The 139,933-nt window shown below is 56.2% G+C and overlaps 3 protein-coding genes across 3 annotated transcripts; 2 read left to right on the top strand and 1 right to left on the bottom strand.

The window, feature by feature from the left end:
* The first annotated feature begins 11,743 nt into the window (after nt 1-11,743).
* Nucleotides 11,744-103,029, top strand: PITPNM3 (PITPNM family member 3). Its single transcript, XM_081109019.1, has 20 exons — nt 11,744-11,823; nt 32,201-32,296; nt 41,695-41,802; nt 57,057-57,104; nt 74,211-74,287; nt 74,718-74,953; nt 77,588-77,777; nt 78,296-78,418; nt 78,851-79,032; nt 81,899-82,047; nt 83,246-83,416; nt 84,655-84,849; nt 85,372-85,520; nt 87,900-88,016; nt 90,720-90,836; nt 91,181-91,329; nt 91,568-91,717; nt 94,363-94,546; nt 97,475-97,603; nt 98,972-103,029. The coding sequence occupies exons 1-20, from the start codon at nt 11,802-11,804 to the stop codon at nt 99,272-99,274; spliced, it is 2,895 nt and encodes a 964-aa protein (XP_080965145.1). The 5' UTR covers nt 11,744-11,801; the 3' UTR covers nt 99,275-103,029.
* A 1,388-nt stretch (nt 103,030-104,417) lies between these two features.
* On the bottom strand, nt 104,418-107,784 carry PIMREG (PICALM interacting mitotic regulator; the record flags this gene model as incomplete). Its single annotated transcript, XM_081110066.1, has 4 exons — nt 104,418-104,451; nt 105,047-105,142; nt 105,642-105,937; nt 107,491-107,784. 4 exons carry the CDS (start codon nt 107,782-107,784, stop codon nt 104,418-104,420), a joined length of 720 nt encoding a protein of 239 aa, XP_080966192.1.
* Nucleotides 107,785-114,079: 6,295 nt separating this feature from the next.
* On the top strand, nt 114,080-120,059 carry AIPL1 (AIP like 1 HSP90 co-chaperone; the record flags this gene model as incomplete). Its single annotated transcript, XM_081110225.1, has 6 exons — nt 114,080-114,175; nt 114,772-114,951; nt 117,376-117,564; nt 118,392-118,568; nt 118,700-118,841; nt 119,857-120,059. The coding sequence occupies 6 exons, from the start codon at nt 114,080-114,082 to the stop codon at nt 120,057-120,059; spliced, it is 987 nt and encodes a 328-aa protein (XP_080966351.1).
* Nucleotides 120,060-139,933: the final 19,874 nt, after the last annotated feature.

Genomic DNA, 139,933 nt, shown 5'->3' on the forward strand with positions numbered 1-139,933 from the left:
AATGTGAACAAAGGTGAAATAGAGCAGAAAGCAGCCACAGTCCTGGGGCTGTGATTTTCCCTGAGGGAGGGTTGCAGTTGTGGCAGTCTTCTTGGAGGAGGTGGCATTTGAATTACACCTTGAAAGATAACTGGAACTCTGCTGATCCAGTAAGAGGGGGAAGGGTCCCCCAGGCAGAGGGAGCAGCACAGACAGGGCCGGAAGTCTTGAAAGGGGAACAGTGTGTGTGAACATAATGCGAGGAGGCCACACTGATGGAGGGGTTGGGGCAGAGCTGAGACAACACCACAGCCCCACACCGGCTCAGTCCCGGGGCGGCCGCGGCACGGAGCTGGGTCTTGCAGCTCATTGCTGGGCCCAGCCCAGGGTTTTGTCCAGCTGGAGAAGATGCCCTTGAATGGGAATAAGCCGGTTCTCCCTCCCTGCATCTGCCCTCCCTTCCCTGGAAAGCATGATTTGCCCCAGATTGCCCTGCTCAAGCTTCCTAATCTTTATTCTGTTTCTAAATGGGGGAGTCTGTGGGGAGCCCCAGGTCCCTGCCAAGCGCTCCATCTGTAATCAATCCCTCCTCTGAAACCCAGCCCGTCAAAAATTCCAGCCTCACAGTAAATGTGCCCAGAGGTCTGCAGGGACTGGCTTTTGCAGTGAATGAGAAGCAGAATCGCTGTCCAAACATTGAATGGAGAACAATGGGAACCCTACGGAGGTGCTTACGGGCGGGGCAAGTCTCCAGCCTGGGCTCTGCGGGGGGGCGGCCGCTGAGCCCTGCCAGCTCCAGCTGCAGCCGCCCCGTGGCCAGCCGGGCATCATCCCCAGCCTGGCCTCCTCGCCTGTATTAGCTCTTGGTAATGGATGTTACATCTGCTCAGTGTGACGGAGGAGTCTTGGCAGTCTTCACCGACCTGCAGCATCTCCTCCGGGCCCTCCAATGAGGAGCCGGCAGCCTCCGGCAGCGCATAGGTGGCCCCCCAGCACGTCAAAGAGAAATCCCAGGCGTGTCTGAAACAGATGTGGGCCCCTGAGCAGTGGGGTCTTCACGAGGAGAGTCTGAGCCCGTCAGGGCCTCGGCCCCACCGTCAGGCTTGGTCCTGCCGTCCTTGCCTCTGCCGGGAAGCCTGGCCTGGCAGACAGTCCCTCACTCCACACTGGGGCCTGAGACCCACGCAGAGCACAGTGCAGCCCTGTGACCTGTGGCACGTGTGACAGAAGGCCAGCTGGCCGTGGGAGGGGACAGGGATGCTGGCTTGGCTCTGCCAAAGCGTTTAATTAACTCAGATAATCATTCACAGGTTTGGACAGCAACAAGCCCCGGACTCCCCACACTCACGTAGGGGGCCTGTTTCCCGTCCACACAAAGGGATGGACAAAAATAGGAGTTCTTGTTATTTCGAAAAGTCAAGATCTCTTTAAAAATCTGCAAAAAGCTATGGGTCCTTTCTTTACACACATACACATGTACACACATAGATGTATATGGGCGTATACTGGTACATGTAACATGCATACACTCATATGCACACGCACACATATAAATGTGCACACATGCACCCACACTTGCAGCTTCACATCCAGTCCCAGAGCCTCACAGGCCTCAGGTCCCGCGGGTGAAGGAACCCGAACTGAGAGACTGTGTGGCCCGTCCAGCCCCTGTCACTAGTTCACAGCAGTGGCCCCCCCACTAAGCACTTCCCAATCCTTACTCTGAGGAGTCGGAGGAGGACCTGTTACCGCCCAATCCACAGACAAGAATGAAAGCCCAGAGTGGGGATGGGAAATCAGAAACAAAGTGGGTCTAGCCCGCGGGCCGGATCCGGCCCGTTTGAAATGAATAAAACTAAAAAAAAAAAAAAGACCATACCCTTTTATGTAATGATGTTTACTTTGAATTTATATTAGTTCACACAAACACTCCATCCATGCTTTTGTTCCGGCCCTCCGGTCCAGTTTAAGAACCCATTGTGGCCCTCGAGTCAAAAAGTTTGCCCACCCCTGGCTCTAGCCCTTAGGTCTTCTCCTGCCCAGTCTGGGGCTCATGGGCTCCATCACTGTTTCTTCTCCCCTTTTGTAGGCCATGCACCCTTTTGATGCATGGAAAAAATCTTACTTCCCCCACCCCAGGAATCCTATGTAATAAAAGCCTAATATGCAAATTGACTGAACAGCAGAACAACCAGCGGAACTACCAGTCGCTATGACGTGCATTGACCACCATGGGGCAGATGCTCAATGCAGGAGCTGCCCCCAGCCCGCAGGCCCAGACCAGCCAAGGTGGGTGCCAGCGGGAGCTCCCCGATCCCCCCACTGGTCACCTCACAGGCCTAGGGACCCTACCTGTGCACAAATTTCGTGCACCGGGCCTCTAGTTTCCAATAACAGTGTGTGGAGAGCAGGAATGTACCTCCCCAAGTTGCGGTTCACTGTGTCACAGGCTGCGGAGGCTTTTGTTAATTTTATTTTCTATAGCTTGAAATATAATTTAAACTCTGGAAATTTTAGTTGTTCTTATTTCCCAAATATGAAATCTTGTAACGTTGAAAAGTTAAAAGCCATATAGCCTGCAGCAGCCCCAACAAACATGCCTCTTCAGGTATTGGTGCCGGGGATCCAGCCCCTTCCCAGAAGTTTCCTGCAGGGGATGCCTTGGGGCTCTCGTGCATGGAGTGCCAATCACAGATGCACTAAGAAGTGCCTCCCAAACAGCAGGCAGCGGGCCTTTTCTGGAGGTCTCGGGAACCCTTAACTTTGGCAGGAATTCAGGAGTGAGTTCTGTGGGTTTGCAGGGTCTGTAAGATGGCATAGCTCCCAGCATCGAAGTACCTCGCAATTCCACAATGCAGCCTCTCATGAAAACTGTCCAGCCCCTCACAAATGTATGACACCCCCAGTGCCCTGAGATACAGTCCTGTGGCTGCAGGAGCCCACCTCCCACAGCGAGCCTCTCAGAGGCCCCTCACCCACTCCTGGAAGCTGGGCATGCCCACATGTCCCGGGCGTGGCCAATCAGGCCTGGCTGGACTGAGTGGTGCAAAGATGAGGTTCCGCTAGAAACCAGTCTGTGGTGGGGGTGTCATGGCGAAGAGAATGCTGTCAGGCCAGCGTCGTCCTGCTATGAGAGAGCTGCCGTGCTTCATGGTGCTTGGCCTTCTTGAGCTGCCTCAGTTTCCGGCTGCTCTCCCAATCTGTCCCTACAGCCTCGTTGGAGTCCCTGAGACCCCGATCGCCTGCCACGAAATTCCCTTTTAAAAAAAAATATTTTTATTAATTTTTTTACAGAGAGGGAGAGGGATAGAGAATTAGAAATATCGATGAGAGAGAAACATCTGAGAGAGAAACATCGATCAGCTGCCCCCTGCATACCTCCTACTGGGGATGTGCCCTCAACCAAGGCACATGTCCCCGACCGGAATCAAACCTAGGACCTTTCAGTCCGCAGGCCAACGCTCTATCCACTGAGCCAAACCGGTCAGGGCACGAAATTCCCTTTTGCTGAACAGGGTCCAAGTCTGCGCCCGTGACACCAGGAAGCGTCCTTGTTGCACGCACACCTTGGGAGCCTTGTTTTCTTTCTTTTTTTTTTTTTAAAATATATTTTATTGATTTTTTACAGAGAGGAAGGGAGAGAGATAGAGAGCTAGAAACATCAATGAGAGAGAAACATCGACCAGCTGCCTCCTGCACATCTCCCACTGGGGATGTGCCCGCAACCCAGGCACATGCCCTTGACCGGAATCGAACCCGGGACCCCTCAGTCCGCAGGCCAACGCTCTATCCACTGAGCCAAACCGGTTTCGGCGAGCCTTGTTTTATTTCTGCAAGCGAAGGCTGCCCTGGCCCCAGCAACACATCACTGCTTCTCAAGGCAGCAAGGGGCGGAAGGACCAGGACGAGAGCAGAAGAGACTCCTCGCCACAAGCCAGCCAGCCTTTCCTGCATGGGAGGCTGTAAGGAGGGAGCCCTGAGCCAGGAGCCTGGAGATGCCCCTGCAGCACATTCTGTGCCGCCAACACCCTGTTTTTGATCCTGGTACTTGGGGCCGCGCTTCCCTCTCTGTACAGAGAGGTGCTGAGCCCAGGGAGCTGAAGCTCCATCCTGCCGACTCCGACAGGTCCCGAGTCTAGACACACTTCTGATCCTTTAGCTTCCTCATTGGCATAAGGAGGCCCCCACCCGCTTAGGAGGCACTGCCCAGGGACTCCGAGTCAGAAAACAAAGACAACTCAGGCCCCTGCCCAGCATCCTTGTCCATCACCTTCTTAGCGCTGCACCCCGTGTGCCTGTTCCTCCCTTCTCACACCGAAAGTCCAGGCTTCCAGGAATCCTGTCCTTAGATCCTTTGGAAATGGATTCACATGAAATGACCAGAGGGGATGTCTAGAGCTGCCTCTTCAATCACCCGCAGCCCTTCTGGGCCAGGATGTGTTCTTGACAGACCGCGGCCAGCAGGTAATTTAATTGGCGCCTGCCTGCCGAGGTTACCGGGAGCGGCTCGGAAAGGGATGTCTCTCTCCTGACAGGCGGCGAAGCCTGGAGTCCCCAGAGTGTCCTTATGCTTAGCGAATAATCTAGTATATCTTTAATAAGTGAAGTCAATCCACTTTCAAAACCCTTGTAAAATTCAGCCTTTTAGTTATTCTGATGAGAAGCATTCAAATTCCAATATGAATACATAGAGGAACAGTGCGGGAGAGCTGCCTGGGGGTGTTGGGTTGTCAGCAGAGGAAGAAGAGGAGGAGGAGGAGGAGGAGGAGGAGGAGGAGGAGGAGGAGGAGGAGGAGGAGGAGGAGGGAGGCAGTGATAGGCCCTGGAGGCCTCCCCTGGGCCAAGGCACAGCATCTCTACCTGCGGACTCAGCTTCTCCACCTGCCAGGGCACCCACACGGGGCTTTGGGAACCCAGGTTGTAGCCAAACTGCAAAGAATTTGGGCCACTTTCGAGTCTAGTGCAGGCGAGGCAGCGCAGAGCCCCAGCAGGCGGCGAATAACTCCAAGCTGCATCGGGCCTGAGTGGTGGAGCCTCACTTCTGGGTTTCCTGTGTCTTGTTTTTATCTTAACTTTTCTTGTCTTATTGCCTCTGGTGGTTAAGGCAGGACCGTGTGCATCAGAAGGCTTGGGTTAGCCCTGGCCGGTTTGGCTCAGCAGATAGAGCATCTGGGTTTGATTCCAGTCAAGGGCATGTACCTTGGTTGCAGGCTCCTCCCTGGCTCAGGCTCTGGTCAGGGCTTGTGCAGGAGGCAATCAGTCGATGTGTTTCTCTCACATCGATGTTTCTCTCCCTCTTTTCCTCTCTCTTCCACTCTCCCTAAAAGTCAGTGGAAAAATATCCTCAGATGAGGATTAACAACAACAACAAAAAAGGGCTTGGGTTAGCATACTTTTGCTTCAACACTTATTGGCTGTGTGACCTAAAGAAAGATACCTAGGGTCTCTGATCCTCAGGTTCCTTATCTGCAAAATGCTCATAATAGCACCTCCCTCATTATGCTGATGTAAGTATTAAGTGGGGCAACACATGAAAAGCACTTCAAAGTAGTCACCCAGCAAACATCTATTGCTTGTTGTCATCATTATTATTGTCTACTTACGTAGGAGAGACTGGAGCAGACGAGAGGAAGAGCTTCCCAGCTGGCCTCTCTGTTAAGAGGTCTCAAGGTTTCAGCAAAGTCTGGAGGCAGGAGGATGGACAGCACGAGCCTTCCTCCCGCCAGAGACTGTCTCGGCATTCATTCTGCAGCTCCCTGAGCCCTGAGCAGTGCGGGCTCCTCTGTGAGGAATCAAGACTAATACACCATGAGATCCCTATCAGCAAGGACAGAGCTGAGCAGCGGGGGCAGGGGCTGTGGCCGAACTTTCATCACACGTGGGCAGTGGGGCTGCCAGGCTCATTCCTGCGGTTGTGCGGGAGGCCTTCCCACTCAGACTTCAGCTCGGACCTCCCACCTTCTCTGCTCTCTACTGCCCCCTGGGAAGGTGCGCGGTGGGTACCATTGTGCTGGACACGCAGGAGAGAGACAGTTTGTATCACAGGCCGGTTCCGGATCAGGGCTGCAGCTGCAGGGCGGACTCCTTGGGAGGCTGCCGGAGCCCGGGGAGGGAGAGGCGACGGAATGTTCTGAGCAAGCAGACCCCTGGCAGGGAGTTGGAACACAGGGTCTAAACTAGGGCACAGGCGCTGCCCTGCTGGGGCCTCCGTCTTACCATCCGTCACGGAAGGCATCGACAGCACACTCTCTCTGGAGAGCCATTTGGCCACGTGGTCTTTAGGGAAAGAGGCAGGCTCGGCAGCTCCGCCAGCCTTTGCTGTGCGTGGGCCCCAGAGGATCTCTCCCACGGGATGTGTGTGGCAGCAGCATCTGTAGCAGCGAGGGGCTGTGAGCCGAGAGGGCCGTTAAGAGGGGACTGGGAAGAAAGATGAGGTGTTATCACACTAAGTGCTCCGATTGGTGGGAGAGGCCGGGGGGCCGGGGAGCAGGACACCAGTGCCATTCTGTGCATCGCGGGTTGAAACAAAATAAATAAAGAAGATTTAGGTCTGGATGGTCCTCAGGACCTTCCCACACCGCATCCCGAGTTCCCGTGTTCTCGGCCAGCCTGGCGGGGGCTGGGAGCTTGCTGGCGTCTAGAGCAAGGCCCGGGCCTGAGCAGGAGGAGCCTGAGGGGAGGCCGTACCTGAGGCAAGGTGTACACGAGCCATAACAGGTGTAGATGGTATCCTAGGTGCAGATAAAGCCGCCGTCTGCTGCATAATCTGTTTACCTAACCTGGTTGCGATTTCCTGCCCTTGTCCACGCGGTTGCATTGCTAGTCAGGAAACACAGGCCACTTTCCCTGCCGACCTGGTGTTTTCTTAGTGCCTCAGCATCTACAACTGTGTTTGGTTTCCTGAGTTCTGGAATTTGGCATAAGTGAACAATGCTGGGGGGTGGGGCAGGAAGGCCACTCGCGCCGCCCCCCCCCCCGCACCCTCCCCCCCCCCCCCCCCCCCCCCCCCCCCCCGCACCCGGCTGATGGGCGTGGCAAGGGCCGCCTTTGCAACAGCGTTTAGGTGCTCACCTAGTTTCGTGTTTGGTCTAAGTATAACTTGAAGACAACTGAGCTTGCTTGGGGCCAATCTCAGCAGTTCTGACATCAAACGAACGCGAAATACAGCTCCTACGGCTGAAGCTGAAGCCGGAGGAGGCAAATGGTTGCTGCCGGTTGTGGGCAGGGGAGGAGGGGTCCCATTCTCCCTTCCCCAGTGGGAACTACTGGATGGCCTCTGTCTTTAACCAGCTTGGTCGCCACCATCCCTCCTCCTAAGCCCTCTTAGCAAAGCTGCTACATCTTCTGCCTCCACTCAGCCACCCTTTTTCTTGAAAAACCTACCACTCAGCCTCTCTCCAGACCCTCTCTCCAGAATCCCACTGGGTGAGACGGAGAAGCGAGCTAAAGAGCAATTGCTGACATGAAATCCACGCGGCCTCAGCTCATCTGGGCACTTGGTATTCAATGAGGTAGCAGCTGGCCACTCGGAGGCAGAGACGGAACACAGCTTGTGGTCAAGCGAAAGTCTGATGAGGTCCCGTCGAACAGGTTCTGCAAGGTGTCCCAAGTACCTTTTCAAAACCCTGAGGACACCCGCACGCGGATGCCGTCTGGGCTTCCCGGCCACCCTCGTGGCGTGGAGTGGGGACGCAGTCTGTGTCAAGTAGAGCATTCGGCTTGGTCTGCTGGGCGGGCGTCTGTCTTGGCTGGGGGTCCTTACACATGGGGGTCTGGGGATCTCCTTGGGGGTCATTTGTTGATCTTAAGTGAATCTTCCTGCCTCTGCCAGAGACCACAGATGAGCCCATTGGTGACAGGACCCAGTGCTCCTCCCTCTACTGCATCTGCTGGGAGGGTGAGCGAGGGCGCGGCTGCTGTGGCTGCTGAGAAGGGGCTCTCACCAGAGGGGAGGGGACAGGCAGGGTCCTAACCCTTCTTTTGGCCGAAGGTCGAAGCACAGACTAGGTAAGCCACCTGTTGCCAGCAAGGAGGAGGAGAGCCAGCAGTGCTGATGGAAGGGCACAGTCCGCCCAGGGTCCTGGCCGGAGGGCAGAGCTGGGGGCCGCCTGGGGCAAGAAGGCGGTGGTGAGAACACATCAGCCATTCTCGGAGCTACTCTGGAAGGCTCCAAAGAAGAGCATCTATTTCTGGGGCCACTTTTGTGGTTGGAGGTGGACCCCAGGGCAGTGGACACCAACCAAGGGACGTAAGTGTGGGAAGCAGTGAGGAGGGAGCCAAGAAGGGTGCAGGGCAGGCCAGGAGGCCCTGCAGGGAGGGAAGATGTCTCCAGGGGCTCAGGTGAGAGGGAACAGGTGCCACTGGCAGGGGCAGTGGGACTTCGCTGTCGTGGTCACCCTTGCCGAAGTGCTTGAGCTGGTCCCAGGCCTCCTTGCATCAGCGGTGGACAGGAATAAGTCCCTCGGCCGGCCATTGTCCCGCTCCTGACTCCCATGCTGTTGAGAACGTCACTACCAGAGAGTTGGGCAGCACCCTGCCAGGCCCAGCAGGCAGGGCAATACCTAACTCCACCGGTCGTAATGTGTCCAAAGAGGAAGGGAGCGGAGCCTGGCCTGACTGCCTTTCCAGGGGCCACGTTGGCTCCTGAAGACTGTGACGTACCTTCCCAAGTGCTTGGATACCGCCTGCCCAGGATGGATGCCCTGGCCTGGGGTCTGTCTCCTTGAGGAGTCCCCCCAGCCAGTTCCCACCACCTGCCTGGAGCTCTGCCCACATCTGTGCACACACTCTCCCAGACAATAGGCAGCTCGGGCCTCTGCACATTTCTGTTCCAGTTCTCTGAGCTGCAATGCTTGGCTGGGCCTGGGAACAGCTGGCCACTCTGGAGGCAGCGACCGAACAGACTGTGGTCCGAGGAAAGGCCTGGGCAGCAGGTCCCAGGGAAAGCGTGTGGTCTGGAGCCCTGATGCCGTCACTCTCCTCGCAGAGCTGCTGGCTCCTGCTCCCCTCCTGCAGGCAGCGGAGGTCAGCATCTCTAAATTGCTAGTTATTCTTTTCTTCAATTAAGGGTGATTCTACTGAAGCAGGAAGTGAACTCCCACTGGTTGATCTAATGGCCTCACGTCCTGAAGTGTTTGCTCCGTCTGAAGGCAGGGCTGGCCTTCCTGGGCAGCTGCTAACAGACAGCACGTCCAGGAGCTGCCTTGGGGGGCGGGGGGCGGGTAGGGAGTAGGGCCCCGAATTCCCTGTCAGATCCTAGATGCACACAATGGACTGCATTTCAGATGGGGCTAGGGCTGTGGTGGGTGACAGAGGGAAAGCGTGGATCCAGCCGGGAAGTCCATGGTCCTGTGGCAAGTCCCTCCACCTCTGGCCCGTTGTCTTCCCATCTGAGAAATGAGGGTGCGGAGGGGGTTCTGGCTGGATGATTCCTACGATTCCCATCAACTCGGCGCCTCCCCTCAACTGCTCCACCCACCCTCTCCCAAGGGTTTGTGGTGACTGGGCTCGGTGATGGGGCAGGGTCTCAGTGCCCACCTCAAGGTGCATCTTCCCTGAGCAGGATGTGTTCACACGCACACACACACACACACACACACACACACATGTGTGCGGAGGGCCCCTGCCAGACTGTGGTCACTATCGCTGCCGTGAGCCAAGGGTTCAGCGGGAGCTGCTCAGACCCAGGTGTGTTGCTTGGGAAGCAGGTATATTGCTCCTTTGTGACCACTCACACCCACAGACCAGGTGGCCAAACCTGGACGTTACCCAAGCGGTCAGGCCTCTGACGGTGCCCCACCTGCAGGGAAGGGTGAGGGCAGGACCGAGCAAAGGCCTGAAATCTAATCCTGCGTGACCGTGGGCACCAAACCTTCTCAGCGTCCATTTCCTTACGTGTAAACTGGGGGTGATATAGTCGACCTCAGAGAGCACCTGAGCCCCCTGCCTGCCCAATAAAAATCTATTGCTATTCCCATTGCTCCTCACCCCAGTGCTGGGGAAAGGCTGTAGGGATCCATCCACGCTCTCCCAGCTGGTGACCCCTGGCACAGGCTGGAGAGCAGCTCTGGCTCCCCACCTCGGAGCTTCTGGCCTTCTGTCTGCTAGAGACAGCACTGCCGGCTGGTTCTGGGATCCAGAGTTCTTGGGACTGAAGGGTTTCCTGGGACGTGGGACTGTCAGTGCTACAGCTGGGACAGGCTCTGCATACCTGGGTGGCGGGTGAAGCCACACGGGGGCTTTTGGACAGGGCCCTGGGGAGCTTTGGATTTGCTTGGTGAGGCATCAGAAGGACTCACAGGCGGGTCATGAAAGACACAGAATTTGACTCAAATGAGGGAACACATCCACACAGTCAGCACCCCCGAAGACGGAAGAACTCTGACCCTGGATGTACTCAGCCAAGGGCTGAAGGACCTGGGGTGGGGATTCGGTGGGTGGAGTCAGAGCCCTAGAGGGGTTCCGGACTAAATGCCCATCGAGGCTCCTTTTTGCCCCACGTGTACCCAGTTTCCATAGAGGAGCTGATGGAAGCCCTGGCTAGCCCAAGGATGGAATTATCTGATGGGCCTTTTCCCTGGGAGGTTGGGGCTGGGACAGGGTGGGTGGGGGTGACTGGCTGCAGGTTGTAACTGGGCTTTAACCAATTCCTTAGAAGGAGGAGGAGGGCATCTTCTCAGGGGAGAGGAAAAGCATTGGGAGAGTAGCTACTCCCTGTCCCTTTCCAGCAGCAGGGAGCCAGGCGTCTGGCCTGGGGGGTGTTGGGAGCTGCCGAAGGCTGGTCAGACATCTGTTGGGCCCACCGACCTGGTCTGGCCTTGACTAGGGAGGAGACTTCTTTCCCCTGGGGCCTCCCCTGGCTACCACCCAGGTCCCACCAGAACAGCTGGCCATCTCCTAACCCCTGCCGGGCAGGACGGTGGATCCCCAGCTGCGGAAGCCGCAACCCAAATCTCCCCCGGCCTCCATCAAGCCTGTTCACCAAAACATCTGCACCCCAGGTGCGGGAGGTGGAGGGGGCACTGCAAACAGCTGGGCTACTGGCCTCCCCAGCTCTGCTCCAGCCTGGGTGGGGCGCACGGGATTTGCATGTGTTGTGCACGCCCCTTAACAGTGAGGGCATAGGAGCCTCTTCCCCTCGGGGACTAGGTCAGACCCTGGAGATGCCCCGAGCTCTGGAGGGGGCTGATGAAGGGCCCTCCCTTGTCTCTGAGCTCTGGAGCCACCTCCTTTTTGGCTTCGTGGGAGCCGCCCTGTGCCCCCTCTTCCATCCTCTCTCCTCATCCCTGCTGCCTCAGCCACTCTCGGTGCCAGGCTCTGTGTTTCTAGTCTCTGCATTTTGTCTCTGAAGTCCTCTCCCCGCCGGTGGCTCAGCCCTAGGGAGGTGTCTCAGCGCCCCTGCCTCCCCGTCCCGGTCCCCGTCCCCGTCCCTGTCTGGTCCGCAGTATCTCGTGTCTCTCGCCCGGTCTCTGCGCGTCTCTGCACGCGCCCGGGGCTGGGTCGCCGCGCGCTGCGACCGGAGCGGAGCGGGCTGGAGCGGCGGCCGCGGCCGGGCGGGTGCGGGCCCGCGGGGGCGGGTAGGGCGCCTCGCTCGTTAGTCCCTCCCCGGCGGCGGGGGGCCGGCGCGGCGGCCGCTCGGCGCCTTTAAGGGAGCGGGAGGGAGCGGGGAGGCGGCGGCTGCGGTGGCGGCAGCGGAGCGCGCGGGGTGGGGGCGCGGGGCGCGGCGCTCGGAGTCCACTCGGGCCGGAGGCGGCTCGGAGCCGGGGCCCCAGCCCGGGAAGCGCGAGGAGCCGGGCAGCTCAGCGGAGCCCGCCGCCCGGGACATGGCCAAGGCGGGCCGTGCAGGTGAGGGCGGGCGGGCGCCGGAGGGCAGGGCCGGGGCTCGGGGGAGGGACCCGCGCGGCCGGAGGGGGGGCTGCCGGTCCAGGTGCGGCGCTCGCGCAGGTGGGCGGAGGTTCCCGCGGGCGCGGGGGGCGGCGGCGAGGCCAGACCCCGGCGCGTGCAGAAGGGGCTCGGCGCGCCCCGCGTCCTTCCCGTGCCCACAGTCACCTCGTGGGACACCGCGTCCCCCTCGCCACGGCCCCGCTGGGAAGGGCCAGGGCTGCGGCGCCCTGTCCAGCCAGGCTGTGGGCACCCTGACCACCTTCCGGACGACCCGGCGGGCCCGGGCACGGGGCCGCCGCTCCGTCCCCTGCTCCCCAAACCGGGGCGCCCCCCACGTCCTGCCACTCGCTATCTCCAGGACGCGACAGTCCCCCGCCCCCAGTTCGGGCAGGAGACCGAGGTTTCTTCTTGGCAAGGGGGTTGCCCCACGCCGCCTCCTAGTGACCGTCCCGCCCCCTCCCCCCACCGGACCCGGAGGCAGAGCCTCAGGTGCGGAGGTCGGAAGGTGCCACCCCTTCTGGGGTCCGGCGGGGCGCTGCCCTCCCTCCAACTCACGCAGTGTAGCCTGCGGTGTGCGGGGAAGTGGGCGTTAGTCATTCGTTCACTCATTCAGCCAGACGTTCATTCACCAACATCTGCTGTGTGCCAGGTCCTGAGCTGGCACTGGGGTTGGGATGAGGACCAGACTCTGCCCCTGTTTGCACACTGTGGGCCCGCTGGTGCCCTGGGAGGCTCAGGTTGAAGAAAGCCCACAGTGTGGGCAGCAAGCCGGGTCTCAGCAGGCTGGCTGGTGAGGCTGGCATGTGTGAACAGATCTGCCATGAACTCATACCCAACCTGTGACGTTGGCAGGTGCCATGCCATCCCCTGGGACCAGGCGTTGGCCTGGCACAAACCCCACCACTCTACCCGTAAGTGATGAAAGTGATGGAATGCATGAATGTGTGAATTCATGTGTAGACATACTCAGCGTGCATACCACCGGGCTGTGTGTGAATCCACTGCACCCCACAAATGCTGCCCCGGGACCCTAGACCCGGTTCAGATCTCCCCTGAATACCACCCGGGTGTATGATTTAGCTGCCTGAGAATAGATTTCCATTCTGTCCCCCAGGAGTCCTGTTGGGGTGGGGCAGGTTGTGTGAGACACAGCAAGAAGGGAACACATTTAAACACCCCCTTTCTCACTTCCCTCCCTTCTCCCCGCTGGGGGAGGCACAGTGAGATGACACCATTGGGGCTGGGAAAGGTTCTCTCTCTCCTTCCCCCACTGAACTGGGTCCTTACCCAACATCACTCCTCCCAAAGGGCACAAGACAGGGTGTGTGTCCGCCTCCCGCCTCTGCTCTATGTGGGCATGTGTGTGCACGCAAGTGCCCACCCCCGGGCACAGATCACCTGCCTGGGCACTGCCATCACAATAGCTGTTAGTACTTACTGCTTGTCCCAGGCGCCCGGTGGAGTAACAGGAAATGTTACTCTCCCCTCTCAGAAACATCTGGCAATAGACACTCAGAGAAATGGCTCCCTCCAGGTGGCCCAGAGGGTCTGGGCAGAGCCTGGATGAAGACCAGCTCTGTTGGACTCTCAGGGCTCTCGGGGGTGGGGTTTCCCTATCGGTGTCTGGATAGGTCACCCCTCCTGGAATGGGGGTGCTGGCTCGGTCCCTCTGCCTTGGCCTGCGGGTCCTTTGGTCCCTAGGCTGAGAGTCCGTGGGAATGTGTTCCAGTGACAGGTGGAAAAAACGGCCCTGCTCCGAGCATCAAGCAGTTTGTCTTTTGTGCTGCAATTTCACGCTTGGCCCTTTCTCTCGGGGCAGCACAGACTCCCCTCCTCTGTGGATCGAACTGTCCATGCTCAGCTGCCACCCCAAGCAGCCTGTGGGCTTGACCCCAGCCAAACCAGATTACTCCTTTTCTCAGCTCTTCCAGGCCACTTTGCATTTTGCAAATGTCCCTCTTCTTTAAGCTCCTAAACCTGCTGAATGGAGAACAGCATGCAGTCATGGGTGCACGGGGGTGACATCTCCCCCACTGGCAGAGTCTCTGAGAAGAGACTGATGGGTGTTAGAACAGAGCGAGCCCTTGGAGACAGGAGCTCAAGTCCCTCCCTTTACAGCGAGAGAAACGGAGGCCCAAGGAAGGGAGGTAACACAGAGAGGGATGGCTACTCAGGACCCTCTTCCTCGCAGGGACAGAGTGATGGTCAGAAATGATCAGGCCTGGCCTTCGCTCTGGGGACAGATGCCATTAGAACCAAGGGAGGCTGAAGGCCAGGGATAGAGGCTGTGGGAATCTGGCCTGTGAGTGAGGTGCTGCCTCTAAAAACGGGCCAGGGACCACCTACTGAGGGAAGGAGTAGGGGTTTGGGCCCCAGGGCCACCACAGGGTGTGACGCCAGGGTCATCGCAAGGTAGTCTGGTGAGTGGCGTCCTCAGACTCCCAGCGGGCTCCGCCTGAGCAGCCAGCCATGGCCATGTCAGCTGTGCCAGACTCGAGCTGAAGGGGGGCAGTGAAGGCACTGCCACGTGCCCGGAGGTCCCGGGTACAAGAGAATCAGGTCCCAGGCAGGATGGGATCGATCGTGGAGGGTGAATCCCAAACGGGCTATTTCTAGCTCCCAACCTCTGGGGGGTTTCAGTCACACGGGCCAGGATCACTATGGTGCCCGCTCAGTCTCGAGAGGAAAGGGGAGGGGAGGAGAGGCCTTGCCCTTGCCCTTGCCCCGACGACAACGACGACGAGGGTGCTCTCAGTTTGGGACAAAGGGGGAGAGAGGCCCACCTTGGGGATGAAAGGCTGCTGTAGGGAGGTGGGGCCAGGGGTGGGGAAGGATCTAGGGCAGTGATGGCGAACCTTTTGAGCTCGGCGTGTCAGCATTTTGAAAAACTCTAACTTGACTCTGGTGCCGTGTCACATGTAGAAATTTTTTGATATTTGCAACCATAGTAAAACAAAGATTCACATTTTTGATATTTCTTTTATATATTTAAATGCCATTTAACAAAGAAAAATCAACCAAAAAAAATGAGTTCGCGTGTCACCTCTGACACGTGTGTCATAGGTTCGCCATCCCTGAGCTAGGAGGTCCATTTAGTAAATGGTGATTTGCAATAAGAGCTCCCTATGGGCTCCCTATGGGCTAGTGCAGACACAGAGGAGACCAATGGTGGCCTGGGATGGAGAAGGCTGGATTTCTTAGGAGTTGGGCCTCAGAGACTAGCAGAATTTGGACAGGAAGGTGGCAAGGGGCAGGCTTCCAGGCGGGACTTGAACAAAGGCTAGGAGGTTGGAAAGGGACAGAGGTTAAGTGTGGAGGGACGGCTGCCGGTGGGAATGGCATGCGTGGGCAGGAGATGCCCTAGAGCACAGAAATCTGTCTGGCTGGGATGGTGGGTCCCTACAGGGGTGCAGATGGCTGAAAGGAACTCTGGGGAGCATCGAAGACAGAAGCAACACAGTGAGATTTGGGTGTTTCCACAGGTCCCTTTGGCTGCCACCTGAGGGCTTCTGGGAGGGCGGAGAGAGGCTCTCCCAGGCTGGGAAAGGTTTGTTCTGGTTCCTGCCAGGCTTGCTGCCCCTCCCTTCCTCTCTATGGCCCTGGGGCCCTCCCTCTACACCCCAGCAAGCTGGCAGGGTAAGTGGGAGGCCCCTGGCCAAGCAGGAAGAGAGGGAGCAGCCAAGAGGGTCTAGGAACCTCTCACGCTGGGACAGGACCGTGTGGAGAGGCCGGGCTGGGGCTGCAGGGCTGGGGCTGCAGGGCTGGGGCTGCAGGGCTGGGGCTGCAGGGCTGGAGGAACCAGTTTGCTCCCAAATGTTGGCCTCTGTTCTGAGGGGAGGAGCCAGCGGGCTGGAGTATTTGGAACCCAGTAATTCCAGTCAATAAAGTCCCGATCCTACAGTGGCACAGCTGGAGGAGGTGTCCAGATGCCCATTTTCCAAACCCTTGTCAACAGGGGGGCACTGAGGCCACAGAGGAAGGCGGTGGCAGAGCTGGGCCGAAAACCTGCCTTTCTGGAGTCTCACTTTGGACCTTGCTCTGCTGAGTCAGCTGCCCGCTCACCATCCAACGCCAGAGCTCCTCCTGGGCCCCCTGCACCTTGGTTTGGGGAAGGGGGAGTGGCCCAGTGTCTCAGAGGAGGGGATGTCTGGAAGCTGGGAAAGGGACCAGCACTGGGCTTCTCACGATGCTGGGTAGGTGCCAGGGGACTGAGGCAGGACTCTCAGGCCCAGGGTATCGAGATTGCTTTGGGATGCACCTTGGGAGGGCATCAAGCCCTGCAAGATCATACGTAAATCCACCTGCTCAGGTGCCAGGGGGAAGGCTGAGGCCACATTGGCTGCCACTGTCCTGACCCAAGGCCTCTCTAAAATCTGCCTCCGGGAAGCCTTTGTCCCTGCAGACCTGGGGGTGCTGGAGCTGGGCAGGCCTGTTCCTGGCCGAGTGACCTGTCCCTGCAGACCCTCAGGCCACAATAGGCCCCAGCTTGAGACCTTTGGGGCCCAGCCCTGGCTGTGGTGTGATTGCAGAGTCAAGGACAGCGCAGCTCCAACAGAAGCCCCACCTCAGCATGTGACCCTGAGCCCAGAATCCCCCGTCCCTATGGAACGAAGGCCCCTGTGGCCTGGCTGGGGTTTGGGAATCCGGTGCAGGAAACAGAGAGTGAGGACAGGGCTAGACTCCCCCTTGTTGGGGCTGTGTCTGTCGCATTGGCCAGAAGGTGTGGTGTTTTCTCCCCTGGGACGACAGTTCATGGCTGAAAGAGGCTGGGAGGTCGGCCAGTCCCCCTGGCCATCGTGCAGGGTGGGAGACCGAGGCCAGAAAGGCAAAGCGTCCTTCTCTGGGGTCTTCAAGGACCAAGAGTGTGACCTCCCAGAGACCAGCGAGGCTCTGAGGACTAGGGACTCTGGGATCCAGGCTTGTGAGAGGGAGGACCAGGTCAGGGATTAGCATCCTGAGAACAGTCTGGCTCTTTGTTTGGCAGCAGTCCTCCACATGCTCTTCTGCTCAATGGACCAACAGCATCTCTTTAAGGTGGGGCAGATGTCACTCCCATCGTATGGCTAAGAAAACGAGGCCCAGACAGGTTAAGTGTCTGGGTCTGGAACCACACACAAAGTTCGAGGCAAAGCGGAATCAGCGCTTAGGTCTCTGCTACGCTTGGAGTCAACATTTCTAAGAGTTAAACCGGGCCACAGAGAAGAGAGCCGCTCTGTCACTGGTTGACCTTGAACTGCCCCTCCCAGCCTCACTTTTCTCATCTGTAAAAGGGGAGGGAAGGGAAAGAGTTGGGGAGTCTGAATGAGCTGTAAGTCAGCTCTGGCTCTAATATTGCTCCTTTTTTTGGGCTTCCCTCCCTGCCGGCTTTACTCTGCCTCCAGGGGCCTCACCTCCTGCTCTCTCTACCGCACAGGACCCTCCCCAGAACGGTGGTGGGAGATGGGGAACAATTCGGGTGCTGAGGGCTTGGACATAGAGAGCACCTGGTCCCAGCTGAGCAACCCCGGAGTGTCAGAGCCCCCAGGGGAAGGGGTTGGGGTGGGAGGGGGCAGAAGGCAATGCGTAACAAGTGAGTAAAAATCAAATGAGATCCGAGCTCCCCACCCACTCCCTCAAATCTCTCTACACTCTTGCTTCTAAAATTCTTGTGTTCTAAGGAGGAAGAAAATGCTAAGTCGCACCCCCTTTCACAAAGGAAGGGGGGCCTAGTGAGTCACTCCAGAGGTAATGCCATCTCCGGGGCCCTGTGCCTGGAAGGCCTGCGCAGCTGCGTGGCCACCAGCCCCCGTGGAGGTCATGTGCGGAGGGGTGGGGAACGGGGAGCCGGCTGCCTGTCAGTGGCTCCGGGTGGGAGCTGGTCCCTGCAGCCGGGCCCCACCCTGCTTCCTCCGGGCTCTGTCCGGGGCTGCATTTGTGAGGTTCACTTGGGAATAGGGCCCTGGCTCAGGCTGCGGCCAGGCTGAGAGCCTGTGTGGCCACCTCGGGGCTTGGTTCAAGACCTGGGGTGGCATGTAGGGGCGCGGGCTCAGGCCTGTCTGCGGGGTGAATTCAGGACGCGAATTGTGGCTGTGGGGGGCGAGGTCAGCGTGTGTGGGCAGGGCTGGCAGGGAGCAGGTGCCTTTGCATCTGGAAACCAGAGTTCTTGGGTGGCAAGCTGTCTCTCTAGGCGTCTCGGTGAGGTTCTTCTCCGAGGCCGAGGAGCAGGCCAGGGCGCAGATGGCACTCTGCCAGGGGAAGGTGCGAGGGGGTCTGGGCACCCCCTTCTGTGAGGGTCAGCCTGTTTATTTGCAGACCTGGGGCAGGGGAGGCCAGCGAGGAGGTGTTCCTCCTTCCCAGATGACCCGTTATTCTGGAGGGAGGGGAAGTCGCCGACTGTGAGCCAGGGATGCCAAACAAGGGTTGAAAGCAAAAATAGAAACGCGGGCCCGGCTCGGTCTGGGAGGGGCGCTGAGTTCTGGCGGATGAGAGACCTCTCTGAGCGGCTGCCGCTGATGCCCTGTTTGCTCGGCTCCCGTGTTTGCTGAGCACATCCCGCCCTGCGCTCCGGGCTCCTCTGGGAGAGACCTAGGTGTGCGCACCGCACTGGGAGCGCTCAGGAGTCTGTCTTCGGGAGGTGTGGGGCGTCCGGGCCGCCCACCACTCGCACACCTCTGACCTTTTCTGGACGGTTCCTCCTGGGGCTTCCTTCTCTCTCCCCACCCCCACTCCCCGCCTCCTGCCTCCCCTGAGGCTGGTCCCAGCTGAGCAACCCTGGAATCATCCCCAGTGGTAAAAAGCTATTTTCAGCTCTCCTGTTACTGCCCAGTGGGGGGTGGGGGTGGTGGTGGTGGTGGGGGAGGTGTTTATCCCTTGCTGCCTGTTTGTTTCCTTCTTGTACAGTGTAATCTGAAGCAGCCATGAGAGCATTATGCAGCCCCGCCTCTGGGGTCCCTCCCGGCTGGCAATTCTCAATTCCCTGTGCTGGGATTTGGCACCAAATGGAGAGCCTGGGGAGAGAGGCAGCCGAGGCCCCATCTTTGCTTAGTAGCAGCCTGGAGCGGCAGGTGGTAGGAATGGCCCACGGGAGCCACCTAGGTCCTGGCTGGGGGAGGGCTGCTTGCTTCAGGCTCACGGTAGCCTTTGGTGCCCTTACCAGAAAGCTGGCTCACTCACTGAGTTGGGGGGGTCTCTGAAAGCGCTGTCAGGGGTGAGGTCAATGTGTGTGGGCAGGGCTGGCAGGGGGCAGCATTCTCCATGGAATCTGTGACCCCAACCAGGCCCCCACAAGCCTCCGTCCCCACTTCCCAAAGGTGTCCTGACTTGATTGGAAGGAGTGCCTTCCTGTGGATGCTGAGGGGGGCCCTCTGTCCCCTCTTTTGGGGCTCCCCCTGCTCCCAGCTGCCCTCCTGAGGAGCCCGCAGGTGGCAGAGCCATCGGTGGCAGATGCTGTGGGAGCTCCCTTTAGAGGGAGGAGAAAGTGTCTCCCTTCTGGAGCAAGAGTCTGGAGGGACCGAGAGGGGACATCTGGGGCTTGGGAGACTTGTTCCAAGTAACTCAGAACTGTTGGGAGCCGAGTTGGCAGAGCAAATGAAAGTACAATAGATAGCCAAAGCTATTAATCACTAATTAGTTCCTCAATAAGGTAATTAATGGGTATTTAAATGGCATATTTATGAGATACCAGCAGGTCTTCAAAAAACACATCTTTTCCAAGGCAACTGATTTGGCCAACTGTGTCCTGCTGGGAGGCGGGGACTCTCATCCCACTCAGCCCACCCCGGGAGCAAGAGCGGGGCAGTGGGCAGGTCAGCTTCCTCCTCCCAGCTTCCCCTTTCTCATCTGCGAACAGGGTTCACGGCCCTTCTGTACTGACCTCGCTGGGCTGTTGCGGAGACAATAAGAAGTGAAGGCCACGCAGATGCCTGGCAGGGGTGGGAGATGCCGTGCGGATTCAGTGCTGGCCCTGGAAACATCCTGGAAGTGATTGGCGAGGCCCCTTGATGGCGCCTCATGCGGCTTAAGGCCAGGGTCGGGCTGGAGTCATTGCTGGGCGGGTTGCGAATCTGCGGCTGGATCTGATTCACCTCCTAGCTTGGTTTGAGATTGGGGCTGTGGCCTGATCTGCAGCTGGGTCTCAGCATGTCTGGGGATCATGCTTGTGCCTTGATCTGTGGCCAGCTCAAGGTTGGGGCGGCGGCCAGCCTCAGGATGATTCTGCAGCCCGGACACACAGCCTCAGTACCGAGCCCACCGCTGGGCCGATGGAGCTGCCCGGTTGCCCCAGAAGCTGGTTTTCTTCTGGGCCCTTCAGGATCTGGGCTCCAGGTGCTGGGAACCCCAGCAGACAGGCCCTCCTGGGACTCTTGGCATGTCCCCTGAAACAGCCTAGCACACAAGCTCATCAGTGGCGCATACAGCAGTTTGGGAGATAGTTAGGACGTGTTTCTATAGCAACCAACCCCCAACCAGCACTGGTTTCCTTCAATAATGCCTTTTTCTAGAAGCAGCGTCTCCGGGCCTCTCCTCCCTCCCTGGGTGGCCCCGCAGCCCCTCAGGATGGGCTGGTTGGCCCTGGATGGGTCTGGTCACCACACTCATCCTGACCCCGAGCCGGGGCCTGTGGACCTGCTCTATGGGACACTTCCCTGGGAGGCCTCCTGAGATCTGGCCCCTGCTGGGCCATGCTGAGCATAACAGCAGCTCTCTCTGTGCCCATCCCTGGACTGGGAGAGGCTAGGGGCCTGGAGAGGTTCTTACCAGGTGTCTGCCATGAGGAAACCCACAGCTCAATGGGGAAGGCAGGCTTGGACCCAATCTGGGGACAGGTGAGCACAGAGGATGTTTTGGGATGTAGCTCAAGGTTTGGGGGGCAGGCGAGACACAGCCCCAGGCAGCTGTGCTGGGGAGGGGACCAGCCAGGCAGCAGGAGCACCTCATGGGCATCAGGGCAGCTTCAGGGAGAGAAGGCAGTTCCTGTTTTGCCCTCTAGGCTCCCATTCCAGGGCCTCAGGAGGAGAGGGGCTCACCCTTGGGAGTCTCCACATAGGAAAGGAGCTAAGAAAGGCCTGTGGGTGAGCACGATTATGTTATTTAACAAACCCTCTCTTAGCCCTGAGTGCCGGGCGTTATGCGAGACCTTTTCCAAATACTCAATCATTTCATGCCCATAGCAACCCTGTGTAAGTACTGTTATTACTCCCATTTTACAGAGGAGGAAACTGAGGCACAGAGTGGCGGGCAGTGACATTTACTAAGAGCATCAACTGATAAGTGGCAGAGCTGGGATTTGAACCGGCCCCAAGTGGGAGTGGGAGTGGGGGTGGGGCGGTGGTTCATGTGAGAGAGCAGGAAGGCCAGGCTCCCAGAGGAGGGCCTCAGGCAGACTGTGCGTCTCCCACTCTACACCCTGCATGTGGGACCCCAGGCGAGGACAGAGAGCAGGGAAGTGTCATCTAGATGTGCCTGTGAGGCTGTGTGTGTGTGTGTGTGTGTGTGTGTGTGAGAGAGAGAGAGAGAGAGGCAGGCTGTGTGTGCATGTGAGAAGCTGTGTGTGCGAGAGGCTGTGTGTGTGTGTGTGTGTGTGTGAGAGAGAGAGAGAGAGAGAGAGAGAGAGAGAGAGAGAGGCAGGCTGTGTGTGCATGTGAGAAGCTGTGTGTGTGTGTGTGTGTGTGTGTGTGAGAGAGAGAGAGGCTATGTGTGTGTATGTGTGTGCGGCTGTGTGTGGGTGTGTGTGTGTGTGAGAGAGAGAGAGAGAGAGAGAGAGGCAGGCTGTGTGTGCATGTGAGAAGCTGTGTGTGCGAGAGGCTGTGTGTGTGTGTGTGTGAGAGAGAGAGAGAGAGAGAGAGAGAGAGAGAGAGAGGCAGGCTGTGTGTGCATGTGAGAAGCTGTGTGTGCGAGAGGCTGTGTGTGTGTGTGTGTGTGTGTGTGTGTGAGAGAGAGAGAGAGAGAGAGAGAGAGAGAGAGAGAGAGAGGCAGGCTGTGTGTGCATGTGAGAAGCTGTGTGTGCGAGAGGCTGTGTGTGTGTGTGTGTGTGTGTGTGTGTGTGAGAGAGAGAGAGAGAGAGGCAGGCTGTGTGTGCATGTGAGAAGCTGTGTGTGCGAGAGGCTGTGTGTGTGTGTGTGTGTGTGTGTGTGTGTGTGAGAGAGAGAGAGAGAGAGAGAGAGAGAGAGAGGCAGGCTGTGTGTGCATGTGAGAAGCTGTGTGTGCGAGAGGCTGTGTGTGTGTGTGTGTGTGTGTGTGTGTGAGAGAGAGAGAGAGAGGCAGGCTGTGTGTGCATGTGAGAAGCTGTGTGTGCGAGAGGCTGTGTGTGTGTGTGTGTGTGTGTGTGTGTGTGAGAGAGAGAGAGAGAGAGAGAGAGAGAGAGAGAGGCAGGCTGTGTGTGCATGTGAGAAGCTGTGTGTGCGAGAGGCTGTGTGTGTGTGTGTGTGTGTGTGTGTGTGTGTGAGAGAGAGAGAGAGGCAGGCTGTGTGTGCATGTGAGAAGCTGTGTGTGCGAGAGGCTGTGTGTGTGTGTGTGTGTGTGTGTGTGAGAGAGAGAGAGAGAGAGAGAGAGAGAGAGAGAGAGAGAGGCAGGCTGTGTGTGCATGTGAGAAGCTGTGTGTGCGAGAGGCTGTGTGTGTGTGTGTGTGTGTGTGTGTGTGTGTGTGAGAGAGAGAGAGAGAGAGAGAGAGAGAGAGAGAGAGAGAGAGGCAGGCTGTGTGTGCATGTGAGAAGCTGTGTGTGCGAGAGGCTGTGTGTGTGTGTGTGTGTGTGTGTGAGAGAGAGAGAGAGAGAGAGAGAGGCAGGCTGTGTGTGCATGTGAGAAGCTGTGTGTGTGTCAGGCTCTGTGTGTGTGTGTGTGAGTGTGAGAGGCTATGTGTGTGTGTGTGAGGCTGTGTGTGTGTGCACGGCTGTGTGTGTGCGCACGTGGCTGTGTGTGTGCGTGCGTGTGAGGCTGTGTGTGTATGTGTGTGCGGCTGTGTGTGTGTGGGGGGACTCTGTGTGTGTGTGTGGCTGTGTGTGTGTGTGTGTGTGTGTGAGGCTGTGTGTGTGTGTGTGTGTGTGGCTGTGTGTGTGTGGGGGGGCTCTGTGTGTGTGTGTGTGTATGTGTGTGTGTGCATGAGTAGCTGTGTGGCTGTGTGTGACAGAGAGAGAGAGATGGGGGCCGCCTGCATGAGCACTTTCCCTCAGCCCTGTCCTCCCCGGAGGCACAGTCTGCTTGGACCCCATCAGCGGGCCAGGCCCTGGTTTCAGATGCAGCCTCGCAGGGTGGGGCATGCTGTGGCCACAGTCACAGGAGACAGGCCCAGCGTGGGCACCCAACCTTGACCCATTCAGAGGCATCTGTGGCTCCCTGGAGGTCTGGGGATTGGCACCTCAGGGCTGTGGCTGTCACACAGACACCCTGTCCCCTCCCTGCTCTGATGAGCCGGACCTTACTCTGGAGGAGAAAGTTCTAGATCCAGCTTCTCCTGGAAGTGGCCTGGTTGCTTTGACCTGTGTCTGTCCTCCCTCCCTCCTGTCCCAGCCTGGCCAACCCTGCTCACCCTCCCTTGAGGCTCAGCTCACTCCTCCTCCAGGAAGGCCTGCAGGGAGGTGCCTCAGGGAGGTGCCGTCTAGACCCAGGGTGGGCAGGGGGTGGGGCATTCAGCCCAGGGGTCAGGCTGCGCTGTCCATCCTGTGCTCCGTGCAGGGTGGTACAGGGCTGGGGCCAAGGCTGCACCCCAGGGACGGGGGCTGATCCAGTTCAGCTCTGTCCCCAACTCCTTCCTCTCAGCACCATCGTCCAAGGTCTGGCCCAGGAAGAGCTGGCCACACCCACATCCCTCACTCCCTGGCTTTTCTCACCATGAAACAGTGTTCCCCTCAGACCGGCTCCTGAGGGCAGGTGGGGCTTCCTTCTGGTGGGGTGCTGGCCCTCAGGCTGGGGCTTGGGGTCCTGGTATAGGGCGGAGCGTGCACAGCAGGCTCTTGTCCATCTGTCCGTGTGCCTATTCCCGTGTCCCCGAGAACCAGGGTTGAAGTGGGGGAGATGGGTGTGTGCAGCGGACGGTCTGAGTCAGGGCCTCCGGCTGCACCCATTCTGGGGAGACCTAGGCCTGTGCCAAGACTGCACTGGACCTGCAGGCGGTGGGTAGATGGACCAGGAGAAGAGGGCTTGGCCCAGCTTGGAGCTCTGCGGGGAGACCCAGGCATCGTGGGTGGCGAAGCATCCTTGTTTCTCTCTGAATCGCTGGGGCAGGGTTGGGACAGTCTTCTCTTTTATTCTGAGTTAGAGTTTTCAATAAATGCGGGCGTGAAGGTGGGACAGAAGGACAGTGTGCGGGAGGGTGTAGGCTGAGCCTTTGAAGGAACTCTGGAGCCTCGAGGAGGACCCCGGAGGCTGCTGGAAGCCCACTGGGTGCAGGTGGCTGCCAGAGCCCTGCCTAAACCTTAACCAGGGGTCCTCAAACTTTTTAAACAGGGGGCCAGTTCACTGTCCCTCAGACCGTTGGAGGGCTGGACTATAGTTTTAAAAAAAACTATGAACAAATTCCTATGCACACTGCACATATCTTATTTTGAAGTAAAAAACCAAAACGGGAACAAATACAATATTTGTATTTGCATGTGGCCCGCGGGCCGTAGTTTGAGGACCGCTGCCTTAACCCTTGCAGCCGATGAGGCTCCCGTCTCCCGAGTGCCAGGCAGTGCTGGGCATGTTAATGGATGATCTGAAATCTCCTAACATGACGTAAGATTACGATACCCATTTTACAGATGAGAAAAGTGAGGCTCAGAGAGCTTACTAGTAATTTGCTTCAGGTCCTACACTTGTAAGTGGTAGCATTGAACCCAGGTTTGTGTTGCTCCAAAGCCCATGTTCTCACTTTTCTGCTAAATTTTCACCTATGGCTGGGAGCTGATTGTGTGTGTGTGTGTGTGTGTGTGTGTGTGTAAAAGAGAGGGGCATAAGAGAGTGAATGGCTGTCTCAGGGATGGGCTTTGGAAGGGGGTGTAGCTGGCTGAGGACGCTCACACTGCTACTGGACAGGGGCCAACCGGAGCAGGTCTGCCTCGGGCCGGCCTGCAGTGTGTGCATCCTTGACTTTGTGCAGGAAAATGTCACAACGTGAGTCCAGATGGGTGGGAGGGTGTGTGTATTAAAGCTGGGACAGGGAAACAAAGGAAGGGCTTAGGGTGGAAGAAACAGCAGGGGAGAGCCCAGGCGGGTGCTTTGTCTCCCTAGAAACGTGATAGGAAAGAAGTGAGCCACTGCGGGGCTGCTGCTAGCTCCCTGGGAAGTCAGAGAAAAAGGGGGCCTTGGAGACAGGATCAGGGGGGGGAGCCTGGGTCAAGCTGCCACTGCCCAGCGCTCCCCTGGCTGCAAGCTTCCTGAGACCCCTTAGAAAAAAAAATCATGCTGGGAAGGGGCATGGGTGTGATCTAGAGTGAGCCTTCATTGAGTTTCTGTCCTGAGGGCTTTTTCTCCTCCCCCTTCCCCTTCCCCTTCCCCTTCCCCTTCCCCTTCCCCTTCCCCTTCCCCTTCTCCTCCTCCTCCTCCCCCTCCTCCTCCTTCATTAGCTTCCCAGGTTCATTTTTCAATATGTTGATGCATTAAAATGAGTATATAGGGGAGTTTGGATGACTGTTTGGTCTTTTTCTGTTATCGTAGGTCTGTCTGGCGTTAATGGGGCTTTTGTTCTTTGTTCCCCAACTCATCTGTCCTTGGGTTTGGTTGGCACACATGGCACTGATTGGGTCTTTGTTCTCTGTTTCCCAGGCAGGGTGATTTAAGCTGTGTATTCTCCGGGTAGGGAGGAGAGGTATAAGCCATTTGCTCTCAAGTGTCCTTGGTTGGGGAAGATAAAGTCTTGCAACTCACAAGCTGGCTGCAAGCCGCCCAAACTGCTTGGCCTTGTTTGATTTTCTTGCCTCAGTTTCCCCATTCCACTTGCCCAGGGATTTTCCTAGCTTCTTACTTCTTATCCTGCTACGACACTTTCCAAGGCAGGCGGACACACATCTAGATTTTTACACAGAAGAAGGATATCCAGACACAGATTTGCAGACCTGGTAGGTGGATGGTTCTAGAACTGGGACAGCTGCCCCCTAGGCCTGGGGCCACGAGAACAGCCAGAGGCCTCCAGCCCCTTGCCAAGCTGGCCAGCAGCAGGTGGGAGAGCTCTTTTGGCCAAAAGAGAGGAGAGAAGGATACCTGGGTGAGAAGGATACCTACCGCCCTGAGCACCGACACAGAGCACCCAGCATGTGGTGCTAAGCACAGACCCTGGAGCCTGACGGACCTGGGTTCAAATCCTGCCTCCATCACTTCCGAGCCTTATGACCTTGAGCAAAGCACGTCCTTCCCATCCCCGAGGCTTGCTTCCCTTAGCTGTAAGCTGGGGAGTCATGCCAGCCACCCTACAGGGCTTGGTTAGGATGGATCATACCTGTGAAGCAGCCAGCGGAGTAGATTTACTCATCAGACCATTTTTATTCTTTTTTTTTTTTTTTGCCAAAAACCCTTCTTGGCCCTGTTCCTCTTGGGACCACGTGTTGGACGCAGACTATGCAGAGAGGTGCAGGGCAGGGAGCTGCTCAGGGGACTGAGCTTCTGGCCGCCACCCTCTCTGTGTTGGAATCACGGTGCCCACCTTTTCTGACAGTCAAGACTGTGTGCGGCCTTTCGCACACCTGACCTTGTCCGAGCCCCGCCCCGCAGGAGCCGTCCTGACCCTGGGGGCATCTGTGTCCCTTCCTCCTGACGTGTGTGGGTGATAGGCTCTGGGTGAGGCTTGGACCCTTAACAGCCGCCTGTTCTGAGCTCCCATCCAGGACAGGCCACCCTCTGGCGCCATTTCCGCTCCCACCTCCTCCTCTGTCTGTCTGTCCCCCCATCACAGCCCCTTCGATGTGCAAGCTCCGCTGCAGCGCTGCCCTGCAGTTCCTCCTTCCCGGAGGCTCTCATGCATGCCCCTGCCTGTCCAGCCCGTACATGTGTGTGCAGGAGCACGCACACGCACGCACACACACACTAGCACTAGTGCATCTGGCTCCTTCTCATTCAAGCCTCCACTCCTCTGACACTTCTCAGAAAGGTCTCCCACTCACACTCCTCCCAAGATGTTCTGTCCATCGCTGTTTTTCTTTTTTTGAAATACGACCTTTACCGTTTGCAAAAAAAATCTGCAAGCTGGAAGGAGAGCTGGAGGGAGCATCTCCTGCCCAGAAGCCAGGGGACGGCTGCTTCCTGGCAGCATCCCTTTGCCCAGGCTCTTCTCTATACAAGAGCAGGTAGCCAGATGCCCCCAGGCACCCACTTTCCAGAGGCTGTTTGGGCAATCCCTGCCTGAGAGGAGGGAGGGGCTGGTAGCACATTTAAAGAAACTAATAGGATACTAGAGGCCCAGTGCACGAAATTTGTGTATGGACGGGGGGTGGGGGGGGTCCCTTCAGCCCAGCCTGAACCCTTTCCAATCCGGCATCCCTCTTACAATCCAGGACTGCTGGCTCCTAACTGCTCACCTGCCTGCCTGCCTGATAGCCCCTTACAGCCCCCCCACCAGCCTGATCACCCCTAACTACCTCTGCCTGCCAGCCTGACTGCCCCTAACTGCCCTCCCTACCGGCTTGGTCGCCCCCAACTGCCCCCCTGCCGGCCTCGCCCCTTACTGCCCCCCGTGCCAGCCTGGTCACCCCACACAGCCTGCTGTTCAGTCGTTTGGTTGTCCCTCACTAACCCCCCTGCTGGCCTTGTCGCCCCATGCAGCCTGCTGGTCGTTACTGTTACTGTGATGGTGTCCCGGACAATTTGCATATCCCTCTGTTATTAGTATAAATGTTTAAAAACCAGTGCATTTTACCCTGGCCGGTGTGCCCTGTGGTTAGGGCATCAGCCCATGCATGGAAGGGTTGCGGGTTTGATTCTCACTCAAGGGCATGTGCCTAGTTGCGGGTTTGATGCCTGGCTCACGTGGGAAGCAACCAATCCATGTCTCTCATCTTTCACATCGAAGTTTCTCTCTCTCTCTCGCCCTCTTTGCCCCTCCCTTCCACTCTTAAAAAAATAATCAACGGAAAACATATCCTTGGGTGAGGATTACCAACAAAAAATAAAATAAAGTAAGAACCAGTGCATTTTGAAAACAAGGAGGAGGGCAGTAAACAAGATAAAATATGCTTTTGAAAAAAGAAATTCACGTACAGATTCTGAGCACAAAGAAGAGTCAACACTCAGGTGACCGGCCATCGGAAAGGAGACACAGTGGTAGTTCAGCGTTTGTAACTCAAATGCCAGTAGGTGACTGTTCTTTTGACGCCTGGGGCTGACTGCCCTGATCTCTCTCACGTGGATGTACAGACTCCTGTGTTCACACCAGCCTACCCTTTAGGCTTGAGGAGGGAGGACATGGTGGAGACAAGAAGGAAGAGGTGTTCTTTTCTGCATAGCACTTTCTACTGCTGAAATTACCCTTGCTGTTCACTTCTCCAGGCCTATCTCCCCCAGCCCCCCCTGCGTGTATGTATGCTTTGTGAGGGCCCCACTTTATCCCTAATATTCCCCAAACCTAACACAGTGCCTGTGTGATGGGCAGATCCCTTTGACACCCAAAAACCCTTCCCTCTTTGTCAACCTCTAGCCGGGCAAACGTCTCTTTCAGATCGTGTTGGACTGGCTTCCCTGCAGCCTCCACCTGCCCGGTTCTCCCACTGGGACGCCCATGATGGCCAGCTCAGCACCCATGTTGCCAGTGTTGTAGTGGCCTGGGACAATGGCCTGAGAGATGGATGCGGTGGGGGGAGAGCTTTCTCTCCTCTTTCCCTCAGGCTCTGTCCCGCACCTCTAGGGAGGTTGGCAGGAACAACCTCATCTTTGTTCTTGGGTGGAGTGTGTACTGTACAGGCATGAGGGTCACCATATCCAGGAACTCCTCCCTGAACTCTTGCTCTTCAAACTCAGGAACCAGATAGACTCAGATGAACCTTCAGATGAACCTGTCACCACTTAAGCTCTTGCTGCTCTCCACCCAGCACTCAGGAGCCAAGTAGGTGAGGACAATGGGACTGTCCTGATCCTCCAGGTTCTTGCTTCTTAGGAATGGAACAGATTTGGACAGCAAGGGATATTTGCGTGTTAAAGACTGTGTGATCGTTTTTATATCTTTAGTAGCTGTTGCTTGAGAAAACATATAAATGTGCTGAATTCAGAAAGAAGTTACATTTAAGTGATTGTATTTTTTGAGTCACAGAAACCTGCACGTACATTTGATTTATATCCAACACTTCTTTTCACTTTGTTGATTTTTGTGCGCTATTGTAAATGGTGTTGGTTTTTAAATTTCAAATTCTAATGGTTCATTTGGGATATAGGAGTGAAATTGACTTTTGCATATCAATCTTGTATCTTGGGATCTTGCTATACTCAATTACTAGTTTTAGTGGGGTTTTAAAATAGGTTTTGTAGATTTTTTTATTTTCTACATAGAATACCATGCCCTCTGAGAATAGAGACAGTTTTATTTTTTATTTCAATATATGTACACTTATTATTTCTTTTTCTTGTCTAATTGCACTAGCTCAGACTTCTTCCACATTCGTTTGGGAAACAGTCCCATATCCACATTAGAAATACTCAGTTATGGTGCATCTGGATTCTCAAACTCCCTTACAGCAAATCCAGGGCCCAGGGGTAGGAAGTTGCTGACCAGCCTGTCAAGCTGTCGACACTGGTGGGTGAGAATCAAAAGCTTCGAGGGTCCTCATGGGGAGCGTGGGGAAGACCCAGCTTTGCACCCAGAGGTGACTTCTGGTCAGGGTTCCCTGTGGCTTCTGCCTTTTCTATGTCTCAGAACATGCTTTTGCCTGGCTCCCAGCCATGGAGTTCAAGCGGGGTGTGGTCTTGGCAGCTGGTGGTGGGTGGGGTAGGAGGGACAGGCAGGAGGGCTGCGGCCCTGGGCTGACCTGGGCTGGCCTCTTGCTTCAGGAACAGTTTATGTTCTGAGATCTGGGCTCAGGGCAGGGCACAGTGCTGGCATGCTGCAGGGTGACAGGGCGTGGTGAGCGGAAGCCGCGGTAGGTTCTCCAAGGACTTCATCGTAATGTGAACTGTAGCTGTGGTGGGAGTGGAGGGGAGAGAAGGGCTGTCCGCCTCTCACTTGTTTATTGTGCCAGATGGGCTCCTCAGGCATCAGTCAGAATTGAAAAATTTCAAGGGACTGTCTCTGTCAAGGATTTCATTGTACATATGAGGAAACCGAGGCAGGGGCTTTGTTGATACAGGAGCCCAGGTCTCTCTGGAGACAGGACATGTGTGCTTGGTGGCCAGGGCTGAAGCCTCAGGGAAGATATACCCTGTATGCCTGGTGGTTTCACTGTTTTCTGTTGCATCTAAGATACAATTAATTATAAGATGCACCAGTTATAAGCTCCCTGAGAAGCAATAAACAATGCCAATTAAATTATGACACACCATCATGTGAGATGTACCCCAATTTTAAAGATGATAAAGTGTGAAGAATGTGCATCTTAGGATTGATAAAATAAGATGAATTCATAAAATCGATAATCATATAAAATTACACGTGCAGTGTAAAAACCGAGTTTTCCCTGCCTCTTCTAATCAAATTCTACTCAGTAGAGATAATCTCTATTGACATTTTTGGCACATGTCCTCGAGACATGTTAATGCATCTGTAAGTATATTTATACAGTAATTATTGCTGAGAACATTGCTATCTGCTGGGCCCTGTGCTAAGCACTCTGAGGCTTGTTAGTTAATCTTTGCAACAGGCTCATGAGGCAGGTATGAGCTACCCTCCCTTTACAGCTGCGGACGCTGAGGCCCAGAGAGATGAAGGGACTTACCTGACATCACACAGTTCCAAAGAGGCGAGGCCTGAGCTTGAATCCAGGCCCCTTCAACCTCAGGGCCTGAGCTCTTAACTAACTTGCTGCTCGTATCCTCGATATGCAGATATGAGTACGGTATGTCTTTCAAAAGCGAGGTCCAAAGGAACTTACGGTTCTGGGATCTACCTGCAATATTTTTCTCCTAACCATACCCCATGGGCACTTTTCCATGTCAGTACCTAAGGAGCTGCTTTATTTTTCAAATAGTTGCAAAGAATTCTCCTACGACGGTATTTGAACAGACTTCCAGTCCCCTACAGCATTTCTCCCAGTTTTTTGTTATTACCAGAACGCTGAGCGGATCAACTGTATACTTCCGTCTTTGTGTATTTCTCTAATTATTTCCTCAGGGAAATTACCAGGTCAATTTCCTTCCAACACGTTTATGGTTTTAATTTTTACAATTAGATTTTAATCCATCTGCAGTCCCAGTATTTCATGTGTCCGGAGAGCATGCAGAGAGGTTTGTGGATGTGCTGGGCACCAGCTGGTTGCATGTGAGTCCCAAAGTGCCTATGGAGGGGGCAGACAATGCGGGGGGTGGGGGTGGGGGGGGAAGAGGCTTCTGTCGCTGCCTTTCCCCTCCCTGGTCCAGGGGCAGGAGGGGGCGTTGGGGCAGAGTTCAGGGAAGGGGCCACATTCTCTGGGTGCCGTTGCTCCTCCCTGCTCCAGAGAACCTCTCCGCCCATGCCCTGGTCTCTGCAGATATTAAGAATAATAGTAATTGCCATGACAGCGCCTCCTGAGATACAGGCTAAACACATGCACTATTTCTGATCTTTCGCGTTTAGGGTTGTTGTCAGTTTTCTATAGATGAGGAAACCGAGGCTGCCGTCTGGAGAGGGAAAGGCTTGCACGTGACAGAGATGGGCAGAGCTCCAGCTCAGGCCCTGCTCTTAGCGCGGGGATTTGTCCCCCGAGGCTGCAGCCCTGGCCTGGCCTGCACAGTTGTGTGTGGTGGACGCTACTGGTGCTCATCAGGTGTCTGCTCCCCCTCCCCGCTCTCCTGAAGGAGCATCTCTGACCCGGTGTGACTCTGTGCTCGCCTCTCCGGCTGCAGCAGGCTTTGGGGTCTCCTTCTGAGATGATGGCATCACAAGGTGGCCGCCATGAGCAAGCCCCCCGCCAACCAGTGTGTGTGAGTGAGAAACCAGCCATTGTTGTCTCAGGCAGCTGAGATCATTTGTTAACACGGGGAAGCTTACCTTATGCTTCCTGATGCACTGTGGCACCTGACCCTCCCCTAACTGCCTCGGGCTCCGTTTTAGGGCGTAGAAAACGGGCACACTTGTTGCCCCCCGCGGCGCTATCTCAGAAAGGCACGGGCTGAAATGAGACCGTGGCCGTGGGAGGGCTCAGTGGGGTCTGAGCAGCAGCGGGGAGAGGGCAGGGACCTGCCGGACACCCACGGACCCTGGGTCCAGGGCCACCTGGTTTACCTCCCTCCTGCTGGTCTCAGGCTCGGCTAACAGGTGTGTTCGCTTTGGCAGGCGGCCCCACCCCGGGCGGCGGTGCCTCCTGGCACCTTCGAAATGTCCTCAGCGACTCAGTGGAGAGCTCGGATGATGAATTCTTTGATGCAAGAGGTGAGTGAACCGCGTGCTCCCATCATTGCTGGCTGATCTTTCTGGAAGCCCCAAGAAGGAGTCTCTGTTGGGGGTTAGTATCTCTCCCCACTCAGACACTCAGTTCCACCCTTCATACCCAGTCTGGGGGCCCCCGAGGGCTGGGGTTCAGCTTCTACTCACTCACTCACTCACTCACTCACTCACTCACTCTTTGAGATGCTTGCTGAGTCCCTCGGATATCCCAGGTGCTGTGTGAGGCGCTCCAATACTGTGGGAAACTCATAGGCATGGCCACGCCCCCATCAAGCTTACAGTCTAGTGCAGTGGTTCTCAACCTGTGGGTCGCGACCCCTTTGGAGGTCGAACGACCCTTTCACAGGGTCGCCTAAGACCATCCTGCATATCAGATATTTACATTACGATTCATAACAGTAGCAACATGACAGTTATGAAGTAGCAGCGAAAATAATTTTATGGTTGGGTCACCACGTGAGGAACTGTATTTAAAGGGCCAGAAGGTTGAGAACCACTGGTCTAGTGGGAGAGGCAAGCACTGAACCGTTTCACAAAGGGAAATGCAATCAGAATGGGGTATAATGACACTGAGGAAAAGTATCAGCTGTTAATTCAGAGTGAGGACAGGGGCACCTAACTCGGTTAGGGCTGGGGGGTCGTTAACATCCTCCCTGCAGAACTGAGGGAAGGAGGAGGCTAGGTGAGCAGTGGGACAAGGACCCTCTAGGCAGGACTCCGTAGGTATGATGGGGCTGAAGCAGGAAAGATGGGGCATTCTGGGGACTGAAGGGGGTCCTCATGGCAGGGAGGTAGCAAACCAGGGGAAGGGGAGAGAAGATGTTGCCTGAGACCCAGTAAGTGGCTTATAGGATTAGCGCACGGCTGGGAGGGAAACAGCGATGAGGTAGGGACCTGTTAGAAACCTGTTGCAGCTGTTCAGAGGAGAGACGATGGTGGGCAGGCTGTCAGGTGGTTACCCAGGGCTGAGTGCATGGCCAGCACACAGGACATAGCCAGGGGCATTCTGTAAGCCAAGATGGAAGAACAAGCAGCTTTGCAAAAACTGGATAAGAGGGCACCGAATGGGGCGGGCACTTCAGGCAGAGGGATCAGCCTGAGCAAGGGCTGGGAGGGCAGGCGTAAGGACCAGCGGGAGGCAGTGTCTGTCTGGAACTCAGGAGAGAGGACCCTCGCAGGCGCTGCGTGCGAGTGGGCGGAACGAACAAGGGCCTCTTCTCTGGCCCAGGAGGCTCCCCGCTTCTCACTTGCCTGGCGTGGGAAGTCACCATACTTCGGGGGTTACCTGCCTTCTGAGGCAGAGCCAACTGAAGTGCCTGGCAAAATGGGGCCTTGAAGGAGAAACACACTGTGCTGGGAAGACCTCTGGGCCCAGAGCAGCACCCTCGGGGCACGGGCTCACCCATGCCCTTACCTTGTTTGTGATCGTGGGCAAGTCTTTCCCCTTCTCTGGGCCTCAGTTTCCCTGTCAGCTCTGTGTCTCCGGAAACGGAGGGTACCCAGTCCAGGTGATTTTCGGGAAGCACGGCTGGGTGGTGGGATGCTGTCTGGCTCCAGCCTCCCTCATGCTGGGCTCTGGGCAGAGAACCCTCTCCCTGATGCCAACCCTAAACCAGCCCATTTGGGGCTCATTTCCTGTCTCCCATTGGAGCCGAGTTCCTCCATAGCAACGAAGCCGCAGTGTGACAACAATGGCTTCAATATTTTGATGCTTGTAGCACATTTATTTAAAATACTTTTGGAATGCCTCGGGGCTTGCATTCCCAGATGACAAGGATGGCTTGCTGCAGCGGCATCACCTTCATCCTTCGGGGCCCTGCTCACCTGCTTTCCCTGAGAGCAGCTGTGGGCACGTCTGCTCTCCTCCCTGCTGACTGCTGCCTCCTTCAGCTCCCCGTCCTCCCCTCCCAGGACCTCTCCGCTCAGTCTGCGCTTCCCAAATTGGCCTCCTCTTTCATCCCTTTCTCATTGGAGGCCCCTCCATCTCCATCTCTTCCTCCGCTCTCCCCACTCCGTCTTTCCTTCTCTTTACTGCCCCAGGATTCCAGACTCTCTGTCTCTTTGCTGGTTCCCCACCTCTCGGCACTCCCCACCAGCCTCGCGTCTCTGCTCCCTCCCCCATCGCCCTTGCAGAGCACCCCTAGCCCTCAGCCACAGGAGCGGCTCCACAGGTCAGAGAATCCTCTTTAGTTCTCCCCCCCCCCCCTTCCTGTCTGCTCTGTGTGGACTCCCTGGACAAGGCCTCTGCATGTTTCCCTGGCTCAAGGCAGAAGGAGGTGAAGTTATCCTTCTTCTCTGCTCCCAGGAGCTGGTCCAGGCCCCACCTGGCCTCCCCTCTCGGCATCTGGGCCAGGCCATGGGTGTCCAGCTTCCTGGGCTTTCCTGGAAGGGCCATTTCCCCGGCCTCCTTTCTCCAGCCAGGCTGAGCCCTGACCCTGAGCCGAGGGTGGCCTCTGTCCCCACCTGAGCAGGCCCTGCATCCTGCTGCCTCGGCGTTCCCACTCCAGCCTTCGTGGGACTGTATTGGCAGGTGTCAGCACTGAACAGGCCCCTGGGACACCATGTCCTCCTCCTCCTCAGTGCATGATGGGGAAACTGAGGCCGGACCATGGAAGGGACCTCCCAAGATCACACACCAGGGTGGGGATGAAGGGGCTGGAACCCAGGAGTTGAATGGCCAGGTCAGGCCTTTTTCTTTGACTTATTATTGCAATATGGGCTTTTCCCTTCCTTCCTTCCTTAAGCTCCAGCCCTTGGCCCAGTGCTGGGTTACCAGGTGGGATGAGAGAGCCTCACTGCTCATGGTCTAGTAGCAGAGGGGAGGCTCTGGGAGTTCTGGTTGTATATGGAAGGCATAGGAGGGATTGGGGTTAGTCAGGCAGGAGTGTGGAGCACTCTGGGTCTATAACAACTCTGGGGCAGCATGCTGGCTCCTTAGGCCAAGGCAGCAGCCCTGGGGCTGGGGGTGGCCGATGTCCCTGATTGGATGCTGCAGGGTGGCCGATGGGATCTAGACTCCAGACCAGACCAGCTGCCACTGCCTGTCCTGTCCATACAGTGAAAGGACATCTGGAGAGCCATGGCCTGGTCCACCAAGTTTGGAGGGCAGAGTGAGGGGATGCGCCTGAAACCCAGGCCTTGTCAGAGCTGGGGGCCCTCGGGGTTTTGAGTTTGACAGCCTATCCCATTTTTCAGGCTGGGAAACTGGGGCCAGAGAATTGGGCAACCTGCTCAGTCTCACACAGAGTCAGAGAGAACAGGAGCCATAAATCAGACTCATTCATCCACTCTTTCAAGTTTACTAGTATCTGCCCATCAAGCACCAGGTAGGATTCCCGGGCAAGTAGGTCCTGTCCCAGCCCTCCTGGAGCCTGCACTTTAGTGTTGATGGGCGGTGGTGGTAAGACAATATACGAGCATGTAAATTATATTGATAATTAGCATAAATAAAAGAACATAAAGGAACAGATATATCACCAAAAAATATGCATGAATGACAAAACAATTAAAATATGCTCAACATCATTAGTCACTAAATGCAACTAAAATCATGAGATACTACTACACACCTATTATGACAGCTCATTAAAACAGCTGATCAGCCCAGCTGGTGTAGCTCAGTGGCTGAGCATTGACCTGTGAACCAGGAGGTCATGGTTTGATTCCCAGTCAGGACACATTCCTCAGGTTGTAGGTTCGATCCCCAATAGGGGATGTGCAGGAGGCAGCAGATCAATGATTCTTTCTCATCATTGATGTTTCCATCTCTCTCTCCCTCCCTGAAATCAACAAAAATATATTTTTAAAAAATTGATCAGGATACGGAGGAACTGGAACGTTCAAACTCTGCTGATGGGAATGGACAATGGCGCAATCATTTTAGAAAGTGGACTGCAGCTTCTTAAAAAGTCAATCAAAGTTAACTGCCACATGACCCCGCCCTTTCAATCCTAGGTGATTGACCTGAGGAAAGCATGCATCTTTCACCTGGGACATGGCCATGAGTGTTTATAGCGGCTTCATTTGTTATAGCTCTGAACCAAAGACAACTCAAATGTACATCAGGGGGTGACTAGATAAACGTTCATGCAATGAAATGCTACTTGGCTGTAAGAGGGAATGAACCACGGATACACGCACCACGTGGGTGAATCTCAAATATAAGCAAGCTGAGTAAAAGGAGTCAGATGGAGAAAGTACATATTGTATGATTCCATTTATATAAAACTCTAGAAAATGCAAACAAATCTGTAGTGACGGGAGCAGATCAGTGGTTGCCTGGGACAGGAAGGAGGGCTAAAAAGGGACAGGAGAAAACTTCTGAGGGCAATGGGTACATATTCACTGTCTCCATTGGGGTGATGGTTCCACAGGTGTGTCCACATGTCAAAAATTATCAAGTTGTACATTCTACTTTTTATCTGAATTAGGCAGCATCCCCACTAGTAAATAATAGGGAGGTTCTCCCTCAAATTGTACATTTTAAATGTGTAGATTGAACTAAATGTCACTACATCTCAGGAATACTGTTTAAAAAATGGGGGAACTCCCTCAAGTATAACATAAGGGAATGTGACAGTGACTGGTTGATGGTAAGAAGCCTTCAAATATGGCCATGAGCTGAGAACTGAATAACAAGAAATGAACCATGTGAGTGTCTGGGGGGACAGTGTTCTGGGCAGTGGGAACAGCCAGCGCGAAGCTTTTACCAGAAGAATGAGCAGAAAGGCGTGGGTGCCAACAGTGAGCAAGGGGGTGCCCACTTAATGTTGTCCATCCGCTGTCCCAGTACGGGGCGGGAGGGCAGGCTTGACCTAGTAGCCTCAGGACATGTGCACGAGGAGTTTACATGGGCCAGATAATTCCATGAAAATCCCAAAGACAGGGAGGCAACATTGGGCATATAAGACATTTTTGGACAAAGGAGAAGGTTGGAGGCTGGGGGGACAGGGTATTAGGTTTCAGAAGCGAGAATGGGCCATTTGCAGGGAGTGGAAGGAGGTGGACCGCACATGGCGGGCATGTCCTTGCCAAATGACTCAGAGATAATGGGACACGGGGTATCTAGCTAACAGGCCCCCTGTTTACCACCCTTAATGCCAGTTAGGCTAAGGTGACACCCTAAACTCGCCTTCCCGAAGCAGGTTTGTCTGTCCGAATCTCTCCGGCAGGAAAGGGTGGTGGGTCGAAGGTTCTGTCTGAGTTTTGTTTAACAGTTTAAAATCAATATTCCGAAAAGGAGCTTCAGCTTCACGGTAGCAGAATTTGGGTCCTTTCAGCTGCAGTGAAGAGAGAGTAGTGGTGATGGCCGCGGGTGAGGGGATGGAGCCGGTGTCAAACAGCTCTAGGGAGGGGTAGCGATCTTGTCTCCCGGAGGCCCAGGATGCTCATCCACGTCCTTGGAAAAACGGGCACTGTGGTCCTGATGCAAAGGGTGATGCTCGGTGTTGGACTGGCCAGCTGCAGAAGGGGACACGCCCTCGCTCCAGGAGCGGGAGGCGACCTCTTCCTGGTGTGGGGCAAGGAGATTTCCTGCTCTGAAGGCCCCTGGATCCCGCAGAAACAGGCCTGGGAGGAGGAAAGGCTTTCCTTCCGGCACCGGAGGTTCTGCTTAAAGGGGTATATCCAGGCTTCGGTCAGGGTCGGAGCCAGTCTGGGGTCCAGGCCAGGTATGTGGTGCCTCTGGATGGGATTCAGCCTGACACCTAGTCTGGGCAGGGGACGGGGCTCAGTTGGAGTGACATAGATGCAGACACTGTGTCCACACCGGAGGCCACCGGGGATGAGGATTGGTGTACAGGGAACACTCACCAGAAGCTGAAAAGCAAAATCAATAAGCAGGACATTTATCCAGAGAAGCCATTTGTGGCCTCTCTGGGCCCTGATGGGAGGCACGTACCACAGTGAGGGGAAGTAGAGCGGAGACCTGGAGCTCAGATTTGCCTGAATGACTCCGAAAGGAGCAATCGTGGTGTGTGTGTGTGTGTGTGTGTGTGTGTGTGTGTGTGTGTGTGTGTTCTCACTGCCTCTCAGGGAACATAGTGAGAATCTGAAGGCTGAGTGTTGAGAGCAGGGGACAGAGAAGGGAGGGTGGGGAGCAGCTGGAGAGACAGGGATGTGGTGGAGGAGCAGGGAGCCCAAGGAAGGCAGGGAAAAGATGAGAAGCAGAGGGAGAGAGAGCAAGGGAGACCCAGAGAAGGTTAGAGAGAGGGACACACACACACACACGCACACACACACACACACACACACACACACACGCACATGAACCAGAGAGAGTTGAAAGAGAGACAGTGACTCAGAAGGAGAGAGAGAAGACCAGAGAAAGCACGACAGACCTGAATGGGCAGAGAGTTCCTGAGGGACAGGACCCAGAGAAAGAAAGAGAAACCCAGAGAGTGAGAGCGATCAAGACAGAGACATCTTCCCGGAGAGAAGAGAGAGAGACAGATGCTGGGATAAAGAGAGAGGAAGAGCAAAGAGTATGGAGCATGATTGAAGTTGACCCAGATAAAGGGACAGAGGTGGCCGAGAGCAGTGGGAGCCTGAGGGGCACAGAGAAATGCAAGGACCAAGAGGGACAGAGACCAATGGAAGGGATCTGGCAAGATCAGATCTGAGTGGGACAGATCTGAGTCATAGAGGAACATGGCGGGAGTTGGAGAGGAAGACACATCTACTAGAAAGACAGACAAAAGACCACAAGGGCAAGATGGAGGAGGGCCATGCACAAAACTAGGAAGAGAGGAAAGAGGCTGAGGATGGTGCAGAAGTGGGCGTGCTCCAACCTCAGAGCCTGGGAGAACCCTCGGGTTCTGATAGGCTCATACACACCCCAGGAATAGGGCTTGCACATTGTAGGAAAAATGAGAGCGAGGATGTGTAAGCACCTACTGCATACCGGGCACTGGACCAGGACCCCCAGCATGCTCATCTCCTACACCAGAGTTATTTATTTATTTATTTGTTTATTTCATAAATTAGGGTAGAGGTCATGTCACACTGCACACAGTAGGTGCTCAGGAGTCCACTCACTGTAGAAAGAATGCTCGAATGAACAAGTGGGCGACGGAGAGCCAGGAGACACAGCACTCACAGTGGGCTACCGGCTGATTACCCCCTCTGGGTCTGGGGCAGGGTCCCAGGGGCAGAACACAGCATATGTGGGGAATGTTGGGGCACACACCACATCCTCTGGGGTGGAGGTGATGAGGGACCATCATCTTCATGTGCTGTTACCCACTGCTGTGCTCTTATTGTGAAAACACTTCACCTCATGGTCTCATTTAAGCCTCACGGCAATCCTGTGACATAGCCATGACTGGGATGTCATTTTATAGATGAGGAAGCTGAGGCTCAGAAAGCTACATTATTGCCAAAGGGCATATATGTAGCAGGATTGGAAAGACTCAACGTAACCCTGAGCTGAGCTCTTAGCCCTTGGTGTCCTCCTTCCCCCAGAGTAAAACCACCTGATGTTTGTTCACAGCATTTTGGCTTGTGAAGCTTTTGCAAATGTAGTATGTCATTGTCCTCATGGCAGCTTGCTAGGCAGAGTTGTAAAACTAGAGTTGTTATTCCCATTTAAGGGAGAAAGAAAACCCACAGGAAAAGCTGAGGGATGTATGCAAAGCACAGGCTCACGTGTAGCACTCTCTGGACTGGGACCCGGTCAGGGCTCTGCCCAGAGCACAGTGCTGCTAAGAGGTGTGCACTGCTGCCCAGATGGAACACACCACACTGAGTAAATTGTCTGGTGTGAGTGGTGCCTGGCTGGAGAGTTGGGAAACCAATATGGGATGCCCATGGTAGGCCATTGGGAGGACAAGATTTTAGGACTCTTAAAAAATGTTCTTATTGATTTTAGAGAGAGAGAAAGGGAGAGGGAGAGAGCGATAGAAATATCAATAAGAGAGAAACATCAATTGGCTGCCTCCAACATGCCCCCCACTGGGGATCAGGCCCACAACCTGGGCATGTGCTCTGACCTGGAATTGAACCAGCAACTCTTGGTGCATGGGTCAATGTTCAACCACTGAGCAACACCAGCTGCTGGGAAGATTTAAGGACTCTTGAAATAGTATATCTAGGTTTCAATTCTGGCTTTAGACAGTGATATTGGGCAAATTCCTGAACTACTCCATGCCTAAAATGGAGATAATAATAATAATGGTACTTTTTTAGCATTTTATGAAAATTAAGTGAATTAATATTTTAAAAGCACCTATAATAAGCTCAGTGCATAGTAAGGATTTGATGTGTTGTTAAAGCAATCAAATAAATCAAATAACTCAGGAATCATCATCACCATCATCATGATCTATGCCCCAGCCAGACGTGGGTCCTAGATTATTGAGTTCTAGGGGAATTCAGAACTTTGGACAGCGCCCCAAGCTTCAGATCCACCCTATTGGACCCACCTGCTCTGCAAAGTTCTTTGGCAGTGAAATGGGTCTCGTCCCTTTATTTTTGGTTATCATGAGCTTGAGGATTCTCCTCACCACTCTTTAATGTCTATTCCACAAGGGAGGACACAAAGCTCTTTACCAGGAAGGCCCTTCAAAGAGAGAGGGCGGCCACTTCTGTGGGTTTGTTCTTGAGGAAATGCCCCTTTCTGGGATGAGGGACTACACCAGATGTGTGGGACCCAAGGATCTGTATTCAGCGTGGTTAGGGAATGTGGCCCCATCAATTTCTCTCAGAGTAATCACCAAGCTCAGACTGGGAAAGAGCAAAGATACAGACAGGGTTGAGGGGAGGACTAGGGATGGGGAATGAAGGCATTAATAAGTTCGTAAAGTTACAACGTGGGCTAAGGGTTCTACACAGCTCAAGGCTCGCTTAGAGCAGAAGTCTTCTGCTCTTCGAGTTACTCTAGAGCTGCCCCTGCCCCACTCAAATCCAGGTCCACTCAAATCCTGATGGCAGCCCACTTCTCAGGTGAAGAAATAACCGTGATATCGCTCGCTTATGAGCACCCTCTATGCACCGAGGTCTTTGCACCCATTATCTCGGTTAGTCCTCACAACAACTCTGTGAGCGAGACACTTCCTGCCCCATGTTACTGATGGAAAAACGAAGCTCAGAAGGCAAGTAACTGAGCCAAAGAAAAACTGCTAGCGGTGGCAAGGACCCCCTCCACCCCCAAGCACACTTCCTTTCAAGAAATATCTCTCATAGGACTAGAAATGGAGCCTTCTGTGGGTTTTCAGCCTCTCTCATGACTTTCTTTGGATGAAAAATTCCTGAGTGCCTTGTACCTGTCATAACTTCAGACACTTCAAGTCAAAGGAAGGCATAAGTACTCCCTCAAATATAAGCTCCTGTCAGGACTACCTATACCCTGCCCTCCCTGCTCACGCACATCTCTGCTCCTTCCACAGAGGAGGTGGCTGAAGGGAAGAATGCCATCCTCATCGGGATGAGCCAGTGGAATTCGAATGACCTGGTGGAGCAGATGGAGACCATGGGCAAACTGGAGGAGCATCAAGGTGAGATTCTGCTTCTCTCACGACCAGGGTGTGTGCGTATGTACAGTGCAGGGCGGGTCGAAGTGCTAGGACTTGGGTCTTCTATCTGCCTGGGCACCTCCCCTCTCTGAGCCTGTGAGCCCTGAATTCTGTGACCTGCAGGAACCCTCATGGAGACTTTTGTGGGGTTTTCTGCAGCAGAGAAGTTCCAGGGTCTTTCACAGAGCATCCTTTGTCCCCAGGAAAATGGGTAACTGAGGGAAGGTGGCAGGGTCCAAGCTCTTTGGACTCCCAGGCCTATGGTGCTGGAATCTGTTTGGTAAACTAGGGTAGCACCTGGAGGGGCCTTTGAGAGGGAGCAGGGCAGAGGGGCAGGAGCGGGAGGCTTAAGTTTTGGGCTGAGTTGTTGAAGATAGAGTTGTGTCTGGGAATTAATCCAGGAGGCTTTTTATAGAGACAAGTTTTGACCAGAAGATTAATCAGCAAACAAAGCAGCCATATCCTTTTAGGCATTCATCCATCTGTCCATTAGACCACATTGCGTCGCTAACAGAATGTTTGTTAAAAATCTACTGTGTGTAAAGTGCTTATAGGAGGGACCAAAGGTGACTCAGCTGAGGCCCCTGGCTTGTGCTGTGTCTCACAGTGTAAGTCAAGACCTAAGGGAGTTGGGCTTAAGTGGAAGGTTGTTGGGCCCAGAGGTGAGAGGCAGGAATTTAGGAAGGAGGCAGGAGAGGGCGGCTCAAGGAAGGGTTCCTGACAATGAAGCTATGGAGCCAGGCTTTGAAAGGCAAGTGGAGGATGTAGCAGAGGCGGTCATAACATCTGAGATGACATATGGGGAAACCGAGGCTCAGAGAGGAGCTGCATATGATTAAGGTGGGACTGGTGTGAGGCTCCCACCTATCCCAGATGTAGGTGCTAACCTCCGTATTTGTCATCCTGAGGCCAGCTCTTTCTCTCCCTCCTCCCTACCCCCTATATCACTCCTTCTATTTCCCCTCATCCTCATCTCCTCTTTTCTTCCTCTCCTGGTCCTGTAATGCCTCAGTCACGGTCTGGGCCAGAGCTGCTTGCCTGGGAAGGCCATCGTATCAGGAGCTGTTCGGGGAGATGCGCTGGGCCAGCCCAAGAGAAAAACACATCTTGCTGCTGGCCGTCTCAGTGATGGCTGACTTGCCTGCAGCCTCTGCGCCTTTCCTCACCCCATCCTACCTCCTTGGTTTTGAGCCCTCCCCTGGCAAAGGGCCCATCCTGAGGAATGGACAGGCCTGGGGTGATGGTTCTATTAGGCAAGTGAAGAAACCCAAGGCTCAGAGAAGCCCTGTCTTGCCCAAGGTCCTCCAAGTTGGTGGCAGCATCACACTCAGATCTCTAGTCTCTTGATTCCCAGACCAGGGTTTCACCTCCCAGATAGGACCGAGGCCATGAAGCCCAGAGTCTTAAAGGAAAGCCCCACCCCTCGGCCACTGTCACCGTCCTCGGAAGGCAGGCTCTGCGTCTGATCGTCAAGGCCAGCCCAGGGCCAGTTTCCGATCTTCACAGGCACACATTTGCCGATGGACTCTTGTCTGCTCTCCTTCACCTGGGGGACCCTGCAGGGGACCCACAAGAGGTCATGGGCTCCAGGTGCTTCCCCAGGACAATGCTTGGTAGCTACAAAAAGACAACCCCAGACTTGTACTCACCACCCATCTGGCCACCCATGTCCCACCACCAGCCTCACTTGTCTGCCAAAGATATGTGACTCAGACACAGTGTGAGCTAAGGAGTGGGTGAGCGAGAGGCAGTGCGCCCGGGGGGGGGGGGGGGGGCAGGAGAGAAGGAAGCAGAGGAAGATTGGTGGGAGAGGCGGCGACTGCAGCTCTGGAATCTAAGAGGTCTGGGGTTTGAACCTTGGCCCTGCCGGTCTGTGGCTTTGTGGCCAGGGAAAGTCACATCACCTCTCTGAGCCTCCGCTTCTTCCTCTGCAGAGCGGGGCTAGTACAAAAGCTCTGAGGATTAAACGAGCTAATACTTGCAGCATGCATTCAATAACAGGTCATGAGCATGCTGGAAGCGGGGGGAAGCGTGAAAGATGGTGCACAGGCACCACGCTCACCGACGCTTCCTGGTACTCAGGAGAGGCTGAATTAGGGGCAGTGCTTGATTGCGTTGAGAATTGATGCTGTCTCCTCCCAGCACAGATGGGGAGCAGGAGGACGAGAGAGAAGAGGAGGAAGGAAGAGGGAGCCAGCCGTGTTTCCAGCTCCTTCTGAGTCTCATTCCCCAGGAGACTCCTAATGTGAATTCCCACAACACGACAGAACACACACATTGATTTCATTCATTTCAACAGTCATTTATGGAGCCACGACGGGCTCGACCCTGGGCTAGAAGTGGGGGAAATCAACAGGAGCAGGCTGGCATTGCCACTCTCTGAGGAGCTCACAGCAGAGAGGAAAACGATGCAATTAAACAGACTGAAGAGGGGGCCTTAGGAGAGGCTCCGAGGGAAAGGCTAATATCAAAATCGGTGGTACAGATAGAGCTCTACTCCTGCCTCCCTCAAACATCCTTCCCTGAAACGTGGTCGTGTGTCTCTGCTGGGCCCGAGTGTCTCCCGGATCTTGGACGGTTTACATGTTCAACTTACAGCTCCGCGTTTCCATGCTGGCGAGTGGTGCCGATTTAGACCCCACACCCGCCGGTGGCAGAAGCTGAGGGTCTTCATTACTCACGTGTGACTTTTTCCTGCTTCGCTGTCTGTGAATGGTTTCCGTGCTGCGCCCCCTAAGGAGGGTTGTGTTTCTAAGCACCTTTATGGATGGAGCAGCCCTGCCACAATCCCTGCTGTGCAGGGGGCCCACTTCACTGCCTCACCAGCTCCCACAGGCTGAGGCCCAGTTTGTGGAGTTGACGGTGCGGTTTTCAGCCTCTAGTCCCTGAGCCTCTGTCCATCTGAGCTTCCCGTGGGCCTCCTCCAGGCTGGCTTCTGCTTTCGTCTCCATATTGTAGCTCCCTTGTTGTTTCTGGCACTTCTGTACGATCCATTCTTTATTTTGAGCTTGGTTCTATATGGACATTTTTATGGTAATATATTGCCCAGTCTATATGTTTTTTAATGAAGGGGATCCTTCAGCATCAGTTCAGTACACTTTATTTATTATTATTACTATTTTATAATGGCATGCATCGCTATTTTTATTTATCATTTTTTAATTGGGTAAAATATACATAATATAAAACCTACCATTTTTAACATTTTCAAGTGTACAGTGTTGTGGCATTAAGTAGATTCATATAGTTGTGCAACTATAAACTGTCCCTGTCCAGAACTTTTTCATCATCCCAAACTGAAACCCTGTACCCATTAAACACGAACTCTCCATTCCATACTTCCTGCCTGTCCCCCCACCACTCCCCCGCCAGCCCCTGCTTCCACCATTCTGCAATCTGGCTCTATGAATTTTACTGCCCTGGGGACCTCGTGTAAGTGCCATTATGCAGTGTTTGTCTTTTTATGTCTGGTTTGTTTCACTTAGCATCATGTCCTCGAAGTTCATCCCTGTGGTAGCATGTGTCAGCATTTCTTTCCTTTTTCAGGCTGAATGGTATCCCATTGTATGTTTCTACCATAATTTGTCTACCCAGTCACCTGTTGGTGGACATGCTTCCACCTTTAGCTATTGTGAATAATGCTTCTATGAACATTGGCGAACAAATAATCACCTTATTTCTTGAACACATTTTCATTGTAAACAAAAAAGCACAAAGAAAACCAAAGTCTCCCTTATCGACTTCTTCCCATCACAGACCTCACTGCAGACTTTATCAGTGCGGAGGGATCTCTATAGAGATAGGTCCTATCATCTGCTATTGCCGCCACTTAATTTTCATTTTTCACTTCGTAGTCGATCTTGGAGAGCTTTTCACATGAATATATACACTGAGTGGCCAGATTATAATGACCACCTGATGTTTGTAGGCAAATTAGCTATAATTTTGCGCTGAAGTTGCTAAAGGACCAGACTGTTATAAACAGGGAAGCAGGTTGTTTACCACGACAGTAGAAGTGATTTTTGTCTGAAGATATGGGTAAACGTGATTTAACAGCCTTTGAACGTGGGGTATATTTGAACGTGAGTGGCCAGATTATTATGACCACCCCATCAGTACTTTGTTGGGCCACCTTTTGCCTTCAATACTGTGGCAATTCTTCTTGTCATTGACTCCACGAGATGTTGAAAGGTGATTGACACCATCCCTGATGAATAGCACTGTCCAGTTCTGTGAGATTTGATGGTTGTGGAACCAGCTGCCTGATGGCTCTTTTAACCTCGTCCCACAAATGCTCAATTGGATTGAGATCTGGTGATTGTGGGGGCCACCTAAGCACCGTAAAGTCTCCCTCATGTTCTTGAAACCACTCCTGCACAATACAAGCACCGTGGCATGGCGCATTGTCTTGTTGGAAGAAGCCATCTCCACTGGGATACGCCATCAACATGACAGGATGAACTTGATCAGCAATGATACTTAGGTATGTTGTGCTATTCAGACGTTGTTCCACACGAATTAAAGGGCCCAAATCATGCCAGGAAAACATGCCCCAAACTATATCACTGCCCCCACCAGCTTGAAGGGTTGTACTCATGCATGTGGGTGCATGCTTTCATGCTGTTTCCGCCAAATTCTCACTCTGCCATCTGCATGATGCAACTAGAAACCTGATTCATTGGACCACATGACTTTTTCCAATGCTCACCTGACCAATCCTTGTGTTCCTGTGCAAATTGGAGACGATTTATCTTGGTATCTGCAGACAGCAAAGGTGTTCGAACAGGCCTTCAGCTTTCATATCCCATACGATGCAGTGTACGGCTAATTTGCCTACAAACATCAGGTGGTCATAATAATCTGGCCACTCAGTGTATATTCAACTCATTCTTTTTACTGATACTATAGCATCATCTACAATAGATGGACCATCATTTACTTGACCATTCTGTAGTGATAGACATGGGAATGTTTCATTATTAAAAAAAAAGCTGCCCTGGTCAGTGTGGTTCAGTTGGTTGAGTGTTGTCCAGTGCACAGAAAGGTCGCCAGTTCAATTCCTAGTTGGGGCGTGCACGCGCGCGCGCACACACACACACACAGCAACGTGGGTTGAAAGCATAAGCATCCACAGCTGTCGTAGATACTGCTGAAAAGTTTCCATAAAGACTGTGCAAATTTATATTCACACCAGCATTGGTTTAGGTTAGCCATTTCTCCACACTGTTACCAGACTTGATCTTATCAACTTAAAGGTTTTACCTGATTAATGGGTGAAGAGATTTTGTTGTTTTGTTTTGTCCTTCCTTGATTGCTAGTGAGATCGATCATCTTTTCATAAATGTGTTGACCAAAGCTATTTTCTTTTTTCTGAATTTCTTAAACATGCTTTCCCCCCCTCATCTTCTATTAGATTACTTGTCTTTTTCTTATTGTTTTTAGGAGTCCTTTATATATAATCTGTGTATAAATTATTTGAAATATTTGCCTCTTAAATCATGCCACTTGGCTGAATTTTCTCAGTAGGGCCCATGGTTTGTCAGTTTTCTGATGTCCTATCATTCACAAATCTTAATGGTTTTATCCTTGCCAATATTTATACTGCTTGCTTTTTTTTTTTTTTTTTTTAAATTGCATTGCACAGGATCTCCAAATAGCTGCTGAGTAACAGGAATGATAGCAGGCTTTCTTGTTTGATTGTGACTGTAATGCTGTCATCACCTCCTCCTCCTCCCCCTGCTCCTCCTCCACCTCCTCTCACTCCTCCTCCACCTCTTCCTCCTCCTGCTCTTCCTTCAGTTGAGCACAGTGAGGTATGACTTACATTCTGTAACTTTCACCCTCTTTATTGTATAGGTCTCACTGCTGCTTCTTCATGATTTCTCTTGGATTTTCTTCCTCTTTTCACTAGAATATCACCTCAGATAGGAACTGTGATAGAAACTTTACAAGTCCTTGCATTTCTTTTATTTTAAAATATGTTTTTATTGATTTTAGAGAGAGGGGAAGGTAGAGGGAGAGAAAGAAACATCAAAATCGATCGGCTGCCTCCTGCATGGCCCCTGCTGGGGATCAAGCCTGCAGTCAGGGCATGTGCCCTGACCAGGAATGGATCCTGTGACCTCCTGGTGCCTGTGTGGAAGCTCAACCTCTGAGCTACACCAGCCGGGCAGGGCAAGTCCTTGCATTTCTAAACATGTCTATATTTTGCGTTCTCATGAATACGAATTTGCCTGTGTTCATAATCATGTTCCCAACCACCTTTAAAGATATTCCTCACGGCCTCCTTGCATTTAGTGTTGTTGGTGAGAAGTCTGAGGCAAATTTGTGGGTAAACTGATTTTTTTTCTCTCCTTGAAGCTTTACGTTTTAAAATATTTATTCTTTTTCTGGAGCCACAGACAGTGCTTTGTAGTGTGTCATGCCTGCGCTTGCTATGCTATTTCTCCATTACTGTGATGTTTTCTTTTTATTTCTTCAAGTGTTGCTTTATGTTTTCTCGCTCCAAATTTTATGTTAGACAGACACTGGGATCATGTCTCAACTTGCTCTTTCTCTTCTTATGTCTTAACTAGAGGCCTGGTGCATGAAATTTGTGCACATAGGGGAGGTTCCTCAACCCAGCCTGTGCCCTCTCGCAGTCTGGGAGCCCTCAGAGGGCTCCGCTGCCGTGGAGGCGAGAGGCTCCTGTCACCACCATTGCCTGAGCATCTGCCTTCTGATGGTCAGTGCGCATGATAGCGACCAGTCATTCCGCCATTTGGTTGATTTGCATATTAGCCTTTTCTTATATAGGATCCTTGCTGGGTTCTTGAACTATTCCTCCATTCTAACCTGACAAACTGCTCATCAACTTTCTCTTCCCCCACTGCTCCCATTCCTCTGGTTAGCAGTTCTGTGGAGGGTTTTTGTTTGTTTATTTGTTTTTGTAAATATGTTTTTATTAATTTTTAGAGAGAAAGGGAGAGGAAGGGAGAGGAATAGAGAGAAAGAAACATCCATGAGAGAGAAACGTCATCGATTGGCTGCCTCCTGCACACCCCACACTGGGGATTGAGCCCACAACCTGGGCATGTGCCCTGACCGGGAATTGAACCTTGGCCTCCTGGTTCACGGGTCAATGTTCAACCACTGAGCCACATTGGCCAGGCTACTGTTGATTTTTGTACATCGATTTTGTATCCGGAACCCTTGCTACACTCATTTGTTATATATTTTTGGAGGGGATTCCTTAGGATTTTCTACATAGAAGATCATGTCATCTCCAAATAGGGATGGTTTACTTCTTCTCTTCCAATCTGGGTGCCTTTTATTTCCTTTATTTACCTGGTTTTCCGGGCTAGATCCTTCGGTATAATATTGAATAGAAATGGGGAGAGCCAACATCTTGTCTTATTCCTGATCTTAGGGGGAATGTTTTCAGTCTTTCACCATTAAATACTCTTAGCTGTGGGTTTTTGTAGTCATCTCTATCTGGTTGAGGATGTTTCCTCTTATTATGAGTCCATTGAGTGCTTTTATCATGAAAGTGTGTTGGATGTTGCCAAATGCTTTTTTTCTGCTTCTGTTGAGATGATCACGTGGTTTTTGTCCTTCAGTCTATTAATATGATGCATTGCATTGATTGATTTTGAACAACCTGGCATTCCTGGGATAAATTCCACTTGGCCTTTGCCAGGTCAGTAATCTTTTATGCTCTGGGTTTACATATCCCTTCCAGATAATTTATGCTAACAGCCCAATGAGCTGTCACTTATGGGACTATTTACAATCAGGGCTCTTCTTGTTTTTGAACAGTGTCATCAAGCCACATTTCCACTGAGAGGAAGGAAGCAGCCTAGGTGTCCACGAACATTTGCTCTCACTCCAGCTTTCCAGGGAGCTGTGTTTCCCTACCATTCACCCCCGACTCGAGTTTATGCCCTTGTGTCTAGATATTTGGTTCTCAAAGAGTGGCCCCTGGACCAACAGCATTAGCATCACTTAGAAACGTGTCACAAATGTTGAGCTTGGAGCCCCTTCCCAGCCTTACTGAATTAGAAACTCCGTCAGTGGGGCCCAGCGTCTGTTTCAGCGATCCCTTTAGGTGATTCTGGTGCTGGCTAAAACTTGACCACCATTCATTATTATGACGCTAGGTTGGTTCAAATGGATCCATTTCTCCACAGGCCCTGCCTTCTGTCCTGGAGTTGGATATCGTCTATCCACATGGTTGGTTTTCCTTTCATACCCAGCAGTCTTTGCACGCGTGCTCCACTTGGTATTTGCGGCTCCCCCTTATCTGTCTCTGAGGAATGCAATGTCTGTTTACTGCACCCTGCTGGCCTCTAATTGTTGGGGGTGGAGGTGGGGAGAAAATGCTGCTGGGTGAGGTGACCCATTTGCTTCTGATTTGTTCAGCCTTCCAGGGCGTCCTGTCCCTCAAACATTCACCCCTCCTCACCCCTGGGGACAAAGGGCCCTGCCTGGAACAACCAAGGGTTGGGGGAAGGACTGCAGACCTGGCTCCTCTACCCTGGAAGCCCAGACAGTGGCAAGAGCAGGAGGCTCCTGTATTTCCCACCTGTGGGCCGGCTGTTCCTCCCAGCTGCCCCGTTCTGCCTGCCACAGGCCTTCCTTCCGGGATTGCGGCTATGGTTTCCTGTCTCCCGAGTTGGCTTTGTGGGCATTTGCCCTCGGCAGTCACACAAGGCTTCCTACTTCACAGGGTCTCACGCTGGCGTTTGTGCTCTGCTGTCGCCATCATAAAAATTTAAATAGTTTTTAACAAGGGCCCCGCATGTTTGTTGTTTGTTTTTACGGTCACTGCAAATTATGTAGCCAGTCCCTCCCTCCCCCCATCATAGCTCTCTGCCTTCTGCCTTTGGGCGAAGCCTTACAATTTCTGGCCTGCCGAGGACATCCCTTGTCATTTCACAGTGCCACTAAAGATTCATTCGTAGAAAATCTGTAATGTCATTTTCTAGGGCTTTGGGGCAGGAGAAAAAGGCTGGATCACGTTGCCAGTTTACCGTCTCTATCCAACCCTACCGGATGCTTCTAAAACATGAACCCGGTGATGTCATTCTGCAGGGGAGTTGGCAGGCCTTTGTTGCCTGCAGAATGAAGTCTAACCCCCCAGCCCGGCGTGGCAGGCCGCCCTAACCCGTTCTTCTTCGCATCATTACCATTGTCTGGGGACAGTAACGTCGCCATCGCTACAAGAATCAGGCAGCCCAGGAGGGATACTATCAAGGGCCTGTCCCATCTGACTCTGGTATTCACGACTCCCAGGCCACACCTCTCCTCCTGTTCATTCACCCTGTGTTCCAGCCCGTTGCCCGGGGGCTGCTTGCTGACCCTCAAGCCCACGTGAGCTATTCCATCTCCTGCCTTCACCTGCTTTTCTCCGAGTTCATCTCTAGCTCTGGCAACCCTATGCACCTCTTCCGGGAGCCTCCCTGATTGCGCAGCCGCTCCCAGACCCGCTCCTCGGTGCCCGGCACGGGTTGGGGGGCTGTCGGTGCAGCACTGACCGGTCTGCTTCCAGGTGGGCCTTTCTGGGGTGTGCTTCGCCTCTCTTTCTGAGCCCGAGTGGTGAGGGACCCACATGCATTCGTGCATTCTCTGCCCACTTGCGCGTTCAGTGCACACACACTGCTTCTCACTCTGTCAGACTCTGTGCCCGTCAACGTTGGCACAGACTTAGAAATAGACTCAGAATTGACCGACTCCCACACTCGGGGTGGGGCACAGTCCAGGAAGCAAATTGCTCTAACGAGAGTAGAAGCAAAGGACAGAAGGATCAAAGAGGACATGGGCTCGAGCTGCAACAGGAGGAGTTAAGGAAGCCTTTCAGGGCTCGGGGCGGCCCACGAGGGCACAGCAGGCAGAGGGCACAGCAGGCAGAGGGCACAGCAGGCAGGGATGTGCGGGAGGTATGAGAAGGCAGGGGGATTTGGGAAACACCTCCTGCAGAGTTCATCTTGACTGAAGTTGGGGTGCGAGGTGTTGGGCTGGGGGATGGTGTAAGGAGTGGGAGGTCAGAGAGAAGAGGTGGAGCAGGAGAGCTGGGGGTCAGGCCTTCAATGTTAGGCGAGGAGAGGGTTCTTCTCAGGAGCACCCCTGGGGACCCACAGAGCAGTGTAAGCTGGGGGGGCGGGGTGGTGAGGAGCCATTTGTTTTAGAAAGATCATCCCGGAAGCCAGTGTAGAAGATCGTAGCGGGGGCCAGAGCATGAGTGCAGCGGGCGTTGTGATGGCCCGGGTGAGAGGTAATGAGCGTGAACCTTGACCTTGCAACTCAACAGAGGCTCAGGGTTGGGGACACTCTGAGCAGGGAGGCAGCATATGGGTCAGCCCTGCTCCACGGGGCGGACTTACCAGGCTGGGCCAGAGCCTGGTTGGGGGTCAGCTGCTCCCATCCCTGCTCCGTGGAGGCTGCCAGCGCGTTCGGGAGTATCAGGAGGGGCATTCCCAGTGTCTTCTCCCCCAGGCCCATCTGTCTGAACTCCCCCAGCGGCACCCAGCCCTCCCCTTAGAGGAGGAACACGCCCCTGTCTCAGGCGTTTGGTGGAAGCCTTCTGCTCTTAGCCACAAGGTCCGTTCTCCTGCTTGGGTTGCTGGGTTTGTCGGAAGGGCCTGGGAAGAGGGAACATAAAATCGCTCAGGGAGCCATTGGAGCAGGTGATGTGGCTCCCAGTGCAGGACCATGGGGTTGGGACAGGCAGGATGAGCCGGGCTGAGCCTGGGGCAGGCGACCAGGGCCCTGCCCCCAGTTCCCAGCCCTTTCTGTGTAGCTGAACTGGCAGCTTCCACCTATGAAGAAAGCTCCAGCTGAGGCAGGGCTGTGGGGCCCAGGGCCCTGGAAAGCTGCAGGCCAGTGGGGTCTCATTTAGCCAGCTGCACATTTGATTAATCACCATCGTCCTGGGAGCCTGCTAATCTGGAAACTGGCTTTGTAGCTGACTCCTCTGCTCACTCGCTGGTGGCTGGAGGGAGCTGGAGCCTGGGCTGGTGCTGGGGCTGAGGCAGGAGCTGTGGCAGGGGCTGTGGCTGGGACTGGGGCAGGGGCAGGGGCTGGGGCAGGGGCAGGGACTGGTGCAGGGGCTGGGGCTGGGGCTGGGGCTGGGGCAGGGGCTGGGGCTGGGGCAGGGGCAGGGGCTGGGGCAGGGGCAGGGACTGGTGCAGGGGCTGGGACTGGGGCAGGGGCAGGGGCTGGGGCAGGGGCAGGGACTGGGGCTGGGGCTGGGGCTGGGGCAGGGGCAGGGGCTGGGGCTGGGGCTGGGGCTGGGGCAGGGGCAGGGGCTGGGGCTGGGACTGGGACTGGGGTTGGGGTTGGGGCTAGGGGTGGGGCTGGGGCTGGGACTGGGGCTGGGGCTGGGGCTGGGGCTGGGGCAGGGGCTGGGGCTGGGGCTAGGACTGGGGCTGGGGCTGAGGCTGGTGCTGGGCTGGGGCTGGTGCTGGGACTGGGGCTGGGGCTGGGGCAGGGGCAGGGGCTGGGGCTGGGGCTGGGGCAGGGGCAGGGGCTGGGGCTGGGGCTGGGACTGGGGTTGGGGTTGGGGCTAGGGGTGGGGCTGGGGCTGGGACTGGGGCTGGGGCTGGTGCTGGGCTGGGGCTGGTGCTGGGACTGGGGCTGGGACTGGGGCTAGGGCTGGGGCTGGGGCTGGGGCTGGGGCTGGGGCTGGGGCTGGGGCTGGGACTGGGGCTGGGGCTGGGACTGGGACTGGGGCTGGGGCAGGGGCTGGGACTGGTTCAGGGTCAGGGTCAGGGTCAGGGTCAGGGACGGGGGCTGGGGCTGGGGCTGGACTGGGGCTGGGACTGGCCTGGGCTGGGAGGTCAGTTTCCACTGTGCTGGCTCCACACTCACCTTGTCAGTACAAGCTCCTTCGTGCCCAGGTTGGTAGCCTCACCAGCCCCTGCCACCCACCCGGGTGCCGGCTCAGGCTTTACCGCAGGAGAGACCAAGCCTGAGGAAACAGCGTCCGTCAAGGCCTCAGGACTCTTCTCACCAGTGCCCTGTGCACGCCCCCCTTTTCCAAACCCCTGACCCCCGCTGCTCAGCCCTGACTTGTAGCAGCCTGTCTGCCTCGATGACTCCCTACTTCAGGGAGTTGCCCCGGCCATCCCAGCAGCCCTGGCTGGCGAAAGCTCCCGGCCCCCATCCAACAGGGGCACAGGTGAGGGCACGGGAAGAGCCCTCATCGGAATTGGGGTGTCAAGGGACTAGAGCTAACCATTGGGTGAGTGGCTTTGCCCTTGTGAGCCTCAGTGTCCTTGTCTGTGAAGGGGCCTCTTCTACGCAGCCGTGGGGTCACAGTGGTCTAACGATGGGGGCCACGGGGCACAGGGGAGCCCAAGGACAGCCCCTCCTGCTTACACGACTGCGCCCAGGCTCCTGGACTGGCCCTCACCTCCCTTCTAACATTCTTCCTCCACCCGGTACATACCCATGTGAATCCCGCACACGAACACCTCAACCACTCCCTTCTGACCCCTTCCTGGGAGGCCTGGGGTCCTTGGGGAGGCTGCAGATACATTTCTAGGGGAACTCACAGTCAAGTTCAGAAGAGACGGCCTTATTGGGCCCCAGGATCTGGACTCTAGATCTGAGCTTGGGTTCAGGCTGGAGGTGAGGCCTCAACATTGCTTATCATGTCCCAGACCCCAGTCCAGCCACTGCGGTGCCATCCCCCGGCCCAGGACACCCCGCCTGGGAAGCAGAAAAGGCAGGGGGGTGGGGATAGGGGGAGGCTGCAGCATGGTAGCGGGCAACCTTCCACTGGACAGGTGTGACTATGCAAGGCCCTAAGCACACAGGGCAGCGGAGGAAGGCCAGGACTCCTGGCACCAAGGGGCTCCTTCCGCCTGCAGAGCCTGCGGGCTCAGACAGGGCTGCTGACTTGCTGAGCTCTCAGAGGGGCGTGGTGTGGGGGCCTCCACTTCTCAGATTCCAGCCTCACTGTGGATATAGGGAGCTTTACTGCTCCTGGGGGTTTGGGCTTAGGTCTGTTTCTGAGGTTCCCAAGGCAGATGGGGAGGGCGGAGAAGGCAGATGGGGGGGTTTGAGGGCATTTGAGAGGGAAGGGAAGGGGCCTTCGCTGAACCTGACCCTGTGCTGGTCCTTAGGACCCAGGGCTGACCTGTGAGGACAGAGATCCTGAAGATTGAGGTTTCCAGGAAAGAGTTGAGACCTCACGGAAGAGATGGCCCCAGGGTTGGTTCCCAGCCGCGTCCCCCCTCCCCCCCCCCGCCCCCCTGCAGGCCACAGTGAGTCTGAAAGAGGGAAGTGGGAGGAAGAACAGGTAAAGGTGTGCAGGCTGTGCCGTGAGTGCAGATCCGGAAACAGTGACCCGGCGGGTGCAGGGTGAGCAGGAGGGGGGGCGGGACACGGGCCTGGGGACACACACGGCAGCTGTACGGCGGGGCTTGCTTGTCAGGCTGGGAATTTGATGATGGGATGCCCCTGGAGTGCCAGCTCTAGAAAGATGAGTCTGGAGAAGCCAGAGGCAGAGAGATTCAACAGACCAATGCCAATGCCAGGGAGGTATCTGTTGATGACAGCAGGTACCTTCTGCTGCAGGCGGGTGTGCAAATCAGGAGGTGCACCTCCCTGGAAAGCAAGCAGGCGGTGACATCGGGGCCTCAGGTTCCTGTCCTTGGACTCAGGAGTCTCCTTCGGTGGATGTATTTGTTGTTGTTGTTAATTCTCATCTGAAAATATTTTTTCCATTGATTTTTAGAGAGAGTGGAGGGGAAGGCTGAGCCCACAGAGCAGAGAGAGAGAGAACCATTGATGTGAGAGAGACACATCAATTGGTTGCCTCCCACACTCGCCCCGACTAGAGCTGGGGATTGAACTTGCAACCCAAGTATGTGCCCTTGACTGGGAATCGAACCCGAGACCCTCCAGTGCACGGGCTGATGCTCTAACCACTTAGTGACACCAGCCAGGGCTCGGTGGATGTACTTTAAGGAAATCACAGGAAATGCCGAAAGAGCTCCTATCACAAAGATGTTCATTGCAACAGCAATTACAATGGTGCAATTTAGAAACTTCCCACCAACGGGATAATGTTAAAGTCAAGCATGATACATCATCTCAATAGCTGATTATATAGCCATTGGAATGATGTTTTTAAGGATTGGGAGCTATTTATGCTTCAACTTGAAGTACAGAAGTGTATTTTGTGCTTCTTTATCATGTACGATGCCTTCCATGAGCCAGCCATCGACCTATTTATTGGAAATACAGAGCTAATATGATGGGAAAAACAGGAAGGAATGACATAGAATGGGATCAGTGGTTTTCTGCCAGTGATGGGATTATAAGGAATCTTTTCCTTATTAAGGTTTGTTAGTGTTTCCCAAATGTTCAGTAAGAAGCTTGTATTACTTTATAATTATAGAAAAAAGCGCTCTGCAGTAAAAGGAAGAAGCTATTCTGAGAAGCCAGGATGGAGTTCTGTATTTGGGTAGCGTGCGTCTGTGTGTCGGAGGAGAGGGGCTTGTTTCATTTATTCGTTTGACAAATATTGAGAAGCACTGTCCTAGGCCTGACCTCTCCTGCGCCCCCCGCCCTCCCCCGTGAACAACACAGAAATGCCTCCCATTGTGGAGTCTACCTCTTGAGAAGGGGAAGGGTGTGTTGAGGAGATTGGGAGGCAGACGCCCTACACCCTGTGACTGATTAAATGTGGGGACAAAAGAGGGAAAGGGCTGTGGCCAACTCCCAGCGGGGGGAGGAAGTGGTGCCTTCGCTGAGGTGGGGCTTTGGGCAGAGGCAGTGCCGGGACCCTCGGGTGGCGTGGTGAGGGTGTGCAGCCTGGAAGCATCAGAGCTGATGTCTGGGAGGCGGCAGGAGATCTGGGTCAAACAGTAGGAAGAGTGGCCTGGACTAGAGGCAGAGACTTGGCAGTTGTCTGCAGGTGAGTAAGTGTACAGGGGGCAACGCCAGGGAGGCAGGTGCTGTGTGACAGTGGGGAGAGGAAGTTCCAGAGAAGAAGGCCCAGGAGGAAGGTGGCCAGTCCCCCGCCCCCCCTTGGTCCCCAGGCAATGATGCGCTTGCTTTGTCTGGATAAAGAACCCAGAGCTAAGTGGGACAGGGTGGGGCAGGGCCTGAGGGGCTGGGAGAGTCTGCCCACCCCCAGCTCAGGAGGGGGACATTGAATGGAGGGGCAGGAGCAGCCATAGTGACCTCCCAGTGTCTGGCCAGCAGTGATGGGGACTGTCTGCTCATGGCTCTTTCTTTTTCTGCAGGAGAAGGGAGCGTGCCCTGCACGTCCAGCGTCCTGCAGGAGAAGCAGAGTGAGTTACATCCCCCAGCCTGCACACCCTCACCCCAATCTTTCCTTTCCTTGGATGGGTCCAAGCTCCATGGGCCTGGGGCCTCTTGTCTACTCACAGCCCAGGGGCTGGTAGGGTCTTTGTCACTGTGCCAGTGGGCAGGATCAGAGGGCCTGGGGCCGCTCTCTGCCCCATGAGCTGAGCCCTGGGTTCTGAGTTCCCACACACACTGCGCAGCTGGGCTTCAGAGTCAGAGGGACAGACTGAGGCTGGGGCTGGGAGGCTGAGCCCACAGAGCAGATGGGACCTGGGGAAACCACGTGCGTTGTTTGCATGTGGAGGGAGAGAGAGGGGGGACGGGAATGGGGAGCAAGGCTTCCTGAGCCTTTAATACCGTCTCCTTTGGGTGACACAACTACCAGGAACTCCAGACGGTGACGTGGTGACTGGGGTCAGAGGCCCTCAGTCAAGGGTTATGCCAGGGCATGAGCGGTGCATCCATCCCTCAGAGGCCATGCCTGCAGGGCCCGGGCCTCCCGAGGCCTTGTCATCCTTCTGAGCAACAGGCTCCTCCAGGCTGCCTTCTGCCTGTGTTTTCTCCGGGAAATGAGCAGAGGATTCGACCAGGAAAGGCTTGGTAAAGATGTCCATTTGCTGACAACGTAACCTCAGGACATAGTGCCTGGAGGTGTGGGGTGATCTTGGTGGGCACTGTCTGAGCCACATGTCTTTGTTCTGGGCAGCATTGAGTTTCCCACGAGGCCGGGGGCAGGGAGAGGAGCCTGTATGTGTTTGGGAGGAGGATATATATGCTCAGAACTCCCCTCCTTCTCTCTCCTGCTATTTTGATCGGTGGTTGCAGCTGTGGGGGTGTGGGGAGGGAAAATAAATTCCCTTCTACCCTTCTAAGTTCTTGTAGCTGGACTAATGATGAAATGGACATGAGACAGATGAACAGGAAAAAATGACCAATGGATTACATATGTGCTCATAGAGTTCCCTAAGGACACACTGGACTCAGGAGATGGAGGCAGGGGTCTGGGACTTCAAAAGACAGGGAAGCAATTCACAGGTAGATGAGGAAGAGCAAACCTGTGGCAAACAAATGCTTGCTGGGCCCAATGGGCCACAGAGGGGCTGTGCAGGCTCCTCCTGTCCCCTACTCAGTTCATATTGTGCTGAGGTGACAGCCCTCTTCCTGTGGCAGGTTTTCTGCCCAATCCCTTTAGTCAGGTGAGGGGGAGGGAAAGACTTTTTCTGAGTCTTTTGTTTCTTAAAAATAACCAGCTTAGAATAATACCGCAAAAGGCGTATTTTGGGGTGGTAAGCTCTGCTGTTCTTCAAGGGGCTCAGCCCGCTCTGCCTACCCCTTCTGCAGGCGCAAGCCTTCCTGGAGGCCTCCCTCCAACCTCTTCCGTCCCCATGCAGGTCGGGTACCTGCAATGCCAGCTCCCCAGGGCCCGGCTCCAGCTCCAGCAGGTGCGCAGGCCTCCCGAGAAGCTTTCTATGGTCTTTCATGCAGTGGCGATGCAAGACAGAGCCCCTCGGGGCTGGGAGGCATCGCGTCTGTCAGGGGCAACCCCGAGACGCAGGCCACAGTACACTGGGGGGTGGGGAGGAAAGGGCAGTGCAGGGAGGGGTCACTTGCCCTTTCCTGTGTCCTCACCGAATGTAAGGGACTGAGCTCAGCAAGGTGAGGGGAGTCGTGTTAAAATGCACCCCGGGATTTTAACTTATAGCGGTGACTGAGTGGCAAATCAGAGAAATCAATGCCATTGAAAAACCTTATTATTTACAGTTCGCAAGTGGAGGGGCCACGCCACCCCACGCCCCACAGGGCCACAGGGGAAGCAGACAGAGGTTTGATCGGGAGGCGGGAGGAGGGGAAGCCTGTGCGGAACCTCTTGTATTTTCTGCGGGGAGGAAGGCAGGGCAGAGAAAACAGTGTAAGACTGACTGGTTCCAAAAGTGTCTGCGGCTCCGGCCTCCAGGGCTAGTCTCTAGTCTGCTCCCTGGCCCTGGGGGATTCAGGGCAGGGAAATATGGGCTTGGTGTGGGAGTTAGATAAAGGGGGTGGATTGAGTGGTTTGCATATGACAGGCAAAGGCCAGTTTACTGTGTCCAGGAATTGGCATGCCCAGCTAGGCACCCCCAAGATGTCAAAACAACATAAAATGAAAAAAAACCCAAAACATGATTAATATGGGGATGTTGGGAACCTGAGAGAGGAAAAGGGCCCAGATCATTCCTGCTGGGCCTCTAGGACAGGAAACCACAGCCAAACCACGAATCGACCAGATGTGTGGTGTCTTCTAGAACTGGCTAAGAAACATGTGTGTATAAGTATTTTTTCAACATAAGTATAGATTGTGGTCAGAATTATGCTGCTTAAGGATATTATTTTTTTAAACACATTTTTATTGATTTCAGAGAGGAAGGGAGAGAGATAGAGAGATAGAAACATCAATGATGAGAGGGAATCATTGATCGGCTGTCTACCTGGATGTGCCCTTGACGGGAATCGAACCCGGACCCTTCAGTCTGCAGGCCGATGCTCTATCCACTGAACCAAACCAGCTGGGGCTGGAATATTCTTATTTAGTGGAGAATAACAGTAGGTGATGAAAGAATTCCGGAGCTGAAATGCTCGCTGAAGTCAGTGATTCCCAGGACAAACCTATTTTGACAGTGAAAAAACAGCAACACTGTTATATGTTTTTCCATTCATTTGGGAGAACTGTTTTTTATTCCACAATTGCATCCTGCCTACAAATTTGTGCATTCTAATACTTTCTCTTTTATAAAATGATGGAGGTAATTGATGGTGATTTGTTCATTTTGAACCCAAAAATTGGCAACATAAAAGTCTGCGACCCTTAATAAAAACAGAATAACAGCAATGCCTGATGTTTACACTGTGATTTGCCATTTACAGTCACATCCATGTATATTATTGTAATTTCCACTTGGTTTTTAAAACCTCACTATAAACAAGGTGGGAAGTGCCACAAATTGCCCTGGACCAGGAACCAGAAAACCTGGGGCTGGGTTAAAGCCTGTGGCCTTAAATCCTAGCATCTGAGCTTTAACGGACGGTATTGACCTTGGGGCTGAGGCCCAGTTTCTTCATTTGCTCGCTGTGCCACTTTGGACAAGTTATCCAACATCTCTGCGCCTCAGTTTACTCAGTTGTGGAAAGATGACCACAATGGCTACTTCCTAGATTTGCTGATTGGGTGGAGATAATATATGTGGGTGCCACGATCTGCACCTCTCACGGAGGAAGTGTTCCTGGCGGGGTGCCTGCTGAGTCCCCTCCTGTAACTGGTAGAAGTGGAGCTCTTGCATTTCCTGAGGCTCCCACGGGAGGATGGGAGATCGTGGAATGCTTCATTGATGATGTAAGATGAAAGGGGTTCCCCTCCAAGGTCCCATCTCCCTTGGTCTTGCCTTGGACACAGTCCAGCTGTGTCTTCAGCCGGGCAAGGACTAAAGCCACTGCCCAGCATTCCCACTGCACGGTAAAGCACAGTGCAGTCCCACATCTGGCTAGCTTAGCTCGTGTTCCCCGCTGCAGTGCACTGGGCGCGGGGTCCACAGGGCTATGGGCCATGTGGTTGCTAAGGCCACGTGATGGGCTAGTGCACGGGTGAGTGCAGGACACAGAGCAAGAGACTGCAAGGAAGCAGGAGAGAAGCAAGAGAGAATAAGAGAGAGAGAATTCCTTTGTCTGGAGATTAGGTATTCCCAAATTCTCATGGGCTTGCCCTGGGGTCCACCCTCCTAGCCAGTGATCTTTATTCCAGGTTAGACAGACAGGCAAGCACCTTCCCTACTTCACCCTGACTTCGCGGCCCATGTGCCCATTTCCCCCTCTGTTTGACCCCTTCCCCCAGTGGTCTACAGGGAATGGATTGGTGGTGGTTCCCTAGGGGGTGTGACGTTGCAGCTTCCTGGTGAAGCTGCCCAGATGACCATGCTGATCATGTCTGGCTTCCCCGTTGCTTCCTGCCTATTATGAATAGCTAGCTAATTATGCCAGTGACAGAAGCACTTAATGGTTCTCACTTAGTACCGGCTTTTGGATGAGCCTTGGCAACTGGAACACCTGGCACAGGTGTGGGATGAAGCTCATCACCTCACGGAGCTGTCTTTTTGACACTCTGCTGGTCCTGTGGCTGTCTCGGCTGTTACTGGCTGAGTGTTTCCTCATGAGTCTGAGTCCCAGGGAGCCCTCCTGCACCTGCCGCAGGAAGTGTGAGTGCAGGGGAAGAGGCCTGCCCTGGGCCATCTGCCATGGCCTTGGCCGGGGGAATGTCCTAGAATCCTCCCTCCTTCGTCGCTACCAGGTGGCCCCAGCCTTCATCACGCAGTTGCTTGTGCTTATTATTTGGAATCAGACATGAGAAGCCCGGGAGCCACTGTGTGTGGGGCTGGGTAGGGCAGAGGAGAGAGAAAGAGCCTGGGTGGTGGTCGGGAGACCTGGGCCCCTCCCACTGACTTGCTGTGCAGCCTCAGCTCCTGCCTGTGGCCTGCCTTCTGTCCCGCCTCTGCGCCCCCTGTACCTGGAGTCCCTTAGCTGCTCTGGTTTTCTGTTGCTGCCTCTTTGTCTCCTGGTTCCCGTGGTCTGCATGTCTTTCTGTTCAGCCCTGTCCACGCCACGTCACGGCACAGCTAACACTGACAGAGTGCTTCCAGCCTGGCCGCCACGGTGCTGGGTGCGAGCCCTCAGGGCACTAAGCATCTGCTCCTGGAACCTCATTCCTGGTCCTCCATCCGAAGGAAATGGTGCCATTTTTCACAAACCCGAGCTAGAAACATGGGGCCCTACTAGCCTTCTCCATCTCTGTCACCTTCCAGAGCGAGGTCAGACCCCTGAGAGTATCCACTCTACCTCCCGCAGATCTCTCCGCGCCTCCACCCCTCTCTGTCCCCTCCCTCCCCCCCTCTAGCTGAGGCCGCCATCTTCTCTCTCAGGCCGGTCCATCCTCCCTCTGCTGCCTCCCTGCCTCCAGTCTCTCCCACTCCAGTCCTCCCTCCAGAGTGTCAGGGAGACCTTCACAGGAGGCAGATCTGTCCTCGTGGCCCCTGCCACCCTCCTGCGACTCCTCGCCCGCCAAGGATGAGCCTCACCCCTGCTTGACCCACCTGTTCACTATCCCATCAGCTCTCCCCTTCCCGTCCCCACCGGCTTCTAGAAGGAGCATGGAGACTCTAGCACAGTTTTTTCACAGGCCAATTGGGAAGCTTGAGCATCCCATCATCTCTGTGGAGGGGACCCAACCAGCCCCTGGGCAGCAGAGTGTAGGAAGGACTGGGGTCCCAGAGCGATTCCTTGGGACCCAGCACTGTCGTTCCCTGCCTTCTCTGCCCCACTCACCGCTGCCCGGATCAGAAACTGGGCCTCCCCTCCCTGCTGGTTCCTGCCATCATCTCAGAAGAGGCTGAGGGCGGGGCTGTGGGCTCAGTGGAGCAGTAACTCCTTCCCCTGCCCACCAGGTCCATCTCCAGGGAGGAGCCTGGCTCTCCCAGGAGACATGTGGCCGCCTCACTCTCCCCTTTCCCATTTCAGCAGCTCTACAGAGTGCAGGGCGCTGTCCTGGCCGGTCTCTGATCTCCATGATGACCTGGGAGCTGGGAAGGGCGATGGTCATTACAAGCATGTCACAAAGGGAAGACAAGGATTCAGGGTACATAAACAACCTTCTGAGGAAGGTGCTCGAACCCGGTCTCCTCACGCCTCCACCTCCAGAGCGTGGTTCCCATGTCTGGTCTGAGCTCCCATTTTCCCCTTTCCACGGTCACCGCCAGGTCTCTGGGGAAGTGCCCCATTGTCCCCTCTGTCACGCAAGTGCCCCCCTCAAGAGCCAGCTTCACTCCACCCCCAAACACCTTGGGGTCCAGAATGTGCAGAGGAAAGTATGAATTGGAGGGGCTTCTTCTCTCTCACCCCCACCTGATGAGGGAGATTCCAGGACAGGAGGACTGACTATGGGGCCCTCTGGTGGACCTGACACAGGTGACCCACACTCGTGGTTGTAAATGGCTTGCCCGGGGCTGGTGCCTGGCATCAGAGGCTGGAGTGGCAGCAGCAGGCGGCTGCCCCAGGTGCGGGAGGGTCTGCCCACGGCCAAGCCTGCTCATTAGAGTGGGGTGCCCAGTGGGACTCCAACCTCTCTCTGTCTCCAGAGCAAGACCCCACACTGGTCCCAGTTGGGTCTCAATGGTTCCAGACTGACCTTGGTCTTTCTCCCCACCGAGTGCTGCCCTAGCCACCCATGGACCTGGCTTGTCCCAGGCTGTGTCCTGCTCCAGCTCCTGGTCCTGGACTGAGCTTGGCTCCTTCACCAGATTCACTGTCAGATGAACAAGGGACGTAGAGAGAAAATGGGGGTGTTCAGCATCATCTACCCCATCGTGGGGTTGTGGTCTGACCTCATGCCCACAGCTGGGGGTCAGTGACCAGAGCTCTGAATGCTCCTGCACCCCCTCAGTCATGGGGCCCCCTAGCTGCCCAAACGGGCGTGGCACACAGAGCCCCTTGCCCACAGCTGGCCTCCCCACTCCTCTGCCTGGTAACTGGTGTCTTTTTCTGGCCTGTGTGGGCAGCTTGCTGAGCACAGCTGCAGACGAGCTATATTTAGCCAGCTTTAATGAGCTCAGGATGGCAGACATCCGCCTTGGGAGCACTTTGCTTGCGTGTGTGTGTGTGCGTATGTCTGTGCTTGGCATGGTCTGCTGTAGTGTGTAGGCACCTGTGTGCCCAGTGTGCCCATGCATTTGTGTGTGTGCACTGCGTGTATGTCAATGTATTGGTGCATTTATTTACACACGGATACGTGTGTGTCTGTGTGAGTCTACCCCTGTGGTGTCGGTGCTCTGCTGGGGACGTGTACAGCTTCTGACACCTACAGGGGTGCAAACTGGAAGCACATTATTTGTTCATTTATTCATTTGTTTGAAAATGAGTAGCTTTGTACGCCAGCACCTTGATAGCCTCTGGGAATAAGATAGAGCAAAGAGAGTCCCCTCTCCCCCTCAGGGGCTGTGGCCTTCAGTAGAGGGACCTGCCTCTGGTGACCTGGTGGGGAGGGAGCCTCACTCCCCAGTTCTCCTCTGGGCACCTTCCCCTGGCCATGCCCAGCCTGAAGCCAGAGTCTCCGCCTCAGGCCCTGGCTGGGCTGGGAGCTGGAGGGTGGGTTGGGGGCAAATGGAGACCATCCTGCACAGCCCACAGACTTACACAGGAAAGAACAAGCTTCCTTCATTTTTCTAGACACCGATTTATAATGTTCACCCTGCATAGCCATCCAACTGCTGGTGAAACTCCCCCTCTGTGATTCCAGGGGCCTCTCAAAGCCCAGGTGTCTACCCACCCTGGCGGGGGTGGGGGGTGGGGGGAGAGGCTGTGAGGGTGTGCGCCCGCCCCAGCCTGGCGGTCCCTTCGCCCTGGTCTGCAGCTCCTGGGGCCGAGGGGGCCAGGTCCCCTGGAGTTGTTGTCCGTCCCCCTGGAGGTGTGAGGGTACCCCATGTTGGGAGGGCACCCCACATTCCTCTCTGTCCTCCTCTCAGCCTGGGAAGGGGTGGGACTTGCAGCCTGAGAGCATCTGTTTCCTCAAAGCCTTTCTTTCTGGGAACAAAGGTACTTTTGGAAACAAAACCCATGGAGCTCAGCCACAAATCTCCCCAGAGGCAGAGCAGCCAGAGCCAGGAGAAAGCAGACATTAACATCTCAGGGAAAAACCACCCTGCTATGTGCGCATTGAGAGAATTCTGATTTTTAATGTGCCTTTTGCGTAGGTAACACACATGGAGTAAAATTCTAAAGGAACAAAAGGTGACGAGTATGCCTCCCTCTCCTGTCCCCCAGCTCACCCAGGCCCTCTTCCGGGAAGCAAAGGTTATGACGAGTTTCGTATAGACCATTCCAGAAATATCCTCTGCATGCCAGAACATCTCCATAAATATTCATCGATCCATATTTTTATCTATAACCCTCACAGATGGGAGCACCCAGAGCATCCCACTCTGCACCTTGCTTTCCTCAGATAATGCATATGGCGTTGGGATGATGATCTCAACACATTTAGAGGCGGGCTTTGCAACGGTGTGTCCTGTTTCAGCATAATTTGTTTCACCAGCCCCCATGTGGCGGGCACAGGGGGCTGCTTTCTGTCTTTTATCTATTTTATAAATAGTTGGCGACGGTTCCTGTTGTGCATGTGTCATGATGCACATGGACTTGGACCTGTTGGGTCAAGGGCATTGGGCATTTTGAGTGACACCGGCAAATTGCCCTCCACAGAGGTGGGACTGGTTCTCACCTTCTCCAGCCATGAGTGAGGGCTGTTTTCCCACACCCTGGGTAGCACGGGGTTGGCAACTGCTAGTCTGAGAGGTGAGAAAAGGCATTTTGGAGTAACGAGCATTCCTCTAGTTTCGAGTTCTAAGGTCGAGTGCACCTTTTTGTAGGTGCAAGGGCCATTCCCAGTCCTTTTTTCTGGAACCCACATTCATTTTGAGGGGATTGCCAGGGTGAGACGGAATGGAGCAGAGCCAGGGGGGAGCCTGACAGGGTCCTTCTTTCCAGGGATCACTCTGCTGGGCAGGCTGTGGCGTGGGAGGCATTTGAAAGAGTGATGAGAACACCCCTTTCTTATACCTCATCTTTGTGCGACATCGCTGCAGGAGGATGAAGGAGTCCTGGCCTAGTGACCTGGTTCAAAGCCCTATCCCTTCACATGCATATAGAGATAATCCACTTACCCTCTCTGAGCCTCACTGTTCTCATCTGTAAAATGGGGAGAGCACCCTGACTGCTCAGGATGAATGGGAAGACTGCCTGAGACCCTGGATGACGATGAGAAACTCGGGACAGATCTTAAGAGGACTGCGTTTATTTCAGGAGGGTCACCAGGAAAGGGGGCCCCATGCCCTCCTAGTGTCACGTTGTAGCAGGCTAAGGGGGGTTCTCCTGTGATTGAATATCTGGAAGCTTCACTGGGCCTGATTTGAGATGGTGGCTTCAGATGGTGACATTCCTGATCTGGGCTGGGTTCCAAGAGGAGTTGCTCCCTGGAGCTATCCCCAGGCTCACGTGGGGTGGCCAACAGGTTTTTAAGAGGCAGGATCTGGACTCAAGCCCTAGGAAGGGTCAGGCCATGGTCAGGGCTAGTGTCTCTGTGGGGGGCTAGTTGGCCCTCCGGGGTTTTGGCCTCGTTAGCCCGGTGAAGCCAGGCTGACCCGATTGGATTCTGACACCGAAAGGGTTACGGAGTCCGAGGAGGGGCCTCAGCCTCGAGGTCCCCAAGTCTGGTTGGAAATTCCTGCCCCGGCGTCCCTGCTAAGTGGTCACTTACATAACTTGCTTGTATAACCTGGTGTAGGAGAACTCCCTGCCTTCTTCAGGCCGGCATGGGTCATTCCTGAACTGTTGTAAACATTCCTAGGTTGTGTTGAAACGTGGAACTCTCCAGAAACCACCACACCCCCTTTCATCCTGGCTCTGCCCTCTGCTCCTGGGACCCAGGCAAGGCTCTGCAGGGATTTATGGCAGCCCCCAGGTCCCCGAGCGCCTGTGCTCCTCCAGGCTGGACCCCCCTCCACCCTCTCCTGCCCAGTTACTGGTCTGCAGAGATGCTCTCAAAGTGGCCCTAGGTGCAGGGCGCAGCAGGGATGTCCCTCCTCATTAACAATGCATTTTGTTCCAGTGCATGCAGCCTCAGAGATACCCCTGGAGGTCCTATTATCCTGGCCCAGGCTGTTTGCAGCCTTTGGTCCTGTGGCCAGGCGTGATCACATGATCTAGGTCTTTGTCATGTGACTGGGCCCTGATCATGTGACCCTAGGCACTTGCTAGATCCTGGAAGTCACTGCTGTATCTGATTCATCTTGGTATTTTCAGCCCTGACACAAATTTGGGCAATAATCAATAGTAGAAACCAGCAAGTGATGTCAAGTTTTTTTTTTAAGAGAGAGAGGAAGAGGGAGGGAAGGAGAGAGAGAGAGAGAAACATCCACGTGAGAGCCCAACATTGATTGGCTGCCTCCTGCACACCCCCTACTGGGGATCCAGCCCACAACCCAGGCATGTGCCCTGACCAGGAATCAAGCCTGAAACCTTTCGTGGCTAACCAACTGAGCCACACCAGCCAGGGCTCTAGTTTTTGTATTTTTTAAAAACATTTTTTTATTGATTTCAGAGAGGAAAGGAGAGGGGCGAGAGCGATAGAAACATCAATGATGAGAGAGAATCATTGATTGGCTGCCTCCTGCACGCCCCCTACTGGGGATCAAGCCCACAACCCAGGCATGTGCCCTTGACTGGAATCGAACCCGGGACCCTTCAGTCTGCAGACCGATGCTCTATCCACTGAGCAACACTAGCCAGGACTCGAGTTGTTTTTTTAACCCAGACACAGGATCGTAATTCACTCAGTGTGCTTCATGTTCATTCGTTTTTTGCACAAGCATTTCTTTTCCTTTTTATATTTCCTCATTAGCCTGTCAGCTCTGAGAGGGCAGGACAACATTTTATTTTGTTTGTAGTGTTTACATTTAGTAAAGGAGGGGCTGTGGCTTGTTTAAAAATGCTCTTATCATCAATGAGACACATGCTTGTATTGTCTATTCAATAGAAATGTTCAGGAATAGTTTTAAACTAAAAAAAAACATGGGCTCACTGGAGAAAAACGGGAAAATAGAGAGAAGTAGGAAGTTAAAAAATATCACCCATTGTCCTATCATTTAGAGAAAACCATTTATGAACATTTGGCGTGTTTCCCCTGAAAATACAGCCCCGTCCACCCACCTCTCCACCTAGTTTGCTGTTTTTTCACAGGGTGGGGTGCCGGGGCCTGTGGAGAAGGGTGGCCTGGAGTTTGGCTGGTGAATAGGTGATGGCTTTTTAGTTGTGTTCGGTGGAGCCCCAGGGGCCGCTGAAGGGCAGGGGGAGTGGAGCAGGAAAGTGAGGCTCTGGGCCCGCCAACTTGCTTCCGCCAGAGCCGGTCCACTTTCATCTGTTTTGCAGATTGGGCTCCAAAAGAAAATTTCCTGGGATAAAAGATCCCCCAGCTTTTAAAGGTTTAATAATCATCGGAGGAGGGTCCCTTCTTTCCCCTGCTTCGTGCTGTGCCATTCACATCAGGCAGAGCCGGGAGGCCTGGCGTTGAGGCTTCCTGCACGGGCTCCATTCATTAACCCACGCCCCGAGCTGTCCTGAAAGCTGCGCGCTCCCTTCCCTGTTTGTCATTCTGCCCCTGTCCCCCCTCCCCAGATGCCCCAAGCCATAGGTGTTCCCTTAAGTTCCAGGCCAGGGACCCTCCTCAGCCAGCAATGAAGGAGGGTTGACAGGAAACGGTGCAGGCGAGCCTATCAGAGCTTGCTCCTTCCTTTGCTAAGGGCTCCCCAAACGCGTGCTTGTTAATTTGTCTGGGAATCGACACCAAGCTCCCTAGTTGGAATCAATCGCTTTGAAATCCAGGTGACCTTTTCCACCTGCAGGTCCCTGGCTCCTCTTCCCTTCTCCACAGTCCCTCAGAGCCACTCGCCAATCGCACCTGCTGCTGCTGTCGGAGTCCTCGGGGTGATTCTGCCGGGTACGGAGGCTTGAACTCACGCGGGGCACCGTGTCCTCACACTTGGGCTCAGAATCCCTGACTGCCTGGCTCGGAACCCCTCGTTCTGCCGTGGTGTGGGGAGGGCGTCCGAGGTCATCCACTGACTAGGGCGGTGATGGCGAACCTATGACACGCGTGTCAGAGATGACACGTGAACTCATTTTTTTGGTTGATTTTTCGTTGTTAAATGGCATTTAAATATATAAAATAAATATCAAAAATATACATCTTTGTTTTACTATGGTTGCAAATATCAAAAAATTTCTATAGGTGACACGGCACCAGAGTTAAGTTAGGGTTTTTCAAAATGTTGACACGCCGAGCTCAAAAGGTTCGCCATCACTGGGCTAGGGCATTCACTTCCCACCACGTGTCTCCTGCCTCCTCCAGTGTGTGTGTCCCTCTGAGCCCCCCGCGTGCTGCGGCACCAGGCTCTGCACCGCCCAGGTCTTCCCAGGCATGTCTCCTGCACCCACACCGAGCAGGAGAGCAAAGCCATTGGGTTCGAACACAAGATGGCTTATGCTAGGCCTGTGCTTCCACATGCCCACAGGGGCTTAGGTGCTTTGTCCATGCACCTCAGGACGTGCCCCACGGTCTCAAGCTGGGCCCAGCTCCGCTCCGTTGATCCCAGGGGTGAGTAGTGGAGATGGGGCCACTGCAGGGGCCGGGAGAATGGAGGGTGAGTGGAGTGTCTGTTTAGCTAGGGGGCACCCACCCCTCCTGGGTCCCAGCTGCAGGTGGCAGGAGAGAATGGAGACGGTGCGGCTGGGCCAAACCGGGCGTCTGTGCTTCGGATGCTGAGTGCGTGGGTGACAACCGTGGCTGTTGTCCCAGGAGCAGTATGGCACATGGGTAGTTAGAAGGGATGATCACCATTTGTGCCTTTCCAAGGTGGTGATTAAGCAAACACAGCGTCTATTCCTTAGCTGGCAGCGGGAGTCATGGTGAGCTGGGTGGGCCGCCAGTCCCAGCACCAAGACTGGCAGGGGTGCTGGGAGCAAGCGCAAGCACGGTGGTAGCTGGCCCGTCTCAAAGCTTGTCACAAAATGTTGTCACAAAACAGCTGTCTCCCCCGCCCGCCCCCCCCCCCCGCCCCCGACCCGCAGCCCATATCAGAGCACACAGGGACCAGCCTGAATAGGAATAAGCAGACAGACATGAACAGGACATGGGCCATCGCCAGCATGTGGCTCCCACCGCCCAGGACCCAGCCAGCAGATCTGGTCACCAGCAGCTCTGGGGCAGCCTCTAGATGCGGTGCCACAAGCCCAGGCCAGGCTGCTCTAGAATTCCCAGAGGCTCCCAGGGCGGTGTCCCTCGGGGCTTTTAAGAAATGTCTTCCCAGTGGACGATGTTGCCCTGAACCAATTTCTCCTGGGGCTCGACAGCCCAGAGCTGCCTCACAGGCCGTGCGCTCCCTGGATCCTCACTTGTAATGAGTTTTCACAGAAACGCCACACTGAGCCCTGACAGCTGCTACACCCCGTCTCGGGGCCCGCGGTCTGAGGGGGAAATAGATGGGTGACCTCGCAGCAACAAGCCTGGCCCGCTCCCCATGCCCGGGGCAGCCATGTCTGCTGCCGTAGATCTGAGAAGGCTTTCCAGAGGCGGTGGCGGCTGAGCGGGGTTCTGAGGACAGGTGAGAATTTGCAGTCTGCAAAGGGAGGCAGGGCTCACCAGGCGGAGGACTCGGGGCAGGCAAGGGAAAGAGTGATGTCTTGTGGGTGAGTCGGAGCCGCTGGCCGCCGTCACTGTGGTGGGATGCCTGGTTCTTGGAAGAGCAGAGAGAGCCCTTGTGGGCGAGGAACAGGCAGGGGGCCCCCAGGCGGCCTTTCTGCTTGTCTGCAGAGGCTTCTGGGAAGGCGGGGACGCACCTTTCAGTGGGGCGACTCTGGTCCTGGTAGTCGACTCTCTAGGGGTCAGAGCAGAGACCTGATGGGCTGGGACAACCTGCCGGCCTCCCATCCCCACCGAGCCAGGAGCTGCCTCAGCAGAGTTTGCAGCCAGGATACAGCACTTGTCCCCTGATTTGATGCCCAGAACTTCGCGTGGGCCCCCGGGGAGCTGGGCCTCACAGCAATGAGCCAGGCAGATCGAGGATGTGGGTGCTCCCCCGTCGGTGTAATCAGTGAGGGTGCAGGATGCAGTCCCCACCTAATGGGGGGGGGGCATGGTGCCCGCGAATGGCAGGACCCTCATGTCTTCCCTGCGACTTATTTATAGCCTTGCTGTGGCAATTTGTGGCAATCACAGTATTTATCCTGTAATCACACTGCACGCAGGCTCCCCAGTGCAAGGAGGCACCCAGCCCAGCGAGGCCCGGGGCCTGCCAGGGCTCAGGGAGGACTTGGGGACAGGCAGGAGAGTGTGGGGGTGGCAATGTCCCCATCAGCCTCTGGCCCCATCTTTTTTATTTATTTTTTAGATATGCTTTTATTGCTTTTAGAGAGGGAGGAAGGGAGAGCGGGAAGAGAAAAATATTGATGAGAGACACATGGATTGGCTGCCTCCTACACACCCCCTGCTGGGGATTGAGCCCCAAACCTGGGCAGGTGCCCTGACCTGGAATTGAGCCAGCAACCTCTCAGTGAATGAGACAACGCTCAACCAACGGAGCCATACCAGCCAGGGTTGGCCCTATCTTATCAGCTGTAGTCCTAAGCCCCCCAATGCACCCTGGATGATAATAGTGATAATGATGATAATAATAACAATCACTTACATAGCATTTACTTTGTTCCAGTTCCCATTCTAAGCCTTTTCTGTACATGAACTCGTTTATCCTCATCACCATTCTAGGAGGTCACTGCCGTGATTATCCACATTTTCCAGATGAGAAAACCCAGGTGCAGATAACACAGCTGGTAAGAGCCAAGATTTGAACTCAGGTGTTCTGGCTCCAAAGTCCATGGTTTCCAAAGGGGCCTCCCCAGGCCCAGGTCAGGGCCCTCCCCGGCTCCACACCCACGGACTCAGCCCTGCCGGCTCCTGGCTTCTCCCGGACCACCTGCAGCACACGAGGCTGCACACACAAAGCCACACCCGGCTTCCCTCCTGGCCTCTTTCTCTTGCTGGTGAACTGGTCCCCCAGGGCAAACGGGGCTCCCTCTCCGGGGTGTCACTTATGGGTTTGTGCTCCAATTTCTTGTGCAGAATGAGGATTTTCTTGTCCACCTCCCCCAGAAGCCCTGGATGTCGGATGGAGGAGGGAACCTTTGTCAAGCATTGGCCTCTGTTGAGTGTGGGGCATCTTAGCTGGGCTCATGTGCCAGCTCGCTCATCTTCTCAGTTGTGTGGCCAGGGGTGAATGACTTAGGGTGCGTGAGCCTCAAGTTTTCTCATCTGTAAAATGGGGTGATAACAGGGCCAAAACCCAGAGGTTACTGGTGGGGATGAACGAGATGATCCCTGGACAGCACACAGTGCCTGGGACATCCGTCCTCAGTAAAACAGAACCATCTACTGCTGTCGTTTATTTTGATGCTGTCCCAAGGGCAGGGCCCAGGTGTCCTCTGGCCAGGTCCAGGGCAAGGTATAGGATGTTAGAAATATGGCAGGAGAGTCGGAGCCCCTGGAAGGAGCATTAGGAAGTGCTGGACAGAGCCAGGCCTCAGAACAAGTTTTTCCTCTTCCTCCTCCAAGCCAGAGCCCTCCATCATTTACAAAATGATTTCCTGTCTGTGTGGGCAGCAGCTCTGAGCTCATAAAGCAGTTACCCTTAGACCAGGGTTGTGTCTGCGAGGACAGACGATTTCAAAAATGCACTTCCCTGCTGAGCAAAGCTTCTTGTTTGGAATTCCTGGCAGATGCACCCTCCTCCGGGGCCAGTAGTGGCTGAGGAAATGATGACACAGACACACGTTGGCTGTTGGCCGGGGCTCCCACCCACACCAGCCCACCTGCCAGGGTTGCCCGCAAAGCCCCTGGGACAGCCGTGGGCAAACTACGGCCCGTGGGCCGGATCCGGCCGTTTGAAATGAATAAAACTATTGAAAAAAAAGACCGTACCCTTTTATGTAATGATGTTTACTTTGAATTTATATTAGTTCACACAAACATTCCATCCATGCTTTTGTTCCAGCCCTCCGGTCCAGTTTAAGAACCCATTGTGGCCCTCGAGTCAAAAAGTTTGCCCACCCCTGGCCTGGGAAGGACCCTCCCCAATGTGCTTCCTGGGAGGGTGCAGCAGGCTCTCGGCGGGGGTGGGGGGAAAGTGAGAAGAAGGAAAGGGCCACCCTTGCCTTGAACCGGCTGCTTTAAGAGATGAGCTCCCTGTCATTGAAGGCAACCAAGTGGTGCACAGTCTATCTGCGAGGCTCAGCCACACAGAGAAAGTAGTACCCGTCTCAAGGGGAGAGGGGCCAGCTGGATGGAAGGAAGGACTCCTCACTTTCTCGTGGTGGCCGCATCATCGTAGGCAGCGACGGGGCTGCTGGAGGTCTTGGAGGTCTCTCTGCACCTGAGAGTCCAGAGCAGTGATATTCAGGCATTAGATCAGGGGTCAGCAAGCTTTCCTTTAAAGGGCCAGACAGTAAATATGTTAGGCTTTGCGGGCTGTAAAGTCTCTGTGGCACATAAGCAGCCACAGATAATGCGCAGATGAATGGGCATGGCTCTGTTCCAATAAAACTTTATTTATAAACACCGGCAATGGGCCAGATTTGGCCCAGGAGTGTAGTGTCTGTGTTGGAGGAAAGAGAGAGCAGGGAGGGTTGGCTGCCAAGAAGCACTTCCTGAAGGTGGGGGCGTTGAGCCAGGCAACTGAGGGGAGCAAGGAGAACATTTCTGGCAGCGCTGGCTTCCCCCACAGCTGGAGGGGAAGAGTGGCCATGAGTGTGGCCCCCAGTGCTGGCCTTGCCTCTGAGGAGCCATCTTCCCATAATTCAAGGCCTCTGACAGCTTCAAACATAATTAGTTTTTTAAAATCCAGCAACTGTGGTCCGTTAAAAAAACCATATATATATATATATATATATATATATATATATATATATATATATATTTTAAATTGATTTCAGAGAGGAAGGGAGAGAGAGAGAAATATCAATGATGAGAGCGAATCCTTGATCGGCTGCCTCCTGCGTGCCCCACACTGGGAATGGAGCTCACAACCCGGGCATGTGCCCCGACTGGGAATTGAACCATGACCTCCTGGTTCAACCACTGAGCCACGCTGGCCGGGCTGTGGTTGTTTTCAGAAGGATGCTCGGCCCACATTTCTGTCTAATACAGGAAGTGGAAGCCATCGGACACCCCTTACACTTGCTGTTAGTGAAGGAAAGAGCAGGGTCGTTCCTTTCTAGGGTGGCCCTGCTGGCCCTGGGACGGCACCGTGACCCGGCCTCATCCTGCTGGGCTTCCGCTTGATAGGAGGAGAAAGGTTTCACGTGGTGTTTGGTTCGGAGGCCGGGGCTGAGCAGGGTGACGCCCTAGCTCCGACGCTATCGCTCCACGGCCTGTGGGCGCACGCCTCCTGCCAGCTGAGCTCTGCCCTGCTCCCCCTCAGGAGAGCTGTACCGGGTCTCCTTGAGAAGACAGAAGTTCCCGGCCCAAGGAAGCATTGAGATCCACGAAGACAGTGAGGTAGGCGGTTTCTGAGGCTGTCGGGGCCCGCCTCTGAGCTCAGGATGTAAGGCAGAGCCCTGGTGGACAGGCTGCCTAGTTTCCAGCCGGCTCACCTGGCTTGCTGTGCGACCCTGGGCAGCATCCCCTCCTGCTCTGGGCTGTGGCTCTCATATGAACAAGAAGGGCCTCCTGGGATCCTTCCGACCCAGACATTGAGGGCCTTGCCCTCCTGGCAGCCTGTGCCCCTCATATGGGGGCAGGAGAAGTCCCTGACTTGGAGCTGAGACAGGCTGGGCACAGTGCCTGCTTCTCTGGCTGCAGGCCCCCCCCCCCCTCGCCCCCCGGGTGTGTGTGTGTGTGTGTGTGTGTGTGTGTGATTCATTGTGTTACCCCTCCCCCACCCTGTCTCCCTGCTGCCTGTCTCTGTCCCCACCGATGTCCCTTCCAGGAAGTCTTCTCCCAGCGCTCCTGCAAGACGCAAGTGCTCCTGCTGGTGCTGCACGGGGGGAACGTCCTGGACACGGGCTCGGGGGACCCCTCCTGCAAGGCAGCCGACATCCACACGTTCAGCTCCGTGCTGGAGAAGGTCACACGCGCCCACTTCCCTGCGGCCCTGGGCCACATCCTCATCAAGTTTGTCCCCTGTCCTGCCATCTGCTCCGAGGCCTTCTCGCTGGTCTCCAAGTGAGTCCCTTTCTGCTTGTTGGGACTGGCTGGCTGGGGGGCGGGGGGGTGGATTAAGTGGGGGGACTGCCCCCTGCCATGTGGGGACTGGTGGGCAGGGGATCCCTGCCCAGGCCTCTCTGGGATGTCAGGTCCTGACTGACCGTGGGAAATGGTCAGCAGAGTCCCAAGCAATGAGCACTGTGCACTGAGTCCTCCTCTGACCGGGACCGGGCGGTGCTGGCATCTCAGGTCCACTTCCTGTGCTCACAGCCCTGGGTCTCCTTGGCCCAGGTGAGGAAGTTGAGGCACTGAGAGGTTAAGCAATGCAGCTCCCCCCAGCGTCACCCAGCGAATGGAGCCAGGAGTCCAACCCAGGCAGCCTCACTCCCAGGCCACGCAATTAGAGCCAGTAGGGATGTGAGCTCTAACGGAGGTGGCACAGGGCACTGAGGACCCTCAGGAAGAGGGCCAGGGCGGCTGCCCGGAGCAGGTGACTGGTGTGTGCTGTGAGCGTAGCATAACACGGTTCAGGGCGTGGGTTCTTCGGTCAGCCTGGATTTGAGTTCCAGCTGTGTGACCCGGGGGGGCGGGGGGGGGGGGCGGTATTTAGCTTCTCCCTGTCTGTTTCCTCGTCTATAACATGGGGATTCTCTGGAGAATAACCACCGCCCGAGCCTTTCTGAGGCCTCTGTGTGCTGGCCTGTGCGAAGCACCAAGCGCAGCAGCGTGGGGCACGTAGAAAGCACGCGGGGGGGTGGGGGGGTGTGTGCGTGACTCGCATCATGGTCCTCACAGGGAGAAAGCGCTCTCCCCATTGGTGGGCAGGCGGCTGGGAGGGCAGTGTCTCCAACCGCCATCAGAGAACCCGGATGGCGGGGATAAGGCAGCACGCTTACCAGGCTGGGCTCCTCATCCATACCTGCCCCAGTCCCTGTGGGGGATTAAGAGGGAGAACAGGGGCCCACCAGGATCCGGGCGCCTGTGGGAGGTTCTGCCCACCGCCCCAGGCCCGGAGGGCTCTGCTTCCCAGGTCCCTGCCCGGTAGGAGCACAGCTAACGCGGGCACAGAAGGCCTGCCGCCCGCAGAGCACAGGTCTGACAGAGCGTGCGGCCAGCTGGGGACCGGCAGCCGAGAGCTTCGTGCAGTTAGGGATGAAAGGGAGGCCGGGCACCTCTCTCCTGCCCTCACTCCCTTTCATGTGGACTCTGCCAGAACCCGAGGCTTCTCAGGAGGAGCCCTTAGCCACGTGGGGCTCGGGGAGGGTGGGCAGGGCGTCCCAGCCCCTCCCTCAGGTGTGGCCAGACAGGGCTCAGCAGTGCTGGGAGGAGGAGGCCGTGCCCAGCGTCCTGCGGGTGGGGAGCACCTGTGCGGGGTGTGCAGGCCTCACTCCTCTGGTCTCTGAGAGAGAGGGAAGTTGGCACCTGCAGGGGTGGGGTGGGGCGGGAGGCAGAGACCTGTCTGATTGAGCTGTGCTCCAGGACACGGCAGGGGGCAGGGCCGATCTCAATCAGAGTGGGAAGTAAGGAAGGAGATGAGGTCCGTAGTTCCCCAGCGGGCGGCGGGCCTCACCCTTAGGGAGGGCCCTGGAATCTGCCTCTTCGACAGATTAATCGGCCGCGTCTGCTCTGCTGCAGGATTGGGGAGCTGGGCTGCCGTGGCTCCGTTCCCTTCACACTCCAGCAGCCCGAGTTAATTGGGCTCATTCATAATCGGTCTCAGGATTCCCCCAAACCCTGCGCCCCCAGGACATCTGACCCCCAGAGCTGGGTGACCCAGCCCAGGCCTGATGGCCAGGAAGATGGATGACCTGGCCACTGGAGGGGACAGCAAGGGGGCGGCGGGAGGCAGCGTCCGTCTCCCCCAGGCAGCGCCTTGCCAGCCCATCCATCAGCCCTAATCACTGCTGGGCGAGAGCTCATTCTCGCTAATTAAAATCTCTCCGGCTGCAGTCGAGGCCCGTTTCCTCTCATTTGTGTTCTTTGGAGATGAGGGATGGTTGTTAGGCTGGACTTGCACACCCTGGGGTCTCTGTCACCTGCCTGGGGCCCCTGAGCCCTGTCACCTGTCCCCGGTGTCAACCTCAGGCAGTCTGAGCTTAGGTGATGAGGGAAAGGCAGGGGCTGGGTCGCCGTTGGGCAATTCCTCCCCGTGTGGCCCCTGCTGGCCAGCTGGGTCCATTGGCCCAGGGGACAGAGGCAGGACAGGTGGGTGGGGCTGGGGAAGGGGTAGGCAGCTGGACCATGGACACACTATCGAGCATACAGCTAGGTGCCCCCCCGCCCCCAAGCTGCGACATGCCTGGCAACCCTCTCTCTTCCTTTCGACTTCCCCGAAAGCCTTCCATGAGACCTAGTTCAAACCCCACCTCCTCTAGGAAGTCTGCCAGGATGACAGTCCCCACCCAGATCCGCACCAGTGGCTTCTTTCATGATTGGGGTTTCTTTGGTGCCATGCAGAATAGGGCGGGAGAGAGCTGCTGTCACAGGAGACGCCAGGGCCCACATCACGGGCTGCTACGGGGTGGGCGCAGGGGAGCCTGGAGTGGAGGGCCCAGTTCCCGGTCAGCACCTGCTCTCTTCTGCCCAGTCCTCAGCCCCTAACCCGCCCCCTGCCTGATGCCGGCTGGGCTCACCTTGGCCCCCTGTCTGCAGCCTCAATCCCTACAGCCACGATGAGGGCTGTCTCAGCAACAGCCAGGACCACGTCCCTCTGGCCGTGCTGCCCCTGTTGGCCATCTCCTCCCCACAGTACCAGGATGCGGTTGCCACCGTCATCGAGCAAGCCAACCAGGTCTACGCAGAGTTCCTCAAGTCCCCGGACGGCATCGGCTTCAGTGGGCAGGTAGGACAGCTGCGCCCACCTCCCTGCCTTGGCCCCACCTGGAAAGAGGCTTGAATCTGCCCCAAGGATCTAGACCAGGCTGTTCAGGAGCCATGGTATCTGAGATCCAAGAAGGCTTTTAAGATCTTTGCGTTTGACCCCATTTTACAGATAGGAAGAGTGAGGCCAACTTCTGAGTTCTGACTGTGAGCCCATGCTGAGCCCTGGCCTCAGCCTGACCCTGGCCCCAGTCTGACCTCTCACCCCAGCCTGGTCCTGTCCTCCCCTGACCCTGGCCCCAGTCTGACCCTGCACCCTAGCCTGGTCCTGTCCTCAGCTGACCCTGGCCCCAGTCTGACCCCGCACCCCAGCCTGGTCCTGTCCTCCCCTGACTCTGGCCCCAGAATGAGCACCCCTCCCCCTATTGCAGCTCTCAGGCCTCCCTGGGACAGGCTCCTTGTTATCCAGGTGCTCTGGGTGGGTGTGGGGTGAGGGGTCAGCAGTGGCCAGGCCTGTAGTCCCAGCTGTGCCTTCTGCAGGTGTGTCTCATCGGGGACTGTGTGGGGGGCCTCCTGGCCTTTGACGCCATCTGCTACAGTGCGGGGCCCTCGGGCGACAGCCCTGGCAGCAGCAGCCGGAAGGGGAGCGTCAGCAGCACGCAGGTGCGGGCCAGGGGTGGGCATGGTGGAGGGGTCTGTCCTGGGGAGCAGGGGCCTCTCTGAGGGCAGGGCTGTTAACCCTTAACACATGCACCACGAATTCCAGGTCACAAAGTATATACTGTATCTCAATCTCACAGGAGTAGCAAGAGATTCCTACCACAGGGGAGGAAATGGAGGCCAGGGGGGCTAATTTGGGGTCGGGCCCCCAGGTAGCTGCCCCGAGTCCCACTAACTCGCCAATCCCTTTGGGGGCAGGAGACAGCCCTGTGACTGAAATCCCACCACGACTGGATGGCGGCTCTCATGCTTCTTTTGGAAGATGCGCTGCCTCTCACGTCTAGGAGAAAGGGGCTCCTTGTGGCTGGGGAGGAGGCAGGGCCCCAGAGTCCCCGGTGACTGCAGTGCCCTCCTGCCCTCCCCTTGGTCCCACAGGACGCCCCGGGGGTGGAGGAGGAGTGCAGTCTGGCCAGCAGCAAGCGGCTCAGCAAAAGCAGCATTGACATCTCCAGCGTGTTAGAGGATGAGGAGCCCAAGAGGCCGTTGCCACGGAAACAGAGCGATTCCTCCACCTATGACTGCGAGGCCATCACCCAGCATCATGCCTTCCTATCAAGGTAACCATTCCCTGCATCCCATCTTCCTTCGGCAAAGCACCCGGAGCAGAGAGCACCTCTGCTTAGCGTCCTAGGGGTGGCTTAGGACCAGCCACATGTCCCAGGTCTTTCCTGGGGGGGGGCCGGAGTCAAGCCTGAGCCCAAGGCTGCACCCCTTGGGCCCCGGGCTGAGACCCTGGGCCCTGCACTCTGTCTCTGCTCCACCCCAACTTTCAGGGGGAGGGGACAAGCAGCCGTACATCCCCGAGCCTCAGGCTCATCTTCTGCAACATGGCAAATGGTGCCCAGCCTACTTTCCTGGCCGTTTTAAGAATCTGGTGTGTGTTTTGTGAGCGACTCCAGACGTGTGTTCTTACTGTTTCTCAGACGAGGCAGCAGAGGCCACGTCAGTCAGGGAGGTTCCTGGGGCCACACAGCCAGGGACGAGAGCTGGGCTCGGCACCGGTTCCCCAGCCCCCAGCCCCCAGCACCCTTTCCTCATCGGTGCCAGGGCCTCCATGGAGCCGCCCACCCTTTAACCTTCTGGAAGGGTCATGGTCATCGACACCGGCTAACTGAACTATCCGCACGTTGTTCAGGATACATACAAGTAGGCATTGAGCATAGACCCACATAGGAAGGAATGCCTCTTCCCTTTTTCCTCAATTCTTTCCTCCGTCGCTCCCTCCTTCTTTCTTACCCAAGTGATAAGTAGCACGAGGCCAGCTCAGCATTTGGGAAAGAGACCGCCTCACCACCCAGAGGGAACCATGCTAATGCTTTGGTGTTATTTTCGTTCCGTTATATATATATATTTTTTACATGCTTTGCAATTAGTGTTACTTAAAAAAAACAAAAACAACCCCCACACACCTACCCTTATAGTGTGATTTCCCCCCCGGTATAATTAAAAATACTTGGTAGAGCCCTAGCTCAGTGGATAGAGTGTCGGCCTGTGGACTGAAGGGTCCTGGTTCGATTCCGGTCAAGGGCACATGCCCAGATTGCGGGCTCGATCCCCATTGCAGGGTGTGCAGGAGGCAGCCGATCAGTGATTCTCTTTCATCATTGATGTTTCTATCTCTCTCTCCCTCTCCCTTTCTCTCTGAAATCAATAAAAATATATTTAAAAAAATAATAAAAATAAAAATACTTGGTAGATAGCCTTAACAGTATTTTACTGAGTAAATGGATACATTTACTTAATCCCAGTCACTGGACGCTTTGGCTTTTTCCAATTCTTCAAACTTATAAATAGCGCCCTGGTGATGACCTTCGTGCATCAACATTCATGTGCATATTCGGGCTATTTTGTTTGCATGCATTCCTGAAGGAGGAATTATTAGGTCAGAGGCGCTGCAGAGTGAAATCTCTGGCTATTTAAAGCCCCTCCGACAGACGATTCTTTCAAAGAAAAGCAGTTATGTTTCAAGTCTGAGCTGCAAGGTAAAACCTCCACATTTCTGGTTCATCCTTGAAAAATCCTTTAAGAAAACCCCACATGTGCAGTGTGACAAGAAGTTGGAGGCTCTCAGTAGCTGGTCCAACGCAGCCAGCTTTTCCCTCTGGTGCAGGGACAGATGGCTGTTTCTTTGGCAATTAAGTAGTTGGCGGGTGTTTAGGGACCACGCTGTACATGGAAGATGTATTGTTAAACGCCAGTCATCGTCCTCACGGCGAGATGCTCACACCACCCGAGGCAGAGGCGGTAGCATGCGGGACCCTCGCTCACACCCTGTGCCAACTGTGATTCCTAAAAGTCCCTTTCTCTTCCAACGGGAGTATGTCAGTCGAATCTGCGTTCTATTAATTGATTCATCAATCACATAATCCAGTGATGGCGAACCTTTTGGGCTCGGCGTGTCAGCATTTTGAAAAACCCTAACTTAACTCTGGTGCCGTGTCACCTATAGAAATTTTTTGATATTTGCAACCATAGTAAAACAAAGACTTACATTTTTGATATTTATTTAAATGCCATTTAACAAAGAAAAATCAACCAAAAAAATGAGTTCGCGTGTCACCTCTGACACGCGTGTCATAGGTTCGCCATCACTGACATAATCCCACGGGATTGTCTTAAACGCAAGGCCGCCAGCTGGAAGGTCAGGGAGGGCCCGGTTTTCCTACCCTTCCCGGGCAGCCTGCTCTGGGCCTGCGGCTAAACATCAACTCGGACTCTTTCGGGGCACTGGGTGCCTGGGATGCGAGTGATTGGAATTCTGGGTCTGGCCGTTTTCTCTTTAAGCTCTGCTTCCTCTGCAGGCGGGCGGGGCGGGAAGCCGGAGCTGTGTGCATCTGTGTCTGCGGGTTGCCTGGAACAGGAGTTACAACGAGAGCCCTGATCTGGCAGGACTGATACCGCCCAGCTGGTCTGTGTCGTGGCCAGCTGGGCTTCTCTGGTAGCTGGGGCCGGGATTCGCAGTGTGGCCATCACAGCCCCGGCACGAGGGGCAGGCCTGGCAGCGCGTGGGACGCTTAGCGGGCCCAGGTCCTCGGCCAGCTGCGGTGGATCGAGTTTCACTGGCCGCGCGGATTTGTTTAGGTGTCGTCTGTGGCGGCTCGCATGCTACACGGCGGAGTTAAGTAGATGTGATGGAGACCATATGGCCCTCAAAGTCTAAAATATTTACCATCTGGCCCTTCACGGAAAGAGTGGGCCGATGACCCCTGCCTTCGCCAAATGTTGGCCAGGCCTCGGTGGCCAATGCTGAGAGGTTGCCAGCTTGTGTTGATGGCGTCTAGCGAGTGGTCTCTGGTTCTGGGCCCGGCCCCAGAGATGGAGGGCTGGGCTCTCCGTACGCAGACCTCAAGCCGCCCTGCTGAGGAGATGCTTCCCTTCCCCGGCCCTTCCCTAACCCGCCGCCTCTGTCTCCCCGCTCCCCAGCATCCACTCGAGCATGCTGAAGGATGAGGCCGAGCCCCCTGCGGTCAGCCTGGGCCGCTTGGACTTCGACGTGTCTGACTTCTTCCTCTTCGGCTCGCCCCTGGGCCTGGTCCTGGCCATGCGGAGGACGGTGCTGCCCGCGCTGGACGGTGGGTGCGGCACAGCCTGGGGCTGAGATGGCTTTGTGTCACTAGCCCACTGTGTCGGGGCCTCAAATTGGGGAGAGTGGGGCGCCGGGGGCAGGGGGAGGGTGGGTCACGGAGTTGGGGTAGGTGGACAGAGAAGGAGGAGGAGGGGGAGGGGAGAGGAGGAAGAATGGGGGGGTCGTTTCGCAGATGGAGCAAAGGTGAGGCAGCCTCTGGTGGATCTCACTGTCCTTGTCACATGCCCCTGGCTGACCTGCGGGCCTGTTGTTCAGTTGTCATGCTCTGTGGGAAGAGAAACCATCACTAGTTGCCCTGTTGCCCCCACCCTCTCCTTCCCCAGTGCCCAGGCAGGCCCACTGCAGCCAGGCCTGCCTCGGTGCCTTTGCTCACGCAGTGCCCACAGCCTTGAATGCCGTCCTCATTCCTCTGAAATGCACACCCAGGTGGTTTCATGGCAGGTGGCTAAGCCATGATTCTGAGGATGCAAGAGGCTGGAGGCACCTTGCAGATGCACACACCAGGGCTTCTCAAACGGCTTTTGTCCCAGAGCTCACTGACGACCTACAGTACAGAACAGAGAAGCAGGGCGGGGCTCTGCATGGCGTGGGGAGAGAGAGGAGGCGGGACCCCACGGCTGCCCTGATGTCACTAAGGAACCCTAAGGCTCCCTGGACAGTGGCCAGTCCAGTTCCCTGGCATAGAGGGACACGGAGGAGAAGAAGGCCTCAGTGGAGACACCTGCTGGTCTGTGAGGGATGTACTGCTGGCTCTGGCAAACCAAGAACTACCACCAGGCTAGGAGTTGGGTGGGGGCTGGAGGAAGGGGCAGCTGACCCTGAGGAAAAGAGCCTGGGTCGGCTGCATAGGTCAGGTAGCCACTAAGTGAGAGTGGAGAGCTGAAAGGGGGAAGTGGGCCTGCTGGGAGGAGGGCAGCTTGAGCCAAGGCCCAGGGAAAGCTAGCCTGCTGGGGGCTTTCACATGGCCACCGTGGTGCAGTCTGGGTGCCTACAGCAGCGCTCCCAGGTGGGACCCATGGGCAAGGCCTTGGATGCCAGACTGAGCGTGTGGCTTGGATGCTGGGGGCAGCAGGGAGCCATGCATTTCTTCAGCAGAGGAGCAGGCTACGCCACGCTGCGCTCAGGGAAGCCTTCTAGGGCCGAGTGAGCGGGGACCAGCAAGGGGCTCCCTGTGTTGCTCCCAGGACTCCAGGTGCGTCCGGCCTGCAGCCAGGTCTACAGCTTCTTCCACTGCGCAGACCCTTCCGCCTCACGGCTCGAGCCGCTGCTGGAGCCCAAGTTCCACCTGGTGCCGCCCGTCAGCGTGCCCCGCTACCAAAGGTTCCCGCTGGGCGATGGACAGTCCCTCCTCCTCGGTAGGCTCCTGGTGGTGGGGGGGGGGGAGCATGTGCTGAGCCAGAGGCCGGGCCCCAGCCAGGCGCACTCCAGGGTCCCCGTCTCTGGTCCAGCCTCTCCAAGCTGTCAAGCTGATGGAGTGACTAGACCCATCTGAGCAGGCGCTGTGTGCTCTGGGGGCACAGGACAGGCAAACGGCTGACTCACTTGCTTTCCAAGCAGCCCACCTGTGCGAGCACCTGCTCCATAGGAGCAGCTTGGGTTTCAGAGACCCGAGCTCTGCTCCCTGACCAGCTTGCTGGCTAAGCTCCTGGGTCCGGGGCCAGCATGACACTCGTGCTGTCAGACCTCATTGGCAGGCCCGGGTCCAGCTGAGTGCTGTTGCCCAGTGCCCAGCCTGCACTCGGAGGTGCAGGGCGGGAGGTATCTCATCCCAGCAGGCCTCACGAATACGGGGCTTTTGACCAAGGCTCTTGGATGGCTGGAGAAGAGCTGGGGGGGGGGGGTGTGTGTTGGGGGATCTTCTAGGTCGAGCAGAAGTAAGGGCAGGTAGGTTTGGGGGAGGCCAGTGAGGCCAAGGGGAGGCCTGTACTGGACAGTCAGGGGCTTGGAGATGCGAGTCTTGGGTCCACCCCCCTGAGCCTGTTCAGAGGTGTGGCCAGATTGTGGGGGGAGAGCTGTGTCTGTGGCTCATTCAGGATGTAAACCCGCCCCCCCCCCCCCCCCCCGTTTCAATGAAAACTCAATTTCCAAAGTCCCGCTTTATCAGGAGCTTCCACCGACAGAAGAGGCTCTGAAACCTCCCTCCCCGACCCTACAATGTGTCCCTCTTCGGTCAGGGCATGCCCCGCCCCCAGAGCACACCCCAGCTCCAGGCTGCGGTGCCCGTGCACTTCTGGGCTCAGCCACAGGCCCTTGCAGCTCAGGGGGGAGGTCTGATACAAGAGCACATGGTTTGGGTCACTCGTGACCTTAGCTGGGGTTTGAGGGTCCTCTCCCAGGGGCGGCCTCGGCAGCTCTGTCAGGGGAGGAGTGATGGTTGGGACCCTGACTTGTGCCCACAACTTAGAGGACATGAAACACGACGATGTATTATGGGGAAGGCGTCCCAGCCAGGTTCCGGGGAGTGAGCGGTGCAGGTTGCCCGTCTGGGGTGAGAGAGCAGGGCCGGGGGTGGTCATCTCTGAGCGCCTGCCTCCCACCCGCGTGGGGCCGGCACAGCTTGGTGGCTCTGTTTGAGACGAAGTTCTCCCTCCAGCGGACGCCCTGCACACCCACAGCGCCCTCTTCCTGGAGGGCAGCTCCCAGGGAAGCCCGCCGATGGTGGACGCCCCCGCCTCGCCCCCTCAGGCCCCGCGGCCCCAGCGCCCGGGGCGGAGGATGAGCCAGGGCAGCTCGCACAGCGAGAGCTCCGAGTCCTCAGACAGCCTGGCACCCGTCGGCGCCTCCTGCAGTGAGTGAGGGTCATCTGGGGGTCTCCCTGGGTTCAAGGGAGAGGAACCTACCTCTGAGCGGCCGCTGGTCCACCGCCAGAGCTGCTGGGGGCAGGGAGGAAGGGTAGCTGAAATCACACTGAACTCTGACCTCAGAGAGAACTTTGACCCTGACTGTGGCATGAGCCATGACCCCTCCTGGCACAAACTGAGCTCTGACCTTGGCCAGAGCCCTGATGCCAACATTCAGTTTCCCCACTGGGAATCCTGCTGACCGGCAGCCTGGGGGTGGGACCATGGACGCCTCCATGGGTCCCCATTCCTGGGGACCACGCTGGGGCATGTGTCCTAGAGGAGGGGTGGGTGGGAGGTTGGGGGGGGGGGAATCCATGTCCCAGAACTCATTGTGAGCGGGGTGCCGGCCTCGCACTTGCACCCTGAGTAGGATGTCCACCACTGCGCCTGTGCACGGGTCCCACACTGCCCCTTGGGTCCAGGCCCAGGCAGTCTGCTCTGTCCTCACCTCCCTCTCGGCCCCACAGTCACGGCCAAGTGGTGGGGTGCCAAGCGCATCGACTACGCCCTGTACTGCCCCGAGGTCCTCACCGCCTTCCCCACTGTGGCGCTGCCCCACCTCTTCCACGCCAGCTACTGGGAGTCCACGGACGTGGTGGCCTTCATCCTGAGACAGGTACTCCCCCCCTCAGGGCCCGCTGCAGGCTCCTGCCCTTCTGTGTCTGGAGAAGAGCTGGGCGCCGGCCGCTGGGAAGTCCTTGCAGCACTCAGCCAGGTGGGAAGGCGACGGTCAGACAACGGGCTTCATAAGGAGCCTGGTACTTTCTAGAAAGTTAGATAGAAACTACATGGGAGCATGCACCCAAGTTTCAACTTGGAGACCGGAGTCATAAAGACCTGCCCTCTGTGGGTCTCAGTGCCCTGGCCCGTAGGTGGCACAGGCCAGTGAGTGGGGAGAGCCTGGGGGAGGAGGTGGGGAGGTAGGGGGCGGGCCCTGGTCACACACAGCCTAGATGGCCAACGTCAGGAGTCTGATGCTATGCAGGGTCCAATCAGGAGCCATGGCAGAGTTTTGAAGAAGGGAGAGATATCAACTGACTTGTGTCTTTAGAAGGAAGGCTGCTGTTTGTGGGGAGGAAGCTTGAGCTCAACTTCACGAGGGCAGCTGGGGCTGAGGTGCTGGTGGGGAGGCGCTGAGGGTTTGAGCTGCGGTGACGCGTCTGCGCTGTAAGGGAGAGGGGAGCCTACGGGTCCTGTTCCACTTGAACATTTACAGGAGGGCCATTCCTTACGGCTGGGGAGGAGCCGGGCGGGGGTGGGGGTGGGGAAACGGAGTCTTGTATCTGGGCCTGGGAGGGTAAGATGCCTGTCAGATGTTGAGAGGGAAGGGGAGTAGAAAGTCCGGAGCTTGGGAAGGTGTCAGGCTTAGCGATAAAAATGTGGGTGATCAGAGCGCGGATGGCATTTAAAGCCAGTGACAGGGTGACAGGTACAATGCTCCGACTTTGACACCAATTCCAAAGTGTGGCATCTTCCCCACACCGAGCAATTCTCCAGCACCAACCGGGTGCCTCACAATTCAACGCAGTTCTGACACTGCCTACCTGGAAATAGCTCAGTTCCCACAGGGTAACAGAGCAGTCCCGCAAGGCTGACCCTGCCCCCCTCAGACGCCAGTCGCAAGTCCAGGTGCCACCTGGGCCTCTGATGGACTGGTCAGAGGTTCCCATTTCCCTTCCTGGGGCCTGATTACTGTAATTTGCTAGCGCGGCTCACAGAACTCAGACATTTTCCTTACTAGATGACAGTTTATTATAAAAGGATATAACTCAGGGACAGGCAGATGGAAGGGACGCATAGGACAAGGTGTGGGGAAGTGGCGGGAGCTTCCCTGCCTCCCCTGGGATGCTGCTCTTCCCAAACCTCCACGTGCTCACCCAGCTGGAAGCTCTGCGAACCCTATTTTTGGAGGTTGTTATGGAGGCTTTACTACTAGGCTGGATGGAGTAAATCATTGGCCATTGGCCAACCTCCAGCCCCTCTCTCCTCTCTGGAGGTTAGGGGTTGGGACTGAAAATTTAAACCATCTATTCACAAGGTTGGTTTCCCTAGCAACCAGCCCTCCCTCCCCCCGCCAGGTCACCTCACTAACAAAAAAGACACCTTTGTTGCTCTCATCACTTGGGAAATGATATGGATTTTAGAATCTCTGCGCCATAAATGGGGATGAAAAACAAATATATATTTCTTATGATAAATCACAGCACCACAGATACTGAGGGAGTTTCCATAGAGAGAGAAGTTCAAGTCTGAGTCCTGCAGCTCCGAGAGAGAGAGGAGGAGGAATCACTGAAGAGCAAGAGAGGATGGATGAGAGAGGACCTTTGAGTGGGGCAGAATGGAAGTCATGGGCGGGGCTTTGTGGAGAATGGCTTCAGTGGAGCAGTGGGGACAGAAGCCTGATTGGAGTGGGCAGAGGGAGGAGGGGGGGAGGGAGGGGAGACAGAGCACAGGGTAAGGGAGAGCAGAAATGTGATGATCATTGGAGAGACACCAGAGGTCCTAGAGAGAGTGTTTTTTCTTTCTTTAAGGTGAGCGCGATTATAGAATATTTGTATGCAAAGGAGAGTGGTTCAGTGGAGAGGGACCGATCAGTCCATTCGGACTGAGAGGGAATGCTGCAGGAGCAATGGCCTTGAGTGGCAGGAGGGGCTGGGATCAGGGCTTCAGCGTCCTTAGGTGAGGGTCCCCTACCTAACAGGAGGGGAGACAGAGAATGGGTACAGACACAGATAGCTGTGCAGTCTGGGTGTGGAGGATAGAAGCTGCTCCCAGGCCAGAGAGCATTTGTGGGCCTGTGCTCTGGCCCCAGCGGTCAGGACAGGAGGGCAGGGACATGGGTCCTGGGGTCTCCAGCCTCCTGAGGGTTCCAAGCTGGGAGGTGAGGAGGCTTGGGGTGGGCCTTCTGGCTGCAAGCTGATGGGCCCTGACACCCTGGGAGGGAGGAGGAGGGGTGGAGATGGCCTGACCTGGAGCCCTGCTTGGCGTCTATCAGGTGATGCGCTATGAGAGTGTGACCATCAAGGAGAGCGACGGCTTGGATCCTGCCACCCTGAGCCCCACTAACCCCCGAGAGAAGTGGCTTCGTAAGAGGACCCAGGTCAAGCTGCGGGTATGTGCTGGTGGGAGTCACGCACTGGTTGGGAGGTGAAGTGGGGTTTCCCTGGGGGCTGGGGCATTCACATGGCAGGTAAGGCCTTTGATTTGCCCCTCAGACCTGAGCGCTCACACATACTGGGCTTCATGCTTAGATGAGGCCCAGGGTGCTGCAGTGGGGGTGGGGTGGGGTTTGGGGGTGTGTGCAAGATGGGAGAGTTGATTCCAGGTGGCCTGAATCCGGAGGAACCCAAAGAATGGGGGTCCAGGGCACTAGGGATGGTGAGATGCCAATTACGGAGCAACTGCTCTATGCAGGGCCTCTAAGATGTAGATGTGAATTGGAAAGAGTCCTGTCCAGGATTACAGGGCTCACAGTCTGACTCACCAAGTATGGTCTGAAGAGAGATTTGCCATGACAGAGGGAGGCAAAGCGTAGGAAGGAGAAAGAAAGGAGAATTGCAGGGCAGGACATGCATGGCTTCCATGAGGAGTCATCTTTAAAGGAACTATAAATAGGAGTTTGCTATACACATTGATTTATTCACTCAGTAAACAATCAGTGCCCACTGTGTCCCTGGTCCTTTTCTAGGGAGTGGGGAATAGGGGTTTACAGACACAGCCACTGCTGTGGGGGACACTTCCAGTCTGGTGGGAAGATCCAGACAGAGACCCCACAAGGAGTCCTAAAAGGTAGAAGGTGCTCAGTGCTCCATGAATGGACTCTTCTGTGTTTTGACATATTTATTGAGCTATAACTCAGGTATTATTCACCCACTTAAAATTCAATAGGTTTAGTATGTTCACAGATGTATGCAACCTGGCATTTCATTATTTCAAAAAGAAGCACCCTTTCACCATCATCCCCCAGCCCTAAGCAATCAGCGATCTACTTCCTGTCTCTACAGATTTGCCTATTCTGGACATTTCACATAAACAGAATAACACAACATGTTGTCTTTTGTGACTGATTTCTCTCACCTGGCATCATGTTTTCAAGGTTCACCCATGTGATCGCATGTATCAGTACTTCATTCCTTTTTATGGCTGAATAATATTCCATTGTATGGATGTACCGCATTTTTGTTTACCCATGAATCAGTTTTTACCCTTTGTCCACAATGAATAATGTTGCTCTAACTATTCGTGTGCAGGCTTTTATGTGAACAGATGTTTTCATTTCTCCTGGGCATATACCTAGGAGTGGAATTGCTGGATCAAAGGGTAACTCTAGTTTAATAATTCGAGGAACTGCAAAATTTGTCTAAAGCAGCACCATCACTTTCCATACCCTCAGCCGTGTACGAGGGTTCTGAGTCCGCCACATCCTCACCAACACGTGTTGTTATCTGTCTCTTGGATTCCAGTCATCCTAGTGGGTGTGAAATGGTACCTCATTGTAGTTTGATTTGCATTTCCTTGATGACTAACTAGTGAGGCCGAGCATCTTTCCATGTGCTTGTTTCCATGAACCAACTCTTCCCCCCTACCCTTCCCGTGTTCCCGTGAGGGGGCCTGGGTCCAGCCCTTGGTGGGGTGTCCCCAGGGCCGGGTTAGTGACTGGTTCCTCTTTGTGTCCTCCAAGCCCAGCCGAGGGACCTATGCAGACGAGGTGAGCTGGCTGCAAATGTTTGTTGAACTGAATTAATTCCCGGGGAATGAGAGGAGGAAGAGGCCCTTTTGGGGTGTCCAAGCAGTGTTTCTGGGAGGGGGCAGCACTGAGTCAGGTCAGAGTGGGTGTGCTGGAATAGGGGGGCAGGAGGCCAGCGACGACATGTAGAGTGAGGGGCCCAGTGTGAGCCTAGGCCTGGAGGCCACTGCAGAGCCCAGCCTGAAAGGACCAGAGGGGCTTGGAAGGGGAGCAGGAAAGAGGGCTGAAAGGCCGCCCGGACTTTAATGCTGAGCTCATGGTTTGGACTTCATCCGGGGGGTTCCTGGGGTTAACAGATTGGTGCTTTATAAAGCTGGTGGACCTGCCGGGGGTCTGTTTTTGAATATGGAGCTTCATTAAGAAGCCATTAGCAGAGCCCAGGCGAGAGAGAACACGGTGTGGGGAGAGATGCCATGTGGGCAGTTCTGTAGGGGAAGGGCCACCAGATTGAGTGGCTGCGGTGTTGAAGCCAGGCCGGGGAGTGGGGGTGCTGGCCAGTGGAGGCCTCTGAGCTGCAGAATGAACTGACGCTGGAAGGGAAGAAGGGTGGGATGTTGGGATGGCTGCAGAGAGAATGATGCGATGTCCGGGATGGCTCCGGACCCTCTGGGGTGGGGTGGGGTGGGGTGGGGTGGGGACTCAGCAAGGGAAGGGCACCAGAGTGGCCACGAGTGGCTCGGCGGAGGAGCTGGTGTCAGGCACACGATCCTCTCTGCTCTTGTACATCCTCACTAAGAAGAGACAGACCGTGAATGGCTGTGGGTGTGAGCAGAGAGGTGGAAGGAAGAAGCGAAGTGAGTGGACTGGCAGTTTCCAGCCTAGGAAACTAGGAGGGTGCCAGGCTGTGAGGACTGTCGGTTCCTCAGGGCCGTGGGGACAATAGAGAGCAGAGGACGCTCCTCTCCAGGGACCCCAGCACTCGACGGGGACAGCGTTAGGGTCTTAGGGTCTGTTTTTCTCGTGTGAACGTGTCTTGGGAGCTCTAATGGGGGCTCATAGGAAGGCATTAGCAGGTCCATGTCCCTCCAGCCCCTTTTGCAAAAGCTGAGCTGGTTTCTGTCCTTGCAGAACGTCACTGCCAACCACCGGGCCAACGATGTGATTGCTGCCGAAGACGGCCCCCAGGTCCTGGTGGGACGGTTCATGTACGGCCCCCTGGACATGGTGGCTCTGACGGGAGAGAAGGTAAGAGGCTGGGCATCCCCCCCTCGACTGCCCACATGTGCACCAGGTGCCTGGTGCTACCACATGGCACGTGGGCTGAGGGCTTTGGGAGGCTGAGCTGGGAGACACCCTGCCTGGGGAGGTCGGAGGAGCGGGGGAAGCCAGGAAGCAGGGGTGAACTTGGTGCATCTGAGGGGCCAGTGGTGGCTGCAGTGGGGAGAGACGGTGGTAGGAACCAGGAAACATCCGACAGGACCCCAAGCCCCGGAGTCCTGTTTTGGCAGAGAGCTCCCTGGCCGAGCCCCCAAGCCAAGCCTGCAGCCCCCCAGTCTCAGTGCGTTCCCTGGCCCCCTCGCTGCCTGCAGGTGGACATCCTGGTGATGGCGGAGCCGTCCTCGGGCCGCTGGGTGCACCTGGACACGGAGATCACCAACAGCAGCGGCCGGATCACCTACAGCGTGCCGAGGCCCCGGCGCCTGGGGGTGGGCGTGTACCCCGTGAAGATGGTGGTCAGGTGAGACCCAGGACCACTTTCCTGGCCCTTCCGGCCGAGCCTCTCCGGAAGATGGGGCCCTCGGCTGCTCTGTTTTGGGCCTCATCCCTGCCTGAGGGGAGAGAGAAAATGGCCGAGGTCATCCTCAGATTCCCTGGCCCCAGACTGAGCTCTGACCCAGTGAGTGGCACGCTGACCTCTGGCCCCCGGCTTAACCCCTGACCCGAGCACATGGCTGACCACCAGCGGTGCTTTTCAGGGGCGACCAGACCTGTGCGATGAGCTACCTCACGGTGCTGCCCCGTGGCATGGAGTGCGTGGTATTCAGCATCGACGGGTCCTTTGCCGCCAGCGTGTCCATCATGGGAAGTGACCCCAAGGTCCGGCCGGGGGCAGTGGACGTTGTGCGGTGAGTGCTACTTCCCTGCAAGGGACGTGTCTCCCGGGGGCAGGAGTCAGCGGACCTGGGGGAGAGAGATAAACTTTTTCTGGTTTCCTCCAGGAATCCCACTGGCCTCGGGGCCAGGAGCCCGAAGCCTTAGCTTCACCCCTGGTGTTAATTTACCTGCGTCCCTCAGATACTTCCTGCCGGGTTCTAGACCAGATCCCCCCACCCGCCCTGCCCTCCTTCCTCCGCTTACTCTAATTCAGTGGTTCTCAACCTTGGCTGCACATTAGAATCACCTGGGAATCTTTTTAAAATCCTGATTTCTGGGCCTTATCCTCTGGAAATTCTGTTTCTTTGTTACTAATGTTGTGGCCCCACCCCATAATAAAGAAACAGAATTTCCGGAGGATGAGGCCCAGAAATCAGGATTTTAAAAAGATTCCCAGGTGATTCTAATGTGCAGCCAAGGTTGAGAACCACTAACTCTGTCTGAGCATTCTCTGCAGGGAATCGGGCCTGGTCTCTCACATTCTGACCCACATCAGGATAAATCCGTGTGTTCTGATGATCTCCTGCTGTGTAACAAATGGCTCCAAACTTAGCTGCTTAAAATAATAATTATTATTCTGTCTCATGGTTCTTCGGACTGTCGGGTTCTTTTGCAAGGTTCTCATATGTGGTGTCTCTAGCAATATCAGTCAGAAGGTGGTCTGGGCTGGGGGTGCCTGAAGGCTCCCCTGGGCCGGATGTTCAGGAGGGCTGGCTCCTGACTGCATCTGCTGCCCTTGTCTGGGGGCTCTGTTTCTCCCCGTGGCTGCTGCCCTGGGAGGCCTCAGGCTATTCAGACATTGTACGGGGTGGCTGGCTCCCCCTGGGTCCCAGATCCAGGTGGAAGCTGCAAGCCTTCATACGGCCCAGGCTTGGGAGGCACAGAGCCCTTCCCATTGCATCCTGTTGGTTATCAGCGAGTGTGGTCACTCCAAGCGACCAGAACCCCAAGAGTGGAACAGGTCCTGGGTCCTGGGGGTCCTTGGTGTTGGGATAGTGACTGTCCGGCCTCACCCCAGTAGCAGTGACCGCTTTGGGGAGAGAATACTATCCTGGCTCCTAGGAGACTGCTGACCTCATGATGACCCGTGGGAACAGGTCATGGACAGGCTCAATGGCATCTCAGGGGGCAACCTCCCCCGTATGAGTCTGTGCCACTTATTCCCTTGAACATCTTCTCCGAAGCCCTCCCCGTCAGTATCCCGCAGCTGGGGAAGGGAGGCTGTGGTTGGTCCTTCCTGTCTGGGGATCCTTCTGGTGCTCGCCCCTCTTTCCCGCGGGCTCCTGGGGCCACTCGGTGCTCCCCAAACCTTGCTGCCCATCAGAAGCTGCTTTTTGTCATCACAGATCACTGGATCCCACGTCAGTCTAACCAGACTCTCTGGGGGTGACACCGGGGCCCGTGCATTGTTACAAAACCCACCCCAATCTCTTCAGTCACCTGGCAGGTCTGGAAACCCCCCATCTGTAGTGGCCAGTGGGTGGCTAGTGCCCCAGAAGCTCGCAAACAGGCCTGCGCGTAGCTGACTTCTCCCAGCCAGGATGCCATGCGAGGCAGCAGAGAGCTCAGAGCAGGAGCGCTTATCCCATTGTGCTGTGTGAGCACAGAGAAGAGACGCTGATTCTGCCTGGGAAGCAGGGAAGGCTTCTGGAGGAGGGGCCTGGAGAGCTGGAGGATGGGCACATAAGGGGATGGGCCCTGAGGCTGCTAGGGGAGGGTGTGCAGCAGGAGAGTGCAAGCTGGTCCCTGGCAGCCAAGCAGCTCTCTGTGACCGGGGGAGGCCAAGCTCAAGGGCATAGCATGGAGGCCACTAGTGAGGAGAGGGCTTATGGCCTCAGGGCACTGGGGAGCCAGGAATGGCTTTTAGGCAAAGTTAGATTTGTGATTTACAAACATCACCATGGCAACAGGGGCTAATAGTGCAGCACCTGTATAAAGCACAGCATGCCAGGGACATTTGGGGTTAATGCATTTATTTCATCCTTAGCATGGCCTGCGTGGTAGTTGCTAATATTATCTCCATTTCACAGACGTGAAAACTGAAACCCTGGGGTTAATTAACCTGCCCAAGGTTGCAGGCCCAGGTTAGACTGAAGTGTGTGTGTGGGGGGGGGGTGGGGGCGGGGGGGGGAGGGGTGTGTGTGGAGCAAAGGGCCCTGCCAGGAGGCTCCTGCAGTGGCCCAGGCAGACCTGGGGCTGAGCTAAGGCTGAGACGTGGATTACAGTGGGAGGATGCAGTAGGACCTGGTAGAATGAGAGGCTGGCTCCCTGACTGGAGGAGGAAGGAGGGCGGCAAAGGGAAAGGGGAGGAATGAAAGGCGCTTATCTCTGGTTCCAGAAACTTGGATGACATTGGCAGCACCACAGAGAAGGACATGGGAGAGGGGGCAGGAGTCGGGGACCGGTGGCTGTGAGCATGCGGTGCCTGTGGGCCACCCAAGAGAGATGTCCAGGACTCAGGGGCTCAACTGGGAGGATGGATTTGGGGATCCCCCTGGCTTTCCTGAGTGCTCCTTGGAGCAGCCCCTCCATCTTCTCAGGAAGGCAGCAGGCGGGGCAGACCGCTGGGCAGCGGGGGGACTGGGCGGGGCTGGATGCTGCAATGCCCTCTCACCAGGCACTGGCAAGACCTGGGCTACATGATCCTCTACATCACGGGGCGGCCGGACATGCAGAAGCAGCGGGTGGTCTCCTGGCTGTCCCAGCACAACTTCCCACAGGGCATGATCTTCTTCTCGGACGGGCTGGTGCACGACCCGCTGCGGCAGAAGGCCATCTTCCTCCGCAACCTCGTGCAGGAGGTGAGCGGCCAGCGGGGGCGGGGCTGCGGCCGGGAGGGGATGCGGCCCCCAGGACTCTCCTCCGCACTCCTTCCCTCCTCCCTCAACCCCGTGGGCCCTCATCCCTTTACCCCACCACCTCCCATCGTGCACGTGGATGGCCAGTTGGCAAAGCTCATCGGCGTGGATCTCGGTGGGTCCTCTTACAGCCCTTCCAGGTGGGTATTGTTATCCCCAGTGACAGATGAGGAAGGGGAGGCTCACCGACTTGCCCAGGGTCTCAGAGGCAGACTGGCATCCTGTATCTCCTGACCCTAAAGCCTACCCTCTTGTCTCTGCAGTTGGTTATTCATTTAATAGGCACCCATGTCACGGCAGAGCAAGGCCAGTTGGGAGCTGGGGTCCTGGAGCTCTTCAGGGACCTGAGGTTGGCAGGTGTTGAAAACCTTAGAAGCCAGGCCCGGACCGTGAACTCTCCGCTGAGGCCAGTGGGGAACTATGGACGAACTTACAGCCATGGAAGAGCTTAAAGTGGCAGTGTCTAACTTGGGCTGGAGAAAGATCCCCCCGGCAGCTCTGTGGAGAGCAGATTAGAGGGAGAAGCAAGAGGCAGGGATGTCGGTTAGGAAGCTGTTGCCCAAATGAGAGACAGGAAGACCAGAGTCTAATGGTAGCCATGGGGTGGAGGGAAAGGCATGGGCAAATCGGAAGGTAGAATTGCCAGGACCCAGTGATGGTTTCATGGAGGGAGTGAGGGGCTCTGAGATGTCCCTCTTGAGCAGGGGTCCTCAAACTTTTTAAACAGGGGGCCAGTTCACTGTCCCTCAGACCGTTGGAGGGCCAGACTATAGTTTAAAAAAGAAACTATGAACAAATTCCTATGCACACTGCACACATCTTATTTTGAAGTAAAAAACCAAAATGGGAACAAATACAATATTTGTATTTGCATGTGGCCCACGGGCCGTAGTTTGAGGAACCCTGCTCTTGAGTAACCAGGAGAAATCCAGGTGCTGCTGATCTGACCTGACTGTAGTCTCCATGGAGGCACAGTGGTGGCTGTTTTGTCACCAATGTATCTCCAACAAATGGGGCGATGATGACATAGGGTGGGCAAGCAATACATGTTAGCAGAATGAATGAATGAATGAATGAATGAATGAAGTGAAAGGGGACCAGGCTGGGGGAAGATGAGCTCATTTGTGGACACATTGAGGCGGGTATGGCCATTGGACACGCGCTATGTCATCCCAGCTGAAGCAGGCCAGTGAAGCCATGGACGGGGGTGAGAGGGGTTGTGCTGAGCCCCCAAGAGCAGCAAGGGGAGCAGCAGAGGAACCAGAGGGCACCAGATGGGAGGAGGCAGGAGGAAGGAGCTTCCTGGGATCGGGCAGGAGAAGGTTTCAAGAAGGAGGGAGTGTCCTTGTGAAGGAAAATGTCCTTATGATGAAAGCTGGACATTGCCGGCCTCAATGAAGAAGGGGCACCTCAGAAGGTCAGAGGGGCAGAGCCGTGGGGTGGGAGCGGAGAAGGTGGGTCTCGGCTCAGAGGGGCAGTAGTGTGGGTGGGCGTGGACTCGCTGGACTGAGGTTGCAGGAGTGAGCTGGGGCGAATCAGGAGGTGGGACTGGGAGGGGCAAAGAAACTGCTCCTTCCTTTGGGCTAAAGGCAGGTTGGGGAAAACCAGCTAATGAGGAGAGGGCCAGTGGGCTGAGAAAGCCCTCTCAGGTTCGACACCCAGGCCTGGGTAGTAGCTCAGGGAAGGAAGTCAAAATCGGCAGTTTTTTGGGGGCGGGGAGCAGAAAGAATATGCAGGGCCAGAGCTGTGTGGTTCTGTGGTGTTGCAGACGCTCTCAGCAGCCAGCTTGGAGAAATGGAGAAGTGGATATGGAGAAAGTCCAGGCTGAGGGGTGTGTGTGTGTATGTGTGTGTCTGTGTGTGTGTGTGTGTGTTGAGGGGGGGGAGCTGGAGAATGCAAGGTGGAGGAGAGAGAGCCCAGGGAAGCCACGGGGAGCCGGGGCAGGGTGAGGAGGGGGGGGAGGGGTACAGGAGAGTTGTGCAGAGAATGCAGGTGGGAAAAGGCCAGAGGCTATAAGAGCCATAGAGGGAAGGAAGGGCGGGGGGGGTCAGCGTGGGAAAGCGAAGGTTCAGAGTTCAGAGGGGCTGTTCCGGTCCAGTCTTGGAGGTGCTGGTCATTGACTTTAAAGAAGGCAAGACACTGGGTGGGTCATCCATGTGGACAGGAAGTCATCCCAGTGATGGTGGGACTTAGGAGGAAGAAAAGCTGGGACCAAGAGTCTCCAGTGAACTTGGGGGGAGGGTGCATGGGAGAGAAGATGACGTTGATGGGGGGCTCAAAGTGAGGAGCCACGAGATGGTGAGCACCTCAGAGGCGGTGGGGTTTCTTCCCGGTGGGGTGGGCGAGGATCTGGAAGTGATGCTGAAATGAGGAGGAGCTGAGCCATCCTCTGACTGGATGAGGCTCTCGGGGGGCCATCAGACCAGCCAGCACCAGGCCTTGGCCAGATGGCTCCTACAGCCTGGTGCGGTGGGGATGGCACAGGGTTGGAGGACAGACGAGACTGGCTCTGTGACATGGACACCTGGGAACCTGGCACGCAACTTCCTTGTCCACAAAGGAGCGCTTTGCTTCATTGTCATATGACCTACGAATAGTGCTGCTCAGCTGACGGTGTGGTCCTGGCTTCTCCAGGCAGAACCCTGGATTGGGCCAGGGTGTAGGGTAGGTGCAGAGAAGGGAGGCCACTTCAAGGCAGACCCATGACTTGGATTCTATCGGTGCACAGAGAAGCCCCCCCCCCCCAGGAATTTCTGAAGAGCAGGAGTTTCCTGGGAGATGGGGATCCAGGAATCCACTGGTGTGTGTGTGTGGGGGCGGGGGGGATTGACTGGGCCGCCCTCTCCCTCCATGAGCTGCTCTGTGTTTCAGTGCTTCATCAAGATCAGCGCTGCCTATGGCTCCACAAAAGACATCTCGGTCTACAGCGTGCTGGGCCTGCCGCCCTCCCAGATCTTCATCGTGGGCCGGCCCACCAAGAAGTACCAAACCCAGTGCCAGGTGGGTGGAGGCGGAGCTGGGGCTGGGGGTCGGGGAGTGGGGGCCAGGGAAAGAGTAAAGGGGATAGGTGATTGTTCCCTTCTTTGCTCATTCCTTCATCTGCTCATTCCTTCCTTCCTTCCTTCATTCATTCAGCAAATACTGCTGGACACCTGCCTTGAAACGCCCTGTGTTGCGGGGAGAGTCCCGGGTGGAATCGGTGGCATGTCTTCCAGCCTAGTAGGCAGATGGAAGCATGTGCAGACAAGGACAGTGCAGTGTGCAGGAGCCATAGTGAATGAAGGGGGAGCACAGAATGGGGGGCCCCAGACAAGGACAGGTACCCTGCACGCGGACCAAGGCCGGCTTTCAGAAGTGTGAGGCCTTGTCCTAGAAGGGCCTGCGGTTGGAGGAGCAGTAGTGACAGAGGCAGCGGCAAAAGCAAAGGTCGGAGGGGACAGAGAACGTGTGTATTCTGGGAACTGCCAGTGCCAGCTTGGCCGAGTGTGACGTGGGGGCAGTGGGAGAGGGGCGGGGGTGGCAGTGCGCGTGTGGCCCGTGTGCCTTGCCGGTCGGGGCTCTGAGCCTGTGGAGTGTTTGCAATTCAGAGGCCGCAGGCGGGTGGGAGGAGGTGGCAGGGCAGTGGAAGGGGAGAGAGGTGGGAGGGCCTGAGAGGCACTTTTAGGAAGATGGACTGGATCTGGTAATGGCAGTTCCGATGTGTGGGACGCAGGAAGGGAAAGGCCAGGAGGGCATCCTGTTTCCGGCTTGGGGAGAAGCCCGTTGAGGAGCAGATGGAGGGGAAGGCAGTGAGCTTTCGGGGCCATGCTGAGTGTGACGGTGGAGGGACCCCTGAGTGGGGATCCCTAGAGCAGTGCTGATCTCAAACTCTAAATGCCTCCTGGGTCACTTGGGGATATTGTTTAAATGTGGGTACAGTGCTGTAGTCTGGGGTGGGGCCTGAGACTGCTGCTGCTGGCGCACAGACCACACTGAGCAGCAGGCTGAGCACACAGTGGAAAGGAATGGCAAGGGGGCCATTGACGGGGCCAGAGCATGACTAAGTTCCCCCAGGTAGAAGGCGGATGGTGGGAGAGACTGACAGTTTGGGATTTTAGCGAACGTGATAAGGATGGGAGTCCGCCCCCCCCCCCCCCACCCAAGAATCCAGAGGATCCAGAAGGCCCACAGGTACAGATAGACGTGAGGGCTCAGGTGTCCAAAGTGGGGCGGGAGCCTTGAATGGTGAGAACGTCCAGTTTCCTGCAGGTTCCACGGAAGAGCTGGAGACCCCATGATGGGGTGTCCCAGATAAAGGGTGATGCTGGGGGTGGGGGCAGGACCAGGCGCCTGCCTGCCCCGCTGGCCTGACTCCTGTCCCCTCCGCAGTTCCTGAGCGAGGGCTACGCCGCCCACCTGGCCGCCCTGGAGACCAGCCACCGCGCGCGCCCCAAGAAGAACAACTCTCGGATGGTCCTGCGCAAGGGCAGCTTCGGCCTCCACGCGCAGCCCGACTTCCTCCGCAAGCGCAACCACCTGCGCAGGACCATGTCGGTGCAGCAGCCCGACCCGCCCGCCAACCCCAAGCCCGAGCGCGCCCAGAGCCAGCCCGAGTCCGACAAGGACCACGAGCGTCCCCTGTACGCGCTCAGCTGGGCGCGCGGGACCCCCAAGTTCGAGTCGGTGCCCTGAGGGTGGGCTGTGCACGGAGCAGGGGGCCCCTACCTGGCTGCCTGCGGGGACGGGAGCGGCTGCCTTCTCCCGGACACAGGCCCTTTCTTGCTTTTTCCCTCCCGTGTCTGTCCAGTAGTGTCTGACCACAGGGGGGAGGGGCCCTACCCGGCCTTGGGGGGGCTCCCTCGGCTGCCAGGGGGTGGGATCCCCGGTCTCAGTGCAGCCACTGCTGCCTCCCGGGTGCCTGCGGCTTCAAGCCCTAATCGGGGTTGATGTCTGTGAGGTGGGTGCAGGCCTGCCCGGAGCTGAAGTGTTGGACAAAGGCGACCATCTTTCTGGGTCCTCCGGGTTTCCAAGGTCATGCGAGGCAGGCCCCGAAGGGAGAAGCCCCCAGACCGGGGATCCAGGGCCGCTGGCAGGTGGAGAGGCGAGTGGCATTGGTGCCTGATATCCTGAGTCACCACCTTGGGCCTGGCTCTCCTATGGCAAAGCGGCCACTTTCTGGGAGAGAAGAGGGTGCCCCCTGGGCCAAGCTATGTTCAGGTGTCTGTCCCCAGCCCTGGGGGGAGGGGTCTGGTGCTGACGGGCTGTCCTGCAGCTGTTCAAGTCCCGCCTTCTGTCCTCAGTACCTTCACCACTCTCCTGTGGCCCCGAGGGCAGTTGTTCCTCTTTCTGGAGTCCTGCCTGGTGCCGTCCCCTGGGAGGCTGCGGCTTTGGGCTCTGGCCTAGCTGGGCTGGCTGTGAGCCCTTGAGCCAGCTGCTTGCCCTCTCTGGGCCCTGCCTTCCTATGTAATTGCGGGATCTCCCCAGCTGAGATCAGATGGGGCGCGTTTTGACTCCTAGGCTATCCCGCACTTCTGCCCCATGAGGCTTTCCAGGCCCTGAGCTCCTCGGAGGGCTCAGGGATCCATCCTGTCCCCACAGTCGGACTTAGAGTGGGACTTAGAGTGGGCGGGAGGGAGCAGCTATTGCCCCACCGCTTCGGAGGCGCCCCTGGGGCTGGGGGAGGGGGCCCTGCTCCGTGGAGAGGTGGTTTTGTACTGATGCCCACACCCACTGTCCCAGGAGCAGAGACACCGCCCCAGAGGGCATGGATCTGGCTCCTCCTCTCCAGCGCGGCCCAGTCTGATTCCTCCCTTTTGGCTCCTGGAAGGTGTAGAGCTGAGATCCCAGAGTTCTGGGGTAGTTTTGGCTCAAACTGTTGTATTCCCCTTCTTCCCCTTTGCCACTCAGCTTGGTTTGGTGCCCATAACTTCCTCCTGGATCATCCCCTGAGGTTGGTGGGGCTTATAGCTCTCCAGGGGCCCCTCGAAGCTTGTCCAGGCCCTCGTGCTGCTGGGCCCCTGGCCTGGGCACTGGTCTCCTGCAGCGCGGGCCAGGCTCTGAGCCCCTCGTGCTGTCACTGAGGCGGCCCAGTGCTCTGTGTCACGGGCCAGGCCGCCCCAGCGCCCGGACAGCTGCATACACAGCAGGCACCTGTGTCAGCTCAGTGTCGCTTCTGCTCAATGTCTACCTCTTGCAGTTCCCATGTGGCCAGTGTCTTCCCTGATGGTCGGCCGCTGCTGGTGGGGGCGGCTGGCACCACTGGCAGGCAAACAGGGCGCCCGACTGGGCTGGAGGGGTCAGGGATCCCAGCCCCTAACCCTGCTCTCTCGACTAGAAATGTGTCTTCTCCAGTCTGCCCGCTCCTGCCACCCCAGCCTGCCTGTCTGCCAGCTCTCTACGTCCCTTCAGCCCTGCACCTGCGTTTCAGCAGCACCGAGCAACTCTGCTGGGAAGGGGCGGTCACCCCAGGCTTCATCTCTGGTCCTGCCTCCCGGCAGTTCACATTCCTCCTTCACATGACATCTTTCTCGGCGTCCTTGAGGCACCAGCTCATGTGGCTTAGCCACCTCAACCCTAATCCTTCCCTTCCCTCCCAAATAGCCCTGAACTCAACTTGGGCAGACTTATTCTGATTCTCTGAAACCCCATCTCCTCTTTGCAGAAGGCACTGATGTATTACTCTCAAATGATAAAATAATTAGCGTGAGATCCTTCTCCCCCCGTCCGATCCCCTCTGCCTTTCCTGAGAACCCCAGGCTTGGAGCCGGAGGGAGCAGGCATACGGACACTGGGGAGTTTGTGTCCATGCTGATTTTAGGGGTGGGAGCTGGGATGTGGGACCTAGGGGGAGGGCCCCCCTTCCTTTCTGGAGCTCTGATTGGGGCTCCGAAGCCTCACGCCTGGGATGTGAGGGTGTACAGTGAGTGCAGCGAGCGGGCGCTCTCGCAGTGTTAGTGGGTGTGACTGTGTGGTTCTGTCTAGTGATCAGACTCGACGTCGTAGGTTTCAGTTCTGCTTTTCATAGCAACTGTAACCAATAAGCACTTTCTCTAATGGTGGTTTGTTGCATTTTGTTCGTCCAGTTTTGTTGGAGAAAAACAAAGAACCGAGTCTCGTGTTGTTCTCCGGAGGGGCCGCTGCCCCTCCCCAAGTAGTCCCGTGGCCCCAGTCGGCTGTTTCCTGGCGAATCCCTCCAGCTCCTGTGAGCCGGCTCCACTGGGGCCAGAGAGCGGACTTCCCTGCCTGACCAAAGCGCCCCGTTTCTCCGTGGCATGTTTGTTCCTCCCTGTTGGGGGGCTGTCCTGCTGGAGGGCCCGCCTGCCGCCTGCCTGTCCCTTCACCTTGTTGGGGGTTCAGGGTGCATCCACAGCCAGGGCCTGCCTGTCCCTTCGCCCTGTTGGGGGTTCAGGGTGCATCCACAGCCAGGGCCTGCTTGCGTGGCATCATGTTTTTTTTTCTAAAGAGTTCAACTCCTCCCTTAGGCTTCACACAATATGAAAAAAAGGGAGACTTTTCATGCATTTGGATGAGCGGCCCTCCTGCCCGGACCCTGGGCCAGAGAAAACAAACATGTTTGCACCCCAGTATTCAGACATCACTAGGGGGTGGGCTCTCTGGGTCTCCTTTTACCACTCTGGACCCAGACCCATGCCCAGAAGTGTCCTGCAGGCAAAGCGTGGCCCCCATTTCTCAATGAAAGCTGGGCCTGAGGCAGCGTGCAGCTGTGGCGTGGCTCTGCGTGGACACCCCCACCCAGCCCAGGTGCAGCCGGCCCGGGAGGGGTACCCAGGCTGCGAAGGAGCCTCGAAACTGACCCCGCCTTAAACAACCAACTTTCCAGCTGAACCCCAGGGGTGTGGGTGCCCAGTGTGCCGGGGACCTAATCTGCCACCAGAAGTCACCTCCCTCCTTCTGCTGCCTCTGGGTTTGGGGGAACTTTCTTAAAAAATCATACTTAGGGTCAAGTCCAAGCATCGAGGCCTGGTCTGGGTCCTGCTCTCTTTGCTGAGAAACCGAGAGGGTGGTTGGGGTAAATACCAGTTGGACCTCACTCTCGTGGGGACAAGGAGTGGCCGGTGACACCAAAGAGGGGCAGGACAGGAGGGTGGCTCGCTCATGGGGACCCCCACCCTCGGACCCCACCGTCCTTTCTATTTGTTTACTTGGTGGTGGCAGCCTGTCTGGTCTTGTTCGCCGTCTGACTGTTCCTGTGTGTACCTCTCAGTATTGTCCGTGGCGGGTGGATCTCTGGGGGAAAAGGTTTCTACCCCTCATGGCTGCCTTGTACAAAATCCGTTAGAAAAGAACATGTCGACTATCAGATTTCTAACGAGACAAAAACAGCATTACGGAGTTAAAAGATTTTTACAACGGGTCTTGATTTTGATGTGAGCTGGTTTTTAACTCTCAAACGTTGTCACTTAAATAAAAACCTTATTTGCCTTTAAAATGTGCTTTGCTCTGAACGAAGCTGAGAAACCTGTGGCTGTTACTCCTGCTCTCCCTGAGCAGCGGGCTGGCTGAGGTGGAGGGAAGTGGGGAGGACGAGGGGAACAAAACCTGGCCCCAGGACAGACCAGAGTGGGAAGGGCCAGGGGTGGGGGGTGGGGGGTGGGGAGGGTGTTACAGAGAAGAGATGTCAAATACAGAAAGTCTTTTTTTTTTTTAATGATGAAAGAAAATATTTCATTATTTCCCATAGATGTACTGCTGGTACATCAAGAAAACCATTATTTTGGGTATATTTTGTACATGGTTATGTTGCTGAACTCTCCTATTCATTCTTTCAAAAAATTATCTTTATTGTTGAAAGTATTACAGATGTCCCCCCTTTTCCCCCATTGATCCCCTTCTCCCTACACTCCCCACCCCACCCCCAGGCCCTCATCACACTATTGTCTGTGTCCATGGGCTATGCAGATGTGCATATAAGTTCCATGGTTAATCCCTCCCACCCCTGGCCTTCTCTCTGAGACTCCCTCAATCTGTCAGAGTCTTATTATGGAAAAGCAACATTATGGAGGGAAGTTATGCCCTAATTTCTTTCAAATAAAATGACAAAGCAGATTTCTTAAAGAATTTACAAAGGGCAGAAATTGCTGAGCTGTGCTACTCCTCACTGCCACCCATAGTGCCCGGTGCTGAGAACATAAATAGGTACCCGTAGGCCCCAGGTCTCAGAGCCTGGATATCTCTCCCATCCCTCCTTTTGGGGCAGGCACGGGAGCTGTGCACCCAGGAGCCGGGTCTGCGGGGAGTCACCTCCTACGCTGTGGCAGGCGGTCTCTGCGGGGCTCAGATGTGGTCGGTCTCTGCGGGGCTCAGATGTGGTCCGAGCAGGAGAGCAGAGGCCCCTGACCAGCCCCCACCTGGGCCTCTGCTTGTCAGGTCCTTGTCAGCAGTGGCCCACAGGCACTGCCAGCTCCTGGGGGCTTCCTCCCGGAACTCAAGGGTGCAGAGGTATGGATCCCACGTGTGGGGGTGTGGGGGTCAGGTATGGCTCCCTTCCTGCAAGAAGGAGCTCTCTTCTTGCCCCTCATTGTGCTTCAGGGGGGTGGGGGGAGTAAGGACACCAGAGCCTTCCCCCAGAATGAGGAGCTGGAAGGTGGTGGGTGAGGTCAGCAGCTCAGGTCCGAGCTGGTAGGAAGATAGCACGCTGCCCACTCTGCTGGGCGTCAGCTCTGTGGGTTTCTCCAGGAGACTCAGTTCTTTAACGCGCCTCCAAATCTGCACACGTGCTCATGTAGGAGGAGGAGGAGAGGAGGAAGAGGACGCTGGGAAAGATGCTTGGGCGGAAAGATGCTCGGGAGGAGGGCATCACCTGAAGGGCACTCCATCAGTCTCGAAGGAGAGAAACGGCCATGTCAGCGCTAGAGATGGGGAAGCAGGAGAGACAGGCCATTGGGTGCGGCAGGCTCCGAGGGCCCTCCCAGCCTGGACTAGGCAAGACCAGACCCGGCAACATGGTGGGAACTTGGCACACTCGGCATATAGTCGCAGCTCGCAGGGCCACCTAGGAGCCTGTCATGGCCATGTAGGCCCAAATGGCCCCAAGTTAGGGCAGCTCCAGACCTGGGCTCTGCCCTCAGAATGGGGTCCTGAGCAGACAGACCAGGAACTCCAAGCAGCCACCCAGCGTTTCCCAATTCCATGGGTGGGCAGGGCATAAGGGAGCCATGGGGAGTGTTGGTGGCAGGGCAGGTCTTCAGGAGCCTGGAGAAGTTCCAGGTGATGGACACGTGTGGCGGCCTGAGGCCCAGAAAGCCATGAATCTCCAGGGTGCATCCTCAACTGCCGCCCCAAACTACGTCTTTTATGTCCTTTCATGTTGCAGACAAAGAGACTGAGGCTGAGATGGGGAGGGACTGGCCAGGGTCATACAGTGGTCAGAGCCAGAACGAGAGGCCTGCCTAAAAAGGGGGACCCTGCCAGCCCCTTTGCTTGGGAAGATGGCTTCCAGCTTACCTCTCTTCAGCCGCAATGGCCTCATCCAGCTCCTGGGACAGCTTCTGGAGACACTGGATTCCTGCCCCCACGGGCTCCAGATCACTGTCGGATTCACTGAACAGAAGGCCACAGGCATCAGGGACTAGTTGGAAACCTGTGGCAGGCGCCTCCTTCCTGCCCCCCGCCCCCCCAACCAGCACTGCAGCCTGGGGCCATCACCCAGACCCTTGCTCCAGGAAGTGACATCAGAGCACCTTGGAGCAGCTGGCAGAGAACAGATGGATCAAGGCTCATGGGGTCGAGGCCAAGGGCAGGAGATCTTGCAGAAAGGTGAGCCCTGCTGTTTCCCACTTGAGTCTCAGGCTCCAGGTGGTTTTAAAACTGGCTTGTAGGCTCACTAGGAGGCTTGGGAGAGTGATACAGGCAGAGCTAAGCTCTCCCCTTCCTTTTATAGATGGGGAACTAAGGCCTTGAAGACATCCCCAGATCCCTGGCTAGTGGGGTGCAGAGCTGGCCAGAACATGGATGTGACTCAGCTCAGGGTGCCCCTGTTTCCAGGGAGCCCCCGGAGGAGCCCTTAGTGTTTTGGGGGGCCAGGCACTCTTCCACTTACCTGGGGGAGCAGAGGGGCTCTGTAGAGGAGTAGGGGCTCCGGAAGGCGGCCTCCCTCCTGGACCTCCGCAGAGGGTGGGCACGTGGGCCCATCTGGGTGGAGCGGCGGTGACGCTCCCACCCCCAGGGGCCCAGAGTTGAGCGGGCAGGGCCGGTTCCAGAAAGCCGGGAGCTCCTCTGGCTCAGGCTGCGAGCTGGGGGGCTACCGCCCTTCTGTGTCTCTCTCTTCCTCCTCCTGGCTTTCACCTGGGTTTCCACCAGCCACTTGGTGCCACTTTGGCAGGACTCCTGGATTCTCTGATGGGTACATGGAAGTGTGAGCACAGACAAGCTAAGGGCCACCCTAGTCTGCAAGCCATACCTCCGCCCCCTCCACCTACCAGCCGTCCTACGCACACAAGCAGCTTGGTCTCAAGCGTGAGGGATATGGGTGATGCCACTGGAGGGACCCAGCTCAGAGCCCCAGGTATGCGTGGTCTGCAGCAGAACCGCTCTGGCTCACAGAGCCTCCAGGCGCCTAAGAACAAGCCCTCTTTCGAACAGACTGACCCGGAGACTCAAGAGCAAAGCCTGACCCCCAGGACACTGTGAGATCATTTGTCCCCCTGCTTCTGGTCGTAGTCTGTTCCACCCTCCACGCTGATGCACAGAGATCCCTCTCAAGGGCAGTTCTGGTCATGACACTGCACAGCTCAGTGCCCTCCCACAGCTGCTCATCACCCACAGCGCCAAGCCCTAACTCTCGGGCCTTTCACTCCGCTGGGGGACGGCTGTGAAGGCTCTTCCTCAGCGAGAGGAAACCAGAGTCCAGAGTCATTAGAGCAAGACCCGAGTTACGTTAGGTGAGTTATGTGCCCTTGGGCAGGCTGCCTGGTTTCATCCCCGATCATTGGGCATAAAACATGGGGTTCTTCTAGACAAGGACTAACATTTGGCTCAGACACCTCTCTACAAAGGGTCCCCAAAACATCTTCCTGGTCCCATATCTTCAGATTCCCAGTCAGGTACTAAGGAGAGCCCCCTCCCACCCCCAGTTCTCCCCTTGGAGGTCTGTTCACTCCCATGGCCTCTGTCCTTTCTAGGCGACACCTCCATGCCTCTCCGACTCCAGGTTTGAAGACACATCCGCTTGGAAGGTCCACAGGCACCTCACACCCAACATAAGGGACATCTTCGTGCCCACACATCTCATCTGACACCTCAGCTTCCCAAATCTACCTTCTGAGCAGCTCTTGAGGCTGTTCACTCCTCTGCAAGGCCAGGCCCTCAGCGCCCCCTCATGGAAGAATCTGCTTTTAACCCCCTTCTATCTAACTCACCAACTAGCTAAAGAACAGGTTCTAGTATGATAATTAACCTGGTGCCCTGCTGTAAGTTCTTCCCACTCGTTCCCAAGACCACCAGTCTCTCTTGGGAGTGCCCAAACACCCTTGGCACACTGCGCCCCCTCTCACTGCCCCACCTTGCTCTCTCTCTCTTCAGTATTCCACCTCCCTCTGCTCTGGGTCTGGGCTCACACTACTTCCCCTGTCACATGCTCTTCATTCTTCTCCTTTCTTGGGTGAATTCCATGGAATCACCTCACCTGGGAAGCCTTCATGACTAAGCTAGTTTTTGGTGTCCTCCCATCATTAGCCACTGACTTACAGTCCCCATCACAATACAGTGCTATTATCTTGTAGAGTAAGGATGTTTTCTCCATGGCACTGTTTTCATTCCCTACTATGTGCCAGGAACTGTTTGGGTGCTGGGAACACAGCCACGAACAAATCAAAGTCCTTGTCTTCATGGAGTCTATGTTCTTGGGGGCTCCTTAGGGCAGCCGTGGACCTGGACCTGGCCAGCATTACCTGGGACACGGCCCCCAAGGCGTTCTTAGCTGAGCGAGCTGCAGCCTGGAGGCCCTGCTGCTCTGGCTCTGGGGTTTCCAGGCGTTTCCAGGAGGGGCCCGCCCCTAGGTTGAGGCTGACTGCTCTCAGGGGCAGCCTCCTTTGGAACTGTCTGCAGAGCGAGCCCAGGGCTCCGCCGGAGGCCTCCAGATGGCCAGCTGCAGGCTGCAGCTCATCGCTCTCCTCCAGCTGCTGGTGGTCCTGGAGAGATCTCCTGCGCATGGACGTGCTCACGCTGGGCCACCGAGAGGCCATCTGTCCTGTTCACCAGACCCTGGGAAGAGGTCAAAAGGCAGGTCAGCAAGGCATCCTCCATCCCATTCCCAGGCTCCACAGAGACCTGGGTACAAGGGAAGAGATGGGATGGAGGCCCATGGGGTGGGTGGATGGCTCAGGCTGGGAGGGAGCAACCCTGGGTACGGAAGGAGAATGCTTCCTGAAGGGGAGGGTGTGGTCAGCGATGCCCGGAAGAGGGCAGAGGCTGAACAAGGCTGGTCAGCATTTCCTGCGGTCCCTTGCTGTGTCTAGAACAGCTGTTTTTTCATCCCAGCCTCAGGCGGGCAGGGAGGCAGGGTCGGGAGCGGCCCTCCTTGAGCCTCAGCAAGGGGCCCAGCCCCGGATCAGCGCCTTCCACAACCCGCCCTGACCCAGTGAGCTCCCACCCAGACCCTGGTCGCCTGGCCAGAGCCCCCGATTTCCACCCTGCAACCCCCAGATGCCCACATGCATGCCTGTCCTAACTAGACACCCCCTCACCCCATCACCTCTGGTCTCTTCTGCACAGAGGCCCCGCCACGCCCCGGCCCACACTCACCCCAAAGCTCCCACGCCTGCGAGATGCGGAGCACCGATGCACCTCGCCCACCCCGGCCGATTTGAAACTCGGCGCGGACCCGCCCCCTGCCCGTCCTCGCAGCTGATTGGCCCCGTCCCCGCCTCTCTGTCGCGCCGGGGATCCTATTGGCTCTTTGCTCTCGCGGCCGTGAGTCCGGCTCTCAGATTTGCCGGCTCGTCCCCATTCATGCTCGGGACCCCCGCGGGCTGGGCGCCGCGGGAATCGGCCCCTTTGTGTCCGCAGGTCCCGCCCAGGCCCCGGGCCCGGCCCCTCCTCCAACCACCGCGGCTCCGGCCGGTCTTCCTGGGCGGCGCGGAGGCGGGCCGGGCTCCCAGGCTCCTCTCCCGCTCCGCCCGGGGCGTCCGGGGGTTTTGTCACAAAGCGTTCCCCGGGAGGGTTGGTTTCAAACTTCCCTCCTGACCCTCTGCTGCCCCGAGACAAAGCGCTGCGCTTCTGTGGTCCCCGGACTCGCCATCCCCATCCTGCCCCGAAAACCCGCCCTGGAAAGCGGGCAGGTGGCAGTGCGCCTCCGCTCCGCCGCCGGTTAAGCAGCCTGCACCCGGCTCCCTGACCCCGTCCCTCTCTCCGGTTGAATGCGCCCCTCCCTGCCCTTAGCATCCAAACCGGCTAAAATATGGCATTTAGAAAGCCCCCCGCCCCCGTCCTCCCTTCCTCCCTCCCTTTACGGGGGACCTCAAAGCCGCACTGGCCACGCCACCCCTGGGGTTCCTAGCTGCCATCTTCATCGGTCTCCCTCCCACTCCTCACCCTGTGGCCACTCTCTTGCTGGTGGGCTCCCTGAAGCTCTGTCCTTAGCCTCGTCTTCATCTCCGGGTGATCACACCCACCTCTCCGGCCTCAGTTATCTGCCCCCCTCCCCCCTCCCTCCCCACCGGCCCCCCCCCCCCCAGTGGAATGGTGAGAACCATGAACACATAGGGGGCACTTACTATGCACCAAGTACCTGCGTTCCAAGCACTTTATACTATGGACCCATCTGACCCTCCTTGCAGCCTGTGACTAGATGAGGAGACTCGGGTTCAGAGAGAGGTTAGGTTGGTTCCCGATTTCCCTCAGTTAGTACGCAGCAGGGACAAGGAGACTAACTGCTGGTCTGGGACCGGGGTCCATGTGCCTCACCACCACACCACACCGCCTCTCCTCAGCCTGCACCTCTCCAGACAGGAATATCTCACCACCTCCTGGGTACCAACTCCTGGGCACTGCAGGCACCTTAAACCACCACCCCAACAAGCATCACCCTGTGTCTCCCAGCCCCCGCTCCGGCCTCAAGTCCCCTCTCTCATGTCTTTCCAAACACCTACTGGTGTCTGAGAGATTAAACACTGTGCTAAAAATAGGCCACCGCCCTGGCCGGTGTGGCTCACTTGGTTGGGCGTTTTCCTAGGCACTGAAAGCTTGCTGGTTTGATTCCAGGTCAGAACACATGCCCAGGTTGTGAGCTCGATTCCTGGTAGGTGGTGTGCAGGAGACAGTCCATCAATGTTCTGCTTTCATATCTATGTTTCTCTCTCTCTTCCTCTCCCTTCCTCTCTCTAAAAATCAATTTAAAAAAAGTAAGAAAAACCCAAAACTATAATAATAAAAGTGTAACATGCTGATCAGACCAGACATCCTTCTGGACATCCTTCCAGATGACCTTCTGGAGGAAGCCAGGGCTGCAAGGGAAGCCCGGGTCCCGGGTGCTAGAGGGAAGCCTGGATCCTGGTTGCCAGAGGGAAGCCGGTGCCGGCAGCTGGGGGAAGGAAGGCCTATTCTTGCACGAATTTCATGCATTGGGCCTCTAGTATATACTAATAAAAGGTAATATGCTAATTAGACTGGATCGACCAGGCATCTTCTGGACGTCTGACTTCCTTCTGGACAAAGCCACAGTGGTGGGGGCCAAGGCAGAGGTGGTTAGGGGCAATCAGGCTGACAGGGGAGCAAGCAGTTAGGGGCAATCAGGCCGGCAGGGGAGGGCAGTTGGGAGCCAGCAGTCCTGGATTGTGAGAGGGATGTCCAGCAGTCAGACATCCCCCGAGGGGTCCCAGATTGGAAAGGGTGCAGGCCGGGCTGAGGGACACCCCTCTACCCCCGTGCATGAATTTTGTGCACCAGGCCTCTAGTATATATATATATATAAAGAGCCACGAAGTCAATGAAACAGATGAATCCTTACCTTAATGGAGCTCAAATCTAGTGTTTGGGGTGTGACGGACATTAATGAATCAAGTTATCAACAATCAATTAATCAAACACAATTATGACAAAAATATGTCATTTAAAGCTGAGACCTAGAGAATGAGTCAACCAAGCAAAGAATGTGTATGTTTGAGTGTGTGTGTGTGTGTGTGTGTGTCTTCTTGCCCCGGGAATACCATGTTCAAGGAGACCAGTGTGTAGCTCACACACACACACATGCAACTGAAACAAACTTCTCCTGAAGCAATACTTGACTATGTGTGCTATCCTTTGATATTTTACCTATTTTGTTGTTGAAAAGGCTGGTGACAGCTCAACACAGTGATTTTACAATGGTCACTGCTCCCGTTCACCGTTCACCTTGTTCCCTGGTGGAGTTGTTTCCCAGCCTCAGAAGTTCCCCAGCCTGCTTATGCCACTCGTATTTGTCATTGTAATCAGGGAATTTAATTCATGTCCTTTATCAATGAAACACAGGGAAGAAAAGCAAGTGTTGTTATTTTTAGGAAAACTGAGCTGGAAGTGTGGGAAAGACTAGCGAGAGTGAAACCCTTCGACACAAGGACCTCAAATGGGGTCCTCTTGCTGCAATTGCCTGTCAGCAGCGGCCGCAATGCCTGGCACTTCATGTTCAGCGATACAACAGCTTATATCTGTCCAGCCCCTAGCATGTGTGTGCCAAGCGCATTTCTTTATTCTGCGTTAATCCTCCCGGCAACTCTATGCAGGAGATACGATTTGTATTCCCAATTACAGAGGACAACACAGGGATTCGGATGGTGCAGTATCTTGCTCAGGGCGGAACAGAGTCTGAAGCACGGGTGTCTGACTCCGACATCTGAATTCCTAGCCTTTGGTTCCACGGTCTCATTGAGCCTCAGGAAGGAATGAGTGAACGCCCTCCCTGCCTGGGCATTTCACCCCTTTTCCCAGGACCATAACCGGCAGGCGAGGTGAAGGAAGAGCAGTTTCCATGGCAATGAGAAAGGGAGGAAGAAACATTTGCTTCTCAATGAGAAGGCTCTCTCCCTCTGCCTTTGCGGGAAGCGGTGGAGCCAGGGGCAGGGTGCGGGGTGGAGGATGGGCTGAGGTGAGCAGCCCCCAGATGGAGGCGGAGGGGTGGGGGTGGGGTGGGGGGTGCAGGGCTCCTGATCCTCCTGATAAAGAGGAAAACCAATCAGCTGTCCCAGGCTGAGGCTTTCTGTGGTCCAGCCCCAACCCCTGCCCTACCCTGCCCTGGGGGCTTCCTGTCCAACAGCAAAGCTTCCCCAGTTTCCTTGTCCTGGGGACTGTCAGTCTGAGGGAAGCAGCAGACATTAAACTGTGCAAAATCCCACGGGTGGGAAGTGCAAGGGGCGGCGAGGGGAGGGAAAGGGGCAGGACCCACATCGGAGCTGGGGTCAGAGCAGGCTGCCCTTGGCATATGTAGGCTGCTGTAGCTGAGGAGGCAGGGGACAGCGAGAGGGGATGAGCGGATGCTGGGAGCCGGAGACTGCCAGGACCCAGGGCCAGAGAGGCTGAGCGAGAGGGAGGGCAGGGGCCTGGGTGGTAAGAGCCAGGAGCGCAGGGCTCCTTGGCAGGAAGGGGCTTAGGATTTGACCGGAGGCAATGGAGCCTTATTGAAGAGGGCAGTGGGGTTATTGGAGTTGCATTTTAATGAAGGCCATTAGGAGGTTAGTTTGGGGGCCACAGGATGGCTGGGGGGTCTGTCTGGAGGCTGAGGCCCGAGCACCTCATTCTTTTCAGCCGTGAAACCGAAACCACCGGCATCAGTTGTAACACCCCCTTCCCTCAGCCGGCCCCCCACCTCCCACCCCTGCCACCCAGGGGCCCAATCTATCAGTCTACCTCCTGTCGGTAACTCTGGACCCCAGCGTGTGCCCTTTGACCCTTCTACACAGGGAAGCCATTGAAACAGTGGGAGAGGTTGAAGTGTGAGGCATGATTAGAGCCTTTCCTACCCCTGTGAATTATGTCACAAACAGAAACATGCTTAAACCATGAGGCTCAGTATGACGAATACTGAGAAAGCAAACCCTCATGTAACCGTCACCCAGGACATCGCCAGGACCCCACCCCTGCTGCGTGCCCTCCCTCCCTCCCTGGACTGTGTGGGGATCGCTTTTATTTTCCTTTGTAGTTTTCATCTAAGAGTTCATCTTACCTCCGATGCTCCAGGTTGCTGTGTGTCCAAGAAAGGATGGGACAGAAGAGGAGGATCTCTGCCCCCCACCCTGACTCCCTGCCCCCAGAGAGGACCGGAGCTGGGCCCTCAGGAAGCGGGGGTCTGAGCACTAGGTCGGGGGAGTCTTGGAGGGGGTCTGACTTGCTCCCTCAGTCTGGGCTCCTGGGCCCAGACCAGTTGGCCCAGGCTGGGTTTCCTCTATGCCAGCCGCTAAGGGAGACTTTCAGGGGTGCTGGGTTTCGGGGTTCCATTCACTGCTCAAGGGAGGCCTCTCAACTTCCAGGAGAGGGAGGCAGGAAAGAGTGATTTTCCCGTTTCAGTTGGGGAAATGGAGTTAAGGATAGGAGACACCTAAAGCCACAAGGTCAGCCCTTCGCATGCAGCTCTGCCTGGCTCACCCGCACTCCCATCTCTCCCTTGGCAGGGTCTGTCCCATCTCTAGGAAAGAGGTCAGCCGGTGCCCAGCAGAGAAAGGTTTTGTGGTGTCAGAAAGAATCCTCATCATCCTCAGGACCTTGGAAAGACCAGGTAAAAAATTTGAATCTGCCACAAGGTGGCGCCAGACACCAACTCTTTACATGATTTTTCACTTGGGAGCAGAAAGGGGATCCCTGATACCCCGAATAAGCTCTGCGGATTCCCCCCAAAAAGGAGGGGAGACCCCCACTGCCCGCAGCCAGACATTGCAGGAGAGGCTGGAATGGGGCTGGGGAGGGCTCCTCAAATTCATCCAAGCTGCCCTGCTTTCATACCGTTTCAGTGTTCTCCCAACTAGAAACCTGCCAGCCCTCTCCCTCCACAATGTCACGTCCTCCTGTGGGTGGATAGGGTTTGGGGAGAAGAGGAGGGAGAGCAGGGACCACACAGTCCACAGGGCCCGGCCTGGGGTTCAAGGAGACTAAGAAGCTGAGACCAGGGCCACCGCCAGGGACAGGCAGGGCGAGGGCCTTTGGGTCAGTCTCTCCTTTTCTCCTTCGGTGGCCCGAGTCCTCACTACTGCTCACTCCCTCAACGCTGTCTTCTTTCAGAAGGCTCCAGCCGACTCCCTCTGTTCTTGCCGTGGGACAAAACCAAAGCTGATGCAATAATGTGTCAGGCCCGGGCTCCCATCCCGGAGAGAAGCAGTGGATGGATGGGGAAGAAGGCTGGGTTGCCAGGGAGTGGCCCTGAGGGAGGAGCAGCCTGGAGCCAGCATGGGGCACCACCCTGCCTCACTCCTCTAATTCGCACCCCTTCCCTCCCCCGCAGGGCAAATCCCGGGTCTTAGCCTGAGCACCTTCCTTTGGTGAGATTATATCAACCCAGGCTGGACAGCTCCCGCAGCCATGGATGCTGCTCTGCTCCTGAACGTGGAAGGGATCAAGAAGACCATTCTGCATGGGGGCCTGGGGGAGCTCCCAAACTTCATCACTGGATCTCGAGTGAGTGGGGCCCCCTCCCCGCCTCCCCTGCCACGGCAGCCTCTGCAGCCCGCTGGCCACACGGCACTGCAGACAGGTCTCAGCTTTGCCAAAAATGGCCGGGCAGGCCCTTCCTGGGATTGTGAGCCCCAAGGCATCTGAACAGGAGTCTATTCACTGGGCATTATGGTACTTTGCAAATTAAACTACAGCATGGGATGGGGGACGGGCTTTGGGAGTTTTCGGGAGCCCCAGATGTTGAGTGAGAAGGTGAGAAGGAGGGGCTCTCCAGGATCGTGGTGTTTGGCCACAAGTCTCTGGTGGCTCCCCTGGGTGATGGGCTGTGTCGGGGGCCTCAGACCTAGGGCTGATTTAAGGAAGGACATCCTGACCCAACAGAGCTCTCAAGAGTGGGACAAGGGTCATTTATGGGGAAGGGGGTTCTTCATCCCTGGGGGATTGCAGGCGGGGGGGGGGTGCTCTGGGGGGTCTGAGGCATCTGACTGGAGCTGGGGAGCGGACCCTGAGGCCAGCCCTGAGAGTCGGTGACAGAGGGGTGGCTCCTGCTGGGCCTCGGGAGGTGCGTCTAGACCAGGGCCCACTCTCTCGGGGACCAGGTGACCTTCCATTTCCGCACCATGAAATGCAACGAGGAGCGGACGGTGATCGACGACAGCAAGCAGGCGGGGCAGCCCATGCACCTGATCATCGGGAACATGTTCAAGCTGGAGGTCTGGGAGCTCCTGCTGACGTCCATGCGGGTCCGCGAGGTGGCGGAGTTCTGGTGTGACACCATCGTAAGTAGGCCAGGCCGGCCCAGACCCTGGGCTGATTTCTACGGGGCCCAGCCACCCACTCTGTGTGTTTCAGGGCTGCTGTGTCTCAGGAAGGGGGGGGGGGGGGCTAAAACAGCACTCCCTGAAGTGACGGTGTCGCGGCTGGCTGGAGAAATGGGGGTGTTAGGAATAAAGCAGGCAAAGTCCCTGGCCTTCAAGGAACTGGACTTCTGGAGGCGGAGCAGACACCTAAGCACACACAGGGCGGGCAGCCAGTGCCATGGCGTAACGCAACCGGGGCAGCGTGCTATAGGGCCACAGGAGAGGGGCCGCTGACTGCCTTGGGGTTTTAGGGGAACTTCTTCAAGAAGGTGCCACTGAGCTGGGTCTTGAAGGATGAGTAGGAGTTCGTCAGGTCTAGAAGTGGGACGAGAGGCAGCACCCGGCCAGGAAGGGTGAAAGGCATGGCAGGTTTCATTTGGGGGGCCCCTCTCTTTTATGAGGCAGCTCCTCACTTCATCATTCAGTTTTGGAAAGACTAAGCCATCAGCGGGGTAGGCATGTCTATTTGGCCAAGACCTTAAGAGGCTTGTTCTCCCCTAGCAGTTGCTGCTTGTCAGCCCCTGCAGAGCCCTTTGCTTGGACAGTCTCTCCAGACCAGGGGCCTCCCTCCCTCCCCTCCCTCCCTCCCCTAAACCAGAGGGGCTCTTGGAGCTTCTGCCCTGAAATGCATCCCTCCTTGTTCCCCCCTGAGCCCCACTCCTTAGGGAGGGCGCTGGCCTCTGGAAATTTTTGCTGGTGCCATCTTATGAGGCCAGAGGCTGCAAACTAAAGTCCCACTGGGAGCCAGGAGCTTGCTGACTGGAGGTCGCCTGCTCCCAGCTCCCACTGGGCAGGCGAGTGGATAGTCTGAGTTTTTGAGACAAGCGTGTACACTCTCTCAGTGTTTAAATGTTGGCAACTAATCTACAGAAGTCCTCACCAAAGGAGGGGTGCAGCATCCCAGTGTGGGAGCTGAGTGAAGCCTGGGGCATGACTGCCAGGGTGGATAGAGCCCCTCAGGGGGAAGCAGGCTGTCCCAGAGCCCCAGAGAGGGGTGGGGTGTGGGGAATCCCTGCCGCCATGGGCACAGCCTTGGGCTGAGTGAGTCTCCTGGGACTCTGGCTTCCCTGCTGGCTGCAGGGGGGGTGGGGAGGGGGGTCCCAGAGCCGGGACCCTCTCCCTCCTTCCTCTCTCTGAGGTGCTGCCCGAGTGGGGGTGGGATTCTGGAGTTGTGCCCCTTCTCTGGCCTTTATCTTCCTTTCTCAGACTTTATGCCACTCCCGGTGGCATCCCACAGCCACTGTGCTGACGAGGCCCTGGCAGTGCCCGGGCAGCAGGTGTCCAGAGGGCCAGAGGGACAAGGCCTTTGAGGGCCTGTGAGTCGGGGCCCGGAGCACCTCCTCCCTGTAGGAAGCTGATCCTGGGCCTCTCCCCCGCGCCCCCCCGGCCCCCCCTCCCCACAGTCCAGCCCTAATCCCAAAGGCTTACACTCCATCTGGTCACCTCTCTCACAGGGAAGCCCAGGGCATTCGGGGCTGACCCCAGCTGGCAGGGGCAGGGAGGGGTGACCTTCATCCTCATGCTGGTGACTTCCCAATAGTGTGGAGCTGCCATGCAGAGCCTGGCAGGGGCCTTGTCAGGACCCAGCCCGAGGAGCGGGGCTCTCAGAGACCATCCTGTGGGGCTTTCCAGAGCCTGGGGGCGGGAGGTGGGGCAGCTAAGGCTAAGGGGCTGGCTTTCCCAGGCTTGTTCTGCCTCAGGGGTGGCAACCCCAGCTCCCCGGGCTGGCCGAGGCTGTGCTGAGCTGGACCTACATCTGCATGAGCTCACTGAACCCCTGCAACAGCCCCACTACTGGACACGGGCCACCTGGGGCGCCTGGAGCTCGGCGGGCGCTCTGGGCTCACTGCTCACCAGAGCTTGGCCAGGATGCCAACCCGGGCCTCAGGGACCCAGAGCCCCCACTGCTCTCCTCACTCCCCTCCCGCGAGTCCCAGGCTTGGGGGGCTCGGGGCCTCCGTGGGAGAGAAAGTCATTAGCCTGACGGCCAGGGCCGCCAGAGGCAGCGCGGCACCGTGGCTCCGGAGCTGGGCTTGGGTCCCGGCTCGGACACTTCCTAGGGGTGTGACCGTAAGCAAGCCACTTAGTCTTTCTGGGATCCAGGGTCCTCATCTGTAAAAGGGGTACAGTGGTGCCTCCTTTGCTGAGCCATTTTAAGAACGAAAGGAGCGAACAGATGGAGTGCCTTGCCCGCAGGTACCACAGCTGTTGGGGGGGGGCGGGGGGGGGTGTTGGGGCAGGTGGAGGAGGGCCATGGGATACTGAGGGCTGGGGCGCTGGGAGAGGGCTGCTTGAGGCCCGGCTGAGCAGACAGCCCCGATGCCATCCGCCCATCTCCCCCAGCACACGGGCGTTTACCCCATCCTGTCCCGGAGCTTGCGGCAGATGGCGGAGGGCAAGGACCCCACCGAGTGGCACGTGCACACGTGCGGTCTGGCCAACATGTTCGCCTACCACACGCTGGGCTACGAGGACCTGGACGAGCTGCAGAAGGAGCCGCAGCCTCTGCTCTTCGTGATTGAGCTGCTGCAGGTGGGGCTCTGCGGGGGTGGGAGGGTAGGGGGGTGTGGGGGGGGGTGGAGGGCTGGCCCAGCATCAGAGAGCGAGCGGTCGTGGGCATCCTGGGAGCTCCACCCCACCGGTCACTGGCCCTCACCCGGAAAAGGCTCATAAACCGCAGGAGAATTTGAACACTCTCCCCCTTCCCCCAAAAGGGTACTTTGCCTTTCCCAGGGAAAAGCCCGTTTGGCACCAATTTTTTAAAATGTCATCTGTTTTCACGCGGAGACAGTTTTCTTCTATTGGGTCTCAACTTCCAGTTTTGTCTTCAAAAGTTTAGATTCTATCCTCATCCCAGTCCCTGCGGGTCGTGGGTTCAGACCGGACTCTCCCGCGTGACTGGCAGCCCAGGTGATGGGGGTGGGAACGGGCCCGGCCCGGCAGGACTCGGCTTATGGCCACGGCGGAGGCTCAGCCCAGGGACACGCGTGAATACAAATGAGACCCGCGTCCCACGGGCCGGTGTGAACAGGGGTGCGGTGTGCACACTGCCCCGGGCAGCGCTTCCGAGGCGCTCAGCACAGGCATCGCGCGGCTGTGCCTTTATAAGCACAGTTCCCAGCAGATGGCAATGCCGCGTCGTGTTCTAATGGCAGGAGTGTTACGGCAGCTTCTGGACGTCGGAAGTAAAGTTGTGGACCAGCAGGTGCCTGTGCCTGATTGGCACGGAAGGGCCAGTGAGGGTGGGCCCCTGGGCCGTGGCTTCCTTCCCGGGGCACCTCCCTGCGGGAAGTGCAGAGCTGACTTCAGCGGGTGCTGGGTCCCTCCCTGCCCAGCCTCACCTGCACCTCCCGGGCCAGGTGGAGGCCCCGAGCGAGTACCACAGGGAGACCTGGAACCTGAGCAACGCGGAGCGGATGCAGGCGGTGCCCATCCTTCACGGGGAAGGAAACCGGCTCTTCAAGCTGGGCCGCCACGAGGAGGCCTCCGCCAAGTACCAGGAAGCCATCGTCTGCCTGAGGAACCTGCAGGCCAAGGTGGGGGCTGCCCGCCCTGCCCTGCCATCGGGGTGGGGGTGGGGCGGGGGAGCAGCCCTGTCCCGGCCAGGGCCCTGGGAGGGGTGTCACGCTGCAGCCTCCGCTCACGGCAGCCCCTTCCCCACGGGCAGGAGAAGCCCTGGGAGGCGCAGTGGCTGAAGCTGGAGAAGATGATCAACACCCTCACCCTCAACTACTGCCAGTGCCTGCTGAAGAGGGCGGAGTACTACGAGGTGCTGGAGCACACCAGCGACATCCTGCGGCACCACCCAGGTGGGCGGGGCTGGGCGGGGCCGGGCCGGGGCTGAGACCTCCGTGCCCTCTTCGGTCGCCATCCAGGCGCCTACACTTGCGGCCACCCCGCCGTTCTGCCTGCACGCCTGTCGCAGGGCATGGACGTGCAGAGCTCATTGCACAGGCGTCTCACTGGAATGTGCACCAGGACAGACGCGCAGCGGCTCCCAGGCCTGTGATGGTGTGGAGCGGAGACAGGCTTTTAAGGAAAGGGCCCTCGATGGAGAGCACACTGGGAGGTGAACACAGGGCTGGACGCACAGGCATGTCAGCGCCACAGTGCGCATGTGACGCTGGTCTGATCTCGTAGGAGCAGCGTCAGACGCATACTGCGCGCCCGGCACTCAGTCCTCGGCACTCAGCACGCCATTCACCGGTGTCACAGCCGCCCCGGGACAGGTGCAGGGGTCGGGCCGGAAGCGTGCACAATCTGGGGAGACTCTATAACAGCGGTTCTCAACCTGTGGGTCGCGACCCCTTTGGGGGTTGAACGACCCTTTCACAGGGGTCGCCTAAGACCATCGGAAAACACATATATAATTACATATTGTTTTTGTGATGAATCACTATGCTTTCATTATGTTCCATTTGTAACAATGAAAATACACCCTGCATATCAGATACTTACATGACGATTCATAACAGTAGCAAAATTACAGTTATGAAGTAGCCACAAAAATAATTTTATGGTTGGGGGTCACCACAACATGAGGAACTATATTAAAGGGTCGCGGCATGAGGAAGGTTGAGAGCCACTGCTCTATAAGAAAAATGATAGAAATTCATGAGTATAAAATTAGTTATGAGGCCTTGGAAGGGTCTGCACAAAGGTGGGGAGTCATCATCACCCCCATTTGACAGTCAAGGACATAGGCTCGGGTACAGAGACATTAAGGATCCTGGTCAAGGTTAAGGGGTTTGTAAGCTGGTAAGGACCCATGGGTGGGGCTGCCCCTGGGCCCGGGTGGCAGGTCCGGTTCTATCGTCCCTGCAGGCATCGTGAAGGCCTACTATGTGCGGGCCCGGGCTCACGCAGAGGTGTGGAATGAGGCAGAGGCCAAGGCAGACCTGGAGAAGGTTCTGGAGCTGGAGCCGGCCATGCGGAAGGCGGTGCACAGGGAGCTGAGGCTGCTGGAGAGCCGCCTGGAGGAGAAGCGGGAGGAGGAGCGGCTGCGCTGCCAGCACATGCTGGGCTAGGGTGGGGCGCCTGGGGGGGGGGCAGCGGGCTCCCATCCTGCCTCCCACCAGGGCACCCCCCACCGCGCTGACCCCCCTGTGCCCACCGGACAGCCCGGCAGTGGGCAGCCAGCAGATGGCCTGGCCATGTCTGGTTCATTTGGCCAATGTTTTGGTGTTACATTTTACAGTTTAAAATTAAATTTTAAAATCAATTTAATACCTACCCCTGGCAAAAATAGAAGCCCAAAGCGTTTATGAATGAGAGTGAGGTTCTTATTTCTAAGCCCAGAGCCAGCGGTTTGGCCCTGGACTTCAGTCTTTTGCTCGTTTTCTCTATCTCCAAATAACATGTACGTCACACTTTCTCCACGCGTGCTCTTACCCCTGGTTACTGGAAAATGGGAATTCAATGCTTGGACGCTTTCTCAGCCCTTCCTTCCCCTTCTCCCCGTTTTGGATAGTGATATTTTTGGCTCTTTGCTTGGTTACTTTTGTAAGTTCATCCGCTCCCTCCAGAACTCTCTATCGAAACCCATTGACTCTCTTCCGTGCAAGGGTGGGCAAAAGTGTGTTTACAGCCCTTCCTATGGCAACAATACAAACACATAATACAATAATCAATCAATAACAAGACAAGAATAAAACTATGCTCCTCATACTCACAACTGTAAACCTACTTTCGCCCACCCCTGTACAGGTGGAGGGCGCAGCCCCTGCGACCCTTCGCCCACCTCCCACGTCCCCCACCGAGCAGTCGGGTGGGCCTTTGCGTTTCCATCCTCCGGGCTGTCGGCACCTGTGCTCGGCCTGTGACCAGACCTCAACCTTCCGCGCTGTGTCCAAAGGTTGACCCTCAGCTTTGAAATCCATAAACGGCATCTCCAGGGAACAGCCAGCGAGGCCATTTCCCGCAGGGCCCGCTGGCGCCGTGACTGCATTTGTTTCCCTGTGGGTCCGAGTCCGTGACCCCTGGCACAGGAGTAGGGTATTCTGGCATCACATGTAGCGGCAGATATTGGAACTGGGGACTGTTTTGATTTTTCTCTTCTCCCGGCTTTTGCAGGACGAGGGCATTTGAGGCTAAGCCCTCCCACCAGGGCGGAGAGAGGGTTCATCTTGGGTTGATTCAGGCTCGCTGTCTAATGGGGTGCCCAGGTGTACAGAGAGAGAACCCCGGGTGGCTCTAGAGGCGGTCACGGGAAGGGGGCAGAAGCAGGAAGAGGAGTGTCCTGGGGCCTTTGCTCGGAGTGGCCAGCAGGGAGCGGCAGAGGACTGTCCCCTGCTCCTAACTGCCCTGGGAGAGAGGCCTCAGTGGTGTCTGAGCCCCCAGAGGCTCCACCAGGGCTGGGGAGGAGATAGAGGCTGGCAAGGGGCACCATCTGAGCACCAGGAGCTATGGCCTGCAGACTTCCGGGTCTCCATGGGCCTGCCCATTTCTACACGCGGTAGTCCCGCTGGCCACCCCTTTTCTGGGGACAGCGGGGATCTCACATCACCTGTGGTCCCCCAGCAGGCCTGATGCCCGGGTCCTGCTTGGTCCTGCCCAACGCACCCTGTGGGCAAGCCTCGGCTCCCGATGCCCCGGGGCATTTGTGAGCCCAGGGGAACGAGGGGCATGTTTCAAAGCCTCCTCAGGTGTCACCTGTGCGGTCGTCAGGGACAGTTCTGTGGGAAAAGCCCTAGGAATTCCTTCTTGCGCGCCACCCAGTGGGTTGACATCAGGCCACATTTTGGTTCATGACTTTCCTGGTAGCTTCCCCCAGCCTCACCCGGCCCAGCATTTCTATCGCCCGGCCCAGCATTTCTGTATGGTGGACACGGAGAAACCCGGCCTCTGACATGCCTCCCGTGTATGCAGCCTCTGACCACAGTGGCTCTGCACTTCCGGGGCAGCCCTCGCGCAGCCTGGTCAGCAGACTTCTCGCTGGTCATTTCTGCCTTGTTCAGCACGCTTCTTCCTTATTAGTGAGCTTCTCTTGTGTAAATTTGTGCGTGTGTGTGTGTGTGTGTGTGTGTGAGAGAGAGAGAGAGAGAGAGAGAGAGAGAGAGAGAACAAGGACACCTCCTATTGCTACCATTACCCAAAGGCAGAGAACAGGACAAGAGCACCACTTTTCAGAAGCCATGACATTTTGCTGGAGGCTAAGTCCAGCGGGTCATAATAAATGCGAGAAGTCCTCAAAAGGTTGGATGGACTCTTTCAGCAGAGCTGAAAATCTGCATATTATTACCTGCTGCTGGCTAAACAGCTGAACGGCTGAGAGCAATTCCCCCAACCAGATAATCCTTTACTGTTTACCAAGCCTTACCTTTGATATGTAGATCTGCTTTGCTAGAGGGCAAAATGTGTGAATAAAAAGCCCTGGGTCCAGATCCAGCATTCGGGGAGCTTAGTCACTAGAACTAAGTTTCTGGCTGGCTTTCCCCAAAATGCCTTCCAAATTCATATTTCTTCTCTAGTTTCTTCATTCATTTATGCACAGCCCCTTTTCCATTTACCCTAGTACAGTGGTTGGCAAACTGCGGCTCGCGAGCCACCTGTGGCTCTTTGGCCCCTTGAGTGTGGCTCTTCCACAAAATACCGACTTCTGCGCATGGGCCACGAAGTTTCAATCGCACTGTACGTGCGCATCTGCACGTGGTATTTTGTGGAAGAGCCACACTCAAGGGGCCAAAGAGCCGCATGTGGCTCGCGAGCCGCAGTTTGCCGACCACGGCCCTAGTAGATGTGGGAAGACCCCAGCAACATTTCATTCCCCACTTCTCCCCACTTCACCCCATTCTCCTAGCGCAGGGAGGCGGATGCAGGCGTCGGGGGAGCTGACCAGGGCCCACGGCCGGCAGCCTCCCACCAGGCCGCTGCACTGGCTTCCCGTGGGCTCCGGCAGCAGCCTCCAGGAGGGCCTGGCTGGCCAGGTCTGGGCAGGTGGCTGCAGGAGGTTGCAGGGGCATCCCCTGAGGTCCCTTCCAAGCACTCCCAAGGGATCTGGCTGGGAGCCTTTGTTTCTTGAGGGCCCAGCAGGGGGCAGCAGAGACTAGGTAGGCTGTGGTTCCTGGGCCTAGAGCTGGGTGTCCCTGGGACTTTCCAGAAAGGGCTTTGGGCTCTGGACTGTGGTGACTTTCCATGAGCTCTGATCACCCCCACTCCCACAGGGTCGGCCTGGCTGGGGACAGGAGAGGAGGCGGTTAGAACCATGGAATCAGAACACCAGTAGACTAGGGCCTGTGTCCCACCCCTCGTACAGGTGGGAGAACTGAGGCTCAGAGAAAGTTAGTAACTCCCTAGATCCTACCTGAAAGCTGGGGTAGACCCAGGGTGAGCATCCAGGTTTCCAGGCTTCTGGGCTGGGCACTCCATCCTATACTGTGCTGCCTCCCTTCCCAGACAGTCCGTACATGGGCATACATATCACACACACACACACACACACACACACACACACACAGGAGAAAAATATTAGGGAGCAACTCAGAGCATGTCCATAGCCTTTGTTTGAGTATTGTCACCAGTTAATGAAGGCATTTGCTCCCAGGCATGAGCCATCCTGGCCTCCGTCTGGCTGGGGCTTACACGGACCTCCAGATCAGAGAAGGGACTGGGTGGCCAGAGGGATCCCCTTGGGAACTGTGCAGGTCTTAGCAAATCACCACAAGCTTAACGGCTTAACACAGCGCAGACTCATCCTCTTACAGCTCACTGGTGTCAGCAGGGCTGTGTCCTTCCCGGAGGCTCCCGGGACAACCAGCTTCCTTACCTTTTCCAGTCGCGAGGCCACCAGCATGCCTCGGCTGGTGGCCCCTTCTCCACCTTCAAAGCCAGCAGCACCGCATCTTCCAGAGTCTCCCATCTTCACATCCCCTCTGAGAGCCTGCGCCCCTCCTCCTCCCTGTCGTAAACAGCCTGTGATGACACGGGCCCCTGGCTAATCCGGATCACACCCCATCTCAGACCCTTCCCGTAATCACATGTGCAAAGTCTCTGTGGCCATGAAGTAACCCATTCCCAGGCTCCGGAGATCAGGATGGGACACCTGGGGGCCCTTACAGAGCCTACACAGCCAGATAGTCTCCCTTTGTCCCCAGGTCTGTCTGAACGGCTCTGTCCTGAGAGGTGCCACATATGATGCCCAGGTTCCCTGACCCTCCGGCTCCAGTTGGGTTTGACACCGGGAGGCACCGGAGGAGGTCTGTGTGGGGAAGAGGAGGCTGGGCTGAGGTTCTGCAGCGGCTGGGCTGTGTGACCTGTGTCATGCTGGTGTCGGGCAGCTTCACATCCCTCACTGTCCCCGGAGCAGCAGTGCCTCCTCGGGGCCCCTCAGTCTCCACCCAGCGAGTCCCCGAGTGCCCCCTATTCCTTGCTGGACCCCAGTCACACCTGCACCTCGATCAGCTCTCCACGGCCACCCCTCTGAGTGGGTATCAGCTCTTCTCCAGGCTGGAGGGAGGGAAGGAAAGCGGAGAGAGGCTGATGGACATGGGCACGGGCGGGGTGTGAATTCGGGCCCAGATGCCGCAAACGGGGACTGGAACCAGCACTTTCCTGCCCCTCTGGGACATGGTCTCAGTTCCAGGCTGTGGGAGGGGCTCACCCCGAGTGACAGCTAAGGGTGTGGTGTGCATCCGGAGGTTGCGGCCATGGCAAACACCTGCTCCTCCACGAGAAATGGCCAGGCAGCCTCAGTCAGGCGCACATAGCCAACCTTCCACAGTGCGGGCTCTGCAGGAGGCACCCCCTTTTCAGTGCTTCCCGCCCACTTCATGATGGGCCGTGTGAGTGCCCCCTGGCAGAGGGCCAGCTGGGGGTGGGGTGGGGAGGCGGAAAGGCCTGGGTCGCGCCACTCTGAGTGGCCGAGCCCAGGACTGACACACATGGCTTGGATCCAAAGCTCAGGATCTGTTCACCGGGGTGTCTACTGCTCAGGCAGCGGCAGCCGTGGGGATGAGCCAAACAATATAGGGCAGTGATGGCGAACCTATGACATGCGAACTCATTTTGGTTGATTTTTCTTTGTTAAATGGCATTTAAATATATAAATATATAAAATAAATATCAAAAATATAAGTCTTTGTTTTACTATGGTTGCAAATATCAAAAAATTTCTATATGTGACACGGCACCAGAGTTAAGTTAGGGTTTTTCAAAATGCTGACACACCGAGCTCAAAAGGTTCGCCATCACTGATTTAGGGCATCGCTGGCTCACTTCCTGCAGGGCCATCACCCTGATGGCATCCTGGCAGGAGGGGGAGGGGTGGAAAGGGCTGGCTGTGGGGGCCACCTGGGACCCTCCTCTCCCGGACCCCTCCCCTCCCCCCAGGGACAGCCCCTCCGCTGAAGGCGCGGGACCCTGGCCTCACCATGGCAAGTGCCGGGGGATGACAAGCCGCAGTCCAGGTTCGGGTCCTCTCGCTGCGACATCTGGACGCTTGGTTTTCCCTCTTCCTCCCTGGGCTTGTCAAGTCTCGTACCTGAGACCAGCCTTGAATTTCACCTTGATTGAGGGGTCCACGAGGGAAGGGCCATCCTGACCCCCTCGGAGCAACTGCTTTCAGGAGGGCGGCTCCCTACTCGGCCTCTCCCCCTCCTGCCCCGCTCTCCGGCCTGAATGGAGAGGCTAGGCTGAACCCCTTCCTTATCTATGGCCGTTCCCAGCGTGCAGCGTTCCCGGCCTCATTACGATTGCCCATTGCTTCCGGGGTTCTCATTAGTGCGAGAATCTGATGAGCAGAGAATCGCCTTTCCTCCCGCCACCAATAAACACATCACTGCCGGCGCCGCGGAGCATCCGTCTCTCCGCGCAGCCAGGAGGCTGGCAGCCGGTGCCCAGGGCACGATCTGGAGGGCAGAGGACTGCATCCGTCTTGTTTGCTGCTCCATCCCGCAGCTGGATGGCGCCTGATCTGAGCTGGGTGCTCCGAAAGATGGCATGAATGAGTCAATTTAAAAAAAAATATTTTTATTGATTTCAGAGAGGAAGGGAGAGGGAGAGGGAGAGATAGAAACGTCAATGATGAGAGAGAATCATTAACTGGCTGCCTCCTGCACGCCCCCTACTGGGGATTGAGCCCAAAACCCAGGCATGTGCCCTTGACCAGAATCGAACCTGGGACCTTTCAGTCCGCAGGCCGACGCTCTATCCACTGAGCCAAACCGGCCAGGGCAGTACATTTCTTTTTGACAAGCATCCCCTTCTTCCACGTGCCAGGGCCCTCAGAAATCATCTAGTCCAACACCTTATTGCAGATGGGGAAACTGAGGCTCAGAGATGAGAAGAGACACTCCCACGGTCACGGCCGTGAGCCACTGGCAGGCGCAGGCCTGGGATGGAATTTGTTGATGTCTGCAGCGGGGTTTGCCAGCCCACTCGACATTTGCAGCTCTGTTTCCATCGCAACTTTTGCTTGCTGCCTCGCCCACTTTTTCCCCTACCCTTTGGTGGCATTCCAGCATTCCCCCTCTTTTTAAACTTCCACCCACACTCCGATCTTCTCCCACATTTCTGATGAGGCTCCTGGTGTGGATGCCTCCTCGCCTGCAGGCTGGGGCTGCCCTGGGTCTCGCCTCCCAGCCCCTTAGGAAAGACGAGAGGGAGAGAGCCTTGCGCTGGCACAGCTGGTTGGCCGAGGTGGGGCATGAGCACAGGCAGGTCAGGCCTGCCAGCTCCTTGGGGAGTTGGGAGAGAGACACCGGGAGACAGGGGCAGGGCCATCTCTCCAGGTGGGAACATGGAGGCAGCATAACTGGGGAGCAGGCGACCGCAGCCTTTCCCCTGGTGGTGAGAGGTAGGGAAGCCAGCAGGTCAGCGAGCGGAAGGAGGGAGATGTGCAGAAAGGAGGGGTGGGGGGAGGAGAAAAAGAGGCGGAGGAGGAAGAGGTGGCAGTGAAGAGGAGGGAGATAAGAGGGAGAAGAAGGACAGAAGGAGAAGCGAGGTTTTTTAAGACCTGATTCCCCACGTGCGACACCCTTGTATCCTAATAACAAGTCAAACCTTCTGCTGATGCTATAAAACGTCCCAACTGAGTTCTCCCTCCGAGGGGTGCTGGGTCAGCCAGCAGGCAGAGGCCCAGCTCACCGTGACCTCAGGCACAGTGACCCTGGGCCACGTCCGAGGACCCACCTCCCACGGGGGCCCAGGCAGGAGGGGTTCGGAGGAGCACGGTCCCACGGAAGCATAACCCCAACTGCAAAGGTCATTGAACATTTCCCAATAGCCACATTAAAAACTACAGAGAAATAGGTGGCATTAACTCTAAACCAACGGGGCAAACATTATTATCCTTTTGTCATGTAACCAATGTAAGCATTATTCACGAAATACTCTGTATTCTGTGTCCCACGCTGTTTCTGACGTGGGTTCCACGCTTCCAGCCCAGCCCGGTCCAGACTAGCCACCGTCCGCGGGCCCTGTCGTCACATGTGGCTGGTGGCAGTGCTGGCCTGGAATGAACCCGCACCCCCATCCCGCTCTGACCCTGGGCCCCTGCACTTTCTTGAGCTTCTTATAGCTGTGACCCGACAGTACTTTCCTCCCGTGTGTTCTTCATGCAGTGGGCTGCCAGCCTGGTGTGTTCATCTGGGTCAGTGGTTCTCAGCCTTCCTGACGCCGCGACCCTTTAATACAGTTCCTCATGCTGTGGTGACCCCCATTTCATTGGTACAAATTGAACATAATGAAAGCATAGTGATTCATCACAAAAACAATATGTAATTATATATGTGTTTTCCGATGGTCTTAGGCGACCCCTGTGAAAGGGTCATTCGACCCCTAAAGGGATCGCGACCCACAGGTTGAGAACCGCTGATCCAGAGCGTGTGCCTGGTGGTCTTTGCTGGGGGGCATCAGTGGTCGTTTTCGTGGCGGCTGGAGACAGACGACAAAGCAAACAGGCACCTGTCATCCCATCATGCCAGCCGTGCTGAGGGCTCTGTCCACGGCTACGGGCTGCCACGTCCAGTTGTGGGTGCTGTGCAGGCCACAATTCCAGGGGACCCCGTCCCCCCATTGTCAGCGTAGGCTTGTGCAGTTACTACAAGTTCCCAGTAGATGGCAGGAAAGGGCCTCGAGGAAGGGGGACGTTTTCCCAAATGGCACAGTTGCCCTATTTGCTGGTGCCAGGCCACAGTTTCAGCTAAGTGGTCTAGGGGTGTGGTTTCCGAGGGCGGGGTCTGAGGATGTCCACATCTGAGGCTGGGCAGTGTCAGTGGGCCAGGGCCAGGCTAGGCGTGCTGGCCAGCCCAGCACCTGGGCCCTGGGCGTCTCTCTCATCACCAGAAACTCACCCTGAATGGCGGGGCAGGAGGGAGGGTGGTCTGGGCTGGGACTGGGGGGTAAGACAGGACCAGGGGAGGTGGCGTCTGGGTGGCCACCCCTGCAGACTGGCCACAAGAGTGGCTACTAGACCCTTGGAGGACCCTCCCCCGGGAAGCTCTGGAGGGATTTCCACCCTCCGCACCCCAGGTGTGTGCCTGTCTTCTGGGGTCTGTTCTGAGGGGAGGGGAGGGGCCTCGTTTGCCAGCAGGAATGCAGGAGTCCTGCTCCTTCTCCCGACTCACATGAGCCCCCTGACTTCTGCCATTTGTGAGCCCACATGGAGCTTCTCCAGGTCACCCCACTGTCTTTAGATCTGCTCGCTACCTCCTCTCCCTGTGCTCTGCCTTGGACATTGGTCTGTGTGGACAGCCATGGGTCTCTGGGCTTCTAGCTGTGTTCCTCCAGGGGAAGCCCCGACAGGACACTGGGGGCTGGCGGAAAGGGAAGCTGGGGTTTTGTTCCCTCAGCTTCCTCTCTTCCCCTCCCTCCTTCACTTCCTCCCTCCCTCCCTCTCTTCCTTCCTTCCTCCCTCCCTCCCTCCCTCCCTCCCTCCCTCCCTCCCTCCTCCCTCCTTCACTTCCTCCCTCCCTTCCTCCCTCCCTCCTTTCCTCCCTCCCTCCCTCCTTTTACCTTCCTTCCCTCCTTCCTTCCCTCCTTCCTTCCCTCCTTCCTTCCTTCCTCCCTCCCTCCCTCCCTCCCTCCCTCCCTCCCTCCCTCCCTCCCTTCCTTCCTTCCTTCCTTCCTTCCTTCCTTCCTTCCCCAAGGCGCCTGCGCTGGCTCTCACTGTATTCATTCCCGTGGCTGCTGTAGGAAATCACCACACATTTGGGGGCTTGAAACACCTGTTTGCTGCCTCCCAGTCCTGGAGGTCAGAGCCTGAAAGGAGTCTCACAGGGTGAAAGTGGAGGCGCCCGCAGGCCCTGCTCCCTCTGGAGGCTCCAGGGGAGACTCCGTTCCTTACCTCTTCCAGCTCCCGAGGCCGCTGCCGTCCAGGCCTGGGCTCCGTATCCCCCAGCCTCTGCTCTGACCTCCCCCGCCTCCAGCTCCCCCGCCTCCAGCTCCCCCGCCTCCCTCCCACAAGGACCCGGGTGCTTACACCGGGCCCACCCGACAATTCAGCACCTTCTCCCCATCGCAAGGTCACACTTGCAGTCCCGTTTGCCCCCTAAGGTAACACATGGACAGATTCCGGGGATCAGGACAGCTGTGGAGGCCCGTTAATCTGCTGCCCACAGTTTGTGTCAGGGTCTGGGGCCCACGTCCTCCCCCCTTTTCCTGGGGTGGCAATGGCCCTGGGCTGTCAGGCGTCAGGGGTAGGGCACGATTAGGGTTCTGCTCTCCCCGCCCTCATCTCTGTACAGTGCCCTGTAAAAACCTTCCTCTAAGTACCCAAAGTGAGGGTGCTACTGGCTTCCTGTTCAACTGGCTCCCACACCTGCCCAGGCAATGCAGTCTCTTCAACAATTGTAAAGAGGATTTTCCACTCTCCCTGGGCCCATCCAACTTTTTCTTTGAGGGATCTGAGGGCTGGGGAGGTTGAGTAACGCGTCCTAGGTTACCTGGTGAGGTCTCGGCAGAACTGGGGTTTGAACCAGAATAAACTCTGACCGCAGAGCAGAGCTCTGGCCCAGCTGCCCCGCCTCCAAGAGCGCCGCCTGCAGGCGTCCCATCTGTTAGGCATCACTGGCCGAAGGTGACATTGGAGTGATTTTCAGGGGACCGTTCCTCAGTGGTCCCTTGGCCATCCTATTGCGTGTCACACGGGGGCCACTGCTGCCATCAGTTTGGGCCACATTAAAGCTGACCACGGCTGTTACCCATTTGCCAGGCGGCTTCCTGGGGTCCCTCAGCCATCATCTCCGAGGCACCTGCCCTCCCCAGGGTCAGAGGTCCGCATGGGCTACAGGCTAACAGCAGGGGCTCTGAAAGGGGACAGGCTTGGATTCCTCACCCAGTGTGACCACGGACCACCAGCTGTGTGATGCTGTGCAGGTGCCTAAGCCTCTCTGAGCTGTACTTCCTCATTTGCATAGCAGAGGTTATGATGGGAGTTGCCTAGCTGGGGGGTTGGGAGGGTTAAATTAGTTACTGTACGTCTAGCCTTAGACAGGCGGACCGTGCGTGCTCGGTACAGGGCTGCTCTGAGGATTAGGATCACTGTGCCTGCCGTCACCAGAGTCCCTTCCATACACATGCCCCTCCCAGCCCCACGCATGCCGGTGTCTCTGTGTCTGGCAGAACCCGCCCCCCCCCCACCCCCGCCCCATCCCCATGCCTCCGCCCCCCTCCCCCCCGCCCCCAACACACACCCTGCAGGCTCCAGGTGAGAGTGGATTTTCTCAGCCTCCTGCAGCTGCTGCCCGTGAGGGAGTGAGGGAGACCGGCCTCGGGAGCCTGCTGCGTGTTTCGCGCCCACGTGAGCAGCGTGACCGTTCGCGCCTGCCCCTTTTTCATAACAAATATCACAAACAGCCAACACCAGTCTCCGTTCTTTCACAGCCACTTCCCCGGACCCCTTTGGGGACTTGGAACCAAGAAAAGTGACACTGGCCTCAAAGCACTGTATTTCTCCGCTGGCAGTGCTGCATGGTCCTTTTAGAAACGCCTCTCTCCCCCGGGTCTCCTGTCCGGCTGCCCCCAGGCCACCCCGTCTTCTCTGCAGCCGCGTCTCCTGGGCCTGCGCTTGCCCCGAGTCTAGAGCAGAGGAAGGAACAAGAAAGGCACCCTTGGCCCCGGGAGGGGAGGCTTGGCAGTGGGGCAGCAGCCGCCAAGGGGCTCCCTCTGATTCAGGGAGGCCGGCAGCTGGCTCGCCAAATGCTCCTCCCGCCAGGCCTGGTTGTGGCTGATTGCAGAACAGCTGCCCTTGGTGGGAACTGGCGGCGTGCAGACGCCAGCTCCCCAGGGAAGCTGCGGGATGGGGCCCGCGGGCCAGCGGGGGTCCGCGGCGGCTCTCTCAGGTCCCCCTCGATGCTTTCTTCGCTTTGTGAGGAGCCTCCACGCTGCAGGTGAGGACCTGAACCTGGTTATTTCTGGGGGAGTTAGGAGCAGCTTGAGAGAAGCTGTCACTACAGGGGAAGGACCCTGGGCTCACAGACGATGGATGGGCACCCCTGGGCTCACAGCCGCCTGCTCCCCAGCTCCCCTCGCAGGTAGAGGGGTTCCTAGGCCTGAGCTCTGGCCAGTAGAATGGGGTGCTGTGATGTGTGCCACTTCCGGGCTTGGCCCCTAAAACCCCTGCGTGGTCACCTTCCTGTCTGCCCGCTGATGATGCCAAAGTGTCACTGAAGCCGTAAGTGTGACGATGGGAGGCCCCAGCCCAGAGGGTGTCTGAACCCACTCATTAAGCTGCAACACGAGTCAGGAACAAGCCCGTGCTGTTTCCAACAGATGCCGTCTTTTGGGATCTTTGGAGGAGTTTTTAGAACCGTCGGCACGGCCTGAAGGACACAGGTGTTCGGTCAGCAAGTCCAAGGCTTTATGTGACGATGTGGGGGAGCACACTGAGAGGTGACCCTGTTTCCGGGACAAGTCCAGGAGCAGAAAGGATCTCCTGGGGTTGGTGACTCACCTGTGTGGACGATGGTGCTCACAGAATGAGAGGGGCCACAGGGGTCAGGCCCTGCAGAGCACTCGACGGCCAGGCTCACGACCTGCAGGGTCAAGGTCACGTTCAAGGAGCAAGACGCTTCCCTTGCATGAGCTTAGACCCTGATGACCCTGAGGCCTGGGTCCCCTCCGGAGTCCCATGGATTTGTGTTCGGGATGGAACCAGTTAGCAAATATCTGACTCCCTCTGACCTCAGGCCACGAGGAGGCTTCCCTTCTTGGCTGGTAGGGTCTGAACTCCAGCGCTGTCTTGGGGTGGGGCCTTTGGATGCTGACCTCCATCCCTCCATCCAAACCTGCTTTCCCATCACTCCTGGGTGGCTGTGACCTGGCTGAGAAGGCCAAGGTCCTTCCCTGGTGAACTCAAGCCCCTGCCCTCCCACTAGGTAGAATTCCCATGGAACCGAGCGGGCAGGCTGCTCCCCTGGGGGCAGGAGGGCCTATGGCAGAGCGGAGCAGGTCCTATTATCCCCCTAAGTCCTTTCAGTGAATGACTCACTTGTGTGGGCAGGGATAATAGGACCTGCTCCGCTCTGCCATAGGCCCTGTAGTGGGGATCTCAGAGAGTTGCCTACTCGGTGATCACCCCACTTTCCTCACCAGAAAGTGGGGGCCCCTCATCTGCATCTCAGACACCTGAGGGACCTGGAGTGGAACTTCAGCAGGCAAGCCCCGGGCAGTGGGGATTGATTAATGGGCGCATTTGTTCCTCTGTCCGTATTAGGCGTTATCAGAAGCTCGCGATGCCCCAGCTGGTGTGGTTAGTTGGTTGAGCAGCGACCTCTCAGTTGTGGCTGAAGCTCTATTCACTGAGCCAAATCGGCTGGGCCTCATCCTTCCTGTATTTATATATTCATTCTTATCCTTCCATTTCTTAGTTGTCTCCCATAAAATATTTTATCCCTTATGTATGCGATTCCTGACTTTCAAACTCTTCAAGACAGACACTCTCTGGGGAGTCCATGTACGTATTCCTACCCACACTGCCAAGAACTGGATCAGCAGAGCCGATTGCATTCCAAAGGGAGGACCACGCTCCTGGATGAAGAGGTACAAGAACCATTGGTTTTGGTAAGTTAGGGGAGACCAGCTGATGACACTACCTTCCAGCTGCAATTCCAGGTAGTCCCTTGATATTGTGAAAAATTAGTTCCTGCTTATCTTTGGCACCACCCAGAACATTTGAAATAAAGAAACAGAAGCACAACTACAATGTGGTATTTCTCAGCAAATCCCCCTGCATTCTGAGCTGAAGAGCTCCAGTTGCTAGTAAGGGTGACTTTATGTCTGCATCTCCCGCTTCACATTTTGTGGGGCTTCCTCTTACAGCCAAAAGGAAAATAAAATTCCATAACAGTAACCCAATCCATCAATTAGAATTTCTTCCCACTAAAACTGAGATAATTCTGTATGCAAATCTCAAACAGGGAAATGCATCTAATTAGAATTAGGATAATACTGCCCAACTTGCTTCCCCCCATTGCACTGTGTTATCCCAACCAAATTTTATTCTTTTTAAAATCAACAATTAAAAAATACATTCACTCAAGTCCTGGCTGGTGTGGCTCAGTTGGATGAGTGTCACCAGTCAGGGCACATGTCTGGGTTGGGGGCTAGATCCTTGGTAGGGGTGTGCAGGAGGCAGCTGATTGATGTTACACATCTCACATCGATGTTTCTCTCTCTCTCTCTCTCTCTCTCTCTCTCTCTCTCTCTCCCTCTCTCTCTCTCTCTCTCTCCCCCTCACTCTAAAAAATCAATAAAAAAATCTAAAAATAATACACTTTTGAAAGGTTCATAAAGATTAGCTTTCAGTTTGCAGTTTCAGGCTTAGCCTTACTTTAATGGAGCACCTTTCACCCATGCGTGTTTTTTTCTCTCCCCACTCCTGCAACCTTCAGCAGCTGCATTAAAATCTACTTGGAGGAGCAAAACCCATCCTGGTTTCAAGTAAAGAAAAAGTAAAATTACTAAATAAACCACCAATGATTTAGAGAGACACAGGAAGGTGGGAGACAGCAGCGGAGGTGCTGAGTTATCACCTGCTCATTATCAGTGTGGGTCCGCTGGGCCACAGGTCCGCGTCTGCAATGGAAACAAATTCCACCCAATAAAAGGCTTAAAATAATAAAACCTGAAACCACATATCATCCTTTCATCGCAGGGAGGGCCCAGTTCATAATAGCGCTTTATATCAGATAGCGCTGGGGCTGTTTGCCTCCTGCGGAAGTGTTAGCTAGCTGAGGCACGCAGCCTTCAGGAAGCACAGAGCCGCAGGAAAAGCGGTCCATCTTCCAGGAATGGCGTCCTGGTGACCGTAATGGAAGAAGGAGCATGTTTAAAATGAAAGCACCCTTGCCCTGACTGGTTTGGCTCAGTGGATAGAACATCGGCCTGTGGACTGAAGGGTCCCAGGTTCGATTCCGGTCAAGGGCATGTACGTTGGTTGCGGGCACATCCCCAGTGGAGAGTGTGCAGGAGGCAGCTGATTGATGTTTCTCTCTCATTGATGTTTCTAACTCTCTATCCCTCTCCCTTCCTTTCTGTAAAAAAAATCAATAAAATATGTTAAAAATTAAAATGAAATGAAATGAAAGCACCCCTTTAAACACACATTCCAACATTCACTCCAATTTAACTATTTAAACCACCTGCCCAATAATGATAATGACACAGGCTGCTGACCAGACACAGCACGTTGGCGTGGGTCGGCGTCAGTAGCGACGTGGACGGTCCATTTATTGAGTGGTCACAGCGCACACACAGTTGCCATTTCAGAAATGTGCCACTTACCAGCTTAGACCCGTCTTGCCCTTCCTCCCAGAGTCCAGCCCGGAGTCCAGCCAGACGGGGTCAGGACAGCGCCACTCACTGGAGTGAGGGGGTTGGGGGGGGGGAAGGGTGGTATTTTCTTTCAGGGTAATTTCCAGTCTCTCTTAACCAGGGACCTCTTCCACTACTAAGTCTGGATTTATAGGTTTCATACGTTACCCGTATATTTCCCACTATGAACCTTAAGCTTTAACACTCTTAAGTCGAATTTAAATCTTCAATCTTCCCAACATCATTTTGGCTAAATCAGAATTTGTGTTCCTGTTATCATGACTGTAACCATGGTGTTCACTGCTGAGCCAGGTGCTGGGTCTGCATGATGCTCCCTTTCATGCCCTTACGTTTTCCCTTTCCTTGTCTTTCATCCGATCTCATCCTGTTTCCATGGCTTCGAGGGGCGGGCATGTGCTGATGACTGACACATTTCCATCTCTAGCCTAGACCCCTCCCTTGAACTCCAGACCTCTGTATCCAGTCACCTTTCCAACATCCCCTCTTGGCTATCCAGCAGCTTTCAGCCTGAATGTGTCTAAAACACAACGTTGTATCTTACTTGCCCCCGCCGTGTTCGCCGGCACCGTTCCCTATCCCAGTTACCAGCCGCTCAGGGCCAGAACTTTGGGTCCGTCTGATGCCCCACTTCTCTCATACCCCATGGCCCATCTCAGCAAATCTGTCACCTCTACCTGGAAAAGATACTCAGAATCTGTTTCTTACCGCCTCTTTCAGCCACCACCAGGGCCATGCCACCATTAGCTCCCCCCTACCCCCCTGGGCGCCCCATAATTGGTTTCTCTGCTTCCACCATTGTGCCCTGATGGTCTATTCAGCACAGCAGCTGGAGGGGTCCCTTTAAGTGCGATCCGGTTGCTCTTCCACTCCCACGGTGCCATGTGGATCTCCGTCCCGGTTCAGTCCACTCCGGCCTCATGAGTCTCCTTGGTCCTTGTGTGGTCCCCTCACAGAAACTCTGCACTCACTTTGCTTCTGATCCCCCCAGATATCCCCGTGGCTCCTCCCTCATCTCCGTCAGCGCTCCCCTGACTGCTCTGCCCAAAGCTGGACTTCCATGTCCCCCCAGCACGCCCATCCCCACCTTATGTCTCCCCGCAGCCCTGTCACCGGTTCGTCTGTGACTCAACAGCAGCTATCCCAGATGGATTATTTGTCATTGTCTTTGTGAATTCTTTGTTGTTTTAGTTCAGTATTATTTTTCTAAAGATCTGCTTCTCCCTGGGCCTGTGGAGATAACTTTGAACCAGGCTGATCAAATGCAGGGCAGCATGTGAGGGGAGAGCTCAGGGCGTGGGGGAGAAGGCAGCTGGAGCCAGGCCAAGCTGGAGCCCTGGAAACCTCAGACAACGCCCAAGGAACGCAGCAGGAGCAATGCCACCTGCCAGGAGGCCACAGCCGGAGAGGCGAGCTGAGCCCCAGCCCCAGGACTGGCGTTCCTCCCTCCAGAGGCCCCTGGGGCTCAGAGAACAGCGGGCAGTGCAGCCAGGCCCAGTGACTTCTGGCCCAGCTGTCTCTGAGTCCTCACCTTCTTCCCACTGCCTGCCCCTGCCGGGCAACGGTCTCCAAATCCAGCTGAGTCCTTCCTCCAGGGGTGAAGTGGTGGCAAAAGCGTAGGCTCTGGGGTCAGATGGGCCTGAGTTTCAGTCTTAGCTCTGCTACTCCAGTGTGTGACCTTGGCCTTCATCTCCCGGAGCTGCAGCCTCCTCATCTGCAAAGTAGGAATAATAATAACGCTTGCTACAGCAGCAGTGAAGGTCAGATGAGGTCGTGACGAGCCCAGCGTGTGACGCGTGGCAGTGTTGGGTTCACTGGCTGTTGGTGCTGCTCCTCGGCAGGTGAGGGTGGACACTGAGAGCCACGCTGCCACGCGTGTCGACTTTGATTAAAATCCATGCTATTGCCCTTGCTGGTTTGGCCCAGTGGATAGAGCATGGGCCTGTGGACAGAAAGGTCCCGGGTTCTATTCTGGTCAAGGGCACATGCCCGGGTTGTGGGCTCCATCCCCAATGGGGGGCATGCAGGAGGCAGCCAATCAATGATCCTCTCTCATCATTGATGTTTCTATCGCTCTCTCCCTCTCTGAAATCAATAAAAAAAAATATATTAAAAAAAATCCATGCTATTGCCCACCATTGTCTTCATTCTTGTTTCAGCCGCCCGAATCCACATCTTCGTGGCTTCATCCACTGGCTGCTAAGATGGCCCCTATATGCAGCCAGTGGTGGGGTGAGCCCCCCATCTCTGGAGGTGTTTGAGAAGCTCCCTGATGACTTCTTGTTGTGCTCCATGCCCTGGGCTGGAGGCGTGCGGGCCAGGGCGGTCAGCCTGGAGGGCCCCCCACAGACACGGAGAAGGGGTTTGCATGCTGGGAAATAGTGAGCCTGGGACTCCTTATTTGAGCGTGCTGCCTGGCAATTAAAATCGGGCGAGTTTAATCTGAAGAGAGTTCCAGCTCCGTTGTTTGCCCTTTTAATCTTGTCTGTTGCCATGGGAACAGCAAGTGATTGCAATCACCACTGTTTGTATTATGAGCTGGCTCCCATCAATGCGGCTTTTGGAAAATAAGAAATACGAATCTTGACTTCGGCGTGCCACTCATTACTATTCAGAACAAACCCCGGAGAAGTTCTGTCCAACACTTCCTTCCCAGCGCACGGGCTCTGGCTTGGAAATTCCCAGCAGCCCCGCTCCGGCCTGCATCCTTTGCCCTCTCCTCGGCCAGGTGGCTCTGAGACTAGCCTGCTGCCTGGTGGGTGAGGAGCTGGCCTTTGCTTCCCTCCCTGCCGCCTGTAGTGCTCCATGACAAGCTTGTTGTTATTATTACGTTAATGGCTCATAATCACAATAATGATCACTTTCTGAAGATGAAGGGAGAGAGACGCTGTGGGGGTCAGCGTCCTTGCAAAGTGATAGGCCGGCCGTAGCAGCTCCTGGGCACCTGCGCCTGAGACGTGTATGAGATGCCCTGGTCCACGTTGCCTGTGGGACCCAGCGGCACCCAGCCCGTCTCCGCTGATCCCCAGATCTCTCTGACTAGACACCCAAATCCAGAGGCTGCCTGGAGGGCCATCGCCCCAGCTTTCCCAAGTGTTTTTGAGTAAATCCCAAATGCCTTTGCCTCCCCTTACGCTTACAGAATGGGTTACCGAGAGAATGTGAAAATGTTGGCCTAGTGCCCGGATATAATTGATTATAGCGTTTTTCTTTGAGTAGCAAAAGACTCCAGGGAGCATCCGATTCCACCCCCTGTGTAACAACTCAGAATAAACTCCCGGGCCAGGCAGTGGCTTGCCAGAGGTCGCACCATAAGAGACTGTCTCTCAGCCCCTGTCTCTTGGTTCTGTGTAAATCCAACCTCATGTGGGAGACGTGCCTCAGGGCACTTCATTTCGGAAACTTTACAGAATTAAAACTACGTTGTATTTGAAATACATACATGCCTTCGATCACTTTTCTGTAGGTAAGATGCAAGTTGGTATTCATTTTTAAAAAATGAGTTTAATGATAGACATCGGCCTTAGTGTCTTCACGTTCTCAAGTCTGAGCCGCAGGCCAGAAGAACAGGCCCTCACTGATTCCAGAATCAGACTTGACCTCCAGGCCACAATGTCAGGGGTTGTGTAGCTGTGATGTGGGGGGACCCACTTCACCTCTTGGACCCCCAGTATTCTCTTCTGATCAAGTGTGAGAAGTATTGATGAGCCAGGGGTTCATTCATTCATGCACATCTCAGCCCCTCCCTGTCTGCCAGGCCCTGTGCTGAGCTCGGGGATTCGATGGGAAATAAATAAATAAAATGGTCCCTGCCTTATAAAACCCTACTAACTGTCTGCCCCTTTGTATCAGCTCCTCAGTAGGACTGTGGTTTTTAGCCTGGCATTTGGGCACCTGTTGGAAAACCAGATGCCTCAGAAAAGGAGCTGAAGTCTTATCTTTAAGAGAGCTGCATTTTTAGTTTAAACTCCTATTCTTCTCCTGAGGGAGGCAAGCGAAGGGGGGGGCAGGGGAGGGGGGAGGAGCCAGGCGAGTGAGGCTCCCCGCTGGGCCCAGCCTCAGCCAGCGCCTATCACTCAGAGGGAGGGCAGACTCACCACAGGGTCAGCCCCGCCTGGAGACAAAGGCTTTCCAGATCCCAGGTTAGTCACTTATTGGCTGTGGCTGTAAAACTGTTAAAACCAGGTGATGCTGTTCGGCGATTCTCCAGAGCAGACTTGTTCTGCTTGGGGCCAGGAGGTATATATTTAATGCTTCATGGTCTCTGGTGCAACCACTCATCTCTGCCGTCCTAGTGCACACACAGCCACAGGTAAATGAATGGCCGTGGCCGTGTCCCAATGAAACTCCAGCTCCAGACAGCTACAGTGGCTCTGGAGAATGGGCGCTGCAGCCACTTGGGGCCATTGTTCATGCTCTGGCTTTGAGGAGGTGTGGGGAGGCACATCAGCCCCCCTGTCTTCATCAACCCCACAGGAGAACCTCCCTCCTGGGGAGCTTGAGGCCTGACTGGGTCCTGCCAACCGGGTGGGTCCCTCTACCATGCACACTCGGGGTGGGGGTGGGGGTGGGTATCGCGTTTCCCTCCGAGTGCCAGGCACATGGCCACGTAGGCTGAGCTGTAGGAGACACAGCTTCCCACAGCAGCCTTTAGCATCCGAACCAGAAAATGAGGGAGACAGCCCGGCCAGTGTGGCTCAGTGGTTGAGCGTCGACCTATGAACCAGGAGGTCACGGTTCGATTCCCTGTCAGGGCACATGCCCAGGTTGCAGGCTTGATCCCCACTAGGGGGTGTGCAGGAGGCAGCTGATCAATGATTCTCTCTTGTTGTTGATGTTTCTCTCTCTCTCTCCCTCTCCTTTCCTCTTTGAAATCAATACAAATATATTTAAAAATAAGAAAATAGGGGGGTAGACAGCATAATCTAAGGAACCCGACGATCTAGCACCTTGGGTGGAGTGGAGAAGGGATGCAGGTGCTCTGAGGTGCTGGGAAGAAGGTGCTGCCACCCTCCTGGGGGACGGGCCGAACTGCTGGCCTCAGCTGCCCCTTTCCCGGGCAGCGTGGAGTCCCCCTCCCTGTTAACCTCAGAGGTATACGTGCCTCGGAGAAGGCCAGGGAGACGATTTGCGG

The sequence above is a fragment of the Myotis nattereri genome, assembly GCF_964212035.1.
Source record: "Myotis nattereri genome assembly, chromosome: 16".
NCBI lineage: Eukaryota > Metazoa > Chordata > Mammalia > Chiroptera > Vespertilionidae > Myotis > Myotis nattereri.

Bases quoted from the DNA above. Each gene is read 5' to 3' on its own strand.
- PITPNM3 (XM_081109019.1), top strand. From the start codon at position 11,802: ATGGCCAAGGCGGGCCGTGCAG. The intron at 83,417-84,654 runs GTAGGCTCCTGG...TTCTCCCTCCAG, and splicing joins TGGACAGTCCCTCCTCCTCG to CGGACGCCCTGCACACCCAC. The intron at 91,330-91,567 runs GTGAGACCCAGG...GGTGCTTTTCAG, and splicing joins CCCGTGAAGATGGTGGTCAG to GGGCGACCAGACCTGTGCGA.